The sequence below is a fragment of the Lynx rufus genome, unplaced genomic scaffold (assembly GCF_022079265.1).
Source record: "Lynx rufus isolate CCGP_SWC_20201006 ecotype Redwood Valley unplaced genomic scaffold, mLynRuf1.p SCAF_27, whole genome shotgun sequence".
Taxonomy (NCBI): domain Eukaryota; kingdom Metazoa; phylum Chordata; class Mammalia; order Carnivora; family Felidae; genus Lynx; species Lynx rufus.
The window spans coordinates 1,021,966-1,149,589 of NW_025814842.1; the positions used below are offsets into that span (position 1 = coordinate 1,021,966).

Here is a 127,624-nt window from a genome sequence, read left to right on the forward strand (position 1 = left end):
GGCCCGTCCACCATCACTCAGCAGCCCATCGGGACCCCCGTCCCCACCAGCGGCCGCCCGGCTTTAATCACCAGCATCCCAGATACTTCACCGTAATTAAAGTGGAGGGTCTTTACGGGGACAGTGGCCGCAGAGGCATCGCTTCCAAGTTACACGGCCCAGGGCAAGGAAGGTGACTGGGTGACAGGGGACTGGACCCTGCTAACCACCTGTGCTCCTTCGGCCCCTCCCCACCCCCCACCGTGCAGGTGGCAGCAAAGGCCAGGGGTGGGGAGGAGGGAGCAGGGGTCCTCAGAGGGTGGGTCCCCTTCTGTGTCCTGGCCCGGCCCATCAGAGAGCCCACGTCGTGGACCCCGAGGCCCCCATTCCTGGCCTTGAGCGTGTCCCTGGCCTGTGAGGCTTACACATGGCCTCCCTGAGGAGCCTCGCCCCCGGCCTCCAGCCCCATGTGGGCCGGCCTGGCTCCCATTCCCCCCCAGCCTCGGGCTCCTGGTTCAGCGCATGCTGGGAAACTCATTTTACCAGGGCCTCATTTAAGTTGGTCCAGGTGAGCAAAGGGCCGGCCAAGGTGCCTGGGGGGCGGGAGGGGGAGGGCAGGGGAGGGGCTAGGCTAGTCCACCATTTTCATGGCCCCCAGGAGCCAACGCCCAGGATGCTGGGGTGGGGATGGGGGTGGGAGCAGACCCTTCCTCAAATCCTGCCCCCCACAGAGATCCCAGAAGAGCTGCTGTCCTGAGTGTGCCGGCCACCTTCAGAAGGAGGCAGGAGAGAGATGGGGCGGGGGCCAGCCCTGTGGGGATGTCCTCAGGACCTTCACTCTCCTTGGGGCTCCCGGAACCGCCAGCTGCTTCTGCAAAGACAGGGTCCCTGGGGCCGGGCCTCCTGAGGGCGCCGAGCCCTGCGGCTGTCCTGCACACACCTGCAGCCTGGGGCTTAGACCCCAGGCTCATGCACCAAGCAGTTGGGAGCAGGTGCCCCGACGGGGGCTGTCCTGCACCTGAGCCGCTGGTCTGCGTCGGGAGGTCCGGTCTCGGGGGACAGGGAGGCACCTCCGCGTGTTGGCCAGGCGGGCGCTCAGAGAGCAGCCCTGATGTGGTCACTCGGGGATCCGGGCCTCGGCGTGGCCGGGGCGTTCGGGGGAGACCACTGGCATCCCTGGGCATCTCCGAGCCTCAGCGACCACATCCGCGAAGTGGGGATAAGACTCCTGCCCCTCTGGGAGCGTCTCCGGGAACCAGATGGAGGGGGTGGGCTGGAGCCAGACCCAACCACCCGCTGACCTGGGGCTCCTCTGAGCCCCTCGGGGTCTCCATCTGTAACAGGGGCTGACACTGCCCTCCTGCCGAGTGGGGGTGAGGGTTACACGCGATAATGGTCGTAAAAGGCTGAAAATCGGAATTACTAATGAAGCGGCCACGAGAAGGAGCCACGAGGTGGCCGTTGCTGCCGCTGGCCGCCGGCCCTGGTCCACGCTGACTTCTGGTTGAGGGAGGCTGGCGCGCTGGCAAAGCCTGAGCCTCGGGCCGGCCGCGGGAGGGGCCTTCTTCTCGCTGCCCGGTGCGGGCACTGGAGGCCCTACTGCCTTCCTACCACCGACCGCCGGAGGGAGCCCCCCGAGACCCCCCCCAGAGAAAATGGCTCCCCATGCAGGGCCCAGGTGACAATATCGTCCAACATGATCACTGGGACAGCCGGCAAAGCTGAGTGCTTCATGCTCTGGGCGTTTTTCTCACCCACTTTGCAGCCCCCAAGGAGGGAGGTGCCGCTACTACCCCAGTGGACAGGCAGGGGGACCGAGGCCCAGCGGGTTAGGGGCCTACCCGGGCCAGAGGCCCCAGGAAGCTTCCAGGAAGGAGCCTGCGGCCTGCTGGGAGGGCTGGGCCGACAGCGGAGGACAGGGCCCCCTCCCACCCACCTCCCACCCTGCTTCCGGGAGGGCAGGGGCAGCGGGAGCCCACAGCAGGCCCTGTTGAAAGAAACATCCCTTTTAGAACTCATCTTACGTATTTGATTTAATCGTGGAGCGCTGATTTTTGCGAAGCAGGTCATGACCCTGGCCATTTTGTGAAAATGAATTGCCTGGGGAAATGGAAATTGTCACTTTATTACAGGATTAAAAAATTCAATCCATTTGAAAAATAATGGGAAATAAGGCGAACCCGTGTTCTTCCTTCTCTTACTAATGAATTAGGGTCCCGGAGAGAAGCAGGTGGGCCCATGGGCCCTGTTGGATTTGATCCCCCTCCAGGGTCTTCTCGCGGAGTGGGTGTTTCCAGAGAGAGGGCAGGACTCCTCCGCCCCCTGTCCGGCCTTCCCCTCCTGGGGGCTCTGCAGGGTCCCCTCCCCACACTGACGCCTGCCTCCCGGCCCCCCAAGCCCTCCGGCGGGGCGTCTCCTGCCTGAGCATGTGGTCGGACCCGAGGGTACTGGGACACACACCAGCACCAGCACCGCTCCACGGGCCCCACAGGCACGTGCTCGAGAGACACCTACCGATACGTGTCCCAAACAATGAGAAGGGGCCACGATATCCGTGTGAACGTATGTGCGTGCACGTGTTGTACTGCGGTGAAAACCCACGACCTACAATTTACCATCTTCTCCGTTTCTAAGCGCACAGATCAGGGGCACCGAGCACATGGACGCTGTGATGGGACCGTCCCACCGACCATGTCCGGAAACCTTCATCCTGCAACATTGAAGTTCTGTGCCCATGAAACGACAGCCCTCCAGTGCCCCTGCCCTGTGTGATACCTTCTCTGTACGATGTGCGGGCGCGTCTGTACTGTTTATCATACATCATGTGCTCTGTCCCGTGATGCAGTGGGACAAGGTCCCGGGCCTGGAGTCCTGAGGAATCACCAGGCGGGGAGGGGTCCCAAGACCCCAACCTGCGCAAGCCTCTGAGAAAAGCAGGGGACCGTCAGCACCCAGGACCCAGACCCTGAGGGTGCAGGACAGGAGACCCCCGTGGGTACCCCGAGGTCCCGGAGAGGAAGCACAGGTGCCCGCCAGGAGTCAGGGATGGGACAGAGTGGGTGTGCGGTTCGCCAGAGCTGAGTCTGCACCTAATACTCCCCACCAAGAAGCATGCGATCTGGACCACAGGCCACCCCCGGGGCTGGACGCCCAGTGGGGGGGGGGGCTGCACTCATGCCAAGCACACTGTGGTGTGAACCTCGAAGGAGGCAGCCACGGAGGATGGGGGAGAGCCTGGTGGTGGGGACAGAGACATGAGGCTGGTCTGGGCTCTGTCCCCTGGCGGTGGAAGGTCGCAGGTGGCGAGGTTGTCCGGAAAGGACGGTGAGAGGCTTGGAGGTGACCTCGTGTGGCCCCGGTGAACTCCTTTCCTTCCCTTGGAGGGTCAGGCACGCTGGGGGGCGGCGGGGGGAGGGCTCACGGGCGTGTCCCCAGGAAGAGAGAAAGGCCACAGAGCTCTTGGGCCCTGGGTTGAGCTCCACGGTTCATACTGGACCCCAGCCACCCCCTGGTGGGAGTGACTCAGGGGGCCTCAGTTTCTGCACCTGTAAGGTGGTCCCCCGGGGATGTGGCCCGTCCCACCAGCTCCGCTGTGCCGGCCGCGGGGTCTCTGTGGCGGGGACACGGTTCTCACACTTATTGCCTTGCTGGACCGGCCGTCCGCAGGGGCCTGGGCAGCGCATACCAATGAGGGTGGCTGCGGGCAGGCGGGAGGCGGCGGCCTCCACGAGAACAAAATAATTAAAAGAGGATTCGGGGGATCAGGCTTGCTTACCGCCGGGGACAGTCCAGCACTTAACTCTTCCCAGGCCGGCCTGCTCGGGGCAAGCCTGTGGCCAGGCTGGGGTCAGGAGGACAGAGCCGGTGGCAAGGCCCAGGACCCCCAGGACGAGAAGCCTCGGAGGCCCAGCTGGTCCCCCAGGGAGGACCCACAGCTCCCCCCGGGGCACCCCCGCTCCTGACTGTGTCCTGCTGGGCCTTGCGCTTGGTCCCGTCCTCGTGTCTCCCCGGGGAGCCCCGCCGACCACGCTGCCCGCGGCCCCTCCGGCCCGGGGCCCGAGAAAGCCCACCACGGCCTCTGATCAGCCCCGCAGGACGCCCAGGCTCCCGGCCCTTCCCCACAGCTCCTTGTCCCCAAGGGGGCCGGGGCCGGGCCCTTTCCCACCCCGGCCACCGGCCACTGGCCTTCCCATCTTGAGCCAAGAGCAGGGCAACGGAGACGGCCCGGCCTCGTTCCGGAGCGCAAGCCTCTGCCAGGCCCCGGCGGCCGGCCTCGGACTACGCGCTCCCGCTGCCCGTGCCACAGTCTGCAGCCCGACATCCGCCCCTGAACCCCCCGCCCCGCCTCACGTCCGCCCCCGAACCCCCACCCCGCCTCATACCCTCTCAGAAATTACTTGTGTCTCTGATGAGCCAGAACCGGCCTTTGTGGTGACCGACCGACTCACGTACATCCTGCAGCTGGGCCACGGGCTACACTCATGTCAAAAGAACGTATGGAGCACCCACTGTATACCAGCACAGAGTATGTGCTGGGGAGACAGTGGAGCACGAGGCTGACAGGCCTTGTCCCCAGAGCGAGTGCTCTCCTGGGCAGATGGACAGGACACGCCAGCCATAAAGAATAAGAGGTCGTTTTTAAGGTTTTTAAGCAGAAATGAGGGAACGGAGTTTGGCAGGGGATGCGTCCGCTTATGCGGCCGCGAATCAAGCCGCCCCGAACCCAAAGCAACAACCATTTAGTTGTGCTCAGGAGCTCTGCGGGTCGGGGGCCTTTGGACAGAGTCCAGGCCTGGTTGGGCAGAGGTGAGGGGCCCCCAAGGCCCCCCGTGAGACTTGGTTTCCCCAGGTCGAGCCTCTCTGGCCCTGGCTGTAAGGACAAGACGCCTGACTCCTATAGGGCCTCACGACACAGGGGTGTGGCCCTACTCGCTGCAAGGGGATGAGCTTGACCAAGCCCCACTGCCCCGTGTCACACACACAGACACTGAGGCACAGCTAGGGGCAGTGAGGGTCCTGCTCAGAGTGGAGTTTGAGCTGTGCCCATTCCGTGTGGGGGAGGGACATGGGGCGGAAGACCTGGGCCGGGTGCCCCCAGCCGGGGGACAAGGGGAGGTGACACTTGCCGTACCCGCCATACTCCTGCTGGCCCGGGCAGGGGCGTCCCTGATCTCAGCGCTGCCAGCAGCCAGCTTAGAGAAGGGCCTCCCCCGGGGCCACAGGCACACAAACAAGCCTGGGCGGGTCCTGTGGGAGCCGAGCCGTCCCAGGGCATCCTGCCCGCCCTCCTGGCCACGGCCCAGCCCTTACTCACTCACTCAGTGGCCCTGGATGGCACCTGGGACACAAACCCTTCAGCTCCCCTTTGCCCCTTCTGTCCCCAGGCCTGGTGCGGCCCAGGGCAGCCTGGGGCGCCGTCCCTGCCGGCCAGGACCTTGCTCCTGGAGCCCTGCACCCCAGCTCCTTCCCGCCTCTGCAGTCGGGCCATCACCCCTTTGCCGCGGATCCCACCACGTGGGCTGTGTGGCAGCAAGGCGGACACCCGGGGGGGCGGGCTCAGGACTCCAGCCACGCCAGCTGCAGATTCTGCCCCCAGCCCCTGCCAAGGCCTGTGCAGACACCCTCCCAAACACACATGGTGGGTTTTTATTAAACTTCCTTGTTAATTGCACAAGTAATGCATGAATACATCTGGAGTGAGTTTTAAAACAAATCCCAGACACCATATCATTTCACTCATAAATACTTCAGTATACAAATGGGGCTTTAAATAATTTGCTGTTGAAATGATGTTGGTTTCTCCTATGATCAACATGGCACATGCTAATAGAGCAAAGACGATGGGGAAGCGGGCCCCAGCCAGCCTCAGGGACAGCCAACAGCAGAGCCACACTTCCGGTCTCCCGCCTGGGCCTCTCCTGGCCACAGTGTGCACCTGCGGCCATCTGCGCGTGGGCTTTCCACGGAGCTGTGCCCCCTGCTCCTCTCCCTTAGTGATGCATTTGCATTTCCCCGGGGCCGTTACCCGCTCACGAAACGTCTATCCCAAAGGCCTCCTGTTTGGTGCGATTCTTTGCGGTTATAAACACTGCGCTGAACATCTTTGTGCTGGAAACGATGTATGGTTTTTGGATCATTCTCCAAGGAGAGGTTCCCAGACGCCGGATTCCACCATCAAAGCTCCCGTCCCCAAATTGCTTTCCAAGAAGACACAAACACTGTTGAAACCCTCATAAATCATGGCGGGGACGGGGGCACCCTGGTGCAGCTAGGTCACTCGAGCAGCAGGGCCCTCCTGGCCCCTCAGTTGTGTGGGAAGGTGGCCTGGAGGGCCGGGGCCTGGTCCTCAGCTGCCCACCGCCTTGCCCATGGTGGCAGCTGGGCATGCCTTTCTGGGCACACTGAGCCCAGGCTCGCAGGAGGCCTTGTCTGGTCCTTGCACTGCCCTCCCGGCCTCATGGACACCGAGTCCAGCTCCCAGAGGGACAGAGGACCCTGTCCCTTTTCACGGCTGCACCCACTCTGCAGGAATTCAGGAGGGGGAAGAGGCTGGGGAGGGAGAATCCACCTCTGGGTGTGGATTCAAGAGTGTTTGTTTTCATTCCCGCCTCTCCCCTGGGCCTCAGTCTTGCCCCCAGGGAAGGAAGGCAGCTTTTCGAGCCCAAGCAGGAGTGCTGGGGCCCCCAGACTCGTCTCTCTCCACCTGCTCCATCCCGGGGCCCAGAGAGGGTCTGCGACTTGCTCAGAACCACCCCCCTCCCCCTAGACCCCTGCTCTGACCCAGTGGCCAGAGGCCCAGCGAGGAGAACACAACAGCAGCCCCATTTCTGGGCGGGAGGGCGGCCCCCAGGTGCGAGGACCTGGCCAAGCCAGTACCCGCGTGTGAGCCTCCCCGAGGCAGGTAGCACCCCTGTTTCACCGACGAGGGAACTGAGGCCAAGCTTGGCAAGGCTCCAGCAAAGCACCCGGCCTGGGAGGGAAGGGGGGGACTGCGTCCACCGCTACCCCCCTCCCCCCCCCCTCCCGCACACTCCTCCAACCCTTTCTGTGCCCGCTCCCCTGCCCTGGTTTGAGCAGGGATGCCTGCCCCGTGGGTTCCACAGGGGAGCTCCAGAAGGAATAAAATCAAGCTAGGTGAGACATCCAGGCAGAGGGGAATTGGGAGTGGGGTCACAGATGGAAGTGTACCCCTCCCGGGGCACCCAGGAGAGAGGAGGCCAGGTGGGCTGGGGGGAGGCCAGCCCAGGGCGCACCCCACCCACCCTCTGTCCCTGGGGCAAATCTCCCCAGCGCTCCCGGGCCAGGAAACCCCCAAGCCCCCTGCTCCCCGCCCGAAGCACCTCCCACCCCCACCGGTGCCCGCAGCTCCCCTGCCCCACACAGGCCTTCCAGGCCCTCCTCCCCCAGCCCCTCGGATCCCCTCCCGCGGACTCCCCGCGGGCCCCGCCCCCTCAGGTTCCCCCCCCCCCGCCGCCCCCCCACCTCCAGCGCAGCCCCAGCCCCAGGTGCTCGGCGGCCCGGCCGGAGGGGCGGCTCCAGCTGTCAGCCGGCGGCGCATCACACGCTGTAAGAAGGTGTTGACAGGAGCAGCTGGACGCGGGCGGGTGATGAAAAGAAGCAAATTCTCTGCGATTCCGCGCGCGGCCTCCTGGCGGCGGGGGGCGCCCCCTGCCGGCGGCGCGCGCCACGGCCCCCCGCGCCCACTGTGCGCGCGGCCCCATTGCACAGGCCGGACACTGAGGCCGCTAGGGGCGCGCCGCCAGGTGCACGGCTCGGCCAGAGGTGCCACAGGACAGTGGGGGCCGAGCCCTCGCAGGCTTCCCGTCTCCGAGCTAAGGTCAGCTCACTCGTCCACCAGCAGGGCTGGTGCAGGGGTCACCCCAGGAGCAGGGTGGAGGGGACAGTGAGGAGAGCTGAAACGTGCGCGCAGCTGGAGCAGTGGGGAGGTGGAGGCGGATGGAGACCCCAAAGGGGCCTCATGAGCCCTCAGGTCAGGTGCCGACACTGCCTGACTCCCTGGACCCGCCGTGTTGCCCCTGCACCCCGATGGAGGAAGAGGGCTCCTGGGGGGGCTCTGGACCACCCTCCTGGCCACAGCCCTGCCCACACAGACACCGATCGGGAGATGGAAGGTAGCGGACACCCTGGCTGTTAGCTCACTGCCCCCACATGCCCTTCTCTGCCCCTCCTCCCGGGAACAGAGACAGAGGGAGAGGTAAGAGACCCCGCAGGCAGGGTCTGGGAGACAGACCCAGAGACACGGGGACAGATGGGGTGGATGGACCAGGGAGGGGAGGAATCAGCAGACACAGGGTTTCCAGTCTCCCCTGAGGAATTGGCACAAAGGATTTCCACAGTCTTTGTGTGAAGCCACCCGGGGCTCTGCCCACGGCAGCCACCGGTGACCCCATGTGACCCAGGGGGGTCCCAGGCCCAGACTTGCCTCTCAGCTCGATATGGATGTGGGAGCACAGGTACGGATATTTCTGTCCTATGGGGGCTCACTCGGCTCCAGCCCAGTCTTGGGGGTCCAGCCAGCTACACCTGAGCCCACCCCGCACAGCTGTGGAGATGTAGAGAGGACCCTAGAGGGGAGATAGCCTCTGCTTGAATGCTCCCGCTGATGAGGAGCTCACTACCCCCTAGAAGCAGCCACTTTGTCTCTGGGCCTCTCAAAGAGTTAGAAAATTCATATTCTGAGTGGGTCTTTTCTCCCGATGCCCCCGCCCCACAGTCTGTAGGGCCAACCTCTGGAAGCCCACGCACCACAGACATTGACCCGACAAACGTGTCCCGAGTACCTTCCACGTGTTGGGGCCTGCTGTTGGTGCTGGAGCCATTCTTTAGGACCTAGGAGGCACTGAGGGAGAGAAAGTGCACCCCAGGCCTGTGCCAGCCCCACAAGGCCAAGGTCGGGAACAAGCTGCGATTCAGCACCTCCTGTGTACCAGACCTCAGGCAGCCCCGTTTCACAGATAAGGAAACTGAGGTTCAGAGGAAGATGAGGGCCCTGTGCTGGGCACCAGGCAGGTTGGGATGGGCCAGACTCTGCCTTGCCCCCTTAGGATGGCTCTAGGGTTGGGGTGACCCGATTCTGGCCTGGAGCCATGGCAACCATCTTGCCATCAAGGGAGGCTGAGATAGACACCAACACAGAAAACGTCAGAACTGAGGGATGGGCAGAGACTGGGTCTTAATGTCAGCATGTGAACTTCTGGATCGAGCTGTGCCTGAAGCTCGCGAGCCCCTTGAATTTTCACTTAAGTGAAATAACAGATGCCTTCGTTTGCTTAAGCCAGTTCGAATTGAATTTCCTGTCACCAGCAAAATAAAGAACCCTAAGTTCAGAGCATTTGTTGCCCTTAAGAAGCAATTCTAGGCTCGGATGTGTGAGTGTCGGGGGGCTGGGGACAGAAGGGAAGGGCCACACACCGTTAAAACAACAGCTGACATTTATCCGGTGCTAAGACGGTCCTGAGTGAAGGGCTGTTGATGGATCCACTCACTGAATCTTTGCAGCGATCCCGCAAACTAGATTTTGCCACTACCTTGTATGTTTCTTAGGCTGAATGACCCTCGCTGCCGTGACAGATAAGCCCCCGCTAAATGTCAGCGACTGGAAGTCAGAGTTTAGGACTTGCTCATGTACAGTCCCGGTGTTTTGTAGTCAGTCCGCATGCAGTGTGACCCAGGGACCTGGGCCCCTTCTCTTTTGGGGCCCTGCCATCCCCCAAGGCCTTGAGATCCCCTGGATCTGCCCGGCTGGCCAATGAGGACTGAGGCCGAGGAGGATGCAGGGAAATGGGACCCCCTGCTCACCGCTGGTAGCACTGCGACCTATGCCACCGCTGTGGAAGGCAGCCCGGCAGCTCCCCCAAATCAAACGAAGATGGCCGTGGTCCCACAGTTCCACTCTTGAAAACAGATCTAAAAGAACTGAAAACAGGTCTTGAAGAGATGTTCGTACACCCGTGTTCGCAGCAGCACTGTTCACAAGAGACAAAATGTGGACGCATCCAAGTGCCCGTACGTGGACAAATAGTGAAGCAAACTGTGGCCCATCCACACGGTGGAATGTTGTTCCACCTTAGAAAGGAGAGAATGACACCTGCTACCACGTGATGAATGCGGAGAAGGTGATGCTGAGGGACACGAGCCAGACACGGGAGGACGCGCACTGGGACCCACTCCCACGAGGCCCCGGGGTCGTCAGACTCACGGACACGGGAGGACGCGCACCGGGACCCACTCCCACGAGGCCCCGGGGTCGTCAGACTCACGGACACGGGAGGACGCGCACCGGGACCCACTCCCACGAGGCCCCGGGGTCGTCAGACTCACGGACACGGGAGGACGCGCACCGGGACCCACTCCCACGAGGCCCCGGGGTCGTCAGACTCACGGACACGGGAGGACACGCACTGGGACCCACTCCCACGAGGCCCCGGGGTCGTCAGACTCACGGACACGGGAGGACGCGCACCGGAACCCACTCCCACGAGGCCCCGGGGTCGTCAGACTCACAGACACGGAGTAGACGGTGGGGCCGGGGCTGGGGGAGCAGGTGGGGGTCGGTGTGTAATGAATGGGGACAGAGTCTCGGTGTGGGGAGATGGAACGTTCTGGAGAAGGACAGTGGGGACGGCTGCACAGCAGCGTGAATGTGCTCGGTGCCCCTGAAGTACATAGCCTGACGTTGGTGAACATGGTAACTTTTATGTGTATTTTACCCCAAGAAAAAAAATTGGGGGTGAGGGAAACGTGCTCTTGCATAGCCTGCCTCCCCGTCCTTGGGGTCTCCTGGCTGGACCCTCTTTGGGGAGGGGGCCGGCTGGGGGAGGCTGACGTGTGGGTCAGGAACAGCCGGACTTCTCCATCCCTGGGTGTGGGCCGTCACCGACCCTCTCTGGCCCACCTGGGGCTGGCTGTCTCCAGGCGACTTCGGGGACCAGCAGTTTAGGGTTTCCACTTGGGGCAGCGGTGCGGGCTTTCAGAGGTGTGATGAGGAGCTGGGATGTTGCCTCCTCTCTGGGACAAACCCTTCCGGCGGGAGCAGGGGGCTGAGCTCCCCGCTCGCTCTCCTGCTCCCAGACCCGAGCTGCTCACTGGGGGTCGTGGCCTGTCTGCTTGGCGCTCGTCGGCCCCGACCGGACTGTGGGCTCCGTGAGCGGCACGGGCCTGGCGCGCAGCGGGAACGCAGGAAACTGTTAGGAAACGGACGAATGTCACACGTTAGAGAAGAAGGGCCCTGGACTCGCGGACGCTGTGTGCAGAGGCGCCCCCTGTTCAGGCGTCACAGCGCTCGGCCCGCTCGGGCCGCCCGTCAGGGGCTGCGGGGTCTCCAGGAGACGCCTGCCCGGAGGGGCGGTGAGGCTGGTGTCTCCGAGCTGCTGTGCCAGGGACACAGGGGCTCTGAGCCCCGCTGCTGCTCCCCACCCCCGTGCCCCTGCCCCCCTCGGCCCGAGGTCGTCCAGGACATCTCCTGGGGCCTGTCTTTCCAGTTTTCCTGCGCCCCTGCCTCGTCACTCCTGTGCCCCGTCTCCTTACGCCTGCGCGCCCCCCACTCCTGCGCCCCCCTCCTCACGCCTGCGCCCCGCCTCCTCGCTCCTGCGTCCCCGCCTCCTGACTCTTCAGGGCCCTGATTTTGGAGTAAGAAACGTGCTCGGAAGCAGCAATCACACGCCAGTGTCGCCTGTCCATTTGGCAATGTTCTAAGACGACAGATTGCATGTCGGGGAGACGGCCACGCTCGCCGTTCGCGTGGCTGATGGGATGCCTACGGGCACAGCCTTCCTGGAGGGCAGGCGTTTGGTAGATGTTCACTGCAGGTTTAGGAATGTCCAGGCCTTGGGGCCCTAAGACAGTGGTCATGGGAGGCCTGGGGACGGGGGTTAGTGTCTGATGGGGACAGAGTCTCAGTGCGGGCACATGGAAAGTTGCGGAGATAGATGGTGGTGATGGCTGCACAGCTGGGTGAGCACGCGTAGTGCCCCTGTTCACCTAAAAACGTACCTCTGAACGGGTGATTGCAGTGGGAGAACTGGCACCCTTCCCTCCCGTGGCCGTGGCAGAAATTGCTCCCTAGCAGGGCTCGTGTGGCAGTCCCCCCTGCTGCTGTAACCAGTTACCCCAAACTTGGTTAACTCAGCACAACTGTTTCCACACAGTTCTGGGGGTCAGAAGTCAAAAGTGAGTCGGCAGGGCCCAGTTCCTTCTGGAGGCCTCCCTGGCCTCTTCCTGGCCGCTGCTGGCCGCCTGTGCTCCTCGGCTTCAGGGCCCTCCCTCCATCTCCAGGGCCGCCCCTGACCGCCTGTCTCCTCTTATAAGGACCCTTGTGATGCATCAGGCCCACCTGATGCCCCAACAGCCCTGACTCACAGCTGCGAAGTCCCCTTTGCCATGTAAGGAGCCCTATTCACGGGTTCCAGGGGTTACAACGTGGACGCCTTTGGGGCCATTATTGAGCCGCCACGGCTGGGCCTCAGGGTCCTTCCTCCCTCGGTGGTCCGGAAAGCCGCAGGCGACCAGAGCCGGCCCTGTGCTGAGACCACATTGCTGCACACATCCATGATGTCTGGCCAGAGGTCACCAGGAGCTGTCCTTGGGACACGGGGCTGCAGGTGAAACTATATTTTCTCCTGCGTACTTTGGGATTTTCTCATTGCTGCAATGAGCGCGTACTACGCATACGATGAGCAAGGTGGAGGATAGACAACACGATGGGTCAGGTGACAGATGACAGACTGAACGACAAACAGCGGGAGATAGGCCGCAGGCGGGTTTCCTCCCGGCTGTGCTGACGCATCGGCCGTGGCACCAGGTCTTTGGGGTCTGGTGCCTGGAGCCAAGGGCAGAGCCGGGATAGTGAGCGTGGACTTAGCACTTCCTCCCCCGCAGGTTCCAGGGCAGCAGCGGAGAGAAGGGTGAGGTCCGTGTCTGAAAGCCCAGAGCCCAAGGAAGGACAGAGCCGGGCCAAGGCAGGGTCTGAGCGGGGCGCGGGCTCCGTCGTCCTGCCACCTGCTCTCCTAACTCCCGCAGCACCTGCGGGCGTCCTTCCCGAGAGGCCCAGAGCAGGGCCGAGGCTTGCTCAGGCCCACACAGTCCGAAGGGGGCCCAGCGGCCCCTGGGGGACAGGTCACTCCCAAGAGGTGGCCCGGGGTGGAGGCAGACACCTTTCAAACAGGGCCAGAGGTCCATTCGGGGCAGCGGTGGGGTGAGCTTCCCCCCCCTGCGGGGGGCTCGGGGGTCCAGGACCAGCCCCAGAATCCCAGAATGCCCCCAGCCAGCGGCCGCAGGGTTCTCCATCTGTCAGGAATTCAATTAGGTGGGAGAGTCCTTATTAATTTTATAGGCTTTGCTGGTCCGGGAGGCTGTGCCAGGGGCGAAATCCGGGGGCCGCCTCTCCTGTCGGAGCCCGGGGTCAGCCCGCAGAGGCAGCGCGAAGGCACTGGTTGAGGCATTAATGAGATGCCTCTAGGTGCGAATAATAGTTTAATAGGTGTGACTTAACGGGGGGCGCCCTCCCCGTGCTGCCACGCACCTCCCGCACACCCAGACAGCCCGCCGCGCTGGCCTCCCCGCCTTGTTAGAATAAGTAATTAGAGTGTACGAACACTCACTTTGACACTTTAATAAAGTGTCAGCCATCACCAATTTGGTATTTAATAAAATAAAATTAAATATTTATTACGTTTTTGTACGCATTGTATTTAAAACACATCCGACCCCCACTCACCACCCCTTCCCGGCCCCCCAAGGGTTTCATCCCAAGGACGCCCCCTTCCCACCTCTCGGGAGCCACCGCGTGGCGGGACTCACGAGGCTGGTAATCCGAAGGGTGAGGTTGGGAGGGGGGGCGCCTGGGGAGGGCGCGGAGGGAAGAGAGGAGCCCCCACAGGAGAGCGAAGCCAACGGGCGACCTCAGACACGCCTCGGGAGGTTTGAAGACCTCCGTGTTTCCCGCTCCGCCGACGCTCGGGGCCAGGACCTGTTCCAAAGCGCGTCTCGCCTGCCTCGCCTCCCTTCCAGTCTGCAGATAGAGGCTCCTCCCCTACTGTCCCCTACTGGCCAGTGGTGCCCGTGCCCCAGCCAGGGCCGCGGACGGGGCAGGGGGGGGCGGCACAGACTCCAGGCTCCGAGCATCCCGGAGACCCCCTCCCCCACCCAGCTACCGCCCCCCACAGGGAGCCCCTCCTGAGGGTGCGGCAGGAGGCCTCGGGGTCCCAGTGCGTGTGGTGGCAAGGCCACCGCTCCCTCCTGAGCGGAAGGCCGCTTTCCCCTCCTCCCGCCCCTGCGCCCCCACCCCCACAGCCCCTGTAGAAGCAGCCTCTCTCATAAAGTAGTAACAGGTGGAAATGAGGCGGAGGGAGCGGAGACAGGTGGGAGCCGCGTCAGGAAAGCCTCCGTGGCGACTTTCCCGGCAGACAAGACGGAATCCAAAGCCGCAAGAGTTCAACGGGGGCAGAGGCCGCGTGAGAACCGGACTAGCCTCCTGGCCCCCCCCGGCCCCCCCCACCGGGACCCGCTGCGGGGAGTCTGCGGTCCGGGCAGCAGCCGAGAAGCCGCAGACCACGGGGCCCCGCGCCCGACGGGACAACCACCGTTCTGGGAGTGCGCCTGAGACACGGCCAGGGGTGTGCCCGGCCCCACACCCACGGTGGCCAGAAACTGGAAAGGACCCGATGTCGGGCACTGCGAGTGGAGTACAGGACAGCAAGGGAGCAGCCCCACCCCCACCCCACGGAGTGTGGAGAGAACGTAGGACCCCCCCTCGCAAGGCTCCTAGGTCAGGCCAGCGCCGCCCTGGGAAGGCAGGTGTGAGTCCTTCCGGGCCCTTCCCATGAGCTGACGGTAAAGGCTTGGCTTGAAGTCCCTCCTCACAGAGGCACCTCGGAGGCGTCCCCTGCAGGGTTGGCCTGGAGGGCAAGGGGCCCTGCCTCGGGACGCCCCTGCAGAGAAGGGTCCTTAGCTCTGTTCATGGCCCCACGCCTGCCCCACCCCCACCCCGAGCAGGACACTGTCCGGTCAGCCGCCCGCCCCGAGGGCCGCCTCGCCGTCCCCTTCCCCGCTGGCTCGAGCCTGCCGCTGACCCGGTGCCCCTCGGGACCTCTGCCGCGCCCCCACCCGCTGAGCTGCGGGCCCCTTGGTGCCTCCGGGGCCAGAGGCCGACCCAGCGCCCGCCGGCCTCACTACAGCCTGTGGCCCAGGGCGAAATCGGAACACGCCCCCTGCCGTATGTAGCCTCTTGTACGTCGGTCATCCTGGACTTGGTGCGTTAACCTGGGGTATTGAATACCGGGCCGAGCTCGCTGCGGGTGCGCGTCCCGACCGCCTCGCGGCTGTCCTGGCGCAGCTAACCCAGCGGCTTCCACGCCTGCCGGAACCCCCGAGCGCCGTGCTGCGGATGGTGTCCGGGCCTGGCGAGGCCGGGCGTGTCAGGGCTGGTCGTGTGACAGACGCGGGGTTCCAAGGGACAGCTGAGCAGAGACAACGGGCACCCGGCGCCCAGCGGGACAGCAGGAAACCGCCGCTCCTTCTCCGGCTCTCTGTTTCTCCTCCCCACCTGGGCTGGTAGCTGAGTGCCTGTGGGTTAAATGCCCAGAAGATGGGACGCCGCTGGGTTCGCGGACTCGCCCTACCGCGTCCAAAACCAGCACCCCCACCGCTCCCTTCTCTTCTGCCGGAGGCTCGGCCCCCTTTGCACGCAGGGAAACTGAGGCCCCCCAGGATACTCCAGGTGCCGGCTCACCCAGGGACAGGTGACAGGCAGGTGACTCCCGCCCAGACCCACCTGTGGGGCCGCAGTACCCCTGGTCTTGCTGCCCCCGCCCCGTGCGATCGCCCGTGGACCTTGCTAACGGGAGGTCAAGATGGGGGTGGCTTGGGTGCAGCGAGGTCACGCCCAGGCAGGCGAGGCCACGGAGCCAGGGCGCGGACAGGACGCTGAGGGTGAGCGAGGGCGCACTGCAGCCCTGTTTCCACGGCCACAGGGCGCACCCCCCACAGACAGGACAGCCCCGGGGGCCAGGCGATCCCAGCTGTCCCTCTGCCCACGCCCTGGGAGCCAGGCCGGGCCAGGGGGCTCCCTCCTGTCCCTCAGCCCCCAGACCCTGCGGGTGCACTGCCGGACTGAGCCGCGTGGTTGGTGTTCGAGGGTCCTCACCTCACAGACTCGTGGCAAACGTTTCCTTGACATGGAGCCCTGCGGCCTTGGCAGGCGTGTGTGGGCTCTTCCCCGGCCTGACGTGGCACCTGGAGGGTACAGCACCAGGGCCCGCACGGACCCGTCCTCACAGGGGATGAGAACCCAGGTGCAGACTCCCCCCAAGGCCCCGTAGGCCCAGGCACCGGCCGGTCACCGCGCATTCCAGGATCTGCCCACCACACCCCTCCTCCTGTCCCCGCTGTGCGGCCGAGACAGGGGTGAGGGTGCGACACCACCAAAGCTGTGGGACCCCCGTGACTCCCCACGCCCGGGAGGGACTGCCCGGGGGTCCAGCCCACGCCCGTCGCCTTGCCTTAATGACCCGGAAACCCCAGAATTCTATTTTCCACCTCCGGCCTCCTGCTCGAGACCCCGTCCCTGCAGCCTGTGCTCTGACCCTCTCTCAGGAGCCCCTCTCGCACCAGCTCCCTGGACACAGGGCGGGGGACACAGTGACGGCCCCCTCCAGGTGGACAGTGCCGTGCTGGTCGGCAGCTGGGAGGCCTGGGGGGCCGGTGGCGGCACCAGGCACAGCCCCACTCTTTTGCCCTGCGGAACCTCCCCTCAGCCTCCAACGTGTCCGCGGATAGTGCTTTGGTACCGGGGGAGCCGGTCCCTCGAGCAGCCCTCTCGCCGCAGGCATGTCCCTGGGCCCCGTTGCTTGGCAACTGCCCGGCACAACCCTGGCAACCGCCGCCCGGTCTCCGCAAAGGCCTGCGTTTCCACTGCGTCAGCCCCTCGGCCCCGGGAGCCGGGACGGAGCGCCCCGGGGCAGTGCCAGCCTCCAGCCTCGCCACCCGCTCCCCTCAGGCCGCCACTCGCATGTCCGGCCCCAGAGCACATGGGACCCCCGGCCAGAAGGCCCTCCCGTTGGCCCTGCCAGCCGAGGGCAAGAGGGGAGACCACCCGGGTGCTCGCGCCTCGGTGCTCCTGCCCGGCTCTGCCACCGTTGCTTTGGGCAGCGTGATGGGAGTTTGCAAACTGTAAAGTGCCCGTGTCCCTGTCCCCTTCCTGGCCACCGTGGAAGCCAGCGGTAAATCCCAATCTGCAGAACTGGACGAACAGCCGCAGCTGCATTCGCATCAAAATTGGATGCAGACAGCAATTAGCACTTCATTAATAATCAATGAGGTGCCAACTTACACATCGTCCAAGAACAAATTGCAGATTCCGCTTGGCCTGTGACAGGGAGGGCTGTGGTGCCAGCCCTGCCAGAGAGTTCCAGAAGTGACAGAGAGGGGCAGCTGGGGCCCTTTGCCTCTCGCCTCCCCCCCCCCCGACAGAGGCGGGAGGGGAACGGATGAACGAGCTCCCACCTGAGCAGGTGCCCACAGCCGGCGGTGGGTGGGGGAGGGGGAGGGGGCAACGTGGCTGCCGGTGGCCACCGCCCCAGTGACTCGCTCCTTCCAAGAGTTTCTGGAGGGTCTGTTCCACGTGGGCAGGTGGAGAAATGAGACCCGCTCTTTGTCCCGTGGCTCTCGTGGGGAAAGCGGGACCTTTACCGAGTATTTGCCGTATACGTGCCGTGCGTCACATTTCAGTCCATTTTGTAGGCGAGGAAGCCAGACAGACAAACAGAGGGCAGCGAGCCTGAGCTTGGCCCCCTGGCTCCACACACAGAGACCCAGAGATCCCGCGTGCACCACGACGGCCCTCACTTTTTGTCCCCGTTACCCTGTGAGCATCTCTGTTTAAAAAACCCCTTTCCCATGGTCTCCGTCAGTCAAGGAGGGCTCCCTGGAGGAAGAGGAGACCAATTCAAAGCACTGCTTTTACCTTTTTCCTCCCTCCAGACCAGGCCTTTGGCACTGCTGTCCCCTACTAGCCAGAGGCACCCCCAGCCCACCACCCCTTCACCCATTGTCATTTGTCTGGGGCACAGAGTGCTCGCTCTGGTTGGCTGGAGGGCACCCCGGGGGCAGCCTCAGAACTGGCATGCAGCAGGTGCTCGGGAAGTGGGGAAAGACACTAGGTGGAGGACGGAGGCCAAGAACAGACCCGCAGGGGAATATCGGCAGAGGGAAGAGGCCGTGCAAAGGCCCTGAGGTGGGACTGGAGGGGACACAAGGGCACTTTGGCTCGGGGATCAAAGTGGAGGGTTCCTTGTGGAGAGGGAAGGTGGAGACGGATGTCTGGACTTTACTCTGGGACAGAGGATGTGGCCCGGCATCCGCTGGCCGCCGTGTGGTTGCTTGGGAGGGGACGTGGGCAGTGGCCGTGGAGTGAGTCTGAGGGCCACAGGGGGTGGGGCTGAGGGCAGCTCCAGTGAAGGTAGGGCCAAGGGGGAGTGGCTGTGCCTGTCGCCGGACAGCATAAGGAGACTCCCAGCGGGGGCCACGCAGAGCTTCTCTGATTCCACCCAGGGCCGGCCTCCTTGCCCGCCTCCCGCCTGCACCCGCCACCCTCACCATGAGATTGAATTTACAACGGACTCCAACACATTTAAATCCATTTATTGCAAAATTACTTTTCAATAATTACATCACCGTGCCGACTGTGTTGCATAATGAAATTAGCATGAGGGATATTAGAGAGAATATAAAATTATAAGAAATATTGAAATACCTCTTCCCCGTCTGTCTTCATGAGGCCCCATAGCTTAACTGGGGAGCGGGCGTGCCTCATGGATGGGATTGGGATGCACAGAGTGTAATTTTATAATGTCTTTTGTATAAATTAATTATAATAGTTATTGCAGGTTTTATTATTGGATTGAAATTTCCCTCGACTGAAGGCTGTCAGGGGAGAATGGGACCCCGGCTAGTGCCTCTGAGTCCCCTGGGGCCACAGAATGGGGGGGGGGGTGGGCAAAGGGCAGGCCCAGGGGTTAGGGTCACGCAGAAAAGAGTTCAAATTTGGCCGTGCTGTGTGTCTTCAGTCAAGCAAGCTAGCTTCTCTGGGCCTAGGCTTCCCTCAGCCATCAAGGAAAACCCTGCCGTGAACGCAGGTGCATTGCTGGAGGCCGGAGTGAGCACGTGCCGACTGCTGGGTGCATGTTGGTGTGGCAGGTATCTGTCACCGCACGGCAGACAGATCCCAAACGTGGTGGCTTAACACAGCCGTAATGTCGCTTGTCACTGGCAATGTCTGGGGTAAGGAACTTGGGGGAGGCTTGGTTAGAGGTGCCGGCTCAGGGCCTCGCAGGAGAGTCGTCTGAAGGCTCGACTGGGGTGGGAGACACCCCCCGCCCCCCCGCCCCTGCCTGACGGTGGCCCGCAGGTCAGTCCTCACCGGCCAGCCCTAATCCATCCTGGGAGGGGCTTCACCAAGGTATAAAGACGCGGAGGCCGGGGTCACTGGAGCCGCCTTCTCCCCCCCTGGGATTTCGTGGGGCGGGTGCCACACAGGCCAGGGTGTGTGACCCCAAGGAGACCTGCGTTCTTGTCCCGCCAGCCAGGACCTGGGGTCAGGCAGCTGGGCTGGCTGAGGCCTGGGCCCCAGAGGAAGCCACCCGGGGAGCCATGTGCCCACCGGCCGCTCCCGAACAGGTGTGGGTGCCCAGCGGGCCCAGGGTCCTCTCTGGGGGCCTCTGTGACTTCCCAAGATCACGAGGAGTCGAGGGGACACAGGGAATCGTGAAAGGAACTTGGGGACCACGCGTGCCCAGCGCCCCTCCTGAGTCTCGGTCAGCTGGACTTACGATGTTCTTGCTGACGGAGGCACGTGAGCAAGACAGTCTGGGGCGAGGCGGGTGTGCCCTGTGCCCGGGGCAGGTGCAAGTGGCTTGCTTCCAGACCGCCGGGGTGCCTGGGGCTCCGTGGTTGAGCGTGGGCCCAGCTGTGCTTGCAGCCACGTGAACGCCCCCAGCCATCCTTTCCAACCTGCAGATGCCACATTTCCCCAGGGCACACGTGCACCTGTGCCGTGGAGGAGAACTCGGCCATTTCCACAGGACTCGGTCGCGTGAAGGAAAGCGAGGGGGCCTGGCGGTGAGGAAGGAGACGACCCCCGTCCCGTGGCATCAAAGCCAACTTCTCTGAGCTTTAGGCGCTGCCGGACCAGGACGGGGCAGGGGAGGAAACTGGTCACCCTCTCACGGGCCCTGAATTCAGCGTAGGGGTCCAGTGTGACCATCGTGGGGGGAGGGTCCCTGCAGCATGGTGGCAGCAGAGGGGCCGAGGAGAAGCTGTCCGAGGTGGGCAGGGGAGGGGCTGGCCCTGCCGCGTGTGGGAACAGACCCCTGGAGCCCAGAGCGGGCTCTCAACGTGACGACGGTTCCCTCCTGGCCTCCTGTGCCGAGCACCCCAGCCGGGCCGGGGTTTGGGGTCTTCCAGGAGGGGCCGGCCTCCATCTGGGCAAAGGGTTCTGGTGGGGCCCGCGTCAGGGGAGGGCAGAGGGGAGGGAGGAGCGGACCAGGAGCCCCCCAGCACCGGAGGGGGCAGAGGCAGCAGGCAACTGGACTGCAGCCACCTCAACCTTCCCCATGGCTCGAAGGGGAAGGGGGGAGGTGGGCAGGCTGCGGGCAGGGCCTGCAGGGAGCCCCAAGCTGGCCCCACACCGCTCTCCCCACTGCCGGCCTGCCAGCCCGGAGCCAACCTCCCTCCCTGCCAGCCTCCCAACTTCCGTTCCCCAAACCCACTGTGTGCCAAGTGCTGGTGTCCAGGCCTGGCCCTGCCCTCACGGAGCCCCGGCTGTCCCTAAGGCAGGGGCAACACGGGAAGACTTCCTGTAGGAGGTGACGTTCCAGCTGGCCCTGGGGAGAGCCGACCAATAACAGGTGCAGGCGTTGCCCCTTCCAGCATTTTCCAGAGAAACCAGGGATGGGCGCTCCTTCTGCCTCTGCACAGCGTGTGACCTGAGAGACTCAACAGACACCCACGTGTGATCTCAGGTCCCCGTGGGCCAGGGGCGGGCACGGCTCACCTGGGTGCTGCTCGGGGTCACGGAGGCCCCACCGCCGTGGACTGTTTCTGGCCCACTCGGGTTGTGGGCCGCACGTATCGTGTCACAGGTGCGGGGCTGAGGGCCCCGCGGCTTTACTGAGGCTGCGCTCAGGTCCGGGGGTGGGGGGGAGACGACGCCCACGGTTCCCTGCCCCGTGGCCTCCTCGTAGCACGGCAGTTTCTTCACAGCCAGCAGGACAAGCAGTCGTGCAGCCACACAAGACAGGACCTAACCTGGGGGTGGTACCCTCACCCTGGCCATTTAGGATCAAGTCACAGCCCCACCCACACTCAGCAGGGGAGATGGGGGCCTGGCCCAGGTCACAGGGCGAGGGAGGGGTGGAGCCCTCCCGTTGCCTCTCCGGGTGGGAGTAGGGCAGGCGCGAGAACAGGGGTGCTCAAAGGGTAGAAACCGCGTGAAGGGAGAGGCCGGGCAGGGGCTGACCACAGTCCAGAGGAACGGGGGTGGCCGGGCCCTCAGGGGCTCCCCGGCCCAGGGACAGACACAGAGCGGGAGGGATCACGACACCAGCCCCCGCGTCCGGCAGGGACGGGTCCGCCTCGGCGCCGTGGTTCTTCGCGCGCCCTCGCGAGAGCCGCTCTGAGCGCGGCCCAATTTATTAATGAGGACGGGATGGCGGCTCGTGGCAGCCAGCGCCGGCCGGTCCCGATCGATGGGGGCTCCGGTAACCGGGTGGTCAGCCTTGCTGTGTCTGGAGCCTGATCGCAGGACGCGCACTTGCGAGGGGCCCTCGCTCCCAAGTGCACCCCGGGAGCCAGGGTTAATTGATGCAGCTGTTTGCTCCCCGCCCACGCGGCTTCTGGGAGTCCCCTGAGGTTGTTACTCAGGTAAAGTGTTTAATGAAGTGCTAAGGAGACCCTTCGCCAAGATTGCTCCCCGAATCCCACGAATGCAACAGACGATTCCTCTCCAAGCCGCGGGGACCGCCCCCCACGCCCCGGGAGGACGGTGGAGGAGCCCGGAGCTCGGCCTGTCACCCCTGCCCACCGGCACCTGCCTGCGGGCCTGCCCGGCCTCCCCTCCCCAGGTCCAGGCCCCAGACGTGGTTCTGCGCGTGGGCGCCGAGGACCCTGCCCTGGGTGGGTGCGGGCAATCGCGCTTCTGCGCTTGGCCGCTTCTGGCCCCCGTCCGCAGCTGCCCTCCCCGGGCGGGCCTCCAGCGCTGGCTTCCCGGACTGATCGCATAGAAGCCCACTGCAGGGTCCACCCCCAGACCCGGCGGTCTGAGCCTGCAGGCCCAGGGGCCCGGCCCTCCGCGCTCCCCTTTCTCTGCTGATCTGTCTGTTGCGTGGCTGACGCGTTCACGAAGCTTACGACTTTTAGAGCAGAGAAGGGTCTGCGTCTCACTTATGAGTCCATCCAGAAGACGCAAATGGCTTTTTATAAGGTTTTCGCCGTGACCAGGAGCTGGAAACCACCAAGCGTCCACCACAGAATGGATAAGTACACTGAGGTGCATTCACACAGTGGAATACTACACGGCAATGAAAAGGAGCTGGGACAGCGGACGGGCTGCTGAGTCACGGGGAGAGAGCACGGCGTGTGGTCCTGTGCCGGAAGTCATCGTAGCCCCACAGCGGAACCTGCAGCCACGCGAGCCCGGCCGGCCCAGGGCCCCCGCCCCGCAGCCCTGCTGCCTGTCCCAAGATGGCCAGACCCCAGCGTGTGCAAGGATGAGCCCATGACATGTGCTCACTCGCAGCTCTCACACAAGAGGGAGCCAGATGGTAAACTGAGTCAAGGAACAAAGGCACAAAGATTTATAAGTGAGGCAGGACCAAAGGGAGGAAATCCTACAGGCCGTCTGGGAACAGTACGTTTCCCACTGTCCAGCAGCAGGAGGCTCACGGGAGGTCGGTCGCGGCCGGCCAGCGAAAACTCATTTCGCATCACTCATGGGTTTTCCAGAAAACCTTGAAAGTTCCACTGCGGATCATACACAGCCGACATCTCCAGCCACGACTGCCAGCATCCAGTCCTGGCCGCGAGACCTGCGAGGCCCAGAGCAAAATGAAAACGCAGGACCCTTGGTCACAAGGCAGTAGAAGCTGCCGTTGGAGGCCCTGATACAGACTCTGCACCCTTTCCACGGCCTCTCTGTCCCCTGGCCGGAGACCCTCGCCACAGCAACACATGATTTTAAATACATTTTTATTGTGGAAAAATATACGTAACACACAAGTTATCGTTTTGACCATTTCTGAGTGAGCAGCTCAGGGGCACCGAGCACATTCACGCTGCTGTGCGGCCGCCCCACCGTCTGGCTCCAGAACGTCCCATCTCCCCACACTGAGACTCTGTCCTCATTACACACAGACCCCTACCTGCTCCGCCAGCCCCGGCCCCACCGTCTCCTCCGTGTCCCTGAGTCTGACGACCCGGGGCCTCGTGGGAGTGGGTCCCGGTGCGTGTCCTCCCGTGTCCGCGAGTCTGACGACCCCGGGACCTCGTGGGAGTGGGTCCCAGTGCGTGTCCTCCCGTATCCGTGAGTCTGACGACCCCGGGACCTCGTGGGAGTGGGTCCCAGTGCGTGTCCTCCCGTGTCCCTGAGTCTGACGACCCCGGGGCCTCGTGGGAGTGGGTCCCGGTGCGTGTCCTCCCGTGTCCGTGAGTCTGACGACCCGAGACCTCGAGTGAGTGGGTCCCAGTGCGTGTCCTTCTGTGTCCCTGAGTCTGACGACCCGGGGCCTCGTGGGAGTGGGTCCCGGTGCACATCCTCCCGTGTCCGCAAGTCTGACGACCCGAGACCTCGAGTGAGTGGGTCCCAGTGCGTGTCCTCCCGTGTCCCTGAGTCTGATGACCCGGGGCCTCGTGGGAGTGGGTCCCGGTGCGCATCCTCCCGTGTCCGCAAGTCTGACGACCCGAGACCTCGAGTGAGTGGGTCCCAGTGCGTGTCCTTCTGTGTCCGTGAGTCTGACGACCCCCGGGACCTCGTGGGAGTGGGTCCCAGTGCGCGTCCTCCCGTGTCCGTGAGTCTGACGACCCCGGGACCGCGTGGGAGTGGGTCCCAGTGCGCGTCCTCCCGTGTCCGTGAGTCTGACGACCCCGGGACCGCGTGGGAGTGGGTCCCAGTGCACGTCCTCCCGTGTCCGTGAGTCTGACGACCCCGGGGACCGCGTGGGAGTGGGTCCCAGTGCACGTCCTCCCGTGTCCGTGAGTCTGACGACCCCGGGACCGCGTGGGAGTGGGTCCCAGTGCACGTCCTCCCGTGTCCGTGAGTCTGACGACCCCGGGACCGCGTGGGAGTGGGTCCCAGTGCACATCCCCCCGTGTCCGCAAGTCTGATAACCCGAGACCTCGAGTGAGTGGGTCCCAGTGCGTGTCTTCCCGTGTCCGTGAGTCTGATGACCCGGGACCTCATAGGAGTGGGTCCCAGTGCGCGTCCTCCCGTGTCCGTGAGTCTGACGACCCCGGGACCTCGAGTGAGTGGGTCCCAGAGCACGTCCTCCCGTGTCCGTGAGTCTGACGACCCCGGGGCCTCGTGGGAGTGGGTCCCAGTGCGCGTCCTCCCGTGTCCGTGAGTCTGACGACCCGGGGGCCTCGTGGGAGTGGGTCCCAGTGCGCGTCCTCCCGTGTCCGTGAGTCTGACGACCCCGGGGCCTCGTGGGAGCGGGTCCCAGTGCGTGTCCTCCCGTGTCCGTGAGTCTGGCGACCCCGGGACCTCGTGGGAGTGGGTCCTCCCGTGTCCGTGAGTCTGACGACCCCGGGGCCTCGTGGGAGTGGGTCCCAGTGCGCATCCTCCCGTGTCCGCAAGTCTGACGACCCCGGGACCTCGAGTGAGTGGGTCCCAGCGCACGTCCTCCCGTGTCCGTGAGTCTGACGACCCCGGGGCCTCGTGGGAGTGGGTCCCAGTGCGCATCCTCCCGTGTCCGCAAGTCTGACGACCCCGGGACCTCGAGGGAGTGGGTCCCAGCGCACGTCCTCCCGTGTCCGCGAGTCTGGCGACCCCGGGGCCTCTTGGGAGTGGGATCCTACAGTGTCCGTCCTTCCGTGTGTGGTTTGTGTCACTCAGCCTCCCGCCCTCCGCGTTCATGCAGGTGGCGGCCGGTGCCAGGATTTCCTTGCTTGTTAAGGCTGAGTGATAGACCGTCGTGTGGCCGGACCACACTGTGGTCGTCTGTCGGTGGACGCGTGGGTCGCTTCCACCTCTCGGCCGCCGGGAATCCTGCCGCCGCGAACGTGGGCGAGCGGGTGCCTCTTCGGGTCCTGCTTCCGGTTCTTCTGGGGAGAGACCGGAAGCGGGATCGCCGGTCACGTGTGCTTCTACGCTTCGCTTTCTGAGGACCGACCGTGCTGCTTTCCAGAGTGTCTGCACCAGCTGGCATTTTCACGGGTTGCTCCACGTCCTTGCCGACACTTGTTTTGTTGGGTTTTGCTACGAGAACCATCCTGACGGGGTGAGGCGGCAGGAACCCCGCGTGGCAGTGACCCGCGTTTCCCAAAGAATCAGTGATGTGGAGCGTCTTCCCGTGCTCGCTGGACCTTCGGTTTCCCCCCTCGAGAAACGTCTGGTCGAGTCCTCGCTCAGCTTTGAACTGGGCTGGTGTCTGTTGGTGAGTTGCAGGCCCTGATGTGTCCTGGACGTTAGCTTCTCCTCAGATGTCCCTCCCGCCCGCCCCCCACCCCGGGCTGCTGTTCCACTCTGCTGATCGTGTCCTTTGTGCACAGGAGTTTTTCATTTTCTTCAAGTGCAATTTATCTCCTTTGCTCCTTCGTTGACCGTGTTGGCGTCGCGGCCAAAAAATCGTCACCAAATCCAACGTCACGAGTTTTGCCTGTGTTTTTCTCTAAGGGTTTTATAGTTTCACTCTTCTGTGTACGTCTGTGATCCATTTTGAGTTAGTTTTCGTATACGGTGTGAGGTGTGGACGTCCAGGGGTCCCAGCATCACTGTTGGAAAGGCTGTCCTTTCCCTGGGGAATGGTCTTGGCACCACAAGGCTCTTTGTTTGCTATTTAGGATCATTCTCAGTAGAAAAGACTTTTAAGTTCAAATTATCGGCACGAATTTTACCGTTCACCGTCATATCGTGCAAAGTCAGCAAACGCCCGCGTAGGGGCGCTTGGCTCACCCCCAGAACCACCAAACTACAGACACAATTCATATTTCCTTGCTCGCACATCACGTGTGTTTCCTCCCAGTGGACTGCATTTCACAGGGACGGTTGCCATCCCGCATGATCTTCCGGAACCTTCCTCGTCAAGGAGTAGTTTCCGTGTCCCCTCCCCTTGAACCTGGGCAGACTTCAGTGACGCCCTTGACTGGTGGCAGAGACAGCTTCCAAGGGTAGGTGATAAAAACGCCAGACACGGGGCACCTGGGTGGCTCTGTCGGTTGAGCATCCGACTCTTGATCTCGGCTTAGGTCATGATCCTGAGGTCACGGGCTCGAGCCCCACGTCGGGAGCTAATGCTCCCCCAGCCCTCCCCTACACAGACACATTCCATTGCGCCCCTGTCTTAAACTCCTCACGTCAAGATTAGCCCAAAGTATGTTCAAGAGTCCCAGAAGCCCAGGAGCCCACGGTCCAACTGGACTTCCAGCCACAGCCATGAGGATAAGCTGACCTGAAAGTGGGCGGTCCTACAGAGCTCCGCCCACATTGCACATTCAAGGGCAGAATAAGTATCAGTTACTGTCAGAAGCCAGTATTTGGAGGGGGGGGTGGTTGTTACACAGCAGTTGATAACTGATACACCGAAGCCTGGACGCTGGTACGCTCTAGCCCTACAGCCATAGCTGTGGCCGCTGTCCACACACAGACGGTGGGGCCAGGGACTGGTGGGCAGACTTGGGACTTAGGGCACCCTTAGCGGTGGGGTTTCCAGAATGCGTGGGATTGGACACGAGGAGGTCTTCTGTGGTGGGGACGGCGGGGCTGTTGGCTGGGCTGTGGCACGCCGGGAGAGGACCAGGCCAGGTCGGGGACGTCTGGGATTCACTTTGGGACACCCCAGGGAGCAACAGGTTGGGGTCTGGTTTGTGGTCAGGACATAAAGGCACAAGTAGGGAAACCAGCCCACGTGTGTGGACAAGACCCTTCCCTCCCAGGCCCTTGCAGGCTGAACTGTGTCCCCCTGCGTTGAAGTCCTGACCCAGAGCCCCAGCACCTGGCCCCAGCCTCATCGCAGTTGTAAGTAGCGACGACAGGGGTGGACTCCCAATGCAATGTGACCTGATAAAAAGGGGACATTTGGACACAGACACACAGGGGGACGCCACGGGAGGATGATGGCAGAGGTTGGGGGACGCGTCTACCTGCCGAGGAACGCCAGAGGCGGCCAGCAAACCACCTGCAGCTGGGCCCTCCCCCGAGTCTCGGGGCGGGGGCACGGGAACCAGCCCCGCCACACCTCGATCTTGGAGCTCAGCCTCCAGAGAGGGGCGACAGTGAACTTCAGGTGTGGAAGCCGCCCGGTCTGTGGCTCTTGTTGAGGAGCCCCTGGAAAGTAACACAGGCCTGCATCTGCCAGTTGGGGGCAGGGAGGCGAAGCTGCCGGCCGAGTTCTGCCCCCAGGGGAGGCAGGTGCGTGGGGAGGCCTGCCTCCATGCTGTGTGCCAGAGCAGGGTCCTCACCCCCCACCCAGTGGGTGGCAGGTCGGCCAGCATACGAGTCTGCGCTGCTGAGGGCCAACAGTTTCCAGGGGCGGGCAAACGTCGATTGAGCGCCGGCTGTGTGCTTCACACACGGTTCAAACATGACAACAGACACACTCCTATCTGTCCTTCAAAACCCAGCTCAGGGGTCACCTCCTCCTTGAAGGCTTCCCTTTAGTAACTTCCGAAGAGAAAGGGAACAGCCACAGTCTGTGCAACCTGGGTCCCTTAGCGTCCCCTTATTTGCCACCGCGGACCCCTAAACAAAAGGCACGGAGCCGTGAGCACCCGCCAATCTTGTTCATCCCTGTGCCCTAGCGCTCAACACAAGGCCTAGTGAGCAGTAGCCTCTAAGCAATGCTTGTGAAGTAAGTCAACAGCCAAATGTTTGGTCTGGTGGACTTGGTCCAGTGGAACTGAGCTGAGTCCCTGGGTTTGCTCTTAAGGAGACCAGCAAGGCCTCTCGTTGCTAACTACAAGGAGAACGTGGCCTGTTGGTGCCCTGCCGTGGACACCTGTTGCACACCAGAATCTAAGGGGAAATCCAGGAGGTCTTCATGGAGGAGGAGACATCTGAGAATACTTTTTTTTTTTTTTAATGTTTATTTTTGAGAGACAGAGTGCAGGCAGGGGAGGGGCAGAGAGAGAGGGAGACAGAGAATCCGAAGTAGGCTCCAGGCTCTGAGCTGTCAGCCCAGAGCCCAACGCAGGGCTCGAACCCACAGACCGTGAGATCACGACCTGAGCCGAAGTCGGACGCTCAACCGACTGAGCCCCCCAGGCGCCCCTGAGAATACTCTTTGAAGCACAAGCAGGTTCACCCTGGCAACGAGGGAAGGGAGGACCTTCTGGAAGCGAGTGAGGCAGTGGGGTACAAGACCGGAAGGGAGAAGAGAGGGGCTGCCCGGGGCCCCCAGGACGCTCCACCCCAGCAGATGTCAAGCTCAGAACCCACTCGCGGCCCCCCACATTGCACCCCCATCCCGGCTGCCTTGGAAGGTTAACGGGCCACTGCTCTCGTGTGCACCTAGTGCGGGGGCCTCTGGGAAACAGAAGGGGTGAGTGTGGGCGGTGGGGACCCTGTAGGCCACCCGCCAGTCACCCTGGATGTGGCTGCTCCCCAGCACGCACCTGGGCTCTCCCCGTTGTCAACTGGACGTCCCCAAACTCCTCCGTGACCTTGGGCGACCCTGCACCTTGCCCCGGGCCTCAGCTCCCCATGTGTCCAATAAGGGGTCACTCCTGTGCCCTCAGCTCCCCTCCAGTTCGAGGTCTGCCCTTCACTGGGCTCCCCGCCCCTCAGTCGAGCTGACTGGCACTGGCCTGGCCAGCGCCGTCCGGGGTGCGCGTCCGGGCGCCCGGGAAGGGAGGCAGCAAAACTCCTCAGTGCGCATTCCTGCTCCGTGGTGAGTTGTTTGTTTTCATAACCAATTCAGTATTTAAGACGCGGCCAGCCGCCGCGGAGCTCTCGGGCTCCCCCTTCCTTTGTCTCCACCGCTCCCCTCCGCCCGCCCCTCGCACCTCCTCCGACAAACCCTGCGATTCTGATGGAAAATTCATTAGTCTCTCCCTCCCCTGCCCGCGTTCCCAGGCAGCTCCTCGCCTGATGTGTCCTCTCCATCCTGATTATCTGGAGACGCCAATTTCAAAGAGACATCTTAATAGTGATGTCAACGAATTAATTAGATGTGTTAATGAGCTAAAAGCAACCCAAATTAAATTAATGCGGCAATAAGCACAGACAGCAAAATTAGCTCCAATTTCTCTGAATGACTCTGAACTGTACACAACACCTCATCTCGCAAGAACACCACCATCCCCCAAAGCTAATCAAGAACCCGGCGCAATTAACTGCTTAATTACAAACAGGCACACGCGCACACGCGTGCACACACGCAAACACGCCTGCAAGAAATTCAGCAGGCAGGGAGGGGCCGGCCCGGGCTGGCCTGGGGGGTGGGAAGCACGAATCCCCCCGAAAGAGCCCCCACCGCCGTCATACGGCCACCCCTCAGTGATCTGACCCCGGCACAGGGGCTTGGCACCGAGGCGCGGGCATTCCAGTGCCTAGTCTGTGTTCTGCGGTCAATGTCAGGTGGCTGGACCCCGCCAGGGGGAGAAGGGCGGCTGGGGTGCTCCTGCGGGGCCCCTGGGCCCCTACCTGGGGGCGTGGGGTGGCTGGGGAGGGGCGCAGGATGAGGGAGAAGGGAGGAAGAGGGGCGGGAGGGAGGGAGCCCAGCTCTGAGTTGTTTACTGCTTGCATCAGAATCTGAGTTGCAACTAAAAAGCTAATTGTCCAGCCGGCTGATTTCCCACCGGGCAGGGAGAGCTGCTAATAGCTTCGCAAGCGGCTCAGGTATCTGATTAGCTGTGATTGCAGCTAGAGACAGGAGAGGGGTGAGGGCAGAAGTGGGGAGGAAGGAGGGCGTGGCGAGGAAGGGGGAGGTGGGCCAGATGGATGGCGGGCCCAAGGCTCGGAGGGCGCTGGGCAGGTGCAGGGGAGGAGGTGACGGAGGAAACAGAGGTGATCTGGGAGGGGCTGGCCCCCCCATGTGTGGAGCTGGGATCCGGGATCCAGGATCCCCACCGGTGGCTCTGCTGCCCAGGCCATGCCGTCTCCAGGGAGGCCTGTGCCCCTGCAGGCCCATCTAGAACACGGGGTACTAGCTGGGCCTGGCCTGACGGCAGGACGCGTGACCCAGAGCCCAGGAGCAAGGGGCAGGCCCAGAGTGTCCCCAGTTGGTGCCAACAGTCAGGGGCTGGAGTAGCTGCCCCTGTGGGCACGCACGGGGCCAGCAGGCAGTGAGGCCCGGACCCCCGGCTGTCTCCCACCCTCCCACCTTTGAGGTCAATGAGTTTAGTCTCCTAAGTCAAGGATGCTTTTTGTTCATTTCAGACGCGGGTGATTGATTCGGGGAGAGAAGGAAGGAGCTGGTCGATTTGGCCCCTCCAGGCCAGCCTCCCGGGGCGCCCAGGCTCCATAGAGAATGGCTCTCCCCAGAGCAGGGCAGGGGGTGGGGGTCCCTGGGAGGACCACGGATGGGGGCTGGGGGCGGGCGGCACAGGCCTCGTCTCCCTCTGCGTCCTTCCCTCTTCACTGGTCCACTTGTCTGGTTTTCAGCCTATTGATTCATTTTAAATATATCCGTTTCCATCCTGCTGCACGCTGGAAGCTGGACAATACGGCCTCATGAACCGTGGCCATAGGCTGCACCCCTTGTGGTGAGCACCCAGCCCCCAGGACGGGCATCCCTGTGCGCTGGGCACTAATGGTGTGAGCACAGGGCTCCGGGGCCCCGAGCACCCCACAGGGGCACCGAGAGTCCCAGGGAGGCGGTGGCCTGTTGATCGGACCTCCAGCCTGGGGTCACGGAGAACCCGCCCCCAAGGCCACCCCCGAATGGGCCTCCGACTTCAAACCCCAGAATGGGGAATCCCAAGCACGAGTTTAAGGGAGGAAGAGGCTCGGCGTCTTCAAGGCCCACGGATGTGGCATCCTGAGGCTGTCGGGACAGGCCCGGATTCCCAGGCTGGATCCTTGCTTCCTTTTATAGCTGGGGAGACTGAGGCTGAGGGTCTGGGGGACGGGGTCGGGGGGGGTTGCTCAGGTCACACAGGCCCTCTGCTTGCTCTGCTCTGATGCTGGGCCGTCACCTCGGAGGCTGTTACAGGGCTTTATCTCCCAGCAGGAAAAAAGGATTGTTTTGCTCAGGAAAGCGTTCCAAAGAGGTTTCCAGTCCCCAGGCAGGGGCGAGTCCCCAGGGCCTTTGGGGGCGGGGACAGCAGGGTGGGAGGGGCGTCCCCGACCGGCTCTCCCTTAGGTGGCCACCCCTCGGTCTCCGCCCTGTCCTCTGACTCGGGGAGGGCCCGGGGCACACACACAGGTGCGCGCACGGCTCGGGGAAGCAGGCTGGTGCTGTGTCAGGCACACACCTGGAGGCCGCCCAGGCCCCGCAGCCCACACCAATTAGGAACTCACTTTACATTATTTTAATTTGTCTCTGGGGCCCTGGAAGCAAAGTCATGCGATTATTATTATTATTTTTTTGGCTGGAAACTCCAGCAGCCATTGTATAAATTACGTATAATTGAATCCATCAGACGTCATTTCTCTTAAACAATCATGTTTTCCTTTTCCCAGCAACTGGGCCACCCGCTCCGAACTCGCTCCCGTGCCCCTGGGAAGAGGGGGGAGGCTCTGAGCCACCCAGGCCACCTCACCTGTAGGGCACAGGGGCTCTACTCCGTCCCTCATGGGCTCCACCTGCCACCGCACCACTGGCTGCTGTGTGGCCTGAGCGAGTGGTGTCACCTCTCTGAACTCCCGTCTTCCCCCTGTCAAAGGGCTGGTGTGAGGGTCAGAGACAGACAATGCCCGGAGGATTCTCGGCGTGCTGCCCACATGGAGCGTCCCACTCAGAGAGCTCGGTGTGCAGCCACACCAGAGCATCCTCTCCCCGCAAAGCATGGGCCCCTGGTACGCAGGGGTTTGGCTTTAATCAGCATGGACAGGGAAACAAGTGTCATGAAGGAAGAGTCTGTGTCACTCGCACAATCCCCTGGAAACACGCAGGGCCTCACGGGAAGCACCAGGTAGGGCAGGAGGCGGGGGTGCGAAACTCCGGGCAGGGCGGGCAGGCCTAGGACTGGCCACTGTGGATGGCCTCAGCGGGTCCTGGGGCGCAGGGGCCGTCCCTGGGGCCTGGGGTGATTGGGGCAGGAGGACAGGGCCTGGGGTATGAGGGCTCCACAGGGGAGGGCTGGGGCGGGGGCTCTGTGTTGGCTGGGCTGCGTTTGGAGTGTGCTCTCGTCTCCGGGGCCTGCAGGTTGTCAGAGCTTCAAACACGCAGGCAATGGGAAAACACAGTTAATACGGAGGGATCAAACAGACGTCAGCAGCGCATGGGAGGCCGTGTCCCGTCTGATGGTGCTCAGCCCTCTCGGCCGGCTTTGTGGACCCCACAGTCGGAGCCGGGATGGGAGTGCTGACCCCGGCCTAGAGCTGAGGACACTGAGGCCCAGCGAGGGAAGCCGCTTGCTTGAGGTCACCCGGGGAATTGGGCCGGGCCAGGGAATTGTGACCTCAGCCTCCTCGGGGCCGGCAGAGAGAGGAAGGAGCTTCCCTGTGGCCCGGCGTGGGGGGTGGACGCCAGGCTCCTGGGCTGTGTCGGGGTCCAGCGAGGCCCTGTCTGTGAGGCATCGGCGCCTAGGGGGTGCCCGATAAGCACTCACTCTCTGGGCGAGTGTGGACAAGACTGTGCCCCGCCCCAGGCCTCAGTTTCCCTATCTGTACCTCGAGGGATGCGGTGGCCAGGCCAGGGGCTCGGGCTGCAAGACGGCCCGCACCGTTCCCCCTGGCACCCTCGCTCCGGGAACCTACCCCGTCCACACTCTCCTGCAAGAGAGCTGGGCGGCCCAGGCTGCTCCCCGAGGCAGACACCCGGCAAGGGCGGCCGATGACTCCGTGGTCACACCCTGCGCCGGTACAGCCGGCGGCCGGCCGAAGGGCCGAAGGGACGGTGCAGCTCCACACGGAAGCGGGCGAGGCGGCTCAGGCCGGAAAGACGCAGGACGCCGCGTGCCACGCTGTCGCCGTGGGGAAGGCAGGAGGCTTCGTGGGGCGCTTCTGGATCCTCTCGGGACACTGTGAACAGCAGAGCAGGAAGCCCGGGTCTGCGGTGGAGGGGAAGCATCGTCACCTCTTCCCCTTTGCGCCTGTTACCTTGTCTTTAAAGAAGTTCTAAGTGCTTTTAGGTATAAACACCACAAACGTACATCCACGCCAAAACGCGTACCTAAATGTTCGTGGCGGCGTCGCTCGCGACGGCCGAGAGGTGGAAACCACCCAGGCGTCCGTCATCTGATGGGTGGATGGATCCACACGGTGGGGTGCGTGCAAACGACTGAGGTTACTCGGCCACGGAAGGATTCCACGTGGATGAAGCTTGAAGACGTCCGCTCGGAGAAAGAGGCCACTCACAGAGAACACGCCGGAGACGTACAGAGCGGGCACAGCTGTGGGGACAGGGCAGTGGTTTGGGAGCAAATGGGGACTGGCTGCTAATTCGTGGGGTCGGGGTTTTTTTGGGGTGACGACAGCGTTCTCAAATGAGACACTGGGGTGCTTGCACAGCTCTGCAAACGCGCGAAAGACACACGAGTGTTAGGAAGGAGAAGCGGACAGGGTGCTGAGGGTCCTCGGCTGTGGGGACACAGCACACCAACTCGGGGATCTGAAACCACAGAAAGCCCTGGGCCCCAAGTCCAAGATCAAGGTGGCCCAGGGTGAGCTCCCTCCAAACGCCGTAGGGGAGGAGCCCTCCAGATGCTCTGCGGGATGCGGGGCGGTCCTGTGGCTGCACCCCCCCCCCCGCCTCCGCCTGTCAGTCCGCGGCCCTCTCTGCTTCTTAGGGGACCAGACACCCTGGATTTAGGGCCCATCCCAGCGACCTCATCTTCACGTGGTGACCTCTGTGCAGACCCTATTTCCAAATAAGGCCACGTTCACAGCTGCCAGAGGCTAGGGTTTCCGCACCTCTTTCTGGAGACACAGTTCAACCCAGTTCATGTGACTTTTATCTCGATAAAGACGGTGTTTTTCTCAAAAGTTTTAAGCTGTGAAATACAAAGAGAAAGGGGCGGCTCAGTCGGTTAAGCATCCGGGTAAGCGTCTGACTCTTGATCTCAGCTCAGGTCTCGATCTCAGGGTCATGAGTTCAATGCCCGCATCCGGCTTCACGCCCCGCGTGGAGCCTCCTTTAAAAAAAAATTACGAAGAGAGAGAGAAGGAACACAGCCATCGTCCCGAGCAAGAGCCTGATGCACTCTGGGGGGACTCACGAGCTGGGAGCAGCAGTAGTCGTAGTAAAAATGTCCCTGGCTGGGAACCTGGCCGGTTCTGCCCGGAAGGCCCGCCCCTGGCCTGGCCCCTGCCCTACTCTCCCCTCGGTCCTCACCCCTGCAGGCCTGTCACGTGCCCACATCCCACCTTCTGAGGTAACAACCTGCCACACGCACAACCTCTTTGCACCCAAAACGTTCTCTGATCTGTGTAAGCTACAATTGAGTCTGCGCCGCTTGATATTAATATCTTTTGTTTGTGTGTCAGGGTTCTGCGGAATCTAATTAAGGCGTGTTCTCGGTGTATCCGGGGTGTTCAAACAACTCCGCGGAGCAGACAATGCAAGCTGTTGACCTGCACAGATAAACTGCTTACGGAGGACTGGGGGGCGGCGGGCGCGGGGGGGGGGGGGGGGTGCACGGCTGTTCTTTTCTGCCAGGGTGCCGGCAGCTCACCACCCTTGTGCGCGGGCGGCCCCAGCGTCCTTGGAGGGGCGTGCCGACCCCAGCGGCAGTTTTTGTATGCCCTTCTGTGTGTGCGGACACGTGCACAAATGTGCACCACACCCAGGCTAGGCCTCCCTGGACAAGCAGCCAGCGGTGTCGTGTCTCCCCCGTCATCGCCCCATGCACAGATGGGGACGCTGAGGCCCTGGTGCGCCTCATGCGCGCGGAGGTTAAGGTGGACCGCAGGGCTGCCTTCAAGTAGCCGACAGGTAGCGGCGAAACCCACATCGGGGAGGGCTGGCCCCGGGGTAACACTCGGGCCTGCAGTGCAGACTCCAGGGCAGGCCCAGGTAAAAACTGTCATCCCCCCCGCAGAGAGGTCTGGCCTGGACCCACACAGTGGGCTGCTGGCAGTGCTGGACCTTCCTGACCCTGGAGGCCACGGCGGGGCTCCCTTTTAAGGAATTCGCGCGCCCGCGAAGTACCTGCCCCGCGCAGCTTAGCAGACGCCGCAGCGCCACCTGCCGACCGCGCTCGGGGCTGCAGGGAGGGCGTGAGGCTGGATTGGAGGCCCCGCCCCTCCGCCAGGCCCGCCCATCTGCCCCAGGCCCTCCCGCCACCCGGCCTACCCGTTTGCCCCATTCCCCGCCCACTCTGGACCCCGAGCCCCGCTCGGGGCCCCGCCCCACCTGCCCGGTTCGGCTCCAGGCCCCGCCCACTGCCCCGAGGCCCCGCCCCGCCCTCCACCAGGCCCGCCCACCTGCCCCAAGCCCCGCCTCTCCGCCAGGCCCGCCCATCTGCCCGGGGTCTCGCCCCGTCCCCTCCGGGAAGCCTCGCGAAAGCCGGGCTCAGGGAACCCGGACCCTATAGTTCCCCGGAGAGGTGGGCAGCTTGGTCACGGCTTTCGGGTCCAGCTTGAAGCGGGCGCAAACGCCTGCCAGGAGTACAGGAGGCGCGTTCACTGTGTCATGATCCTGCCATTATGTGGGCCCATCTTTCAGGTGAGGAAACCGAGTGGAGAGAAGTTGTCACCCGCCTGGGTCCCACGAGGAGGAGTGACCCAGTGGGCTGTGAGCCCCGCAGCCGCTGCAGAGCGGGCACTGACGACGACCAGTAAACCAAAGTGTATCTGTTACCTGTTAATTGAGTCGTTCACACTGCAAACCGGTGTGACCCTCTCGCCACTGTGCGGTAGGGGTGCTGACACCGTTTCACAGGTGAGGCACACAGAGGCGCCTGCATCGGGAAGTGTCGGGGCAGGCCACACCCCCCCCTTCTGTGCTGGCGCCAGGACCCGACGTGAGCAGGAATCTGGGGCAGAGGCGAGGACCCTCAGGAGTGGGCTGGGCTGAAGGTCACGTCCTGGGCAGGACTGGGAGGCGGGGCCCCTCCCGGAGTGGCCTCAGTCTCTGCATCCAGACGGCGTGTGGCGGGGGAGCTGGAGCGAATCGCTCGGGTTCTGCCCCTGCCCTCCAAACGCGGCGAGTCCGGGATCCACCAAGGACTGTACTGGCACAGGGACCCGGGCTTCACCTGCTCTCGCACCGGGCCGGCCCCCCACAGGGCCCCTCCCGGCGCCTGTGGCTTCACCACCGGGAATTTGAGCGCCTCTGGCCACCACACGCCCCCCACCCCGGGAGGAGGCGTCTGTGGGGATTAGGGGCTGCCAGGGGCAGAAGGAGCCCCTGGGGCTGGGGGACCCTGAGAAGCATGACCTTACCCAAGTCCCACCGCCCGGCCTCCTCCCGCAGCCCCCAGACCCCGCTGTCCCACCTGTCCCATCCACCGGCTACCACGCCATCGGGGGCCCAGTCGCACACAGCTACGTGCACGCCCCAGCTGTACCGCTGCCAAGCTGTGTGGCCTTGAGCGAGTCGCTTCACTTCTCTGAGCCTTCGTATCCTCATCGGGAAAGTGGGCTGACATCCTGGGCTGGTTCTGGCCCAGGTGTGGGCCTACCAGAGCCCGGAGCAGAAGAGGGCAGGTCTGCGGCCCCCGCCGGACCACAGGTCTCGGGAGGCCCTACTGTGTGCTGGTGCAGCATCACACTCGATGTCGCTGCTGTCCCTGGCATCCCACCACCAGCCTGAGAGCCAGGCCAGAGTGCCTTCCTCAGCCCCGTTTTACAGGGGGGAACACGGAGGCTCAGAGAGGCAGTGTGATTTGCCCAAGAAGTGAGGAGAACAGGTTTCCAGCCCACGACTCGGCTGCAAGCAGAGCGAACCGTGGGCCAGGGGTCCCTAACCTCAGGCCCAGGGGTCCCCCGGGCTCCAGCTGGCCTGGCGCAGGTTGGGCTCCGGGACCCTTGGAGGAAGGACGCACAGCTACTTTATAAAGGCTGGGAATTGGCTCCTTCTCCCAGAGAGGGGCACAGCCGGGCCCTTCAGCATCTGTTGTGCGGACAGGCAGCCTGGGGCTGGGGCGGAGCCCCGGGGAGCCAAAGTGCGTGTGTCTCAAAGCCCGGCCGCGGGCCACACCGGGGGCGAGAATGGCCCCTTGGGGCGGCCCCACGCCCGCACTGATGCACATGCGCACCCCTTTGCGGTCCCAGGTAATAGCAACAGCGGGGCTCAGGGACCGGTTTCCTCTAGCCCCGGGTAGGGAGGAGTGTCAGAGCCCCCACCGGTTAGTCCCCCGGCCTCTCGGGGCAAGAGGCCTGAGACCAAGGCTTCAGAACTGACCGTGACGTCCCTCCAGGCTGTAAGCGCGTGCCGGTTCCTTCCCGCCCCACGCGCACGCACACAGGTGCGTGCCGGGCAGCCGGCACAACCCTGCACATGCCCCCTGCGGCCGCTGGATGGGTGGAGGGACGGTCGGAGCGGGGGGGCGGAGGGTGTCCACAGCGCTCTCGGCAAAGCGCAGGACCCGTCCTCACAGAGACACCTGCCTGGTGCGGGAGGCACAGACCTCGCGGGCCCTCACAGACCCCCAGATGGGCACCCGCCCCTCCACCTCCTGCCGTTGTCCAGGGGCATCCGCCTCCTCCCCTGGGCCTGCGTGGGGACCCCCTGCTCCACCGGCTCTCCAGAGACCCCTCGCAACCAGGGCTGGACACGAGGCACTCGGAAGCGGGGCGTGGAGGGATGGGCCCAGGAAGTCCCCCCTCCCGTGGCAATTCAAGTGCATTGTTGCACACGAGTTTGGCATTAAACACCGGAGCGCCTTCGGACTTCCCAGCACGGTGCCCGATGAGTTAACTACCAGAACACCAGACCCCTGTGTCTGTGTCCTCGCTCCTGAGTGCGGAGTGGTGGCCTTGAGCCTTCGTGTCGGGGAGATGTTGGGGGCCGGGGTGTGACCCCAGCAGACCAGCTCTCACCCTGCGGCCCTCTGCAGGGCCCCCTCCAGCTCTGTCGGCAGGCCTCCACCCTCCTGAGCACGCGGAACAGAAAGGGGGGTCCTCCTGGCCCACTCCTCCCCACCCCCACCTCCCCAGCTGCTTCAGACCCACCTCCGTGAGCTCCGGACGTGAACCCCCACCTGGCCTCTACTCATTGTCCTCTCGCACCCCAACCCCTCTGCCCCCGGGGCCTGCCCATCCCACCCTAAAGTGCCCAGATGCGGCCACGTGGGTCTCCTGCTGCACCCTCCCTGTCCCCCGCTCCCCTGAAGCCAGACTCCTGGTCTCAGGACCCAGATCTGTTGGTGGGAATCTTGTTCCCCAAACCCAGGACCACGAGACAAACCCCAGGCAAACCCAAACCGAGGGGCGTTCTGCAAAACCCCTGACTAGTACTCCTCAAAACTGCCAAGGTCATCAAAGCAAGGGAGGTCACGAAATAGAGGAACCCAGGGAGCCAAGACGCAATGTCACATGGGTCCCGCGTGGGGCTCTTGAACAGGAACAGGGGCGAGGGAAACAGGAAATCTAACGCGTGCGCTCCTAGGAGCGCACCTGCCTTGGTGTCGCGGCTGTGACCCACGTCCCCGAGGGAGGTGGGATGCTGACGGCCGGGGACGGTGTGCAGGGATGCACGGGAACCCTGTTCCGTAAACCTACACTTTCCGAAAATAAAAGGTGTGTTTTAAACAGAGAGAGCACACACAGGAGATCTGCCTGGATGCGGAGAAACTCACATCTGTTTCATCTTGGTGGTGGGTTCGTGGGTGTCTGTGACGTTGTTCTCTGCACTCCTCTGTGCTCGGAAACGTCTCATAATTAAACACATAAGAGAAAGACCCAGATCTGACGCGCCGCCCTGGCCCGATGCCCGCCAGAGTCTCCTAGAGCCCTTAGCATCAGGTCCTCAGGTCTTAAGCCGGCCCACAAGATGGACGGGGACCCCCCGCCCGCCCGCACGCACTCCTGACGCCACACGGGGACCGGCCTCTGCCTGTTGCCTTCCTGTCGCCCGCTCTGGCCCCTGGACCGGTTCCCAGTCTGCAGCTCTCGCGCTGGGAGGGAGGGTCCCAGGTCCCAGCCCCCGTGGGGTCACCTCAACGGGCATCGCTGTTTGTGGTCCACAAAGCCCGCCCCCACCCCCGGGCCAGGGTCCGGGACCCCTGTGAGGCAGGTGTCATGCACCCACTTTCCAGACGGGAAGACAAGGCTACCCAGGAGCTGCAGGGGTGTGGCCTGGAGACCAGCGTTCTCTACCACACGCACCCCCAGCCTGGCGTCCCACCTGGAAAGTACTGCGGGGACCAAGAATCCAGCCTCCGGGCCCGGACCGCGTGGAATGAACGTCAGACCCTTGTGTTCTGGGCCCTGTGACTCTGCACCCTGTCTCCGTCCAGCAACGCTGGCGCCTCCCCGTGTCTCTGCCACGCTGACCTGCCCCAGGGCCTTAGTACCTGCTGGCCCTGCCCAACACGCTCCACCCTGGAGAGGCATTCCCCGGCCAGGGCACGATGCTGCGCCGCCGTCCCCGCCCGGCTGTCAGGGCTCCCTCCCACCCAAGCAGGGAAACCGAGGCCCAGAGGATGGAAGGAGCCTCTCACAGGGAGTCAGGGACAACTCACTGTTGTCTTCCCTCAGCTCATCTCGTGAAACTCACATATGCACATGTGTTCACATTCACAAAAACACCCACACGTGTGAACACACATGTGTGCGTGCACACAGCAGGGCTGGGGGTCTGTGCTGGGCGGCCGGCCAGGTCTGCAGTTCTTACGATGTGCACATGACGTGGCTGGCGTATGACGTGTCCCGTGGGTGTCCTGTGCCAGGAGCACACGTATGTGACACACTCCCTGCCGTGCGGCACGCGGATGAGCGGAGCGTTTTATCCCCGTGTGCGTGCACATGCGTGTGCAAAGGCGGGCTGGCTGCAGTGGGCGTGTCGCAGTGGGTGTGGCGGGTGTGGCCAGAATCGGTGACAGCACGTGGGCTGTGGGTGTGACGGCCGGCCACGTACCAGGCTCTCTCTGTGTCTAAATGCCTCTGATGGGATCATACGTAACGTCAAGGACACCATTTCAATCAGTCGGTCGATGGGTCAGTCGGTTGATTAATTCAGCAAAGCCGTGTCAAAGACCCCTACGTGCCAGGCCCCGGGGATTCAGCAGCGAACAGATCCCGTCCCTGCCGTCACGAGACCTTCACTCCGGGGGTGCAGAGCTGTCCATGAACAAGTAGACATATGATGCCCTGACGGGAGCTGGTCAGTGTGAGTAGGCGTGCAGGAGGGAGAGGGATGGCAAGTCATGTGGGGAAGTCTGGGAGGCCCCCTGAAAACCCAAGACCTCAAGTAGATGAGGGCGCCAGGCAACTACGCCAGGAGGGAAACGTTCCGGGCAAGGGATAGCAAGTGCAAAGGCCCTGAGGCAGGGGCACGTCTGCATCGTTTGAAAACAGCAGAGAGGCTGGCGTTGCTGGAGCAGAGCGAGGGGGCGTCAGGCCAGCTGCATCAGGCTGTCCACCATCTTCAGAGACTGTTTTGGTGACCTTCTTCCCCTTCCCTGTCACCAGGGGACCGGCAGGGAAATGGGCAGGCAATAGTCTCAACTCCCATTGTGCCAAAGGGAAACTGAGGCCCAGAGAGCGCAAGGACCCTCCAGACCCTCCAGAACCTCGGGATGAGCTGTTGGGATAACCTTAGGCCCCTGCCTCCCTGACCACGTGCGTACAGGTAGAGTAGGTGGGCGTGGGGACCACCTGGCGGGCAGGTGTCCCAGGGCACAGCAGTGAATTTCCGTGGGAAAACTTGGCATCAGGCTGGGCTTCCAGAAGGGGAAACTGGGGCCCCGAGAGGGCCTGCCCCCCTCCCTTAAGAAACTGTAGCGCACCTGGGCCGGACTGGGTCCCCACCTCTTCCCGTCCTGTCCCCCCAGTCCCGTGACAAATAGAAACCTGGGCCGGGGACCGTATCCCACCCTGGACTCCCCCTGCCCCAGCCCCCGAGGAACAATTTACCTTTCAGAGCCGGTCCAAGATATTAATTAAGATAAATCTACCTCAATTTTGAGATTCTCTTATCATGTAATTTATCAAAATTATGTTAATTATTTCTGTAGGGCAGCAAAATTATTACCTCTTTTGTGTCTGATTTGTATTAATATTCATAATTTAATAATTCAGCATCCTGGCCATCTGGTCCGGGATCAGGTTCCCTTCCCTCCTTCGGTCCCAGCCAAAGCGTCCCCACCACCCTGCCGGGTGTCCCCAGGGCCCGGCCCACCCTGTCCCCACGCCTTCCCCGCCGTCCACCCGGGCGGACTCCGCTGCTGCCCCGGGCCTGCCCGCCCCGGTGGCCCCACGCCGCCCGCGGCGCCCGAAGGCCCGAGCGCAGGTAGGCGCACCGTCGCCACCCTCGCTTGGCAGGTGAGCCAAGCTGAATTGACATTTTCCACACTTTGTGAGTTTTACACTGTAATTTGACATAATTAATGCCTACATTACTGCTGATAATTTAGCTAGTTAATTAAACTCGGAGGAGATAATTAAGGAAAGGCTACTGCTTGGATTGCTAATTGTTTTTGTCATTATTTCAGGGGGCCGACAGCTGCCGGCTGAGTCATCCTGTTTTGTCAGCTGACGGGTCATGTGACACGGGGGTCCCTTGGGGTCCCCCACTTCCAGGGAGGGAGGCGTGCAGCCGGCTACCTGGCTGCTGCCTGGAACCCCGCCAAGAGCAGGGCGCTACTGGCTGGCCCAGCCCCTCCTCCCCCTCCTCCTCCTCCCCCTCCTCCCCCTCCCCCTCCTCCCCCTCCTTCCCCTCTTCCTCCTCCCCCTCCTCTCCCTCCTCCCTCCTCCTCCTTTCTCCACCCCTTCCTCCCCCACATCCTCCTTGTCCTCTCTCCCCCTCCTCCCCTCCTCCCCCCCTCTCCTCCCCTCCTCCCCCCCTTCCTCCTGCTTCTCCTTTCTCCTCCCCATCCCCCTTCCTCCCCCTCCTCCCTCCCCCTCCTCCCCTTCCTTCATCCCCTCCTCCTGAGAGCTCTGGCCTGGGTCACACAAAGGTCAGCCTAAGCAAACGGAAGGAGGAGAGAGCCCTCCCAGCCCCACATCTGACCAGGGGGTGAGGTGACCCTGGCCACACCCCAGCCTCCCACAGTGGTCGGGTGGGCGGTAGGACTTCCCGGGCCGCCAGGTTATCCCTCATCACCGAGAAGGCCAGGGAGGTCGGGGAGAAGGCGGGGTGGGGCAGGGACCGTGCTCCTCCAGACCTCGGATGCCGCCTGGTGGTGGGCAGACCTGAACAGGCGGATGGGGAGCTGCCGAGCCCCCCACGCCTGCCGAGGGGCCGCCGACCCCGGCACCAGCCATCAGCTGCCACCAGCAGCACCCCGCACCCGCAAAGCCAGCCCCGCAGGCCGCACGGTATGGGGGTGTGCCGTTATCATCGTGTCCTCACTTTCGCTGGCGAGAACACCACGAGACAGAGCCGATGCAGGCCCCGTGGGGGGCGGGGGAGCATCAGGACGGTGGCCGAGCCCAGGGGCCACGCTGTCCTGACAGGCCGGGAAGTGGGTCGGGGGCAGCCCCTTGCCTCCAAGGAGCTCCAGGTCCCACGCGGGACTCGGGACTCACGGTGCCACAGCAGCCAGCTTGGGGCCATGAGGGGAGATGAAGCCACCGTGCAGACAGTGGCGGGGCAGATGCAGGGAAGGGGCCCGGGACTTTGCTGATGTCCTGTTGGGGTCAGTGAGCGCTGAATTAGCCAGTCTAGATCCTTCCTTCACGTAGAAAGACCCTTCTTCCATGTTCTGGCGGCTGACGAACCAGAATTGTTTGGGTTTCCCTGACCTGAATGTTCTGAAAGCCCAGCCGAGCCCCCTCCTGGATGCCCATCCCGCAGTGCCCCCGGCAGAGACGGGGTGGGCGTCTTTCAGGAATCGTATCATTGTCTCATGGTAGGCTCACGGGGGGGCCTGGAAACCCGCTTTCTCCTGCTGAGCCTGTCCCTCTTCTCACCCCTGCCAAGAGCTGCCGCTTCCCCGGGAGGGCTGGCCTTCCTCCCGCGGCGGGCTCCAGCCCGTGGGACGCTCGATCGGCTTAGGTTTATGGCCTCGGACGGAAGCGCCCGCTTCGCAGATCCCGGAGCTCCTTCCCGCAGCCACCTTCCACCAGACCTTCGTCTCTTGCACGACACCGAGAGCCACAAAGAGCAGTCCACGCTTCCTGATACTCTGTTTTCCTGCCGCATTCCCAGCCCTGATGAAGTCTGGTCTGGGACCCAGGTCCCGCGGGGTCGACTGGGTGTCATTTGCTGTGGGTGCCTCCCAATGACTGACTTCCCAGCCCGGAGGGCTGGTTCCCACTGCGGACCCGGCCGCAGTTCCCTGACCTATAACGCCGCCAGTCCTGGCACGAAATTCCACATCAGCTGGGACGCTTTCGTCCACAAACACCAGAAAGCCTGAGAAAAAGTTTACGCACAGAGGGGACTGTTACCCCAGAGGTAGAGCCCCCCGAAAGTTCGCGTCCATCCAGAACCTCAGAGGGCACAGACCACAGGGTCTTTGCAGACGATCACGGTGAGACGAGGTCATTAAGGTGGGTCCTGACCCGGTGTCCCTGGTGTCCTTATAAAATGGGGTCATTTAGACACAGACATGCACGCGGAGGAGAGGCCACATGCCCATGGAGGCAGGGGCAGGAGTGACACGGCCACCAGAAGCCGGGAGTGAGGCCTGACACACTCACCCCCACAGCCTCAGAAGCAAACAGCCTTGCTGACACCTTGATTTCAGATTTCTAGCCTCTGGAACTGGGGGGGAAATAAATTGCTGTTGTGTTAAGACACCACCAAGTTTGTGACACTTTGTTATGACAGCCCTAGGGGCACATATATCTTAAGAAATCCAGAGGATAAAGAGGTTTTGGGACTGAATAATCCAGTGGGTCACTCACTGATGTCATCAAAGACCCATGTGTCTTCATCGGTTCCGCTCTGCAATCTTCGGTACGTCAGCCGTATTCCCTCTCGTGGTCACAAAGTGGCTGCTGTAGCACCATGCATCCCAAGTAGGTATGATGTCCCACAGAGAAGAAGGTATACCTTCCTGGTGCCTCCAATGTCAGGGATCTGCGTGGATGGCCCTGATGGGCTTGCAGTAAGGACGGTTCATTTCCTAGGCTTGGGAGGCGGACACGTCTGAACAAAACGGGGAAAAGCAGCAGCGTCTGCCTGGATGCACATCCGGGCCCCTAGGAGAGAGCGGCAGACGGGATTGCATCGAAAGCAAGTGGCAAGGAATGTTGCGGGGGCTGGGAGTGGAGCACGCAGACGGCCAGGTTGTGTGGGGTAGCCGAGCCACTGACCCTCGGCTCTGCGTGCGGCTGTCCCCACCCCTGGACAGCCGGCCGCCGGGCTCCCAGCACCGCCAACAGCTTCCCCGAGGGAATTACCTACCCACTCACACTTGTGTGTCTTTGACTCCCCCTTTAGGACCCGCAGTCCAGGTGGGGACACCCCTGACAGAGGGGTGTTTGGCCTCAGGGAGCCTGCTGACTATGCTGTGCATTGTGGGGTGACCCTGGGACCCGCGAACCTCCCGCGTCCTGGCCCTGGGACCCGCGAACCTCCCGCGTCCTGGCCCTGGGACCCGCGAACCTCCCGCGTCCTGGCCCTGGGACCCGCGAACCTCCCGCGTCCTGGCCCTGGGACCCGCGAACCTCCCGCGTCCTGGCCCTGGGACCCGCGAACCTCCCGCGTCCTGGCCCTGGGACCCGCGAACCTCCCGCGTCCTGACCCTGGGACCCGGGAACCTCCCACATCCTGGCCCTGGGACCCACGAACATTCTGAGTCCTGACCCTGGGACCCGCAAAACTCTTGCATCCTGGCCCTGGGACCCGCAAACTTCCCGCGTATTGACCTTGGGACCCGTGAACATACTAGTCCTGACCCTGGGACCCGGGAACCTCCTGCATCCTGACCCTGGGACCTGCGAACATACTAGCCCTGACCCTGGGACCCGCGAACATACTAGTCCTGACCCTGGGACCCGCGAACCTCCCTCATCCTGACCCTGGGACCGGCAACCATACTAGTCCTGGCCCTGGGACCCGGGAACCTCCTGCATCCTGGCCCTGGGACCCGCAAACTTCCCGCGTATTGACCTTGGGACCCACGAACATACTAGTCCTGACTCTGGGACCCGCGAACCTCCTGCGTCCTGGCCCTGTGACCGCAAACGTTCTGAGTCCTGAGTGTAGGACCTATAAACGTACTAGTCCTGGCCCTGGGACCCTCGAACCTCCCACGTCCTGACCCTGGGACCCATGAACCTCCTGCATCCTGGCCTTGGGACCCGCGAACATTCTGAATCCTGACCTTGGGATCCAGGAACATACTAGTCCTGGCCCTGGGACCTGCGAGCCTCATCCTCCTGGCCCTGGGACCTGAGAACGTTTGAGTCCTGACCTTGGGACTCGTCAACATACTAGCCCTGACCCTGGGACCTGCGAACCTCCCGCATACTGGCCCTGGGACCCGTGAACGTTCTGAGTCCTGCCCTCGGGACCCTCAAACATACTAGTCCTGGCCCTGGGACCCGCGAACCTCCCACGTTCTGGCCCTGGGACCCGCGAACGTTCTGAGTCCTGACCTTGGGACCTGCCAACATACTAGTCCTGACCCTGGGACCCACGAACCTCCCTCATCCTGACCCTGGGACCTGTGAACGTTCTGAGTCCTGACCTCGGGACCCTCGAACATACTAGTCCTGACCCTGGGACCCGCGAACCTCCCTCACCCTGACCCTGCGACCCACGAACATACTAGTCCTGGCCCTGGGACCTGCAAACCTCCCACGTCCTGGCCCTGGGACCCATGAACCTCCCTTGTCCTGGCCCTGGGACCCAAGAACCTCTTACATCCTGACCTTGGGACCCACGAAGGTAATAGTCTTGGCCCTGGGATCTGCAAACCTTCTGTGTCCTGACCCTGGGACCCATAAATGTTCTGAGTCCTGACACTGGGACCTGCGAACCTCCCGTGTCCTGACCCTGGGACCCACAAACGTTCTGAGTCCTGACCCCAAAACCCACAAGCCTCCTGCGTCCTGACCCTGGAGCCCACGACCGTTCTGAGTCCTGACCCTGGGACCCATGAACCTGACCTTACTTGGAAGGAGGGACTCTGCAGACATGACGGTTAAGTTGAGGTCACGCTGGGGCAGGGAGGGCCGCAGTCCAGGGACTAGTGTCCTCACAGAAGAGGGAACACGGACACACACGCAGGGAGGAGGCCACGTGGCCACGGAGGCAGAGGTTGGGGTGACGCGGCCACCGGCCCAGGATCGCCCAGGATTGCCGGCGGCCACCAGGAGCCGGACGAGGCGGGAAGGACCCTCCCCTGGAGCCCTGGGAGGGAGCGCGGCCCTGACACCTTGAGTTCGGACCTCTGGCCTTGGAACTGGCAGAGGGTCAGCCTCGCGTGTCTGAAGCACCCAAGCTGGCGCTCTGTTCCACAGCCCCAGGACACTCGGAACCCCAAACCCATCGTCCCTGTCTCCTGTGACACAAACGCAAAGGCCGGCCCTGTCCCTCCGGAGCCTCACCCCTGACCCCAGCCACCACGCCAGGCACCAGCCCCCACCCACTGATGCAATCACCCCTTTCTAGAAAGTTCTCCCTCATAAAGAAACGAGAATAGAAATGGCCCATATGGAAATATAATGTTGTTAAAACCACTGATTAAGTTTTACACAACCGTGTGAGAACAAACGGAAAGGTTTTAGCTTTTTAATTTAAGGAAAGAGGAATATGATATAATTTCAATTTGTGATAAGATAAGATGTTCTCGATATTGCGGCTTCAATTGGATTACATCCTAATGTACTTTGTAAAGTGTCAGGCTGGCTGCAGATTAAGGTGTGTGTGTGATATTCTTTATTAACAACGTAATGGGCCACATTCGCGCCATCCGTCTTCATCAGCGTTTCCGGCCCACCTGGGAGACCTCGTGAGTGCAGACTCTGAAACCCCGGCCTTGGGGTGGGAGGGCTAGGAGGAGACCCCCAGGTGGACCGGCACAATGGCAGGGCCCCAGGGGGGGCAGGGGAGGGGGGCCCGGGGCAGGAGGGCCCCAACAGCCGAAGCTCTAGAGGCTTGGGGGGCGAATGGGAGCCAAAGCAGCCTCAGAGGGAGGGAGGTCCCAGCCTGCACGAGGCAGGGTGCGAGGTCTGTGGCACGGTGGGTGGGAGGAGGGGCTGAGACCCCAGTCCTCCCGCCGCAGCCCTGCCCGTGGGTTACGAGCTGCTGGGCCCTGGGGACATGACCCAAGTTCACAAGTATGGCCCACAAGGTGTTCTGGGCACCCCGGGCTCCAGGATGCCCTGAAACCCGTTTTGGGGGCTTGATGAGCCCCCCACCCCGACCGGCAGTACACACAGTCCCGGGCAGGAAGCGAGGCACATGCGGGAGGCCCTCCCAGGGCAGGACCGAGGCGCAGGGGGAGGGAGGGAGCCATGGGCTCTGTTCTTGCCTCTGGGCCCAGAGGCTCCAGCGAGGCCGGCTGCTGGGTCAGCAGGACCTTCTCTGCGGACACACGGAGGGGCAGATGGCCCTGGGGTTGGGGGGCCAGGAGGGATGTGAGTGGGTGGGGAGGACCCGGCTCAGACCCAGGAGGCAGCACATGGGCTGCCCTTTCTTCCCGGGACCCCAGAGACACGGGGTGGACGTGAAGTCCACACAGAGATGTCATTTGTGGGGTGACAGTGGCTCCCGCCCAGGCCCCGCCGGATGGGGTCGCTGCACCTGCATCCTCCCAGATCAAGGCCAAGGGCACCAAACTCCAGGGCCCGCCACGCCTGACACGTGACCCCGGGCACTCCTCCGTGACTCGGTTTCCCCTCTTGTCAAAGTGACGGAGTGCCGCCTAACGCTCCCCCATTTCTGTGGGGGTCTGCTCCCCAGGTGGCCCCAATGACCCCACCCCGCTAGCCCTGCCCCCCCAAGGACAGCCCTGCTGCCCCGTCTCCCTCCAGCCTCTGTCCCTGCCGTGTGACCTGAGAAGGCCCTTCCCCTCTCTGGGCCTTGATCCCCTTCTCCAGAATGGGAGGGGGTCACAGGGGCTGAGATACCGTCCACGGGAAGGCCCAAGGCAGCCTCACCCATCACAGACGGAGACCCCCATCCAGGGGGGCCACCCAGGGCAGGGGCTGGGGGAGGAGGGTTGGGTCTAGTCAGTGGAGATTACAGGGGTGAGGCGTGGCCTCCGCCGTTATTTAGAGGTGTATATGAAGACTCCACTCCTGCAGGGGGCTGTGTGGGACGGGGTCGCCGCAGTGAGCCCCTCTCTGGCATCCCTGGGCCTCCGGTCCCCTGAGCGCTGTGCAGACCCCTACGTGGGGAGGGGGCAGAGGCCGGGGGGTGGGTCCGGGCTCCCTCTCTGGGTCTGGGAGACTAGGCCTTCAGCTCTGCGACGCCCCAGAAAATCCCCCCAGAGACCTTGCACCCCCAGATTCCTGCACCCCTCCATTTCCCTGGGGACCCCTGGTGGGCACTCTGCCCCAGGGAAGCACAGGTTCCCCCAGGCCCGGGTGGGGCGTCTGTGACCGCGCCCCGGGCTCAGGCAGGGCCTCCCTCCTGGGCCGGTACCATTGCTACCCATGTGCGCAGGAGAGAAAACCGAGGCCTGGAAAGGCTCCTGGCTGGCCCAATGTCCCCGCTTGGGACACGGGTTTCACTCAACAAACATTTGCTGCACTCCTACCATGTTCTGGGTGCTGGGGACACAGCAGTGCCAGGGACAGACGAGCTCCCTGACTCGGGGAATGTCCGTCTTAGAGAACACAAAACCAATACCTAAGTCCAGAAGGTGACCTCCAAGTGAGAAAACCTGCTGGGGTGGCCGGCAGAGAGCCAGGGGGCTCGGGAGACCTCTCTGAGGAGGGCACGGCTAAGCAGACACCTGAAAAATGAGGAGCCAGCCTTGTGGGGGATGGGGTTCCAGACAGAGGCACCAGCCAGTGCAAAGGCCCTGTGCTGTGTCTGCTTGGAGCCCTGTGAACGGAGCGAGCAGGGGAGGGGAAGTGGGAGGCCAGCCCAAGCCCCGCCTTCCCGGGCGGGCGGGGCATGCAGGAGCCCCGCCCCACACCCCACACCGGCCCACTCCCCTCCCTGAGATGCCCCAGATTTGTACTCTGCCAGCCCTCATTCCATGGGTTTCTGCCCTGAACGTCCTTCAGTTGGGGCCACGAGTCTTAGACCCACGAGGCCTCAGAGGCTTTGACGATGTGTGTGCGCTGTCAGGAGCCCAGGAACGGCCCACCCTTAAGAGCCCCCCCACGAAGACATCCCCCTCCCCAGGTCTACTGACGGGAACACTGGTCTTTCTGGGTCCCATGTGGGGAGAGAAAGGCCCAGACACGTATTGAGCGCCTCCTGTATGCAGACAGCGCAGCCTTGGGAACCACACAGCAGACGTGGGCTTGCGTCTGGCTCATTAGCTGTGCCTTCCGGAAACTTCTAGGCAGGGGGTCCCTGGGGGTGGGGTCTGGGCGGGTCCCCCAAGTTGGGGCATGGCCTGGTGAAGCCAGGCCCCACCTCCACCCAGGGGTGGCCGTCCCAGGGGCTCCCCTCCTGCTCTGCCCGCTGGCCGAATGGACACTGCAGGACCTGGTAGCCCTGTGTCCCCAAGGTCACGTGCACGCGTGTCCTGCCATCACAGTGTCCACGGGGTCTGCAGGCACCGGCCCCCCGGCAGGGAGCACGAGGCCCCACCACCAGCAGGGCTCTGTGTGCCCAGCCAGCACCCCAGGGAGCAGCCGTGGGGAGGGGCACACCCTCACCCTGCGGGGACGCCTGAGGCGCGTGTCCCCAGCTGTCCCCCCCGCCCCCCCCCCCGGGCTGTCCTGGGTGGGACCGCATGCCGTCCTTGGAATCCTTGCCCACCCCCGTCTCAAAGACTCCACACGCACCCCAGCCCGCCAGGGGCTCCCTGAGCCTCGGGGGAGGGTCCCAGGCTCCAGGCCCAGGCCCCACCTAACGCTGTGTAGCTTCAGGGGGGTCGCACGGCCTCTCTGAGCCTGTTTCCTTGTCTGTAAAACACAGCTTCCCCGCGTCTCCGCTGCCCCGTCCCCGCTGGCTGGCCCTCTGCCTCCCCCTGGTGGTGAAGAGGCCACACTGCCGCCGGCCCCGGTGTCCAGAAGCACCCCCACGGCCCTGTCGGTCCTCACAGCCCGCGTGCAGCCCAGCTGTAGGTCGTCAGAGGCTCAGAGGGGGCGGGGCTCTGGTCCACGGCCACAGAGCTGAGCGTCTCTGCATCGTGTCTGTACCAGGCAGCCACCCTCCCTGTCCCATGTCACAGCCTGACCTCAGGTCCCAAGAGTCCCCGGCTGAGACCCTCTAGCACCCCCCCCCCCGTCAAGGCAACAGAATGCAGTGGGAGCCCCGTGGGGCCCCGGCCTACTCAGCAGGGTCTCCCCGCTCTGTCCTGCCTGGGACGCATGGGGTCTCGACCCCATCTGCCACCAGGCTGCGGAGTGTTGGTGCTGTGGCACTGCTGAGGGTCCACGAGGACCACCGCAGCGGGCTCCCACCGTGGCTGGGGACAGCACAGACACACGCCAGCTCCCCACACAAAAGGGGACACTGAGGCCTGGGTCCCCCGAGTGCGGGCAGTACTGGGCAGGGGCTCTGGGTGAGCTGCCGGGAACCCGCGCCCCTTCGGCCTTCTCTGCCTTGACCGCGCCCTCTCTCCGCCAGAGGTCGGCAAAGGCGGTGAGCCCCACTCCCTGCTGGACACCAGGGCCTGGGGCAATGATGCTTCCAGCCCAGGGCATAGCTCGCCTCCACCCTAAAGGCCAAGGTCACAGATCTCGAGCTTTGGAGATCGTGCGTGGGGCCCGCACCTGAGTGAAACTGGCACAGACCCGCTCTGTGCCCGGCTCCTGTCCCTGGAGCCGGGCCAGGAAGCAGCTTAAACGCCCATCTCTGAGGGTCCAGGCCAGCCCAGGGAGGGTCAGCGCCTGCTCAAGGCCACAGACACGTCCACGCTGGCGCAGAACTGGATGCCGGCCACGACCTCCAGGCCGCCCGGGAGCCCGTGGCGCACAGGAGAGGGAGCCAGGCCACGTGGTCAGTTTCTTTATTGAGACGGCTCAGACCCCACAGACAGGGTGGTCCAGGTCCCCACCCCCCGGTGCCGGCCCTGTCCGGGTCAAGGGCGAGGGTCCTGCGTCCCCGCCAGGCAGCTCACTCAGGGGTTTTGCTTCTGCCCTTCAGGGACCAGATCCTGGACAAGCGGAACTTGGGGTTCTTCCTCTGGTCCCCGCTGCTCCTGTGGAGGTCTGGGGGGGGGGACGGACACTGAGGACACTGCCCCTGCCGAGAACGCCCTTCCCTCCCACCCACCAGGGCCCTCCCTGGGCCCCCGGAGCCTGTAGGAAGCCAGGCCCTCCGCCCTCCCTCGTGGGAACCACCTACGCCGGCCTTTAGAGCCCCCGCTGGCACCGGCCACGCCCCTCGCCCCCGACCACAGGATCAGGAGCTGCCGGTTGGGGCTCCTCCGAGCGATGGGAAGCTTGCTCCCTTGGGGTGAGCCTTTCTGTCCTCAGGCCGCATCTGCCAGATGGGGCCTGGCACCCACCCCACGGGAGGCCCGGCCCCGACCGCTCCCACAGTTACCCAGATTCTGGATCATGTTCTGAAGCACCTCGTCCTCCTCTCGCTCTCTGAAACGGGGGCGGTGTGGCAGTGAGGGCGGCGGGCCTCTGTCGGACTCACGCCCGAGCCTTGAGCCCACCTGACACCTGCATCAGCTGCTCTCCCCGCCCCCTCGGCCGACCCTCTCTGGGTCCAGACCCTCGTCCGTGCCGTGGGGACAGAAGGGCCCTAGGAGGACCTGGGGGCAAGCTCACAGAGGGACGCGTCTAAGAACCTCGGCCACTGACTCTGCGTGGCCTCGGCAGGCCCCTCATTTACACATGGGGACAGAAACGCCCCGTCGGGGTGGTCACGAAGCTGGCGGCCCAGTGCAGCACCAGGAGATACAGGTGGCTGTGTGTATTTAGTAAAAAAAAAAAAGTGTAAATTTCTCTCCTCTGTTGCACGGGTCACACTGCAAGTGCCCAGTAGCCACCTGTGGCTGCCACGGTGAGCCAGTCGCGGTATAGAATGTTTCCGTCCTTGCGCAACTCCGTGAGCAGGCGCTGACCCCCGAGGGTCAGGGAACACGGGGCTCGAGGGGCTTTGTCGGGGAGAACCTCTGAGTCAGGCTGCCTTGGCTGGGTCTGCCTTTGGGCGCAGTGCCCCCCCCCCCGCAGGACGCACACGGCGGGGGTCTTGTACCTCCCCGCCGACGGGGCGGGGGAGAGGTTCTGAGCATGAGGTGGCCAGTCCAGACCTGGCACGGAGGAGCCAGGGTTCTAGCGCCGCATCACCTGGGCCCCAAGACCCCGCCCTCACCTGAGCCGGTCCTCCTCCAGGACGTCCACAATGCTGCTGCGGTCATCCACCGTGTTCACGTACTGGTTTAGCAGATCCCGCTCCCGCTGCCGGTCCTGGGATGACTTCAGACTCTCTGCAGGGACAGCCTGCCTTCAGCGGCAGCCCTGCTGTCCCAACCTGCTCAGGGACACACTGTCCCCGCTCCTCAGGGTCAGGCTCCTCCACTGGAGGTGGGGGGAGGGTCTTGGGAGCAACTGGACAGAGCCTGCCCTTCTGCAGTGAACTCCTGGCAATGCTGGCTGGACGGGCGGACGAGTGGAGGGATGAGTGGAAGAACGGCCGGATCAGAGACCTGGCGCTGCTTGCCCCATCCCACGGCAAGGAAAGGCAGAGTCGGGACCGCCAGGACCCGAGCCCCTGCCCCAGGCCCTCAGCCACGCCGTCCACAAAACCGACAGGCCACGCTAGTCTGGGCTGTGTGCGCCTACATATTAGCTCACTCGGTCGCTGCGGCTGAGGGAGGTGGAGGCTGGCGTCCCCACTTTGCAAGCACAGAGGGGTCGAGTGCCCCGGCCAAGGACACACAGCCAGGCGTGGGGGAGCACAGACTCGACCCTGGGCTCCGGAATGGGTGCCGCAACCACAACCCCGTGAGCCTCCCCAAGGGGTGGCCACCCAGGCGGCCCCGCTGGAGGGGCCTGGGAATGCCACATCCGGGCCCGCGGCCAGGACTGAGCGCCACCCCTGGCGGGCCGGGCTCCCGGTGGTGGGCGGGACGCACCGGGCTTGGCCATCAGCCGACGGAGCTCCCCCTCCAGGTCCAGCTGCTGCTCTGCCAGGCGCTGGTCCTTGGCCCTGCCGAGGGGACACAGGCGTGAGGCCCGCCCCGCCTGGCCGGCCGCCCCCTGGCCTGAGCCCGGCCTGCACCCAGAGGCGGCGGGCAAAGACCGCTCACTTGTACATCAGCTCCGACTCCTGCCTCAGCAGCAGCTGCTTCTCGTGAATGAGCTGGAACCAGTCGACCATGAGCGCGTCCTCCGAGGCATCTGGGGAGCGGGAGCGGGGCCGGGGCGGGTCAGGCCGGGCACGCGGGAGGGGGCCGGCCCGGCCCGGGGCGGCGTGCCCGTGGCTCACCCCCCTCGGCCGCGCGCAGGCGCTTCTCCAGCTCCACGCCCCTGAGCTCCAGGGCGTCCAGCTGCCTGGCGATGTTCTGCATCTGTCTCTGGATTTCCTCGGGCACGTAGTCAGGGTGCAGCTGGGGACGGAGGGGTGCTGAGGGGCGCTCGGGGAGGCCGGGCCGTGCACCTTGCCCACCTGCAGCCCGGCCCACTCACCTTGCTGGCGCTGGTCACGGCCTTGCCACGTAGGGTGGGGGCGCCGGCCGAGCTCACGGGCCTCCCTGGAGAGGGCAAGACAAGTCTCCTTCCTGGACCTGGGGCGCCAGGCCCAACGCGACCCGGATCCCGCCTGCCCGGGATGCCCCCGCCCCACCCAGCAGGCCGTGAGAAGTGCACCGCGCCCGACCCCGGCCCCCACCCGCCCCGGGTCAGCAGCCGGACACCCCATCCGGCGAGCTGCCGAGAGCGAACGCCCCATCACCGCCAGGCCAGTCGGGTGCCGGGAGGAGCCGGGGCCTCTGTCCGGTGGGCGCTGGCAGGGAAGCGCCGGGGGCTGGGTCCCGGGTCCCCTAGGCTCCCGGCCGCCCCTCCCGCCCGCATTGCTCAGAGCTGCAGGCGTGCCCCAGGCTGCTGCCTTCCCTCCGTCCCGGGCCCCGTGGGCTCGTCACCCTGCAAACCCCACCAGACGCTCCCTCCTCAGATGAGCCCCTTCCTCTGCATCCCAGACAGCATGGCGGCCGGTGTCTCGGGGCTGACCTGGTGCGTCCTGAGCAGGGGGCTTCTCTTTGTCCTTCTTCCAGCTCCCGGCTGCGGCTTCCTGCTCCCGGGGCTCAGGACAAAGCCAGTCTCCAGAAACGTCCAGACTGGCAGGGACAGCCAGCTTCCTGCGGTGGGTCGGGGTCGGGGCCGGGGCCGGGGCCGGGGAGGGGGATGCGGCTGCCCGAGGGCAGGGGACAGGGTCACTTGTCGAGCCAGCACGTTCGTCGCCCTGCCCCCTAGCGCTTCCCCAACCCGGGGCCCCATAGGCCAACATGGGGTCAGTCCTCACAGCCCCGTGCCCACGTCCACACAGGGAGGGAGGTCTGTGCCCTCGACAGCACAGGGGCGGATGAGCCCAGGGGGCTGGAGACCCGCTCGAGGTCACGCAGGAAGGGGTGTGGGGGCTGGACGTGGATCCAGGGGCAGCTGAGCGTGCGGGAACAGCCACGCTTACACGCGTGCAAGCGTAAAGGCACGCGTAGGTCGCCACCCCCCACACCGGCTCCTCGGGCACCCCGGGGCCGGGTTCCCGCCCAGTATTACCTGAGAGGCCGGGCCCAGGGCTCACTGTGCCCCGTGTCCTCTCAGGCCCGAGAGGGGCCGGGGGGGCGTGGACGCGCCCCGCAGGGCTCCCAGGGACCTTCCCGGGTGCCTCGCCCGCCCTAGGCTCTCCCAGGATCCGTGGCTCCTTCGACTCCGGACCCCTAGACAGAGGGCAGGGGGTCAGCCAAGGGGGGCACGGGCCGTCCCCCAAACCCCCACGCCGGAGGCCAGGATGGAGCCCACGGCGCAGCTCCGGGCACACGCACCCGACCGGCTGGGAACCCCCAGAACACAGGTGCGTGTTCACACACGCACCAGCTCTGTGGGTGGGAGCACGTGCTCAGCTGACGCGCCCCGGGACCCAGACACCCTCCCTGGGGCAGGTCCCCAAGGGTGCTGCCTGCCCTCGGGCATCGTACTACGCGGGGGCGACCACCCTGCACGGTGACCCTGGACCGGCGCGTCCGGCCCCCCGGGGTGGGCGCGTGTGACGGTCTGGCCAGGGTACCTGCGGCCTCACTCAAGGAAGGCTGCCGCAGCCTCTCCCTTCCCCGTCCTTACCGAGCCCCTTCCCCGCTCCGGGCTCAGGCCTGGTGGGCACCCACCAGCCCATGGCTGTCATCCCCCTGCCCACCCTCCCAACCTTCCAGCTACATGAAGGGAATGCAGGCCGGTGTGACGGCCCCCTCCTCGCTCGGGCTGCTGTGAACTGGCTCCTGCTACGGGGGAGAGGTCCGGGCGGCTGTGCGCGGACCCCTCCCACGGGTGCCTCAGTCGGTCCACGTGCCGCCATTTACCTGCCGGCGTCTGCTGACGTGTGCCAGGCCCGGTGCTAGCCCCGGGCCACAGGCCGCCGCTCAGGCCCCACCCACCCCTCACCTCTCAGCAGGGTTTTTCTTCTCCACAGGCTTCAGGCGGGCCCTCCATCCTGCCGGCCCGTCCTCCTGGCCTTTCTGGGGGCTGGCACTGGGGCCTAGGTGAGGGCAGGGACACAGGTCATGGGCGGGGGGGGAGGGGTGTTCCGGGCAAGGGGGCTCTGCTGGGAAAGGCTGGATCTCCCCGCCTCCACCTGCCTGCAGCCGTCCCCTCTCAGGTGGACACGGAGCAGCCCGGCCCACGGGAAGGAGTCCGGCTGGGAATCGGGCTCAGGACTTCAAGCCTGACCACCTGTGCTGTGTGTGCTCAGGGGAATCGCTCCCCTCTCTGAGCCTCAACTTCCCCTGCTTCCAAACGGGTGAGGGTGTGGCCAGGTGAGGCCCGCGGATGCCGAGTGAGCCGCGCGTCTGCGGGACGTGTGGCTAAGCCGTGATAGCCCGTCGGCAGGCCCCCTTGGCTCAGAACGGAGTGGCTTTCGTGACGGGGGCTCAGCCAAAGGAGCGAGCTCGGCAAAACCCTCTGCACGGGGTGCTCTCTGAGCCCGGCTCGCTGCTCAGCGCTAAGAGACGTCCAGGCGCCCGGAAGAGAGCCAGCTCCGTAGTTCCGCAGAAAAGCGTGAGGAGCAGCCCAGGAAAGTGAGGCCGTGAAACGAGATGCGGTCCGAGGGGGCTCCGGGCTCCAGGCGGGGCCCCGTGTCCAGGGGGCTTTGGGACCCTCAGAGCACAGGGCACCACCATCAGAACAGTGCAGGGAGGACAGACATGCGCGGGAACCGTGGATGTAGAGCCTCGTGGGAGGCGGTGACCCCGTGGCCGGGGCAGAGCAGGAGCACGGTAGCTGCCTGCCCGCCTACACCGTCACTGGGGACACGGCGCTGACGGGCTGGGACGGCGGGGCGGGTGAGCGGTGGCCGTCTGGCCGCGCCACGCCGAGGGGCGTCTGCCGCCGCTAGCTTGGAGCGAGGCGGACCCGGGAGAGGGCGAGGGCCGGCGGGTGCCGTGGAGCAGCGCGAGTGACGGGGACGCGGAGCGGGGGCCTGGGAGCCAGGCCGGAAGCCGGCAGATCTCCGGGGAGCGCGGCGGCAGACCCGGGCTCCCCCACCCCACCCCGCATCGGGGGAGCTCTTACCCTTTGCCAGTGGGACCTCCGGCTTCAGCCTGGAGCCAGCACCCGCCTTGCCAGCCCCCGAGGATACGGGCGAGCTCTGGGGTGGCGGGGAAGCCTGCCAGGTGGTGCCTCTGCTTAGGGGGGCTGGTGGCTCAGTCCTCGCAGGGGGATTAAGGGCTTGGGGAGATGCCAGCGGTGACAGCTTGGCCGCTGGACCTGCTCGTGGCCCCTCCGTTCTGGTGTAGGGTTTCAGAGCAGGGGGGGTGACTGGGGAGGGCCTACAGGTGAGAGAGGAGGCATCAGGCACAGGTGGATCCGGGAGCCCTTCCAACCATGCCCCCCGGGCAGAAGCCCCTCAGCCTCCCCTGGCAGCTGGTTCCTAATGCCCACCCTCCTGAGGGAGACAGGCCCTCCGAGGGACAGGCCGAGGGCACCCACTTCTGACACAGCTGTATAGCGGCACCTGATTCTACCTTCCTGCTTAATTTCGGCATCAGCTGAGATTAAAATGCCCCAAAACACACCCCTCGTGGGGCGTGGGATAGCCCCCCCAGCCCCCCCCCCTTCCATCTACCTGCCTAGAGGCACCTGGGACTCACTGTGGGCGCCCTGCCCAGAGCCGTGGACCAGCCGGGCCTGCCTAGCCCCACCCTCAGCAACACGCTCGAGGCCTCCGGGGGGCTGCCTGTCACTGGGCCACCCTGCGTCCCCTGGGGCACACCTGCGTGCAGGGCGGCAAGCTGGGCGCCCCCTCCAGCCGGGGCAGCTGCTCTGTGCCCTGTTCTCCCTCTGAAGCCACTTTCTCTCCCCCCTGCTCTCTGGGCCCAGGGCAGCCAGGAGGAGCAGACACCCAGCCAGGGGTCCCCCGCGCAGAGCCCTCACACGGCCGAGCAGCCTTGGCCCCCAGGTGCCCGGACATCCCCCGGCCTGCAGCAGGGGGGCAGGCTCACCCTCCCCGGGCACCCCCAGCTGATCCAGAGGGGCCAGAACGCTCCCCCCAAAACAAGGGGCGGCACAAGGCGGCGGGCACAGCGGCGGCGGCCAGCCTGGCACGCGATCCCCTCACTCACTAGGCCACTGTCGTGTGGTGAGTGGCGTCCCCCCCAAATTCAGGTCTACTCGGAAGGCCAGAGCGTGGCCTCATTTGGAAATAGAACCTTTGCAGATGGAATCAAGTTTAGATGAGGTCATCCTGGGTTAGAGTGGGGGTGTCCTCATAAGAGACAGAGAAGTAGAAGACGGACACAGAGGGAAGAAGGCCAGGTGACCCTGGAGGCCAGGAGGGAGCGTGTGGCCACAGGCCGGGAACTGGGGCCACCGGGGGCTGGAAGAGGCGGCAGGACCCCCCACCCCCGCCGGCCCTCGCGGGGAACGCCCACCTGGAGTTCAGCCTTCGGGCCTCAGGAACTGGGAGAGAACGGTTTTGTGTTGCTTTAGCCCCCAGCGTGTGGTGTGTGTCCCAGCAGCCTCGGGAAACTACCGCAGGGACCGTCTGACCCGTCAGAGCCTGCTGTGTCCGGTGTGCGACACGGGCGGGGGGGGGCTGAGCTCCGCCAAGGCCAGACTCGACACCGGGACCACTCACGACCTCTGGCTCCCCATCGGGGGTCCTCAGGTGGGGCTCAGGATGTGCCAGGGGGCGGCCCCCAAGAGTGCGTCTGGCACGCCCCCCTCCTGCCGACCACCGGGCACTTTAGCCCCATCTCATTTTCCCCCTTTCCCAGCTGAGGAAACTGAGGCTGGGGAACACAGCCCCACAGTCAGTCCTACGGCCAGGCCAGGCCTGGAACCCTCCTTGGCTGCCCCCGCCCCTGCCCCCACCCACCTGCCAGGCTCCTGAGCGCCGGTGTCCCTGAGCCCCGGCAGGGTCTTCTGCAGGAGGCTCAGTGCCTGTTCCCTGCTGCCGTCCCCAGAAGGCACATCCGCGGGAGCTGGGGCCCTGCCAGCTGGGCTGGGGGCAGCTGCGGGCGTCTGGAAGAAACTCTCCCGGGCCTGCTGTGTCCTGGAGGCCGACGGGGTCCAGTCTGGGGTGTCTGCCGGGACCGGAGACACTGGGCCCAACCTGAGCTTGGTCTGGGGGGCTGCCCCCTGGGGGGTCACCCGGCCTTGCGGCGTGGCTGGGCGAGAGTCTGGGGCACTTGGGGTCGCGGCAGGGTGGGGGCCGACCGCTGCCCTGTCCTGTCCCAGCGACGACCACCCTCTCGGGGAACTGTTGGCCACGGGCACGTTGGCTTTGCCACCCGGCGGGCCCGCCGAGGACCCGGCTGGGCTCCCCGCGTGGACGTGGGAGGAGGCGGTGGCCCGAGGCTCAGTCGTAGTGGGGGCGACACCTTTGGGAGGTGAGTCGCCCACCACAGGCTCCCAGGCCGCTGGCCTGGCCTTCGTCCCCGTGTCTCTGTGCCCATTTGCTTCCTGGGCCTTCCATGGGGCTCCGGGCGGCTTGGAGTCCGAGGGGACCGCCCTGGGCTGTCGGGGGGCCGAGCGCGGCAACGTGGGGCTTGCAGAGGTGGCTTCGGGGTGGTGGCTGGAACACACGAAGACGCCGGGCTCGGCGGTGGCCCTGTAGGCCCCCGAGCGCAGCGTGTTGGAGCACTGCTTACACCTGGTGCAGGGCAGAGGAGGACCCGTGAGCGGGCTCCGGGCCGGCGTGCACTTCTCCGTCACACGCTCTGCCGGGAGCGCACGCTCGTGGAGCCCGGCGTCTGCTCATCCAGCAGACAGCCCTCCTCACGCACGGTGGCCATCCTGAGTCACAGGCCCCGCGAGGATCCTGCTGGGGGCTCAGATACCCAGGAAGCATCTGTGCCTGTCCGCACACACGCACACTGCACCTCTGTACGTTCACGCACAGGCGCGGTCGCACACACGCGTGCAAACGCGCACATATGTACACGCGCACACGCGGGCCGGCGCGCATGCGTGCTCACGAGGGTGCGCGTGTACGCACGTGCGCGTGCACGTGCACAGGCCCTACCTGAAGCAGTTCCGGTGGTAGAGCCTCCCGTCAGCCAGGTGTCGTTGCACGAGGTGCACGTGTTTGCCACAGACCCCACAGGTGCTGCTGATGGAACTGCCCGCCGAGGCCGGGCCCTTGGGGGGGGGGGGGTTGGGGGGGGCAGCTGACACGTCTGAGCCCCCAGCCCAGGCCAGCGTAGGTCGCGTGCCCCGGCCCTCCCTCCCGACGGCTGCCTCATCCGCGGCAAGAAGATCCCGCTGCTTGGACCAGAGGGCCGAGGCCCCGAGGATAGCTGCCTGCCAGGCGCAGCCCGGATGGCCCGTGCCCAGGCCGGCTGGACTCCCAAGTGCAGGGTCTGCAGCCCGGCCCAAGGAGAGGGGCTACAGGGACCTGACCTCGAGGGTCTGGGGGAACAGGAGACAGATTCGGGCCCTCCCCCCCCCAGCAATCTTAAGGCTGGGGCCGCCGGCTGCTCCGGTCCCTGGGACAGCAGGGGGCGCCCAACCACAGCATGTCACTCGTCCTCTGTCCCCACCTCTGAAAGTGGGGGCACCCTAAAGCGCTGGACAGGCAGGAAGGACACACCCAGGGCTCTTTCCTGACCCACCCGGGAGGCCAGAAACGGCTTAGGAACCAGAAAGTTCTGGGTTCAAGGTTCTAGCCCTGCTCAGAGCAGACCTCGACCTTCCTGGGCCTCAGTTTACCTATCTGTACAACGGGGATCATATCCCGACCACACAGGGTTGAAGGAGCTCGTGGAGTCACTCCCGGTGGGTTCCTGATAAACAGCAGCTAAGGCCGTGCCAGGGACCCAAGGGTCCCCCGTCCCAGGTGCCCAGGGTGTAGAGGCCACACTCAGTCCCAAGAGCCAGAAGGAAGGCAGGGCCGGGGTGCTTACAGTCTTCCGCAGGGGGCCCTCTGAGCTCCCATCCTTCCACTGGGCGGCGGGCTTTGTGCCGGCTGGAGACAGTGGCCGGCCCTGGGCTGGGGTGGGTGAGGGTCTGGCCAGCTGGGGCAGGGCCTTCTTCCCAGACGGTTCCTCCTCGGAGTCCGACGGGGGCCGCTTGATACCGGCCATGCCCCCAACTGGCACCAGACACAGAGGGTCAGGCTCTGAAGTCATCTGGGCCCACCCCTGCTCTGGGTGCCCTGCAGATGCCAGCGCCCAACACGGGGCCCGGAGCCGGGGGTGTCGGGAGGGGCAGCTCCTGCTGTTCTGGGGGCCTGGGAGGGGCGGCCCCAGCAACCCCAAGTGCACATTCCCAGCAGGGGCCTGGCCTCACCCGTGCCCCTCCCTCTGGCTCTGAGAGCCCTGATCTGGGTCGGGAGAAATGGGACTTTTCTGTTTCTCCACAAAGTGGAAATATCAAGGCGGGGCTGGTCCTGTGCCCAGAGTTGTTCCGGGGATTTCTAAGGCTGGATGAGGAATGTGGGGGGAGGGGAGTGGCTGAGCTTCAGGGTGCGTAAAGCAGCCGGAATCAAGTCCCTTGGGCCCGGCCCCGACCCTGCCCGGAGGACCCACCCGGCCAGGGTTAGCTTGGTGTCTGTAAAGGCCAAATGTGGGGGGTTGGGGGGGGGGCGGTGAGGGCCTCTGGAGCCAGGCCCGGGAGCCCACCCTGGGGTCCGCCAAGCCGCCCGAGGCAAGATTTGTGGGCATAGGCTCCAGGGGTGCAGATGGGCAAACCGAGCCCCAGAGGGGACGGACAGGCGGGATGTGGGTTCATGCGTTCAGCGGGCAAGTGGGTGTGGGGCCGGGGACACCCGGACCCTTGCTCAACCCTTGCAGCAGCACGGTGGGGGGCCGTGCTCCCCTGAGGGGAAGCATGGGGATCATGGGGGGCCCCACATGTGCGGCACCAGAGGGGCGCCAGCACAGAGTGGCTTCCCGCTTCCCGCCCCTGCCGGGCAAGGCTGGGGGCCGGTGCTGAGCTGGCAGAGCAGGCCTCCAGCCCCGACTCACTAGGGGAGCGTCCGTGGAAGTAGTTGTAGTACTGTGACACGTAGGTCAGGATGCTCAGCCGGTCGGGCACCTTCAGGGCCACCATGTCCTCAGCGTCCAGCAGGGCCGGGATGCCCAACTGCTCCTCGGCCACACGGAAGGCCTTGGGTGGGAGTGGGAGTAGTCAGCACGGGTGGGCTGGGAGACATTCCCCCCTCCCTCTCAGCCAGGCCACCAAGCTCCTCCCGGAAGGAGACCAGAAACCCCGTCGGGCCCAGAAAGCTCTGGGTTCAAAGTTCAAGGTCTGCTCAGACATGACCTCCCTGAGCCTCAGTTTACCGGTCTGTACAATGGGGATCACAGTGCGACCACACAGGACCGAAGTTGCTGGGGAGGGGGTCTCAGCCTTGGCCAGCCTGGCATCTCCTGCCTGTAGACGCCCATCCCTCACCTGACAACCCTCAAGTCCCCATCTGGACCCTTCCCCTAAACTGCTGTGATGCCCTTGCAAAGTCTGAGGGTGACACCCGGGTCTTTAGGTGTCCGAAACGGGGCTCCTGAGCCCTCCCAGACCTAAGCCCGCCCAGCGGTGATGTCCCTCCACACTCAGGTCAAGGACCTCCAATCTCCTTGGACTCCCCTTCAAAATACACCCCAAATCTGACTCCTCCTGCTGCCACTATAGTCTTCTCACCACCCACCCCACTGTCAACATAGACCCTGCAGACCCCGAGCGCAGCCAGCACAGCAGCCCCCAGGGAGGAAGCCAAGTGCTTCCCTTGCCCTGCTCCGGCCACACCCCCACTCTGTTCGGGCCACACCCCCGCTCGGTTCGGGCCACGCCCTCAGTCTTCCAGCCACACCCCCACTCTTCCCACCACACCCCCCCCCCCCTGCTCCGGCCCCACCCCCTCCTCCCGCTCCGGTTACGCCCTCACTCCATTCCAGCCACACACCCCACTATGTTCCGGTCACGCCCCTACTCCGTTCTGGCCACACCCCTCTGCTCTGGCCACGCCCCACACTGTTCTGGTCACGCCCCCTCCGTTCCAGCCACACCCCCATCTGTTCCGGTCACGCCCCCATTCTGGCCGCGCCCCCAGGCCCCCCTCCTTACTCCTCCTAGCCAGGTGCCCTCCTGCCTAGCGCCCTGGCCCCTGGCAGTACCCCCACCAGGCCGCCCCTCCTCCAAGAGTCCACAGGGCCCCACTGTCACTGCAGAGGCCTGCCCTGCCCCGCTCATGAAGACCACCGCGGCATACACCTCCACTCCGTTGTCCCCACGTGTTCACTCCCCCACACGCGCGCTAGTGCCCCAGCACAACTTTCTGTGAGGATGGACCAGCTCTATTTCAAGCTGTCCAATGGGAGGGAATGTTTGAAGTGTGGGCAGTGCTGCCGAGAAAGTAAAGTTGTCATCTTATTTCTTCTTAATTAAGTGACACTTAAATTGAAATCGTCCACCAGCGAGCAGGGACCTCATGGGACACGCAGCTTTGACCTGCAGAGCTCCGTCCGTCCGTCACCCCCGTCACCCCCGCTGGAAAGCCAGCTCTGGACCCGCGGCCGCAGGGCGTGCGTCTGCCTGCCCCTCTGGGCGTCAGCCCATCGAGATAATGGGGCTAATTCCGCAGCAAAGAAACTGAGGCGAGGACAGGGCAGGGCCTGGCCAGCCAGCAGAGAGCGGCCACAGGCAGTGTGCTCGAGACCCTGGCGGCCAGTCTGACAGTCCAGCTCAGGGCGGTTGGTCCCCAAAGGGTGGGGAAGGGCCAAGCCAAGGGCCCCATCCTCCCAGAGCCACATCTGGACCCCGCTCAGCTACTCGCAACCCCTTCCTTCCCCGGCAGGAAAAAGGGGGCCGGGAGGGCCTGGGCATCAGACTGGAGGCTATTTCTGAGGTTGGGGTCACCCGGCTCAGGACCGGCTGCGGAACTCGGCAGCACGCCTCCGGTCTCCATGTGCTCATCTGCCCTGGCAGCAACTACCACAGCTGCTCCCGGAGGTGCCCGAGGGTGGTCCACGGGACCTGGGTGCCGGCACAGGGCAGGCCCACCAAGCCAGCTTTGAGTCAGGAACAGGGGGCACTCACCAGTTTGTTGTTCTCATAAATGTTTTCCTTCCTGAGAGCATCAAAGTTTCTGGAAGACAAAAATAAAGGTGTCCAAAGCAGCTCAGAGGTGATCCTGCTGAAATAGGGAAACCGAGGCCAGGAGCGGCGGCTGGCAAGGAGTGAGGTCACACGGCAGCCACGAATGGGCTCGCTGGCCCAGCCTGGATAGTGGGCCTTCCTGGAGAGGCCAAGAGCAAAGGCAACATTCAGACACTCAGGCAAGCCCTGCACCAGGGCCAGGCTGGCCCGGGACTCGGTGCCCACACCCACACGGGCACATCTCAGCCCACTGCACCCCTGCAGGGTCGCTCAGAGCAGAAAACACAGCCAGGCCCAGCAGGGGCTCAGCTGGATGCAGTCTGACGTTTCCGGGAGGGCCGTTCAAATACCCATCTGTCTGTCCTCTCTGCCGTCTGTGGGGTCCTCAATGGCACTTCTGCCCCTTCAGTGTGCACTGGATTGTTCGGGAAGCCCTGTGGTGTGGGGAAGGGCTGGGGCTGAAATCTGCGTCCCAACTCAGCCAGGCTGCACCGTCGGACCCTGGGGGAGCCCTCTCCTCTCTGGGGCCACGGTGCCCATCTGGGAGGGGGACAGCAGTTTCTGACCGCAGGCTGGGGGGGCCCGGCTGCAGCGGGTCCCAACAGAGCAGGGCCAGGGCCCCGGGCCACGGGGCAGGGATGGGGCGGGGCTGCTGTTGGCCCACCTCCCTCCTAGGAGGACCCCCCCCCCGCCGGCCTCCAGCCCCACGTCCATCACCCTGGCTGGCTTTGGGGAAACCTCACTGTTTCCGCTTGGACCACCTCCCAGGTAACGTGTTCCAGATGCTAAGACCACCCCGTGAGCACAGAGGGTGCTTTTGTGCAAGGACAAGATGGCGGGCATCTCTATCTCCAGATAGACGTGGCCAGAGGGGGCGGGCATGGCAGCCTCCTGCTTCCTCATCGAGGCCACGCGAGCGCTTCACCCTGGGTCTGTCCCACCAGTGTCCATGGCGCGTGGAGTGGCCCGTCTCCATGCATCGCCCCAAGGGGTTCTTGGCAGGCCCCGGCCTCCAATCGCAGTGGCTTCCCTCCCTCCCCCACCCCATCCCTTTGAAAGCTCAATCTCTTTTCCAGACCTGCCCCGGGTCACTGACCCAAAAGGCCGTGTCTCAGCAAGATGCCCCTGTGGCAGGAGGGCAGGGTCACAAGCTCTGTTTTGTCTCCAAACATGCAGGAGAAGGAGGTCCCCTGCCCCCTGCATCTGCCTTGGGGAGGGGGCTGCAGTGGCTGCATCCGGCAGATGTCGTGGGGGCCCTCCGTTCCCCCGGACCCTGAGTGAGCATCTCAGCGCTCCAGGCAGGTCCCGGTGCCCACAATAGTGGTGCCAGCCCCCGCTGAGCAAGTCAAGGGGGTGCGGGTCTGAAGCTGCAGAAAGAATTGCCTTCCCACTCAAGTTCAAGGGCCACCACCCTCAGGACCCTGTCCCAGCCGCTTCCCTGGGCCCTCAAGGCCTCCACAGTGGGGCTGGACCACCCTGGCCAGTCTCATGGCTTTCACACCCCTCCTGAACCAAGCTCTCTACGGAGGGTCCTGCCCTCCCAGCCTCCCAAGCTTGGCTCACACTGTTCCGGGCGACTGGAACACAGTTTCCCTGCCTGACACGCCCCACCAGGGTCCCTCCCTGCAGGCACCCTGCAGGTCCCTGAGCGGACACTTCTCTGCCTCTGGCTGGCGGCCCCGTGAGCTCACGTCCCCCGCAGCATGGGGTTCAGCCGGCATCGCCTTTGTCCCTGAGGCTGCCTGGCCTGGAGCTCTGGGGCCGGCGCGCTGGCAGAAATCTCTGGACTGAGCTGCCTTGCAAACCCCTTCAGAGAGAGCCAAGTAGAGACCACGCCCATCCCTCTCAGGAAGCCCGGTGTGACCAGCTTTCCGCCATGGGGGGTGGGGGGGAGGACTCTTGTTGAGAAGGGCTGAACCGTGCCCCCCACCCAAAACGATCTGTTGGAGTCTTAATCCCCAGAACCTCAAAAGGTGACCTTCTTTGGAAGCAGGGTCTTCTTAATAGACAGACTCCAGTTAAAATGAGGTCAGGAGGGTGGGCCTATCCAAAATGGCTGGCGTCCTTATAAAAAGGGAAATCAGGACACAGACACGCACAAAGGGGAGACAACGGCCGTCCACAGCCAAGGGGGAGAGGCCTAGAGCCTCAGGAGGAGGCTGCCCTCGGGCACCTGACTCAGCCTCCTAGGGCAGGCCTGACAGACGGACAGCCCAGCTTTGGCCAACCCTCCGGAAGGCGGCCAATCTGTGTGCAAGGCCTTGTTGGACCAGCATGCACGAGCTTCGCCCTCGCTGGCCCTCGGCGAGGCGGCTGCGGCCCAGGGCACTCCCCAAGTTAGATCATGTTTTAGTCAAACTCCTGTAGTTTGAATTCAGGTTCTTTCTGGTAAAACTCCAAGGTACCTGCATACAGCTGGTGCACTATAAATGCTCTCTGATGAATGAGTTCTTCCAATGCTTGCCAAGCGAGGGGACTTTTGAGGCGTCTATTCTTTCAACGTGAGCCAGTGAACGCACCCATTGGGTCTATGTGGGCGTCGTGTAAACGCCGACCTGTCGGCCGTGTGCCAGGTGCCAGCATGCGTCCAGCCCTGGCCTGGCCTGGTGTGGCCCAGAGAGCCTGAGGCACGGGCCCTCCCCTGGCCACGGCTGACCAACACTGTTGGCCTCCCACTGCTGAGACAGCCAGCCTCCTGCCTCCGGGCTTTTGGGGCTCTTGGGAATGTGTACCCCCTTCCAAATTCCTGGAGAGCTGACCTCACGCTGTTTATTTCCTGGAACAAAACGCAATCACGTGGGGGGTGGGCGCTGGGCTGGGAAGGTGCCTTTTCCAGGCACCCTCAGCACATCTGGAATTAATCCCAGTGGGAAGGGGAGCGGACAGGAAGGGGGGAGACACATCTCAGAGATGTGTCTGTCTCCACAGAGATGGAGAGGGACAGAGACAAGACAGAAGCCACACGGCAGTGGGGAGGGAGAGGCCGGGCAGATGCTAGCACAGACCTGGCGATAGAGTGCACGGCCCGGGGAGACATGGGACATGACGAGGTACCAAGGCCCCAGGGAGAAGGTCTGGGGTGGGTGCAGGGCCCAGGCCCCACCCTCCTTGCACCTAGTGCGCAAGTCAGACACCTCAGCCTCGCTGCCAGGCCGGAGCAAACCCTGACCCCCAACCTTGGCCCAGGGCAGGGCCCATCCGAGAGAGTCAGCCCTGGGGCTTCTGCGGTGGCCTGAGTGGGGCGTCACAGGGTGCCCGCAGCCCCTGCTGTGTCCATTCTGGAGAGTCTGGCCGGAAGGCGGTGGCGGGGGCCCGGGAAGCGGGCCCTCAGGCTGGGGAACAGAAGGCCTCTGTCCCCAGGAGGCTTCCTGCTGGCCAAGAGGCCGGCGTGGGAGGAGAGGCCAGCTCGGCCGCCTGGGCCCAGCCCACCCTCCGCTCCGGGCCAGGAAGAGAAACAGTGGTGTCTCCGAGCGTCTGCGTGGGGGGCCTCTCCTGACTCCGGGCTGCATGTGGTTCTCAGGGAGCCCTGCCATGGCCAAGGGGGGAGCCCCCAGCCCCTGCTGTGCCCCAGCCCTGACACCTGACATCGGCCTCCCAGGCTGGAGGGACCTGGAGAAAGACCAGGTGCCCCTCCCCATGGGCCTGAGGGTCTGGGAGGCCCAGCGAGTGTGCAGCAGGAACCCCTCCCCGCCCCCACCGCCCCCACCGGCCTTGTTGACACACCGGCCTGGTCTGTCCGCTCCCCCTACAGACGGCCCAGGAGGAGGAGCCCACGGAAGCCCTGTGCCTGCTGCCCGGAAGGGCTCCTGCCCCTCCTCCCTGGCGGGAGCTGCCACCCCTGCCTCCTGCCTGTCCCCTGAAGCCCTCAGCCCCCTCTGGTCAGCCCAGAAGGGGCAGGAGCCCAGCCCTTACAGGCTTTCTGCCCCGAGGTGGGAAGGGGGCTGTTTGTCCTGGGCAGCTCCTGCGCTCACCTGCCTGCTGGGCAGAGGTCGGCATAGCCAGGGAAACAGACCCGAGGGCAGAGCAGCGGGCTCCCTTGAGGCCGATATGGGAGACCCCAGGGGCCCGGGCTGGTGCTGCCCGGCTAACTCCCAGTGGGGCCTCGCTGGGTGGGCCCGCCCACCCCCCAACCCATGCTCGCCTCCTGGTGTCCCCGCGGGGCCACCACAGGTCACACGTGCCTCCCGGAGCAGGGCCGCACGATCTCATGGGCGGAGGCAGAAGCAGGAGCGCACTTAGCGTCAGGGCAGCACAATCGCCACCTGTCTGGCTGGGCGCCCGGCTCCTTCACAGCTGCTCCCGAGGAGGCCGCAGGGAGGAAGCAGCTTCTGTGCAGCAGGAAGGCTGGACGTGAGGCGCAGGGAAGGACTTCCTGGTGGCAAAGTCAGCTGCCGCCAGAGGGTCTCCGAAGGATGGGGAGCATGGGGGTCGGGGGGGTCGCCCTCAGTCCGGCCCTAGGAGGGCGGCACCCGGCACCTCTTCTTTACGGCTACCCCCCTGCCTGCACCCCCGGCCTCCTCCCCTCCCTCCTGCACACAGGGACCTGCAGGTCCCCCACCTTGCCAGGACACCAGCCAAACTCTTACTGTATCTACAGAGTCCCAAGTGCAAGCCCTCAACCGTAATGGCTCGGTCTGTACCAACTATGTGCTCATACCCACCACACACCTGTCGTGCCAGGTGCAGTTCCAGGCACTGAGGATAAGCAGTGAACAAAAAAGACATCCCACCCTTCTGGAACTAAAAGCCCGGTGGGGACAGATGGACATTAACCAAGGCAGCAGTAACTGAGATTACCCGACGCCCTCAATGCCACTCCCTGAGGCAGGGGCCAAGTCCACCCACTGTATTCAGTATGCAGTGCAGAGTACAGAGCAGAAACTCATTAACAGTTAAATGAACAGTTATATGACGCCTGCCCGTGCCAGCGTGGTACACACCCACGTGCACGAGCCTGTGCTCATGCTCAGGCAGTGCATGCTGGGACAGGCTCAAGTGCCCCGCGCGCACGCACACACACACACACACACACACACACACACACACACACACACGGGCGTCCGAACCAGCACTGCTAGAAGCAGACAGAAGCTCCGGGGGCTCCGAAGAGCCCCAACTCTCCAGCTATACCTGTGATGTGGTCCCAAGGCTCCCGGCCAGCAGGCAGCCATACCTTACTTCCCTACAATTGGAGACTTGTGCGGACCTCCAGGCTGCCTGGGCTCAGTCCCCAGCCAGCCTCACCAGGGACCTGCCCGCACCCAGGTGGGGGGGCTCGGCCTGTCCACCTCCTCTCCTGGTCCCATCCCCAGCCCACCTCCCCATCAAAGCTCAGCTTAGGGTGTTCACTGCGCAACGTCTTCTGCCTCCAGGCACATCCCTGGGCAGGGGGCACACACTGCTGCCCAAGTACCACATGGGGCGACTCCCCATGAAGCTCCACAAATGTCTTTCACAACCTTGGGCAGGAGGAGGAAATACGTGCAGGCCTCTTTCTCAAGACTAGCTTCCCGGTAGAGTGCCTGGGACTACAGGTTACAGCTGGGTGAGGGGGAGGAGCCCCAAGTGCCAGCCTTGGCTCTGCAGATGTGCTCTGAGACCTGAACACGGGTGCCTCGTCTCTGGGCCTCAGTTTCCCTATCTGTACAGAGAGAGGCCTCACTGAGGAGCTGCCTCTGGCCCCTCGCAACCCTGAGACCTCCCTGGCAAACGCGCACCCCAAGCCACCCCTGGAACGAGCCACGACTTCTCAGAATGCTTTTAAACATTTGTTTCCAGGAGGCAGGTGGCTTTCTGAGGACAGCTCTGTCCCAGCAGGCCAGGTCCCAGCCGCCCAGCCGGAGGGTTTGCTGAGTGAATAACTGGTGGAGTGGGTCCCAGGTGGGGACAAGGTCCAGCAACAAGTGCCAGCCACCACTCCAAGACCCTCCCTGGGGAGTCGCCCTAGTCCTCTCCCCTGCCCACGTGCCTTGGTTCCGGGGGATGGGAGCTCAGCCCCCATCTCATACCCTGTCACCCTGGGGTGCCCCGGCAGGCCTGCCGCAAGACCCGGGGAAGCCTGGGGCTTCCAGCTCTGCGTCGGCCCCTCCCCCACGGCGCCCCTGGGCTGCATTCCCAAAGGTGCCTGGACCTGCTGGGGCAGGGTCAAGGGCATAGCGCCCTTGAAGCTCCGAGTAACCCACCCCCTGTTGTGGTGAGTGGTCCCTGGGGCGGCGGGGCTCTCAGGCGGCGCAGAAGGGTAGCCCCGCCGGCCCTTTCCCAGGGAGACGCGCGGGGAGGAGTGGCTGTGGCCGGAGCCCGGACGCCGGCCTGACTCACGGACTGACTAAGTCAGCGGGGGCGGCCGGCAGGGCTGGCTCCGGCCCAGCTCCGCTTGGTGGACGGGCGAACTGAGGCCACCGGGCGGGTCATGCCCGCAGGACCCCGCTCCGCGCGCCCTCCCCCACCCGCGCTCCCCGGCGCCAGCAGCCTGGGGCTCAGCTTCCCCGCCCGAGGTGCACTCACAGGAGGTCGGGCCGGTGGCGGTGCAGGATGGCGCAGAAGGCCAGGCCGTCGCGGAACGACGTGGTCATGTTGGTGATGCTCACGTCGCGGTAGCCCTCGCACTGCTGCCGGCACCACTGCTGCAGCGCCTTGATGGCGGCCATGCGGGCAGCGCGCGCGCCCCGGCGGCCGCGGGGCTCCAACCGCGCCTCCCGGAGCCGCGGACCGACGCCCGCGCCGACCGGCCGGACCGCCGACCTCGCCGCCGACCCCCGGCTCCGACCCGCCGCCCAAGCCCGGCCCCGGCCCCGAGCCTGGAGACGAAGAGGAGCCGCGGCCGCGCGGCCGGCGGGAGTGCAGCCCGAGCCGGCCCCCGGCAGGCCCCGCCCCCCACCGGCCCCGCCCCCAGCCCCCTGCCCCGGCGAGACCCCGCCCCCGGGGCCCGCCTCCAAGGGCCACGGCCCCGCCCCCTTCAGGCCGCGCCCCACCCAGTCCCGAGCGCAGACAACGGCCTCGAGCCGGCCACGCCCCCTCCAGGGCCCGCCCCGCGAGGTCCCGCCCCCGCCCGGAGCCACGCCCACCCGCCTTCCCGCTCCTGTCCCCGGGTCCTGGCCTCCAGGGCTCCCGGGCGGCGTCGGACTTTCTTTTCAACCCCACACACCCCCACCCCCCGCCCCCTGCTGCCCTCGTGGAGAAGTGCAGGACAAAGCCCCTCTACAGACGGGGAAACTGAGGCTAATAAACGGTGGGGCGGTCGGGCCGGTCTTCGGCCCCGGGCACCCCCGGCCTCCCGGGAGGGCGCCCCCACCCCAGCGCGGGAGCTCCCCTCGCGCTTCTGGGCTTTCAGAAGACTTTTCCTCCTGGGTGCCCCTGCCGGCTGGGGTCCAGGCGACGCCCGGCCTCTCGGTTTCCAGAGCGCAGCTGAGGCTGAGAAAGGGGCGCGTGCCCGCGAGGCCAGCTGGCGGGGGCGGGGCGGGGCGGGGCGGTCCGTCCCCAAGTCTGCCCCCTCGGGCCTGTCCACCGGGCTGTTCCGGGGCTCCACGCCCCTCGGGGGTCATGCTGGCCTGATGTTTCTGACTTTCCACTGGGTACCTCCTGTGGGGGGCCCAGTCACCTGGGCGCATTCCCTGTGGAGCCCTGGCTGTGGCCTCGCGGATGGACAGCCGGAAACAGTGGGCCGCAGAAATGTGAGATGACCTCAGCCACCCAGCCACCAGGCCCCAAGGCTTGTCCAGACAAGGCCTGCGGGAAGGAAGGTGTTTCCTCATGATTGGCCCCTGGCGGGGCTGCAGGGAGGCCGCTCTGTGCCCACTGGAAGGAGCAGAAACGGCTTCGGGGCCCGAGCCAGCACGGGGCGTTCCAGCTCTTTCCTGTGGCCCAGCCCGGAGGGGTGGACACCCAGCTGCCTAACGTGTGAGTGAGACCTGTGGGGAGGGGGTGTGCAAGCAGGTGCTAGACAGGGAGCTCCCGGCCCTGGGCTCAAGGCGGACAGCACCCTGCCCTGCCCTGCCCCCCTGGGGCTTTCCCAGCAGGAGGACAAAGGACGATGTCCTGCTGGTTCAGCCAGGCGGGTGGCTGGTCCTGGAACCTAGAACGAACAGGGTTTTCCTGAGTCCGAGGGCAGCAGTTGGGAGAACTGGAAAAACCAGTGAGGAAGGGAAGGGCCGGTGGGGGCGGCAGGGGTCCGCGGGTGCAGGAGGGGCAGACAGGCCTGAGGCCCACCTCTCTCAGAAGGAAGTGGGGGGGGGGGCGGGCAGAGGTCTGGTCTTCGGGAGTTTAAGCTGCACTCTTGCCAGTCACCACGCAGCCTCCTTTGGGGACAGTGACTTGGGGAGCAGCACTTGTAGTGTCCCCATGAGCACATCATGTCTTTCCATTAGCCCTGCTCCCCTCCGGGACCCCCAAACCAGCACACCCCTTAGCCCACCCATTTCCTGCTGCCCCCCTCTGGCCACCATAGGCCACCCTTCCCCAGCAGCTGAGGGATCTTTCTAGAGAGCCAATTGGCCAGGCGCTTTCCTGCTTGACCTGTGCAGCACTTGGAATAAAGTCCAGGCCCCTTGTCACGCCTCCTGGCCCTTATCACCCCTGCCACTCCCTGACCTCACCCTCCCCACGCACCCCCCCTTCCCCTTCTGGCCTCAGAGCCTCTGACCTACTGGTCCCCTGAACTCAGCCACTCCTCCAGGACCCCAGACAGGCCCCACCCATGGCCAGCCACGCAGTCGTTGATGGCTCCTTCCTGCCGGTTGCTCAGGCCACAAGCCCGGGGTGCCCCTGTCATCCTGTCCTCTCGATGCCCACACGCAGTCCAGCAGAAAACCGGCCAGAGCCACCACCTGGTATGAGCCGGGATTTCTACAGAAACCCTCTAACAGCGCCTCCGCGGCCGCTTTGCCACCTACAATCCATTCTCAACACAAAATCTGTAACAGCGGGGGTGAGGGTGTGCCACACCTGCCCAAAGCCCTCCTCTGCACCCCCACCTGACGCATGAGGAAAGCACGGTCCTTATGACGGGCCATCCACCCCTCCCTCCAGTCGGCGTCTTTCCTACCTGTCCTCCTCCTACAACCACCCCTCAGACAGGCTCATGTTCCTGCCTCAGGACCTTTGCATTCACTCTTTTCTCTGCCTGGGCCGATTTTCTAGCCTCCCTTGCAGGTGCGGAGGGAGGGGGGCGTGTGACTGAGTTCTGGCTGATGGAGGTGGTATGTATACCTCCAGACTAACCATCTTCCCTGCCTGCTGGCCGCACGCACGGGACACTGCAGGGCTAGGCTGACCAGGAACGGCTGTGTTGGTCTCTGGACGAGGGGGAGGTTAACGTGCACTGGGCTCAGTTGCTGGGACTTGGGGATGTTTGTCACAGCAGCTAGCTGGCGTTCCTCTTCCGTTGCATGTAGGCAAGCAGAGGCAAAATTGCACCTGTGACGGCAGTCCAAGGGGACACGCAGTGCCACTCATTCGGTGGTAAAAGAAGGGCCCTGTCTTGGTTCAGAAGGCAGGAGGGGCCGTCCCTGAGGAGGGAGCGTGACAGCTGAGACCTGAAGGATAAGCACAGCTGATGTGGTCGGAGGGCAGGAAAGAATTTCCCAGGCACAGGGAATGGTGCGTGCAAAGGCCCTGAGGCGGGAATGAAGGTCTAAGGACGACAGAAAGGTGAGTGTAACTCCCACAGAGGAACTGGGGAGGGAGCAGGGCCGGCCAGGCTCCCTCCTCCAGCCCATCAATTTTCACAACCACTTTACCTTTGAATAGAACCACTCTTTATTTTTTATTTAAAAGAACTTTTTTGAGTTTATTTATTTTGAGAGAGCAGGGGAGGGGCAGAGGGCGAGAGGGAGAGAATCCCAAGCAGGCTCCACGATGTCAGCACAGAGCCCACTTTGGATCCTCTGTTCCCCTCTCTCTGCCCCTCCCCAGCGTGTGCTGTCTCTCTCTCTCTCTCTCAAAAATAAAGATTAAAAAAAAAAATAGGTAAAGTAGGCTGAGCATACCTATCCTGCAGCCCAAGAAACTGAGGTTCCACAAGAGAAGGAACCCCCTGTTCAGCCGGGAAGACCAGGCCCCGACATGGGGTGAGGACCCGAGGAGTCTGGGTCAGCACAGGCCAGCGTCCCGCCCGAGTGGCCGCCCTGGTCGGGGGCAGGACTTCCGGGCCAGTCGGTCTTGACTCCCCCACCTCCTGCTTCCAGCACATTCTGCATCTCTCAGTGATGGTGGGGGACCCACCCTGAGAGGACGAGGAGGGACAGGGCCAGAGGCATCACTAATCTCAATCCAGAAGCCAACTCTAGCTTGTGTGTCCACTTAGCTTCTGGAGGACGTGTGGGCCACAGGGCCCTGGGGAGGGTCGCAGCAGCGGGGCGCTCTAGACCCGTCACCTGGATTCAGCCCCCAAGAAACCGATTTGACCAGGACTGATGGGCCAAGCCGGAACAGAGTCGGGATCACTCGCCCAAACACAGCAGGCCTGAGCCTCTGAGGCAGAGGGGGAGAAGCCGGGCAAGAGGGAATGGGGGTGGGAGGCAAGAGAACAAAGGGAGGCCCTGGCCCTGCAGCTTTCCCTGCAGGACTTCTCAGAGCCTTTATGTCCTGCAGTACCCCAGGACTCCCAAGGGAGCGGCCACGCTGCACAGGGGTTCCCAAGCCGACCTGCCCACAGAACCCCTGCTGCAGGAACGTCTCACAGAAGCGGGCGCCCCGACTTCCTCAGGAAACACGGAGTGAGACGGGTGGGCCAAAGCCGGGCTGGAGTTCTCACTCAGACACTGGTTTGCCCTGGGACCCTATGGAGTCTCTTCAGGGTCACACAGGGCCTCTCATCCCTGGGTGTTTAGGGAGGAAGGGGCCAGGGGTGCCCCGTGGAAATAGGGCTCCCTGCCCGGGGCCACGCAATCATGGCAGTAGGAGACGCACCCTCGCGGGGGAGAGGTGGCCAGAGCGCCCCCCCCCCCCGGAGTGGACGGAAGCCCCCTCACGTACGACCTGCACAGAGAGGACAGCTGGGGGGTCATACTGGCTTCGCAGAACAGCCGAGGTTTGTCCCTCCCCCCACTTCCCAAGGCCACGGTCAGGTCGGCCAGGGGCTCGCTCAGGCGCTGTGGAGGGCAGCGCCGTGCCGTGGCTCCAGGCGGGAGAGGGGCTAGAAGCTGTGACACCTCATTTTAAGGGGCCACCCATTAATTAATTAGGCCCAATGAATAATTCATGCTGCCTTGGGTATATTAATAGCATATTTATATGGCGTGCTATGGATAGTATACATTCTCGTCTGAACACTTCACAAATAATTCATGACCCCGCTCCTTTCCTGGGCTCCGGGAGAACCTGGCCAGTGCTGAGGCTAGGGCTCGTGGGTTGCTTCCAACAGCCAAATTTTACATTTCATTATAAATGGCTTTGCTGGGCATGTCGGTAACTTTTACATTTCCATCCACTTTATTATTAATGGCTTTCCTGAACTGTAGCAGCCAGGCGTCGCGCACAATGCGTTATAAATATTTGATCCAGCATCTATAGTCCGCCATTTATCATTTATAACGGGTTACAAAAACATTATAAAACATTTACCGCACATTTATAGATCATTTTCGGCTACCACGATGATGTGTTATAAATACATTATTAATCCTCCTCACGCCATTTATAGGAGCCTCTTGTAATGAGGCCCGGCCCGCCCGGCCCCTGGTAAACAGAGCACACGCTGGGGCCGGTGGGGGCGGCCAGGAAGCCCGGCCCCGCCTCTGATGGCTGTGCGTCCTTGGCCGGATCACGGCACGTCTCTGTTCACGGAACAGGTCACTTATTGAGCACTTTCCGGGTAGGACGCTGCTCGAGGGCCACCCTGAGCCCTGGGCGTTACCGGCAGGCCCATTTCAGAGATGTGGAGCCGGGTGGGGGTGGGGGGATTTGCCCAAGGCCACAGCCCAAGGGCTGAGCTGGCGTCCGACCCCGGACGCTCTGTGCCACAGGTGTTGCCCATCCCCGGGCTGGGGCCTCCAGGGAGCAGGATTGGCGAGCTCCAGGCGGGGGAACTCAGATCCGGGGTGAGGAGCTCCTGGGGCCGGGGGTCCCCCGGGGCTGGCCTCTGACCTGGCAGCCCCTCGGCTCCCGCGGCCACACGCTTTGCCATCGCAAAGGCCCTCGGGGCTGCGATCCGACTGTCACGCTGCCCGGGGAGCAGAGGGTCTCGGACCCAGCGGCCCCTCCACAGAACCCCAGCTCCAGCTCCGAATCCTCGGGAGGCCAGCGGGAGGCTGAGGACAGTGGCAGCGGCCCAGGTGTGCAGAGCAGGTGGCCGTCGGCCATCAGACGGTCAGAGGGACCCTGGGCCCTGCAGCGGGAAGTCCTGCGCCAACCCAGGTCCCCTCTCTGCGTGTGGCCCTGTGACCTTGGGGTGTGCGGCTCTCCCTGACTGCTCCTCCTAGGGCCTGAGCTCCGTCTGGAAGAGTTGGGGCCAGGCCACTTCCTGCACAAATGTCCCCCCAGCCCCACCATGTGCAGGCCCCGCCCTTGTTCCACACCAAGAAGCCCCACAGTCCCCTCCAGGCCAGGAGGGCACCGGCAGAAAACCAGGGCTGTGGGCTCATCACTCACACTTGAAAAAGGAGGAGAACCCTGTGGCCCCAACTGCAGGATGGTAAGTTGAGTCCTCACCTCAAAAACTCCTATTCATCCTTCAAGACCCACGTGACATTCTACCTTCTCCGAGGAACCCTTCCAGACTCCCCCTGGCATAGGCCTTGTGGGATCCAACCTCTGGTCTCTGGGGGCCCGGCCTGGGCCGGGCACGGGACGGGGGTCTGGTTGGTGAGGGAACTGGACAGGCCTCCCCCAGAGTGTTCCCAGCAGGTCCCAGCGAGGGAGCAGGTCCCCCCTCCGACACCTGAAATAACCCTCCCTCTGCCCGGCTGGACCTATCCGGGTCAGTTCTGGGGTGCCCTGAGGAAGGAAATAGGAGGGATGATTCTGACCCTCGACAGGAGCGGATCTGCCCTGCGTGGGCCTCATGGCCCTCGTCTGCGAAATGGGGGCATAAGCCAGCCCTCCCCGGGGAAACACAGGGGCACGGGCCCGGGGAGCCTCGTGGGGAGAGATCTGGGCTGCCCCGCCTCTCTGCCCCTGGCCTGCAGGACGAGGGCGTGTTTGTGGGTCAGGGCCCGCCCCTTCCCGGGACTGAAAATGAAACCAGGTGTTTTGTTTGGAAGCTGTTGGGGAAGCACCTGAAACCATCACCATGGCAACGCCTCACCCGGCCCCACCCCTTCCCACCTGCCTTAGGAAGCCCAGTGACCAGCAGCCCTTGCAGCCAGCCCGGCCTTTGCACAGCATCCTCGGTCCTAGACTGAAGGGGGCCGAGAGTCTGGGGCTGGACTCCTGTGGAGTCCCAGAGCTGTCCGGGCCACACTGGCCCCCGCCACGGGGAGCTCACTACCGGGCTCAGCGCTGGCCCTCACTGATCCCAGAACAGACGGGCAGGGACCACAGGCCCCGCCCCCACTTCCCGCCCCCCTGCGCGGATTCCACACCTGCACCTGCCGGACCTCGGCTCGGGTGTCCCAAGTCTGCAGTGCGGCCACTGGAGACAGTGCCGTGAACACAGGCTCAGGCCCACGCAGTGGACGCCAGGCCCCCACGCCGCCTCTGTGGCTGGCACCGTCCCCAGGGGACGTGGAAAAGCCTGGCGTGTGCAAGGGCCGGGACCGTCCGCCCCACGGGCGCCCCCACTGGAGTCACCCAGTCACGGTGCCTGGTACCAGCCCCCTGGACGCTGGCCAGCAGTCACAGGGACGCCGGGAGGATCCCCTCATCGGGGAGCAGATGCCCTGTCGCCTGTGCCCGCCACCACGTGTTTCACGTGGGACACCTCCGCTCGGGTAGCCTCCATTTTCTTGCTGGGTTTCTGCAGCCCGTCAGCTAGAGACAAACTGAGGCCCAGAGAGGCCCAGGACTGTCCCCCCCGCCACCTCCCTGACACCCAAGGATCCCCTTCCCCAAACCCGGTCCAGCCTTCGGCGGGCCTCTGGCTACTGAGCATGCGCGAGGGGACCCCCGCGGGGAGCCCGGGTTTGCGGGCTGGGGAGGAACACACAGGCGGCCTGTGGGGCTTTGCCACAGCCCTGCCACCGTGGAGGGACAGGCGGCAAGCAGGCCCGAGCCCAGCGGTGCTGACCAGGGGGAGAGGGCGCAAGGACCCGGAGGTCCTACCCGGGCTGGGCTCAGGGGTCTCACTAAGCCTGTGCTGACAAAGCCCCGCCCACTCGGGCCCGGAGCTTGGGGGTGGGGCCCAGCAGGCAGGTGACCCGGCCCTCACACCTCCACTCCCTCGAGCACTTGCCCCGCACGGCCGTGGGCTGGGGGACACCCCAACCCCCGCACCGGGGTGCAGGCCTGGCCTCCATCCGCCTCCACACTCCAGGGGCTCCACGGGCGGTGTGGCCAGGGTCAGGGGCACCGACTCCGCCCTTTCGCCCCCAGCACTCCCTCAGCCCAGCCGGGGCCCCACCAGAGACCTGGCCCGTCACCCACCCCAGTGCCTCAGTTTCCTGGCGGGTGAGGGGAGACCGGTGCCGAAGGTAACAGCCAGCATCTCAGCAGCACCTTCCATGTGATGGCGGAAACCGCACACCTGATTCGAAGCCCGCTGTCCCCTACGGGCCCCGCACGCGTGCCCAGGCCCCCTGCAGCCCCACCTCCGCGGCCACTGCGCACGCCCGGCCTGCCCGCCCGCTCCCTCGCGGGGACCCTTGGTCTTTGCCACTCTGGGGGACAAGGGCGGGATCTCGCGGCTGCTGGAGCCCCTGCCTCCCGCGCTTCTCCACCGGGAGGTTTCAGAACCCGCCGACGCTGCTGTTCCGTTGAGAGAACCAGGAGGGGAGGCAGCCCAGGCCGACAGGGGCCCAGGCTGCGCCCGGACCTGATCTCCCTCGGGGGCCTTGACCTTAGGCCCTGAGGTTGGTGAGACTGGGCAGGGAGGGGGCCCAGAGACTGCCCCCGAGAGCCTCCTCCGCCTCCTGGGATCCCCCACACACCCTGGTGCTGCGGTTCTGACGGGGGAGAGTCCCACCCTCCTGCGGGGGCTCCGGGTCACATGCTGTTGACGGGGCTTTCTGGCCATGAGGGGTCGAGGCCAGGCCGGGGCACGGGGGCTTCCGGGGCAAGGAGGCGACTCTCACACTCCCCAGGGCTAGTCTCCCTCCGGGGCGGAGGTTCGGCCTGGACGTCTGCCTCCTGCCTCCTTGACCCCAGCCCAGCACCTTTGGGGTCAGTTTGTTAGCCACGGCGCCCCCTGGTGGCCCCAGTGGAGCACAAGCGGGCAGGGGAGCCTGCTAGGGGGTGAGGGGTGGGGAGCCCGAGCGGGTAGGGGTAAGGCGGGGCGGTATCTGTGCTGCTGAGAAGCATGAAGGGGGTGGGGCCAGCTTTATGGGGCGCTGCCCCTGCCCCTCAGCGCCCCTGGGGCCACGTTCTCGGGCAGGGCGCCCAGCCTAGCACCCGCAGCTCCCGGGGGGGGGGGGGGGGGGGGGACACTCGCGGGTGGGGACGCTCTAGGCGGCTCGGCCAGCACCGGCTTCCAGCACGGGTGCCCTCAGCCAAGGGTCCTGGGCCCGTGGCCCCTCTGGGGAGCGAGGGGACCAGCCTCGGCCCAGGGGCTCCTACCCGACAGAAGTGCTCAGGGCCGGACAGGTGGAGCGGGGACAGCAGGGAGCAGGGGCTGTGGCAGGTGGGCCAGGGGGCGGGCGGGCTCCCCCTCCCCGCCCCGCTCAACCCGCAGGCGTCCCCAGGGAAGCGAGCACCGGGCAGCCGACACTCAGGTGATTCACAACGTTTTATTTAAATGCAGCCCCTCTCCGAGGCTCGCCGGGGCAGCGGCATCCTCCTGCGCGGGGCCGCGGGCCCTGGACGCTGCCCCTGCCGGGCCCGGCGCTGGCTCGGCGCCCTGCCTGACCCGGAACCACCGGGCGGCCGGCAGACGGGCCCCCGCGCGGGCTCACATCACCGCCTCCATGTGCAGGATCCTCAGGGCCTCGGAGATCTGGACGCTGGTGTCCGTCTGACCGTACATGCCCACCAGGAAGGCCCGGTGCAGCAACACGGCCGCGTGCTCTGTGGGCGACACGGGACGGACGTCAGGGTCCCGACGGGCAGCGGGCTGTGGGAAGCAGAGCGCCCGCTTCCCCGTGGGCCGGGTCGGGACTCACCCTGGCAGAGGAGGGTGTATTCTGGCAGGTTCCTGAGGGCCGTCTGCACCACCTCAAAGTCCCGGCTGCCCAGGCAGTACATGAACGTGGGCAAGAAGTCCGCCGCGATGCTGCAAAGACAGGCGCTCAGACAGACGCCTCCCCCCTGCGCCCAAGACCACCCTGGAGCCCGCGGCCAGGCCCCGGAGGGGTTAACTGACCCCCGAGGGTCTGGTCCGGGACTCCCTCGGCCAGCAGGGTCAGGGCAGGCCCGGGGCTCACCTGGGGTTGTTCTGGATGGAGCGCAGGGCCAGGCCGAAGGCCAGGTGGCGACACGGTTCCTCGGCAGAGCTCATCAGCCGCTGTAGACTGGTCTGCAGGGGTGGGGGCGTGACGGGAGCTCAGACCACCAGTCCCCAGGCTCTCGGCCATCGGCCTCAGGACAGCGACAGCAGCGAGGGTCGGCAGGGGACCCTGCTCCCCAAGCCCCCACCCCCACGGCCTCGTAACGCGAGGTGGGAGGCGTCGGCCGGCCGACCATAGGTTCCCAGAGCGAGGCTGGGCTCCCCGCTCCCTGGGAGCACCTGGGGCAGGGCCAGGCTCGCACCTGGGCTGCCCCCGTCCCCGCGGTGACCCGCTTCTGACAGAAGGCTGACCGGGCCCTCAGCTCCCTCACCGAGAAAAAGCCCAGAATCTCCGGTCTCCGCCGAGACATCTCATCTATGTCGCTCAGAACTTCCAACAGATCTAAGGTGGGCAGAGGGAGCACGTGAGGGCCAGGCCTCGGCTGCTGGACCCGGGCCGGGACCTCTGTGTGCCCACGCAGCCCAGAGGCAGGAGCCCCAGCCCGCACCGTCCCCCATCCCGCCTGCCGGGCAGGGGCCGAGCAAGGACACCACCAGGACCCTGGCCGGTCCCCGGTCTGGTCTCTGCACAGGTTCCGACAGAGAGAGCTGTGGTGTTCCAGACGCGGTGCAGCCTATCAGAACGCTAGCACCAGTGCCCTCTGGAACCTTCCACACCACCCTTGGTGCCTGGTGAGCTTGGGAGGCCCCGAGCGCCTCGGGGTGAAGAGCACCCGGCGCCCAGTTCCATCAGGCCAACGACCCCACGCGGTAGGCACCGTTGACAAGGAAGCATCCAGAAGTACCGCGACCCCGCCACCCCCGACCCTCGTCCGGCAGAGGGAGGAGGCCAGGGATCTGCACCGGGACCGCCGTCCCCACTGCCCGTCGCCGGCCGTCCCGAGACACTCCTGCTGCCAGGTGGCGGCCAGCCCCGCACACCCCACTCTGCTCTGGTCGGCCGATGCCCAGACACGCACCCGCCCCACAGCGTGCCCGGGAGCCCGAGCCGCTGCGGCCACCCAGCCCCTCCGCTCCCCGCCGGCCCGTCAGGCCTGCCCTCCACGGGTGCCGCTCGGCTCCGGGGTCCCCGCTCTCCACCGCATCCGCAGTCCGTGAGGCCGCCGGCAGGGCGGCCCGTCCCCACCTCAAGCCCCTGAGGAAAGAGGCCGGCTCCCCCCTCGGCAAGGACCCCGCGCCTCTGGAGGGCCGGGTGTCCCGTCAGACCCGGGGCACCACGGGGCCACGACGGGTGCCCCCGCCCGCCACAGGGCCGCCCCGGTCTGCACGAGCCAGGCTCCCAAACTCACCCTCCACGGCCTGGCCCCGGGAGAGCCTCTTCATGTAGGGGGCCATCTCCGCTGCGGTCAGAGGGGTGGAGAGTGACACGCTGACCAGGGGCAGGGAGCCGGCCGAGCTCTCATCTGGAAGCCGGGAAGTCGGTGCCTTCAGGCCGGAAACAGAGCCACCCGGGCCGGGAGCACCCACCCGCCCGGAGGCGAGGCCTGCCGGCGCTCATCGCCACGGCTCCGGACCCTGCGCGTAAGCGGGGGCCGTCCCTGCCAAGCACCCGCGGAATCCCACGGGAGGGTGGAGGCTGCAGCCGCTGCCCCGGGGTGAGCACGCTGCCTGGGACACAGCGGGCACCCACTCAACGGGGGGCGGCGAGCCCGCAGGGAGCTGCCCGGGAGGTGGCACTTTCCGGCCCGAACCCGCCACCTGCCACACCCAGTGCGGGTTTTCTCTGCACCTGCCTGAGCGTGACCTCGAGGCTGGAGTGGCGACCCGCCCTGCCGCAGCCCTGGCGCCGACCGGGCGCCCAATAAAGGTACGCGCGGGCCCCACGGCAGAGGTTTCTACAAACTCCACCAAATGATTCACCGAAACTGGGGGCAGCACGAGCGCTCAGAGCCCAGCGACGGACTCCACCCGGGGCACGGGGCCTGCCCGCTCCCTCACAGCTGCCCCTGTACGCCCCGCAGCCCCAGCCCCTTCCCAGCAGCGTCCCTGCAGGGCCCACTCACCCTCGCCCTCCTCGTCCAGGCCCCGGTCGGCTCTGCCGTCCCTACTGGGCAGGCTCAGCCCTGCGAGGAGGGACTTGAGAGTCACCAGATCGCTGCTGTCGAAGGACAGGTCGCTGGGGAGAACACAGGTTCTCCGTGAGGAAGACGCCACAGAGGCGGGATGGGCGGGTGTGGGAGGAGGCAAGGAGCTTCCGGGAGCGGGTTCAGAACAGAAGTGGGACTCGGCCGGAGCCCTCACCCCCCACCCCCCACCCCCTACCCCCTCCCCACACCGGGCTCCAACCCTCAGGCAGCGTCCGTTCCCGGCCACCACCCTGCCTCGGGGACCCGCCCCCCCCCCCCCCAAGCACTGACTGCCCTCCCACAGCCTTCCCTCCGGCTGGGCTGGACCCTCGCCTGCCGGAGCCTGTGCAGGCCGGACACACACACACACACACACACACTCACTGCAGCGCGTCCGCGTGTTTCTGCAGGAAGGACACGGCCGCCGGGGCGTTGCAGGTCACGTACTTGTGGGTGAAGTGCACGAACTTGTGGATGAAGGGCGCCAGGTGGCGGGACGACTTTCTGTAGCTCTGCAAAGCGGAAGCCGGGTGCTCACAGCTGCGGCGCCCCCACCCTGCCCGCCACACCTGCCCTGGAGGCCTCAGGACGGACCCCCAGACGCCAGCGACGCCACCGCCTGCCGGCCACCACGCTACAGTCTCCGAAACGGCCTTGCCGTTCGTGAACTGCCAGCGTGGACAGGCAGACGTCTAGCTGGAGCGTGAAAGCAGATGGACGACAGACCCCAGGAAGGCAGGAAGGCCGCAGAGAGGGCTGTGCTGAGCCCCGGCTGCAGAACACGAGCTGTGTCCCCAGGCGCACGAGAAGCAGGGAGCTGGTGCCCAGGGTGGGGGGCAGAAGCCACCGGGTAGGGGGCCTGGCCCTGCCCTTGCTGCGGTGACGCGGGCCAGCCCTGCCCTCCCACAGGCCCCAGGAGCCCTCACCCGACAGCCTCAGGCGGAAGGGGACGGAGGCACGTCAGGCCTGGCCAGGCTGTGAGGGCAGAAGCGGGCGGAGGGTGGTGGGAGCCGTGGGGGGTGCCAGTGGGCAGAGGAGGAACAAGGGCACACGGGCCTGGGCCGGGGGCGCCCCCCCCCCCCGGGGGGGAGCCCCACCGCCCTGCGGTGAAAGGCAGGCGGCCCAAGCTGGCGGCAGACCCACCAGAAGCAGGCGGACGAAGGAGCGCAGACAGTCCCACAGCGCCCCCTGGTGCTCGCTCTGGAACACCTGCGGCTGCAGCAGCTCCAGGACCCCCAGCACGTGCAGGAAGAAGGTCAGGTGGTTCTGCTGCCGGAACTCCTGGAAGTTGAGGTGGGTGCGGCCGTGCAGGAGCGCGGCGATCATGGGCAGGTGCCTGGGGGCGACGAAGGGTGCTCGTGGGTGGTGGGTGGCCGAAACCCGCCCGTCCCCCCATCCGTTGGTGACCTGGGCCACACCCGGGCCCACCCCTAACAAGCTCCGGGGCACGCCCTGAGGGGTCGAACTGGCCACCCTGACCGTCCCACCGGGTTCCAGGTCTACGAGGTGCCGTGTGTCCTGACCCGGCCTCCGGGGCTGTGCCCGGGCCCTCCCAGCTCAGACTCGGCTCAGCCAGGAAGAAGCCAACGGCCACCACTGGGCCACGAGGGCCGGCAGCTTCCAGATGCAGAGCCCGCTCTTAAACCACCCGAGCGCAGGCAGGACACAAGGAGCCACCAGACGCCCTGCCGGGGCCCCCAGAGCGCAGCCGGGCGCCCGCACCTGAGCAGCAGGATGGGGTGGGCCACGGCCAGCTTCCGGCAGGCCATGTTAGCGTCGGCCACCCTGTTCTCTGACGACCTTGAGTCGCTGGTGTCTGCCAGGAGGGTGATGACGCGGTGGATGAGGCCGTCCAGCTGAGGAGATGGCGGGGTGAGGGTCAGGGGCCACCCGCAGAAGGCCCACACCCGGCCCCGGCCACGCAGGGGACCCGGGAAAGCTGTCCCCCTGTGCTTTCTGGGGCCACGTCGAACAGGCCGGAGCCAAAGCTTCCAGACAGCCTCGCACACGGAATTCAGTCACCCTCCACGTACAACAGACACCCCCGGCTAAACGCCAAAGTGGCACGTTGAGATAAAAAAGCAACACGGTGCGTAAAACACGATCTCAACTCGGCAAAGTGACACAGACGAAAAAGCGAACGAAACGGGGTTAGAAAGAACCAATTTCCCTACGTCGTGCTGAAAACACGGAAGGTGACAGATCCCGCCACGGAGGCAGGGGCAGGAGGCCTCCCGGATGCCTGGGCCCCCGCCGCGTATCTGCCCAAGGCAGCGGAGGCAAGCACCGCACACGGGCCGTGCAGCGTGACGGTCCCGGGGCCCACGGTGGGCGGGGGGCATGAGCGGGCGGGTCCGGCCACGCGGCGGACGACCCCACGGCCCAGGAAGGAGCGAGCCATCCGCGCACGCCAAGCACACCCGCTTCTCGGGACCACGCGGAGTGCAAGGTGGCCCACGAGCAGCGTGCGAGCAGCGTGCGTCGCCGCTCCATGGACAGAGGCTCCGGGGAGCGCACGGGCCCGGGCGCTCACCGGGGAGGGTCTCGGGGGCCCGAAGGAGCGTCCCGCTCGCTCGAGGCAGGGTTTCAGCACTCACCGCTGCCGGGGCTCGCCCCCGCCCCCCGCCCCCGCCCCGCTCACCTTGCAGGTGCTGCTGCCCGTGGCGCCTCCGCTGTGCAGCAGGGCCTCCGGCACGGGCGCCCGCAGCTCCGGCCACTGCAGGTACAGCTGCACCAGCAGGTCCCGGCAGCGCCTGCCCGGCACGCTGTAAGAGACCGAGGCGCGGCCGCTGGGCGCACGGGGCTCCGCGGGCGGCAGCCTCGGGGCCCGCGGCCGGGGAGGGGGGCCCGCTCACCTGTCGCCCCACTGCTGGACGCAGCCCGTCAGGTGCGCCGTCACCGTCCTGATGCTCGCGTCGTCCCCGCGACAGCAGCGGAGCAACAGGGGCAGCCGGGCCTGGAGCAGACTGCAGGCGGCGGCGTCCCCGTCCTGGCTTCTGGCCTCCGCCTCCGCCAGGATCAGCTCCGCCAGGCCGACGAGTTCCGGCGCCCGGACCCGCAGCGCCAGCTCCTCCCGCCGCTTCTGCAACCGGCGACCGCCCGTCAGCGCCAGGCCGGAGCGGAGGCGCTGGCGCGGGCCTCGCCCCACCCAACACCTGCCTGAGGGGTGCGCTGGTCCCTTCCCTGCCAGATCCGCGGCACGTGGATGCAGGCCCACAGGAAGTCCAGCGACGCCGAAGGGTCGAACCTGCAAGGGCGCGGCAGCTCTGGCTCGGTTTCCAGGCGCAGAATGCAAACCTCCGTCGCGACGAGAGAACGAAGGGCAGGACGTGACCGGCGGTGGAAGGCGTGCACCACGGACATCTTTCCCGATGAGCTCTCTAGGTAAGGGCCACCCCGCCTCACCTGACCTCCCCGCATCTCACCCCAGCGAAACAAACGGCCCTGCCCACCCCCGGCACCTGGAACCCCTGCACGTGGCGTGGACGGCAGCCAGGGACACCCTCCGAGGAGAGGACGTTCTGTCTGTTGACCGTCTGCCCCGGTGGACGCCCGGGGCGGGGAAACTTGGACGGCGGGGGGAGGGTGTCTGTATCCCCAGGGTGGCGAGACCCACCGCAGGGCTCCCTTCCGGGTAAGAGCCCCAGGCACCCAAAGAAGCCAGGCGTGGTGGGGAGCACGGGATCAGATGTCCAGAGGCCCCTCAATGCCACCCCCACGCTGCCAGGCCCTCAGGGGAGGGCGGGGAGGGGGGGGGCACGCAGACCTCTGCTCCCGGTTCTTGCCCAGCAGGATACGGATACACTGGTGCAACGTGGACCAGCTGGACTGGTGAGTGAGGAGGGCGAGCAGGTAGGGTCGGAAAGATGGCACCTGGGGGCCCGGATGACCTTTGCCCTGCGGAGGAAGGACACCTGGGCTGACCGGCCAGCCGTCCTCTGCCGAGTAGGGTCAGCAGACGACGCCCCACTCGAGCCAGCGGGAAGCAGAGGGAGGAGGCCGTTCCCAGCGAGACCCGGAGCCCCCGCCTGGGAGGCAGTCCCGGCCACGTGGGGTCCAGCCGGAGTCGCCACAGCCAGAACACGTGCCGGCCCGGACCAGCTTCTTGGGGACGGTGAGCGCGAACGGGAACGACAAAGCCCAAATCCCCATCTCCTGCTCCAGAACCTCAGAAGCTGGCCCAAAGACCGCCACGGGCCGCAGGAGCACCTCGGGAGGCTCGGGGACGGACGAGGGTGATCGCCGCTGAGACTCCCCGCCCCCCCTCGCAAGGAGCCACAGCCTCCTTGGGGACCCATCCCGGGCGGGGGGGCCGGGCTCCGCTCTCCATGAGGCTCGCCAGCGGTGCCTCCCGTCCCTGCACGAGGCCCTGGGCCACGCACTGCCGGTCCCACTCTGGCCCGCCCGCCCCAGGAACCGGACCTGACCGTTGTAGTCACTGCTCACAGGGGACGGGCAACCCCCCCCCCCCCCGCCCCCGGGCCGATGAGGGTCAGGCCTGGGCTTCCGCTGGGACCGAGGGAAAGCCGGGTCCGTGCGCAGCCCACCTTGCTCCGGGAGAAGAGCAGCCTCTGCTGTAGGTCGGGACAACTGCCGATCACCTCAGGGTCCAGCAGCTCCAGCCAGTCGACCAGGAGCCCGGAGCAGGGTCCCAGCTGCACGGTCTCCGGGCTGAAGGCAATGCAGGGCCGGGTCGGAAACGGCTGGCCTGGGGCGGGGGTGGGGGGAGGTGGGGAGAGGTGGGGGGTGGCGCGGGCAGGCCCCAGCAGCCCCCCAGCCCCGCGAGCCCACCTGCAGCTGCCGGCCTCGGGCTCCCCCGGGGCCGGGGGCTCCTTCTCCTGCAGCAGCAGGGAGCTCAGCACGGCCACGGGCCTCCAGGTCGGGGACGCGGTGGCAAAGAGAGCCGCCAGCAGCTCCTCCAGGTGGGGCGACCCCGCCTCAATCAGGCCCCGGAGGACTGCGGGGAAAGAGAGCGTGTTCCGCGTCACTCCGGGGACGGGCACGGGCGGGCACGGGCGGGCCCCGGGCCACCTGACTCTGGGACAGACAGGCACGGCTCTTCGGCCAGGGGAGGAGCCTTCCGGCGGACCGCCGTTCCCGGCCACGGGCCCCATTTTGGGGGCACCCAGGAGAGGGACCTCTGGGCTCGGCAGCCGGGCCGGGTTCTCACGGTGCCCGGCCCCGAGTTACCTTTGCCGACGAGCTCGGGCTCCACGCCACACTTCTCCCCTGACCTGAGGGTGGCGACCACGGCCCGGACGGTAGAGTTGACCACCTCCGAGTCCCCGCGGAACGCCAAGGCCTCGGCGAGGCGCAGGAGCCCACTCCGTGCTGCGGGGAGGCGTGCGTGTGACCCGGGGTCTGGCGCAGGCCCCCGTCCCCGCTCCCCAGCCTGCCCGCCTCCCCGCCCCCCCCCACTTCCCACTAAGGCTCCCGCTTTGTTCCCCACAGCCCCAGTTTTCCAATCCCTGGGCCACGTCCATGCTGACGCCCACGCAGGGCCCACACAGCCCAACAGCTGACACCCCCAAACGGACTGGGCCCTCCCCACTGCCCCCGGGGGAGGGGCAGCAAGCCCGAGGCCCTCACCATCGCTGATCCTGCGGCGTGCCGAGTACTGGGCGGCGAACAGCTTGAGCTGGGCCTGCAGGGGTCCGCCCTCCCCGGCGGGGCCGTCCAGCCACTGCAGCATCTGCACGAGCACTTTGAGGAAGAGCGACGAGAAGCCGGTGTCCTGCGGCACACAGCGCTGTGGGGGGGACCCGCAGCTCAGAGCCGGGACCTCCGACCCTTCCAAGCCGCACAGCCGGCGAGCCATTCTCCCGTCTGCAACCGGCCCGGCTGCGGCTCGGGGAGGAAGAGGAAACGCCCCCCGGGCGCACACACGAGTGACAGCACGCGTGCACGCGGGCAGATGAGCAAGTTCGGCAGGGTCACCGAGTCGGGGTGACAGACGCGGACCGGGAACCCCCGCCCCCGGTTTACTGGGGCGCCTCCCCGAACAGAGATGGGGCTCTACGCCCGGCTCTGCAGCCGCCAGCTCCCTCCCTGCCCTGCGAAGCCGAGGACGAAGGCCCGCACAGGGACAGCGTGAGGGCAGCCGGTGGGCAGGGCAGGGCCGGGGCCAGCTCTGCGGAAGGCCCGGGACTCAGGGTGGACTCAAGGCCGAGGCCCCGGGCCCCGGAACGCGCGCAGCAACCCTCGCGCGTGACTCCCCGCGGGCCAGGCCTCTGCCGCACACGCGCCCACCTGGTACTGGGAGATCTGGCGCAGCAGAGGGCAGGCGAGGAAGTGGTTCCGGTGCATGGACATCACCAGGGCCCCGCCGTGCGGGGAGCCGAGCAGGGTGGCGACGGCCTGCAGGAGGCGCACCGTGACGCCGGACAGCTCGGGGCTCCCCTGGCGGAGTTGCGCCAGCTCCTGGCCCAGGGCCTGCTGCAGCGCGAGGGCGACGGGGCGGGCGCTGGAGCTCTGCCACCGCGGGCCCGGGGCTCAGCGGGAAGATCTGGAGAGAAGGGGGGGGGGGCATCAGGGCAGGCCGGTGGGGGAGAGCGAAAGCAGCCGGCGAGAGAGAGAGAGAGAGAGAGAGAGAGAGAGAGCGCGTGTGTCTGCGCGTGCAGGAAGACGCGAGCCTTCCACAGGAACGTCGCCATTCGGGGAGGCGAGAACACGGCACGGAGGCCCCGGGCTTGCGGGGCTCGCCATGCACACACGTGTCCGCAACGGGGAAAGCCCTGGGGGCAGGAAGCACGGCGGCGGCGGCGGCCAGGGAGCGAGCGCTCCCAGGACCGTTCCGAGCGCGGACGACGGTGCACAGCCCCGGACAGGCGTCCGCTCCGGCGGGCGAAATCGCACAGCACGAGCGATGCCCACGCGCAGCACGGCAAGGCGGCCCTCAGCGCTCGGGCCCCCGGAGCCAGTCTCAAGTGAAACACGCCGGACAACCCGCCTGAGGTGGGTTTTCCAGCTCCGTTCCAGCCGGGAAGCCAAGCGGCCGGGCCAGGGTCGTCTAGCGCCGGGGAGGGAGGCGCGGTTCTGACCCGGGCGGCTGGCTCCGGGGAGCCCTCCCCATCCGGATGTGGGCTCTGGGGTGGCGGCCCTCTCTCCGGGCGGGAGGAAGGACCGGGCAGCCCGGGGCGCCCCGCTTCTGGAGAGACCGTCCCAGGCGGTGGTGGTACCTGCAGGACTGTGCTGGCCAAGTCGTCCTCGGGGCCGAGCACCCGCACCTGGGTCACAGCCCGGGTCCGCCCCTGGCCCGAAGGCTGCTCCGGGCTGCTTTTGGGTTTCGGCGCCTCGGCGCTGTCTGCGCGGAAAGGGGAACGGGCTTCAGCGGATGGCTCTCCCCAGCTGGCGTCCAGCGCGGGCCCGGCGCCCGAGAGCAGGCCCCGCAGAGGGGCCCTCGCCCCCCACGCCGCCCGCCGCACTCAGGCCTGCGGAGGCCCGGGAGGAGCAGGGCCTTCAGGTGGGATGTCGGATACCCGCCCGGGACGAGCGTGCCCCGGGCCCGCGTGCTGAGGTGTGGGTCGGGGTCGGGCAGTACCTCGTCGGGGAGGCAGGGAGGCCGTGAGCAGGGAATGGAAGGTCTGGCCTCCGGACGCTCCTCTCTCGTGCTGAACCTCCACCAGGTGAGCCATGTAATCTGGGAGCCGGCAGCCAGGTTACGTCCCTGCGCCCGCGGGAGCAAGCGCCTCCCCCCGCCCAACGCCGCGGCTTCCCGAGGCCCGAGCTTCCCGGAGGTTTCCGGAGCTGAGCCGCGGGACGTTTCACGAAGGGCCTGCCGGGGCCGAGTGCACGCCGCAGCATCTCTCGCCGCCTGCAACCCCAGCAGGCCGGACCTCCTGCCGGGAGTGCCGCCCCGCCCCGGAGCCGCCCCCCTGACGCTCGGCCGGGGTGTGTCGCACACGGTGGGGGGGGGGGGGGGTCCCTGGCTCTCACTCTTGTCCATGATGTTCTGCTCCAGCGTCTGGGGGTCGTGGGCCACCGCCTGGTCCAGGAACTGGAGCAGCTTGCTCATGCTGGACACGGGGATGCCGAAGGACTGCACGAACAGCAGCAGCTGCTGGGGCTCCAGGTCCTGCAAGGCTGAGAGGGACGCCCGCTCGGTGCCCCTCCTGCTCGGCACCCCGGCCCGCGGGGTCTCTCCTGAGGCCCCAGCCTCTCCCCGCGAGGCTCACCACCGGCTTCGCAGCTCGCCCCCCGGGGCACTGTGCTGCCCTTCGCCCCCTCCCCCCACCCGAGCCCTCTAGAACCATCCCTGGCTCCCCGCGGCTCCTTACAGCGTGTCCTTCCCTGCGCGTCACAGACTCGCCCCGCCACGCACCGAACCGCCTCCCGGGCTGCCCTCCACCTGCCCGGCGCTCCCCGCCAGACGCCGCGCTGGCCTCGTCTGTGGCCTCGTCTGGGAACAGCCTCCGCAGGCCGCCCAGCCCCCACCGCATCCTTCCAGAGCCAGCGCAGAGGACCCAGCCCTTCCCGCTCCCCTCGAAACCCCCGGGCCGCCTTCCCTCTGTCCTCTGGCACCGCCTGCTTCCGGAGAGGCCCTTGGCCTCCCCGCCCGGCTGTGAGGGGCTGGCGGCCAGGGGCAGCGTGGCGCCCGCCCCAAAGCCCAGCACAGCTCCAGGCACACCGGGAGCCCCGTGGGCACCTGCTGAGTGACGAACGCCCTGAGCCTCGGAGGCCAAGTCCCTCTCCCTGGTGTGCCACAGCGGGGGGCCGGGCTCACCGAGGCGGCAGGTGGCCGGGCCACCCCGGCGACAGACCCCGGGCCCGGCCGGCCCGCCCGTACCCGCGTCCACCAGGCGAGGAACCTCGGAGCGGATCATGCGCAGCTTGAGCCAGTCGGGCAGCAGCAGCGCCTCCTCCGACGTGTCCACCAGGAAGGCCGTGGGCAGAGGCTGCTTCTCCGGGAACCAGATGTCCAGCAGCGCCTGGAACTCGCCGTCCCCGGCTTCGGGAGAGACGACGTGATGAGCGGCGTGACGGCTGGGCAGGGCCACCCCGAGCTCCGCGGGTGAGACCCCTCCCCCCCCTCCCCCCCCAGGGCAGGCCAGGGCCGGAAGAGCCCAAGTGGGAACGGAGGCTGCGGAGGGACGGGAGGGGCGGCCTGCGCGCCGTGCCCGCCCCTCCCCTTGGTCTGACCCCACGATCTCCGCGACCCCGTCCCAGCTGAGGGCGCGGACTGTACCACGAGGCCGGGCGGTCTGCCGCAGGGGCCTGTGTGAGACTCGCCCGGCGCTGTCCCTGGGCTCCCCCCTTCCCGCGCCCAGGCCCCGCAGACGCCCCTGGGCTAGACACAGAGCCAGCCTCCCTTCCCTGCCCAAGGCTCACACACTCCTGCCCTCCTGACAGGGGCCGCCTTCCCAGCAGAGCCCACACGGCACTGGCCCCAGCAAGGGGCCCCGTCCCTGCCCTCCACGCCCACACGCGATGACGCGGGCAGAACAGTCCGCGGCAGTTGGCCGGAAAGGCGCGAAGAGAAGGTCCCCGGGCCCTGGACACAGCACGCGGCCAGCACGGTGAGCGTCTGCTCAACAGCAGCCCGGGTTTACGCTCCCCGTTCCAGGAACCGCGGGCTTCCCTGGCTGGGCCGCGAAGGCCTGGACACACAGACGGGCATCACGTCCTGACGACGCGAGCCACGGGCCGGGGTGGCGAGGACGCGCCAGGGATCCGGGCTTCTTAATCCGAGGCGCTCGACGCTCAGGAGACCTCCCGCCACGCGGGGGCTCCGGAGCGCTCTCCCCGAAACTCTGGGTCAGCGAGACGGTCCCGTCTTCACCTGCGGGGACCCCTGCCCAGAGCCCCCGGCTGGGGCCGCGGTGTTTCCCCCCACCTCTGCGCGACCCTGCCCGGCGGGGCTGGGGCTCAGGGCACGAGGAAGAAGGCAGGGAGGCGGGAGCCGCCCCCCGCCCCCCGGCCCCCCCCCCCCGCAGGCCACTCACCGCGGGGCGGCCCCAGTGTCAGGAGTATGACCATGGCGTGGACCACCAGGATGTGCATCGTGGCCGTCTCCCCGCCGGTCCAGCGCAGGAAGACCTGGTCCTGTGACTCCGACTGCAGGAGAGGAGGCGGCTGGCTGGGCGGTGGGGGGCCGCGGGGGGGGGGGGGGGGCCGGGCCCGGGGAGGGGGCCGCCAGCCTTACCCAGCTGTACACCTCCTCCCCCTCCTTGCTTTTGCGCATCGCGCCGCACGTAGCGGGAGAAGATGGAGAGCAGGGCCACCAGCACGGCGTCCGACTCGGCGCTGCAGGAGCGCTTGGAGAACAGGTGGGACATGATGGTGGAGCGTTCCACGACCAGCCGCGCCACATCCTGGGGGCGGGGAGCACGGCCGTCAGAGGGCCTCCCCGGCCGGCCCCGCCGTCTCTCGTCGCCGCCACGCCAGTCCACCGCGAGGCCGCCCGCCGGGGCCGCACCACGTGAGCCCATGCAGCCACGTGCCGGCGGGGGTCGCCGGGACCAGCAGAGGGAGGGGCCCGCGTGCACACACAGGGACGAAACCACCAGGCAGGGCCGGAACGGCAGGGCGGGACAGAAGAGAGGCAGACGCCCACCGGCCCGGACAGCAGACAGCGACCCAGATGTCACGGACGTCACCACCCGCCCTGCTCCTGCTCCGAGCGGGGGTGGGGGGGAGGGAAAGAGGGGGAAACGCTGACACCAGCCCTGGGCGGGAGCGTGACTTCCTGCAGCACACAGGCCACGAGCGGTCCCCAGGCTGGCCCTCGACGACGAACCCACACGTGGGAGAACCCCACCTCCAGGGACCCCTAGCTGCCCGCCCGTGCCCTTGCTCCCTGCACCCATTCATCCCACAGAGCCCCGGGCCCACGGGAGCCGCCTGAGGTCGGAGCCAGAGTGGGCGGACAGGACAGAAAGGTCAGGAGAAGGCCCGCCAGAAAGGGCAGGGGAGGAGGAAACGCCCGTGCCCTGGGCCACCACCCTCCCCTGCAGGGAATAAGAACACAGAACACAGGCGGGCTGGCCCGGCACCCCGTCCTCCCTCCCTGAGCAAGTGCTCCCTGGGGGGTGGTTGGGGGGGGTGGGCAGGCAAACCCCACCTGCACGGCCCGGGCATCATCGGCCTGGGGACAAAGGGACACGGCCAGGCCTCGATCAGCACCACGGCCGCTCTGGCCGCAAACACACCTGAACCCTCACACCCTTGACACCTGCTCTGGGCCGAAGAGCCCTGGGAAGCAGGCTGGGCTCCTGCAGCGCCCCCACCCCCCACCCCGGCCCAGGTGGCTGTGCCCGCCCCCACCCCCGCGACCTCCAGGTGCCGGGCCCCGCCCCACCCCCTCACCAGGGCCAGGTCGCTGTGCTGGCCCTGCTCCTCCACGGGCGTGTGTTGGGACAGGTAGACCAGGTAAGCGCTGATGGTCTGCGGGTCGGTCTCCATGTGGATGGCCTGGGGGAGGGGTGGTCGCGTGAGCCCGTTCGCGGGGCAGCCCCCCGCTCCCGCTCGTGCCACTGCCGCCCCTCAGCCGCCCGGCAGCGTCCCGGCACCCGTACCTGCTGAAGCGCCAGGGCGGTGGAGGTCCGGACGCTGTCGAACAGGGGCAGCCTGGGCAGGTCCCGGAGCAGCCACTGGTAGCCCTGCAGCGTCTCCGTGTCCCCCGAGTCCTCCTCCATCGGGGGCTCCTTCTCCTCCCCGTCCCGCAGACTGCCCTCCGACAGCACCAGGGACAAGCCCTGCGAACAGACGCGTGCGTGGGCCGGACACGCTCCCTCAAAGCCCCCGGGGGCGGGACCGGCCTGGCTGGCAAAGACGCCGCGTCCCCTCAGAGACGCCTGAACCGACGAGAAGGCCGCAGCTGGAGCCGCGTCTCCGGAAAGTCGTGCGACACCTCGAAAGAGGCGGCGAGACCGCTACTCCGTCACTAAGTCTCTCCCGGGAGCTCACGTCGGCGCCCGGGGAGGGATCACGGGCCAGCGGGACACAGGGTCTGCCTCTCCCGACCTCGCCACCGCCACCCTTTCGACGCGAAACCGGCTAAGCAGCAGCCTAGGTGAGTGAGACGCCGGCCGGCCGGGGGCGCCAGGGAGCGGGGGCGGAGCAGAGCGGCCCCTCCCCGTGCCGCACCTTCATGGCCAGCACCCTGGAGGCCACCTGGGGAGAGCCGAGGCGCCGCAGGAAGTAGTCCAGCACCTCGCACGTGGTCTGCTCGTCGGCCTTGGGGCCCAGGAGTAGGTCCTGCAGGCGGCCCAGCAGCTGCCGCTGCTTCTGCTGCCTCTGCGGGGGGCGAGGGGGGCCGCTCAGGGGTCCGCGCGGCCGGGCGCGGGGCCGCGGTGGGCCTGGGGGCGCTCGGGGGCACCGACCTGACGCTTCCTGGCCTTCTGCTCCTTGCTCTCGCCCTCCTCCTCCTCCTCCCCCCCGGACGTGGCGTCGTCGGCAGCGTCGTGCAGCAGGAACTCACACAGGCACTGCACCGGCAGCACGTCCAGGGAGCCCTCGCTCGACTGCACCAGGTCGGCCAGCCAGGGCATGGACTGCGACGAGGCCTGGCCGGGGCCGCGGACACACTCAGCGGCGCCCCCGCGGCCCGTCCGCCGGCCCCCGCCCTCCCGAGGCCGTGGTTTCCCCGCGGGCGTGCGGGCAGCCGCCTCACGCGGAGGGCACCCGTCCCCGGGCGGCCCCCGTGTCCCGGGGCGCTCCCTCCCGGCTCTGGCCTCGCTTAGCCCGGAGCCGCGGTCCCGGCCCCCTCCCCCTCCCCCCACCCCTGACCCCACCCCTGACCCCAGGGCCGCGGGGAACTCGCCTGCCTCTGGATAATGTTGAGAAGAAAGTCCGGGCTTCGGCTCCGACACAGCAGGTGCCCGAGGCGCAGGGACTGGTTGAGGCCTTTCACTTGATCCAGGATGTGGGGGGGAGGCCTCCGAGGGGGTCCCCTGAAGGTCCCTGAGGACGCGAGCGTGTCAGGGAGCCACTGGTGCGGCACCCGGGAGCAGCCCTCCCCCCCCCCCACCCCCCCCCCCCCCCCGCGAGGGCCAGACAGCTCCTCCGCCCCGCCCCCAGCCGCTGAGCGCGTTCAGCGTGTTCGGCGTTTCCAGGGCGTTTCCAGGGTCCGGCGCCGCGCAGAGGCCCAGGAGCTGCTCCACCGGCCTCGCCCCCACCCCGGGGACCCGGGCGGCGACCTACTGAGGGTCCAGGCTGGTGAGCTGAGACAGGAGAAGGCTGCTGTTCTCGGTGATGGTCTGCTTGGTGGACGCGGCTGCCAGATGGCCCTCGAACGCCAGGATCTCCTGCTTCTCCCGCTGGGAGGTCTGCAGCTCCCGATTGATCATCTCCGTCCGCGTCTCCTCGTCCGTCAGCGTGCACGGCGGGTAGGAGTAGTTACTGGGGACCAGACAGGAAGAACCCGGAGCCCTGCCCATCTGAGGCTCGCGGCCACCAGTCAGCGCACAGAGAAGGTCACGGGGGCTCACGAGGCCCCCGCCCTGTGCACGACCTCGGCCACCAAGCGCGTCAGAGAGCCTGGCCGGGCCATCGGCAACGCCGCCAGGTCTGGCCTCTGGGAGGGAGCCCCCACGCCGGCCACCCGCTCTCCTTCCACGGGACAGCACACCGGCCACCTCCAGAATCAGGCCCGACGGGTGTCAGAATCCTGGACACCCGCTCACCCCGCGCCAGATCCCCTCCCCACGGGCAGGCGTCTCCAGCCCACGGGCGTCGCAGGTGGACCGGCTGCTCCCACAGGCACCCGCGGCTTTTCTGAGATACACGAGCTGCCTGCTGTCACACGTGCCGAGCTCAGACCCACCACCCGTGATGGCCGTTCACGGCAGATCTGTCCCTGGGGCCCCCGCACCGGCCACAGGACAACCCCTCAGAATGGGCCACACACACCTGGTCCCCGCGTACCACGGTGCGTACGCGGTGGTCACCCAAGCTGACCCTAGGCCGTGTTCACGTCTGCAACCGTTAAACCACCTGGCCCACCGCGTCCCTGGTCTCCACGCACCCCCACCGGCTCCTGGAGTGCCACCGGCCGTCAGCTGGCCTGCCCCCGCTGCCGTCACCGGAGAACCTCGGCCGCCAAGGCCCCGCGTCAATCCTACTCCCTCCTCAGCCCACGGCAGGGAGGGGACGCTGACGCTTGCGGGCCCAGACTCGGAAACTCAAGCCCGCAAGAAAAGGAGACCCGAGTGGCCGCGCAACGGAGGACGTGCTTCGGAGCGAGTCGGGGTTCCGGGATCGGCTCCGCTTCCCAGCGTCCCGCAGACGGGGCCCTGGCCCCAGCGGTGCGCGAGCCCACTTACTTGGTCATCACCATTTCCATGAGCATCTTCAGCGTGGGGTACTCCTCCCAGGCGGCCAGGCCTAGGGAGCAAGAGGAGAGCAGGTGGCGGCCAGCCCACAGCCCCGCTGCCCCGCCTGGGTCCCGGCCTGGCTCTGCTGCAGGTCCCCAGCACGACGCCCCGACAGGAACAAAGAGCAACGGCCAGCTGGGACGACCGCGAGCCCGCCAGGGAGGGGAGGCTCACCGATGTTCTCTGGGTTGAAGGCCGCGACAACCAGCAGGAGGGGCCACGCCTTCCAGTAGAGGGTCGAGATGGCCAGGTTCGGAGGCTGGTACCTGAAACGCAAGGACACCCACGGCTCGCTCTCGGCCGTGCAAGGCGGTGACGGGAATGGGTCCTGCCCAGGGTGGAACGGCCCGGAGATGACCTCCTGACCGACCAGCGAGGAAACGAAAGATCGCAAACCCCCGGGTCTGGTCCTCCCGCCACACCGGCATCCCCGGGAAGGGCACTGTGGTGACCACCACCACGCTGCCCGGAGCCCCGCGCCGGGGCCGAGCCCCGGGACAGGTCCCGCGCGTCGCCGAGTCCCGGCGTCCCGTCTACAACGTGGGGACGAGGGCAGTCGCGACGGCAAAGCTCAGTGTTAGTTAGCATTCGTCTTGTGTCCACCAGAGGGCCGGAAACAACCCTGGTCTCCAACTGTACAGACCGTGAAGTCGTCGTTGTGACTGAAATGTCATGCTGACGACACGCTTACGACTAAACTATGGTTCTTTCAGGTAGCAGGACAGAACGTTCCAGGTGACGCAACGGCACAATCGTCGTTAAGAAAGTAGCAGATCCGAGAAGCCGACTCGGGGAGATGGACAGCGATCAGGTCGGGAAGCAGGGCGCACCAGCACCCCAAGACACAAAGAAGTGAATCCCACGTGAGACCGATAACATCGGCAACAGAAAGATACGAAAGACGTCCCACGTCTGTGGACCAGACGCTGTCAGCGTGGCCATGCTCCCCGACGTCATCTACCTGTTCAAAGCAACACCCACCAAAATCCCGGATGGCTCTTCTCTGACAACGGACAAGCTGACCTGGAAATTCACACGGAAACACGAGGGCCCAGAACAGCCACGAGTCTTGAGGAAGAGCAGCGAGAAGAGTCCTACTTCCCAATGTCAAGCCTCAGCACGACCCACGGGAACGATGACAGGGTGTTACTGACACGGGCAGACACACAGACCGCCTGAACGCGTGGGAGAGCCCACACATCTGTGGTCACCCGATCGCCGACAAGGGCGACCAAACCTTCAATGGGAGAACGGACAGTCTTTTCGAGAAACGGCGCCGGGACCGCTGGCCGTCCTCGAGAAAGAGCGGGGAGTCGGACCCGTCCCTGACACCACACTGCCATCAGCTCAGGACGGTCGCAGACCCGAGCGTTACGAGCTAAAACCTGGAAGTTCTTAGGAGAACACACAGGAAAGGCCTGTGACCCCGGGTGGGGCAACGGTTTCCTGGGAAAGGCTCCAAGCCCACGCGGCAGCAGAGAGACACGCGGGGCCACGTCATCGGGCATCCCTGTGCGGGACAGAGCTGAGGCCCCAGGCCCACCACGCGTGCACATCCACCCACGGCGGAACGGAGTTCGACCCTGCCTCCCTCCACGCACAAAACCAACTCGGAGGATCCAAGGCCTACATTCGAGACCTGAAACCGGAAAACAGAGCAAATCTTCCCGATCCTGGATGAGAAATGACACGTAAGGGGCGCCTGGGTGGCTCAGTCGGTTAAGCCTCCGGCTCCTGTATTAGGCTCAGGTCACGATCTCACGGTTCGTGAGTTCGAGCCCCGCTCCGGGCTCTGTGCTGACCGTGTGGAGCCTACTCGGGGTTCTCGGTCTTCTCCCTTTCTGCTCCTCCTCCCCACCCCCCACATTCTCTTACTTTCTGTCTCAAAATAAACTTACCAACGAAAAGAAATGACACAAGAGTACAAAAAAACCGAACAAGAACAGACGAGCTAGACCTTCCCCGAATTAAAAGCCACCGTCTCCTCGTGTCTCCAAGGACACTGCTGACGGCGTGAACAGGAAAAACCACCTGCAGGTCACCTGTTCGGGGCCTAGGTCCACGATATATAAAGAACTCCCAAAACCCAACAACATAAATTCAAACACCCAATAACGGACAAAGAACCCGAGTAACCCCTCTCCGGAGAAGACGTGCAAACGGCCAACGAGCGCACGAAGACCCTCGGCGCCCCGGGTGGTCGGGGAAGCGCGGATCTACACCACCTCCCGGTGCCACCGTGCGCCAGCTGACAGCTCGGCGAGGACACGGCGGGACCACAGCCCGCGGGCACGGCTGCTGGCAACGGAGATCCGCGAGGCCTGGCAGCTCCCCGGAAAGGTAAGCCAGCCCCCACGAAGAGAACCGGAAACACGCATGTGCACAAACACTCGGGTAGGAACGTGGCTGGCGCGTTCGCGGCGGTCAGGGAGCAGCCGCAAGCCCACCGCCCGACGGCGGTGAACACCACGCGGCGTCCACCCGAAGCAGCGCCTCCCAGGTTAAGCGTCACGACGCGGGTGAACCTCGAAAACGGGCTGCCCGGTAACAGAGGCGGGACGCACGAGGTCACGACGTGTGCGTCTGTTTACGTGATGTGTCCCCAGAGTCACAGCCACGGGGACAGAGGGCAGATCAGCGGCTGCCTAAGGCAGCGTGGGGGTGGGGCAGGGACGGCTCCCGGGTACGGGCTTTTAGGGGCAAAGCTGTCCTTCGCCCGGCCTGCGGCGATGGCGGCCCATCCGGGAATTTACTAAAACCAACGCGTCAGCAACACGAAGCGGGTGAAGCACACGCGGACGATCCCTCGAGAAGACGCGTGAGAAAACGCGGAAGAGCAGGCGCGTCAGCCAACAGGGCGGGAGCGTCCGCGCCGAGCACAGAGCAACACGACAGAGCAGGGGAGCGCGTCCCCGGGGCGCAGGCGTGGGCAGGGAGGCAGGGGCCGCCAGGGGCAGTGCAGCCCCACGGGCGTCCGCAGGCCGGACGGGCCGGTGCGGGGGGGCGGCGGACGGGAGCCCGGCCGGGGGGAGGCGCCGTACCCAGGGGGCAGCTGAATGTTCTCGGGGTGGTGGTACGTGCACAGGTTCAGGACCGCGTCGATCAGCTGGACCCTCTCCACCTTCAGCACCTCCACATCTGGAACGCGAGAGCCACGCGCAGGTTCAGGAGCCCGTCCGCGTGCCGGGGGCGGTGGGGGGGATGTGGCGGTGCGCCACCGAGGCACGGGGTTTGGGCCACGGACAGACAGCCCGCAGACGGGGGCTAGCTCTCCAGAAGCCGAGGGCGGGCGGGGGCTGACGCGGGCGCCCTGGGCACCGTGGGCCTGCCCGCCACACCGAGGGTCAGACGCCGGCCCGGCGGCAGTGAGGGGCACCCGCCTCGCGAGCGGGGTTCGTGGGACCACGGTGGCGGCCCGCACGGGGCCTCGGTTCATCACACGCACGGACAACGTGCGCAGGTCCCAGGGCAGCTCCAGAAGCGGCGGGCGGTACGTCGCCACGGAAGGCGCGAACCTTCTGCCCGATCCCCGACTCCGGAGACCGGTGGGGCCCGGCGAGCCCGGGGCCACGGGGAGGAGCGGACGCCCGGCTGCAACCGTGGAGGCAGGCCCGCCCGAGCGGGGCGGTGGAGGCCGCCACCGAGGGGGGGGCCCGGACAGAGTTTGCGGGGACCCTCACCGTCGGCCTGCACGGCTGCGGCCCGCCTCACCAGGTGGTCGGCAAGCTCCATGGCGTCCGCGGGCCCGAGCGGGAGGTCCCGGGACAGCCCGATGACCAGGATCCGCATCAGTGTGTCCTCCAAGATGGGCACCTCCGAGCAGAGGCGGAGGAAAAAGCTGCGGGCAGAGCAGGCAGGGGTGGGCTCGGCGGGGGCTGCACGTGCCCACGGGAAGGAAGAGCCCCGGCTCCGAGGCCCGGCTGGACGGGGAAGAGGGCAGCCCCCCCCTCCCCCCTCCCCTCTCCCCTCGCTCCGGAGGCCCCTGTGGGCGAGGCCCGGCCGCGCCAGGGAAGAATGGGAGGAGGCGCCTCGCCCCCAGTGGCACAAACACACAGGGCACCGCCCACCACCCGCTGAAGTGCGGCCCGAGGAGAGCACAGGGCACAGGAGGCAGGGGACGAGCGAGCCGACGGGGCAGCGGGGGCCCGGTGGTGAAGAGACAGCTGGGGCACGGGGGACACGCAGGGCAGGGTGGCCCTGGACCCGGGGAGACGGGGCCGTGACACTGACCCGGGGAGCGTGGCCGGCTGACCCCCTGGGAGCGGACAGCACGCCGGGGCTGGGATCCGCAAGGAGACGAGGCACGGGGTGTGCTCGAGGGGGGCCGACCGCCCCGCCCCCAGCCCCCCCTGCACACACAGCGCGTATGCTCACTTGCGGTCGCTCTCGGGTGGCCAGTTGTCCCACTTGTAGTAGGTCTCTGGCTGCTCCGTGAAGAGCACCTTGTGCAGGCTGCGGGGGACAGACGAGCTGTCGGGCCGCGGGGACCCGGCGAGCTCCCCCCACCCCGCCAGGCCCCAGAAAGACGCGTCCCCCGCGGGTGCGGAAGCTGCCCACTCGAGGCGGATGCTCCCGTGGCGTCTTCCAGAGCCTCCCGCAGCCCCCCCCCCCCCCAGCCCCCAGCGAGGCTGGCCAGACAGGACCCCGCCTCCGCCCTCACGGCGGCAGGCTCCGCCTGAGCCCCGACACCGCCAGGCGAGCCCGTGTCCCCCGCTCAAGGGACAGCTGCCTCCTGTTGGCCGAGCCCAGGGAAGGGGCTGCGGGGCCTTCCGGAGCGTCGTCCAAGCGGCGCGAGCCGGGCCCGTACCAGTGCACGTAGTCCTTGGGGGCGAGCTTGCTGATGGACGGGACGACGGTGTGCAGCCACCACACGGCGTCCCGCTGGATCGCGGCGATCTGGTTCTGGAAGGAGCGCAGCACCTCGAGGTCTGAAAAGGACACGCGGGATCACGGCCCGCCTGCACGGCGGCCGGAGGGGCCGGGTTCAAGGCGGGCCTGGCGGACACTCGGAGCATCCCAGCCGCACCCACCCAAGGATTACGGAGAGGGACACAGAGGTGGACGGGGCACCCCGATGCGGCTGGAAGAACCCACAGGGAGCGCCGCACAAGCCTCCAGCGCGTGGAGGAAAACTCCAACGAGGTCTCAAATTCCAAATGATTTCACCCCTCGAATTCTTCACAACCTCGCTAAGGTAATCACCGGAAAGGTGTCCGCACCAGGCTTCCAGCAGGGTTCGTGACGAACCAAACCAGGCCGAGTTCACCAGCACCGCCCCGCTCCCCTCCCGTCCTTGGCCGCAGGGCACGCTTGAAGTGAGGGAGACCGCAATTCGAGCGAGCAGGCGACCCAGCCAGAGACCAGGCGGGCGCAGCTTCCGGGAGCCGCCCCCAGGAAGCCCCCGGGTCCCCAGGGTTCCTGGGGCAGGTCTGCTGGGCCTCGGGGGACGGCCTGCAGCCCCAGAAGCGGCCGCTGCCACCCTGCTGTCCCCACCCGTGACCCGAGCGGAGTCGGGCCTGTTTCGGGTCCTTACTCTTCTTCTCCCCTTTGTCCCAGGCGACACCAGCCTCCTTCACCTGGGCCGTGATGCCCAGCATCATGGACACCGCCAGCACGTCTGTGATGTGCACCACAAAGCGCTCCTGCAGGCACAGGGCAAGGTCTGTGCTCTGGAAGGGCCTGTGCCCGGGGGGCCTCGCTCAAGCCCCCGTACACAGGCGGCAGGACAGGAGGACGCCCCGGGACCCTGTGCCCTGCGAGGGCCAGCGGGAGGAGGTCTGGGGACCAGGGCCTGGTCACACGCGGGAAGAAGGTTCAGCCAACAAAGCTGCCAACTTGCCACGTGGCCCTCGAGGCCCTCCGCCACCTGCCCCCATCCCCCTCTTCCCCATCATCTCCCTCCACCCCCCAAAGTCTAAAATCTCCCTGGAGCAGACCACGCGCCCCCTCACAAACACGTCACCGCGGCCCCGGCTTCCTGGGCACACTGCCCCTCGGCTCCCCCCCACCCGCCCGCACGCCGAGCCGGGAGGTCGCCCACATGCGGCCAGGCACAGAACGTGACCCGTGCTGCCCTCTGGGGCCGGCCGCCGGGCACACGGGGCGCCAACCACAGACGGCCCGAGAGGTGGCCGCGCGCGGCAGCCGAGGGGACAGCGGCGGCACCTTGAACTCCATTTCCAGGTACGGGGCCTCCTTGCGCTCCTGCATGAGCCCCAGGCAGAAGGCCTGGAAGTTGACCTCGTGCTTGGTCTGTTTGACGATCTCGCGGAGCAGGGCCCGCGAGGCCCGCAGGTAGTCGTCCTTGTTGGTCAGCAGGTCCTGGAACACCATGGCCAGGAACTGCACAGAGAGAGGGGCACGTGGGGTCACTCCCCACCGCCATCAGTTTCCTTCCGCCCCAGGCCTGCTCTCAGGGCTCCCTCCGTCCTGCGGGAAGCTTCCCAGAACCCTTCCGGGAAAACGTCCCGCCCGATTCCCTGGAGCGCACGGAGGGGGGGATGGACCAAGACGCGGTCCCCACCGCGGCAGCCGAGCTTCAGGGATGAACGCGCTGGCTCAGCCGGCCCAGCCCCCCTCATGCCGCACCGCAGGCCACGAGGACGAAGGAGCGGTCGTGACAACAGGGGCCTCGCCTACCGGCCACCCTGCACACAGCTGTTTCCAAGCCTAGCCCATTCCCTTAACAACAGCAACTGCTCTCGCTCTCCCAAAGCACCCTGGGATCCCAGGGGCTCGCAGAGCTGCGCAGCGCCACAGACGCCTGCCCCACTGGGAGAGACCACCCCTCGGGCGGCCGGACGGGCCTTCGCTTGCAAACGGCGGTGTCTGTTAGGCCTCGGTGCCGCCCCCTCCGGAACGAATCCGGTTTTAGCTTCTAAGGAAGAGTCCCGTGACACGGCCGCACCTGCTCCGGAACTGACCCGAGATCGGGAGCGACCGTGGCTCACTGGGCCCTCTGTCCCCTTCCAGGGCTTTCTCCCCCGCGGCTCTGCACCACACCGCCGGCTCCGCCCAGATGCCCGGTCGTGCAGCCCGGAGCCCCCAAGTCCGGCGTGGGGCTCCCGGGCCGAGGCAGCCCCCACGCCAGGGGCCGCTCTCCTGCCCGCGAGCGCCAGGCCGCCCCGCGCACAGCGCCCTACCTTCGGCGCCAGCTCCGAGCTGTGCTGCAGCACCGTGTACAAGATCTGCATGTTGTTGGGGTTCCGCGCGTTGGAGAGCTCGTTGAAGACCACGAACTTGATGGTGGTGCCCAAGTTGTCCTTGTGCGCGCTCAGCAGCTCCCTGGACACGAGCCGAGCCAAGGGGCCCTGATGCGGACTGCGGCCGCCCCCCCGCCACCCTGCCCTCCCGCCGCCCTCCTCGCTCCCACTAGGGCCGCACCTGATGCACAGCATGTAGTGGTTGAGGAGAACCTTGGGCTTGAGACGGATCTTGATCAGGTGGGAGATGACGTCCATGTCCTCGACGCCATGCGTGTTGCAGTTCATGCACACGGACATCAGCAGGTCCTGGGCTGGCCTGGTCAGCTGCGGGGACGTGGGGGGGGTCCCCGTCAGCCTCGCACACAGCTCGGCACCCACAGGACCCAGGAGGGGGGCTCCCCGCCCTCACCTTGGGGTTCTGGAGCCACATCTCCAGCCTCTGCACGGCCATCAGCCGCACCTCCTTGTACCCGCAGGTGGAGGTGAGCAGCCGCAGGAGGTTCCGCGAGACGTTGTCGATGGGCTGGCGCCGGTTGAGCTGGTCGCGGAGCATGTCGAGGACGTACTCCTCCACGCTCTCTGTGAGGTCGTCGTACCTAGGCCAGAGCGGGGAGGAAGGAAGGAGGGCCGGCTCTCCTCACGGGCCCACCCCGTCTGCCTCCCGGCCGCCCGCGGGCCCTGCCGCCGGGGGCCGCACGGGGCGCCTACCTGGGCATGAGCTGGCCCTCCTGCTCGGGGCTGAGCTTCTCCTCGGCGATCAGGAGCTCCGTCTGGCTGTCCTCCTCCTCCGTGAGCGAGGGGTGAGGGCTGCCGCCTGCGCACAGAGCCACCCGTGGACACCCCCCTCCCCCCAGCCGTCCCACGAGCACCCACCCCTGCCCACACCGGGTTCTGCGGAGGGAGGCGACCCCAGCCCTTCCCTCACGGGAACTCCGTCCTCTCCCCGGCCCGGCCACCGGTGTCTCTCACCAGCACTGAGATCCCCGCCGCTGCGCCCCACCTCCCCCTGCAAAAGCATGCTCTTGGGGGGCATCTTGGTGTTAAACGCCGTCTGGACGTTGTCCACGAATGTCTTGCAGTGCGGGCTGTCCACCCAGATCCGCTCCCCCAGGGAATCCTCGATGTACACCTGCACGCGACACACGTCCACGTTCCGTGCCCCAGCGGGCAGCTCGCTTCTGCCTGCCCTCCACCGCTCCCCCGATGTCCCAGCTCCCTGGGCAGGGCGGGGGGGGGGGGGGGGGGGCTCCCAGGGCGAACCCCCACCCCCACCCCGCGGCGGCCCGCACAGGGGAGACGCCCCAGGCCGTTAGATATCCAGCCTCCGGCAAGCGCGCACTCAGTGTTGCCCCTTCCTGCTCCCGGAGCCGCGCTGAGCTCCCAGAAGAGGCGGCCTCACCTTAACAAAGATCTCAGGCCAGTTCTCGTCCTCCTCGTACGCAGCCATGAGCAGGCTGCAGGCCAGCACGGACACCAGGCTGTTCCCCTTGGCCTTGAAGTTGATGGAGGCGTCGCGCCGCAGAAGGCTGCACAGAGCCTGCGGGAGGCGGTGCGCCGTCAGGGGAGGGGGGCAGGGGGGCAGGAGGGCGCCGGGGCCCGTCCCCTCCCTCCCACAGCCCTCACCTCGATGACACCCTCTGTGGCAAAGATGTTGGGCTTGATCTTGGCCAGGTACATGAGGCTCAGGTACAGCGCGCCGTCTGGCTTGGCCCGGGTGGCCTTGAGCTGCTTGACGGCCCCACACAGCACCCCCTCGATGCGGCCATCGTTGCCCTCCAGCTCAGCGGCCTCGATCTCGTCCAGCAGCACCGAGGGCGGGACTGGCAGGCACAGGAAGGGCCCTGTCAGGGCGGTCGGCCACAAGCGGAACCCACCTTTGGGGTCCCCACCCCAAGACACGGGACGACAGGGCTGAAACCCAGCAAGCGGGGTCTCGGGGCTGTGTTGTGGCTGCCCCTTCTCCAAGAAGGACAACAGTAACCGCCAGGACGGGAGCAGGGCAGGAGCCGCTGGGCTCACGGGGCCGACCCAGCCAGCGACGGCCCGCAGCAGGGGCAGTGCCCCACAGCCTCAGAGCGCCGGCCCCGTCACCTCCAGGTGACTGGCTACCACGTCCCGCACGGCTACCCTGGAATTACCCGCTCCCAGAATACGTTTTTCTAGAAACGAGCCAACTTTTTCTAAGTCTTCCAATCGACTGACCCAACGCGGTTCGCACTGTCGACTTTCCTAACTGCGGCTGCTTCTCTGGGGGTCTCCTCCCACCGCCGCTGACCACGCCCCTGCCCTCTCCCCAGACCTGGCCTGCCGGGGGGGGGGGGGGGGGTTCTGCCTTAACAGTCTCCGCAAAGCACCCTTTTTGGGTTTTGACCTTGTCCCCCGTGTTCACGTCCGCCATGTCTTCAGTCCTTCCCTCTTTCCGAACGCCAACCTCCCCGCACAGTCAGCGGCGGCCTCGCTAAGCGTGCCTCCCGAAAGCATGTTGGGGCCACCACGCCTTCTCCTGGCGCCACCCGCTATCGCTCGGGTCCAGGTGTCCCCCACTCCCCCTTGCCGTCTGCTTTGACCAGAGAGATCCTTCCGGTTGTCTTTAAATACGCAAGCACACAGAGGGAGGCGCTGCTGTCGACTGCTGAGTTCACCGAACGAGGACAGAGTCAGTGATATTCACTGAAGGCTTTCCGCGGGCCAAGGACAGCGGACGAGCGGGCAGGGCAGGTGGGCCAGACTCGCCGAAGACCTTGACGTCCCCCACGCCCGGGGCTACGCACAGCTACGTGCGGCCTCCTGTTTGCAAAGTGCCTCATCGCTCAGGATATGCTTTCCACACCGCATTCCACCTGCTCTCCAGAACCACCGTTTACGGGAGACGCGCGGCTACTAACTGGGAGAGCCGTGGCCCGGGCAGGAGCCTCAGCCCTGTGTGCGCTTTTGGTGTCCGCCTGCCCTCGCTGCCAGGGGAGGGCGTCTCGGGGCGGGGGGCTGCCGCCCCGCGAGGCTCGGGCCTGGACTGGAGGCCTGACTCGTCTCCCAGAGCGCAGCTGGCCCCAGCTGTGCCTTCTGCTCCCCATGCCCCAGGGCTCCCTACCGCCAACCGAATCAGGCACAAGCATCTCTCCGGCGGCCAGCCTCGATTCTCGCCCCGTGCGCTGCCGGGACCTAGCCCGTTCCCGGCACGCTTTCCTCTCCGGAATGCAGGCCTCTGCCTGGCGGTTTACTCCCCAACATCCTCGAGCACCTGTCGAGATCCTAGCCAGCCTTTAAGGCTCACCTGCACCTTACAGTTCCCTCGTGAGGCTTCTCTCTGCCAACACTGTCACGTGAGTACCTGTGTGTTCCAAACCTGGGGCTGGCTGGCTATTTGACGGATCTGATCTACGTGGCCTCGTGGAGCAGCTAAAGTTAATCGCTGGGAATGTGGCCCAGAAAAGCAGGAGCGATCTCGGATGCGCGCAGCTCAAAGCCTTTCTGTAAATAACAGAACTAACGAACTTTCTCTTGACGTTCCCGTCGTAGCGTTTCCTGCCCCGTTGGCGAGGATCACTGAAGCGCGGGCAGAGGGGGACTCCCCAGAACACAGGGCCCCCTCTGGTCTGCCTCGGTGACCGCTGACCCCCAGTGCCCAGAGCGGAGGCGAGCCAAGGGCAGAAGCTGCTCACGGGGCATAGTGGCTGGCAGTGCGGCCGGTCGTACTCCAAGCCAGCCCCCGCAGAGGGGCTCAAGAGCAGAGAGAGCGAAGCCCATCCGCTTCCCAGCAGACGGCGCACGGGCACAAGCTGGGCGCGCTTCACGGGTAAGGATCCCGAACCGTGGGTCACCCTAACCTCAGGGAAGGCCGCTGAGGCTCACTGCAGCGACACGCCCGCTGTGGACACCTGCTCCTGCAGCACGCCGGGGCCCGAGACCCCCCTGTGCCAAGCCCTAGCCCGCATTAACACTTCCCGGTCTCCGTCCCCGTCACGAGCTGGCCGGCTCGAGGCGGGTGGAGGCGCCTGCGTGAGAAGCGCTTTGGGGAACAAACTCGCAGAGACTCCTCTCCACCCTTCCGCCTGTGCCGCACCCACGCTAAGCCTGGAAGTGGCCTCTCCTGAGCCCCCGGCAGACGAGCTGTGGGGCCTGCTCTCCGCCAAGTCCGGACACCGGCTTTACCTTCGATCGGGACCACAGACGGTTCTTTAATCGATGGAGAGATAGCGCGTTTTTCCGCGACTGCAGCCTCAGCCAGGCGCCCCAGGGCACTCAGAGGGGGTGTGGAGGAGAGTTTGGGGCGTTTGGTGAGGCCGGTCAGCGCTGAGGCACCGGCCAAAGCGGCTGCGGCGTCCCGCTTGCGCTCCGAAGGCAGGCCGGAAGGGGCAGGCTTCAGCAGGGTGGACGCCGTTTTCGATTCATTGGCCTGACCCTTTGAGCCCAGAGCAATGAAGTCTCCCGGCGGAGGGTGCCCTGCAGAGAGGGGAGATGGGGACACGTGCACCTTTACACAGGGGGGGGGGGGGGGGGCGGGGAGAGGATGCTGCACAGGGACTCCAACCTCCCGCTTTCTCAGAGGGGCTCAGACGAGCGGCAGGGCAGGCAAGAAACCAGTTGCCAGCAAGCCCAGGGCAGAGCAGGGTCTGGTGCGGTCAGTCACGCGGTGCTGACTACAGACCAGACCAGACCCCTGCTTTGGGAGCGTCGGCTCACTTGGTCCCAACAAGATTCTGACACAGGCGCCCGTCCTCTCGCTTTGCAGAGGAGGAAAACGAGGCACCGAGACGTGCAGTCACATGCGCCCGGCCACAGCGCTAGGCAGCCCGGCTCCGGCCTGTGCTGCCGCCCGCCCCCGGCCAGCGAGATCCTCAGCTGCTTCTCTGCAGCCTCGGGTGTGCCCCGAGAGGGAGTCCGCCTCCCGGAGGCGGTGGCAGCCGGCCCATCCGCCCAGGGACACCGTTCCAGACCCGACGCCCGGGAACCCGGGCCGCAGGCAGAAGCCCACACCTGAGGGCTTGGCCGCCGCGCTGGGCCTGCGGACCGTCGCGGGCTTGGCCCGGTTCATTCTGTCCCCCTCCCCGCGCTGCTCCTCGCCGCCGCGGTGTCACCCGAGGAGAAGGCCGGCGCCGATCCGCCGTCCCCTCGCTCGCTCATTCATTCATTCGCGCCCGGGCCGTCCGGGGCTGGGGCCTGCGGGCGAAGGGGCCGCGGCCCCGCAGGACGGAGCGACTCGGGGGCCGCGCGGGCCCCGCCTCGGATCCGCCGGGGAGGGATCGGTACCGCCGGCAGCCGCGGCCCGGCCCACACAGCACCCGCCCAGCGAACCGCCTCGGCGCCGCAGCCACGGCCGTCCCGGAACCGGAAGCCACCCTTGCCACCCTCGGCACCACGACTTCCAGAACAACCGGAAGCAAAACAGCACGGGTTGGGCGGGAGGCGCCTGCGCGGTGCTTGCAGCGCCCTCTGGCGGCGGGAGGCCGGCCGAACCTCGCCGCCGCCGACCTGAGTGGCACGTGCCCTCTGCAGGTGAGGGTGACGCGGTTCAGGGAGGGGGTCGCGGGGACTCGGAACCGGAGGTGCTGCACCTTCAGGGTCCTGCCCTCCCGTTTGGCTGTCAGAGGCCAGGTTTCTGGGATGCCCGCGTTGGGTCGAAGAGGGAGCCCAGGGCTGCGAATGGGCAGGCACGTCTGCAGCGGGGATCCCAGCCTCAGTTTCCCCGCCCGCACAGTGGGGCTCTGCTGCCTCTCCCAGGCCTTTTGATGGCAGAGGACGTGTCCACCCTCCCGGGGTGAGGCTCCATGGCGACGAAACCCCACGGCCCCCCTCCTATCAGGGGTCACCGTACAGTCCTCGGGTCTCCGGTCGCAGTCCCACCCTGCACCACGCACGAACGAGGCCGGAGCGACCGCCCGGCCCGCAGTCTCACTGGCCAGCCAGGTGCCTTCCTCTGTAGAGTGGGCGGCCTGGCGTGAAGGGACAGGCCGTGGGAACCCCGAGCGAGGCGCTCCTACCGGGCCTGAGCTTTGGCAAAGCAGCGGTCTGCGGTTAAGGGACCTTCCTCAGTGGCGGCCGCAGGTAGGGAAGGGCCGAGCCTCAGGGGAGGAGGAGGCAGTGCGGCCCAGGTGAAGACCTGCAAAGGGCGGTCAGTCAGTGTGGACGCGTAGCCAGCTGTGTCCGCAGGCGGGCAGTGACCGGACGGGGGAGACGGGCCCACCCTCGTGACGGTCACGTTCACAGGAATGGCTGTGGGTCCCCACGTGTGTCTCAGAGGGACACAGGAGGGCTCACCACTGCAAGCCGTTTAGCGAACGCTCTAAAGCAGGGGGCAGGGGCCTTGCTGGCCCCACCGGGGGTCCCTCTGTCAGCGGTGGCTGGTAGAACCAGCGGGCACAGCAGGCACGAGCAAGGATCCTTTGTCATGGGGAGGGGCCCTACTGGGAGCCCAGAGCCGTGCCCCCTGGCGTGGCCAGTGGGGGCCCTTCTGCCAGGGGAGGGAGGCAGCAGTGGGGTCACCTTGCCAAGGGCAGTGGAGGGTGTAACTCAGAAAGCCCACGGGAGGTGCCCGGTGCCCCGTAGCGCCCCCCCCCCCCCAAAGAGGTGCCACGCTCCCTGCCGTGGTCGTTGTCCTTACTCAGAACCACGGGCCCCAGGAAGCGGCCGGCAGGTCCCGGGAGCTTGGCAGCCCGGGCCCTGCCCTCAGCAGGGGAAGGCTCTAAGGGCCAGGGCTGGAGCGTGGAGCCCTGGTCCTGGGATTGGTGCCGTTATAAGAAGCGCCCGGAGCTGGGAGACTTTTCCCCCACTCCTTCCCCAGCCCCCCAAGATGAGGACCCGACAAGGCGCCGTCTGCAAGCCGGGAGGCGGGCTCCCACCAGACACCAGGGCTGCGGCACCCGGATCTTGGACTCCCGGCCTCCAGGACCACGATGAGGAAATGTTTGCTCTTTGGCCCCCACCTGGTACCACGCCGTAGCCACCGCAGCCGAGACCCCGTCCGAAGCCCTCCTTCTGCCCACAGCAGGAGCGCACCTGCTTTTCTGGGGTGGGAGAGGGACGTGGGCCCTCATTCCAGCAGGTGGCCGTGACTCACAGTGCAGAGGCCGCCGGAGGCCTGGCAGCCCGCAGCCCCCCCCACGTTCAGTCCCTGCCCTGCGGGAACACCAGGACCCCGGGCCGGCGCCCTGTGCGTGGGCTGGGAGGACAGGGTCACCGCCTGGTCCTCGGTCCTCAGCGTGGGCACGGAGTAGGGCTCAGAGCGGAAGGGCGGCCGCTGCACCCGGCGAGGACAGACACCAACAAGTGCTGGCCAAGATGTGGCCCGGCGGCGGGAAGGGACCGGGCTGCCACGGGGCCCTGCCAGAGTGCTCCCGAGCGTGCACCCCAGAGGACTGGAAATGCTCAGATAAACGCCTCGCACACCCGTGTTCCCGGCGACACTGTTCACAGCAGGCAGAAGGTAGAAACAAACGTCCAGCAACAGATGAGCGGATGAGCAGAGAGTGGTCTGTCCCCATGGTGGAATACTCTTCAGCCATAAAAAGGAAGGAAGCACGATCCACGGCACGAAGAAGCTCGAAAACATGCCACGCACAAAAGACCACACATTGTCTGGTTCCATTGATACGAAAAACCCAGGACGGGCAAATCCCCAGAGACGGAAGGCAGATTAGCGGGCGCTGGGGGTGGGGAGGGCAGTGGGGGGGGGGTGCTGCTGAGCGGGCACAGGGTTTCTCTCCAGGTGATAGAAACGCCTGGAATTTGAGGGTGGCTCTGGATGTACAACGCGTGAAAACACCAGAAGCCTCCAAATCATACACCTCAAAATGGTAAATGTTACGGTTTGTAGCCCAATACAGTTATCGAGAAAAGAGCCAGGAAAAACTTATTTTTCTCCAACCTCACTGATGTATCATTGGCAAAACTTGTGGGTATTTAAGGTGCGACGTGCGACGTTTGATGTATGTACGCTTTGCGAAGCAATTATTACAATCCTGCTGATTAGCGTTCCCTTGTTCTCACACAGTTACGTGGTTTTGGAGGGCAGTGAGGTTTTGAAACAAAGCTGTCTGAGACGCCAGCCTCTGTGCCCGCCTTGGAGCCTGCCGTGCCCGCTTCCCTCCCCGTTGCTGGGATGGCGGCTCCTGGAACCCGCCCGCCGCTCCTGCTGAGCTCCAAGCTGTGACTCAGCCACTGTGCCACCTGACCGGGGTGGGGGGGGGGGTGCAGAGACAGACCACCGCTGCTGCCCTGCCCAGAGTGCAGACCCTCGAGCAAGGTGGTGACCGTTGTTCTTTTAAGCCCCTGAAGCCTAAATAAAATTTGAGGGCCGCCCGGGTGGCTCATTCAGTAAGTGTCCAACTTGGGGTTCAGCACACATGATGATCTCCCGATTCGTGGGTTCAAGCCCCACATCGGGCTCTGCACTGATGGCACAGAGCCTGCCTGGGATTCTCTGTCTCCCTCTGCCCCGCCTTCACTTGCATGCTCTGTCTCTCTCTCTCTCTCTCTCTCTCTCTCCCAAAATAAATAAACAACAAAAAAGGAATCCTTTAAAACAAGTCGGGGGACGTGTCGTCAGAATTTGCAAGAATAGTACCGAGTACTAGACAGCCTTCATCCTGAATCCCTGAACATTGTCTCTGCTCTATTCCTTTCTCTCCATCCATTCGTAATTTTTCCCTGAACCATTTAAGAACGAGTAGCAGAAGATTCCTCTTCACCCGGAAACGCTTGAGTGTGTATTTCCTGAAAACAAGGAATTGTCTTATGCAATAACACGCTATTGTCAACATCAAGACGTTAACATCGAAGCAATGCTTTTCGTTAATCTGTGGCTTTACCAAGCCCCCATCCACTGTTCCAGCAATATCTTTAGGGCAGAGACAATCCAAGATTCTGCATTGCGTTCCATGGCCCTATCCCCCCACCCCCACCCCCACCCTTGTAGCCTTTCTTCTGGAATAGTCCCTGAGCCCTCCTGGGTAATTCACGACATTGGCTTTTTTCTTTCTCTCTTTCTTTCTTTCTCTCTTTCTTTCTTTTAATTTTAGAGCGAGAGAGAGAGCAAGCTGGGAAGGAAGGCAGAGAGAGAGAGAGAAAATGCCAATCAGGCTCAATGCTCAGTGCAGAGCCCAACATAGGACTCGATCCCACCACCCTGGGATCGTGACCTAAGCAGAAATCGAGAGTCAGACACTCAACTGACCGAACCACCCAGGTGCCCCGACATTGACATTTTGGAAGGGTCCAGGCCCGTTACTGTGTAGAATTCCCCCCAGTTCGGGCTTGTCTGCTGGTTCACAATTAGGCTCAGGTTACACATTTCTGGCAGGGATAGTGCCGAGACGCGAACTTCTTCCCCATCGGTAGTCACGTGACCTTAAGCGTAACTTATCTCGCTCCTGGCAATAACTTGATTACTTGGTTCGAGGGGTGTCTGCTGGATTTCTCCCGTCTTTCACCCTCCAGACGTTCAGCCACTCCGTTTCAGCTTCCCTGCTGACCTGTGCCCGACGCCGTCACGATGACCACAGTTGGCGGGAGGCGCTTTTGTGCTTGTCTCGTCCTCCCGCGTCCTGGTCCTATGTCGGGGAGAGCTGCCCTCCCCTCCCCTCCCCCCCCACCCCCGCCCCCGGCGCTGGCCCATGACCTTCCCCTGAGGACGGACTGTGGATCCCTCATCCAGCAAATTCGATCCTTCGCTATCATTATTTATCGCAGGCACGACACACTCCAGATCTGGACAGTGGGGTCCCGCGAGGCTGGCCTGTCGTCTTCTGACGGGACTCCATCGTGAGCGAAGCTTGTCCTTACTTTTCGAAGCCACCGAGTGTGGAGGTTGTTTGGTGCAGACGGCTGGGCTGGGCGGGTGGGAGGAGAGACGGAGGGGAGGCAGGTCACGGGAGAGGGGCAGGTGCCGGGCGAGCCCCGGGCAGGGGGCTGGGGCTGAGCGTCTGCTCCCACCGCTGACGGCTGCCAGCTTCCCCCCCCCCCTCCAGGCTGCCCCGGGGAGCGCAGGGGAAGAGCCTCCTCCAAGCTTCCCCGGGCGGGCGGAGCTGGGCCGTTGCGGGCGGCAGGGGCCGGGAGGAGGGCAAGAAGGGCCAAAGCAGAGCCAGACTCCCGAGTCTGCCGAGGTTCTGCCCAGTGCCGACCGCGTGCGGGGGGAGATGGGAGAAACTGGGCTGTGCCCGACCTCTGACCTCTGACCCAGGATTGGAGACGCAGGCTCTGGCTTGACCACCCTGGAGGCGGTTTTCTTTGACGAAGAAGCTCGCCCGTGGGGGGTCCCAGGGTCCGGGCGCAGGGGGACCGCCTCTGCCCAGGTCCTGCAGACCTCCCCGCCCAGGACACCGCGTGCTGCCTGCAGGACCCCCGGAAACACGCCCCTCTTCTGCCTCAAAACCTCCCAGCCCCACCCCTTCCTCCGAGAAGCCCTCCGGGTTCCCTCCCCCGGCAGGCCGTGCTGCTCTTCTGCTACTGCGTCCGCCACAGAAGCTGCACCCCGGACTCCGCCGCGGTTCGTGGGGGGGGGGGGTGGGGAGGGCTCGCGGGGGACTCTGAGGCGGCCCCGTCCCAGAACCGAGTGCAGGGGCCTGGGCCGGGCCCAGGGGTCTGCCTTCCACGGCCTCCCGTGGGTGCCAACACAGGTGCCTCCCTGAGACGCACTGTGTCGCGTCCCGGGGCTGCCGTGGCAAACGCCGCAGACCGAGGCCCAAACCTTGGGGGATTATTCTCTGTAGGTGCGGGGGGCCCCGAGTCGGAGGTCAAGGTGTCAGGGCCGCGCTCCCCCTCCGGCTCCGGGGGAGGGTCCTTCCGCGTCCCTCCGGCCCCCGGCGGCAGCTGGCGCTCGTCGCTCGCTCAGGGAGGAGCTGGCATCCCCAGCCCTTGCCGCCTCTTTCCGTGGCCTCTGCGTCCGTGTCTCCCCTGTCCTGTCAGTGGCTGAGGGCCGCCCTGATCCAGGGTGATCTCAGACCCTCACCTGACTCAGACCGTCAAAGACCACTTCCAAATGTGGCCCGACAGTGTTGGGCCACCGACCGGGGAGCGTGGGCGTGTGTCCCTGGCTGCCACCTGCCGGCGCCTCGTGGGGCTCTGCTCTCTGGACTCTGCTCTTGCTGTTTCCCACGTCAGGAGCCCCCCACTCCCACGTCAGGAGCCCCCCCACTCCCACGTCAGGAGCCCCCCACGTCAGGAGCCCCCCCACTCCCACATCAGGAGCCCCCCCCCACATCAGAGCCCCCCCCGCAGTCCCACGTCAGGAGCCCCCCACTCCCACATCAGGAGCCCCCCCATGTCAGGAGCCCCCCACTCCCACATCAGGAGCCCCCCCACATCAGAGCCCCCCCCGCAGTCCCACATCAGGAGGCCCCCACTCCCACATCAGAGCACCCCCACTCCCACATCAGGAGCCCCCCCATGTCAGGAGCCCCCCCACTCCCACATCAGGAGCCCCCCCACATCAGAGCCCCCCCCCGCAGTCCCACATCAGGAGCCCCCCACTCCCACATCAGAGCACCCCCACTCCCACATCAGGAGCCCCCCCATGTCAGGAGCCCCCCACTCCCACATCAGGAGCCCCCCCATGTCAGGAGCCCCCCACTCCCATATCAGGAGCCCCCCCACATCAGAGCCCCACCACTCCCACATCAGGAGCCCCCCCACGTCAGGAGCCCCCCCACTCCCATGTCAGGAGACCCCACTCCCACGTCGGGAGCCCCCCTCCACTCCCACATCAGGAGCTGCCCCCCCTACATCAGGAGCCCCCCTGCACTCCCACGACAGAAGCCCCACCCCTGCACTCCCACGTCAGGAGCCCCCCCATGTCAGGAGCCCCCCCCGCAGTCCCACATCAGGAGCCCCCCACTCCCACGTCAGGAGCCCCCCCACGTCAGGAGCCCCACTCCCACTCCTACATCAGAGCCCCCCCACTCCCACGTCAGGAGCCCCCCCACATCAGGAGCCCCCCCACTCCCACGTCAGGAGCTGCCCCCCCCACGTCAGGAGCCCCCCCCCCGCACTCCCACGACAGAAGCCCCACCCCTGCACTCCCACATCAGAGCCCCCCCTCCCATAGCCGCCCTTATCCATCACCGGTCTTTGCTCGTGTGGCCTTCTTCCTTCGCCCCCACACCCACGGCCCCAACGCCCCTGGACCTAGCTGGCACCTGACAACCTCCTGTCACTGCTGAACCGCTGTTCGTCCCCCAGTGGGCGGCCTGCACCACTGTCCTTGCGGCCTCCTGCTGCATCCAAGGGCCACCCGCCAGGACCAAATAACAGCACCCACAGGGCGAGGTCCCGGTCAGGGAAGCCAGGAGCGTCAGGAGCTGGCACAGGCCTGAGGGGCGCGTCAGGGGGGCAGACGCGTCCATCTTTACCGCGTCCCAGGGTCATGGCGAGAACCGTACCCGCACCTGGCCCTGACCTGGCGACTGGTGGTACGGGTGACACCAAGGCCGGGGGGTGGGGGGCATTCCCTGCAGCAGGGACCAGACGGGCAGCTCCTCCCAGAAGCTGAAATGCCAGGCTGGGTGGCCGCAGGGTGAGGGAGGGACGGAGGTAAACAGGGACCTGCCAGTCCCCCAGGGGAGACGGTGAGAGTGGCGGGCCCGCAGCTGCCTGTGGCCTAACTGCCTCCGGGCCAGGAAGCAGCTGGGGCCCCGGGCAGGGGCCCGGGCCGGTCAGCGTCCCCAGCCCCAGCCCAGGCCTGGCCCTTCCCGGCACTCTGGGTGGGGGGACGGGGAGAGGAGACCCAGGGATCCCCGGGGCGCTGGTCGGTTCCCAACTACCTCGCCCACTAAATTTAGAAACTGCTTCACCCCTGCCGGAAGCCCCACCAGTCTGGTGCCTGAGTCTCAAAGCCATGAGTCAGCGGTTATCAGGACCTAGATGCCCGTGTGCTGGGGGGGAGGGGGCGCTGGGGCAAGTTCGGAGACCCGTCTACGCTCAGGCGGAGGTTTCTGGAATTTCCTCTGCTAGCGAACAGTCCGTTGCAGAGCACGGGACGCCGGAATCCGCCCGCGAGACGCCCCCGCGGTGAGGCTGGACGGCTGCGTGCGAGGGGGCCGTAGGGACCCCGCTCTGCCAGTGCCCAGGAAGGCCGGGGCCCTGGCAGCCGGGCCGAGCGGTGTGATATCTGAGACTCGGCCGGGCAGCGAGCGGAAGCTCCGGGGAGGCAGCCTCTGGCTGGAGGCGGGAAGTACTTTCCAACAATTGTCTGAAAATAGAACGGGCTGGCTCACGAGGAAATGAGTCCCCCGTCACGGGAAGGGAGCAAGCAGCCGCAGGAACAGGCACGGGAATGCGAGCTCTCTGACCCCGGGAGGCCCCGAGTGCTGGGTTTCTCACCTGCGGGCACCCCCAAGTGTTCGGGGGGGTAGAGGTAGAGGAAGCAGGACCGGGGTCCAGGCACCTAGCACCCAAACGTGCTGCCGGGACGAAACACCGGTGGTGGCAGAGAGCAGTTTCTCCGGGACCCCGGGTGCGCAGAGCAAAGAGTCGCTGCGGGGAACGCGCCTGGTCCCATGGCAACTGTGCCCCTCTGGCCGGGCCTCAGTTTCCCTTTGCCCTCAATTAGGGTCAGGGCAGAGGCCCTCGACGTCACACGCTGATGTCCCAGGGCTCAGGAGCTCGTGCTCTGGAGACCCCACCCCGCGTAACCCCCACTCCCGGGACCCAGGCTGAGGCTGAGTTCGGGGCCGCCCAGCTCTGGGCTCCGGAGTGAAAAACGCAGGGGAGCCGGCTGTGGTCTCCCCACCCCTGCAAGCCTTTGAGGGGGCACACTCGTGTCAGCCACAAAGGGCAGGGCAGATAAAAGCTGGGCGCCCCCCGGGGCCCCTCTGCATGGCTTGTCTCTGTGGGACCCGGGGCTTCTGGGGGACACAGCTTAGGAACCAGTGCAAGCAGGGCCGTGGACTAAGGAGTAGGGAATCCCTCAGCCCAGCGACACACTCCCAGCTAGCACCTCACCCACATTCCAAAGTTTCCCCTGGAAAGGCTGAAGCTGCAGAGGGGACGTAGGGTTTCTTTGTTTCTTTTTTTTTAATTAAAAAAATATATTTATTTATCTGAGAGAGAGAGAGGCAGAGAGAATGTGAGACACAGAATCGGAAGCAGCTCCAGGCTCTGAGCCGTCAGCACAGAGCCCGACGCAGGGCTGGAACTCACGAACAGTGAGATCATGACCTGAGCCGAAGTCAAGAGTTGGACGTTTAACCAGCTGAGCCCCCCAGGCACCCCTAGGCTTTCTTTGGTGGGAGCTCTTGGGGACACCCTGTGACCCGTCAGCAGTGGGGGGGAGGGGGGGGCAGAGGCCAAGGGCACGGGGCTGGGTAGAGAGCCCAGCCCACGTCAGGCAGGACCGGAAGGTGGCACGGATGGGGAAAGTCTCGTCCCCCAGATGCGGCATCTCCTCAGGGGATGACAGTCCCTCGGCCTGTGCCCCCTCCTTCTCTCTTGGTCCGGGGGCTGAGTGGGAGTGGGGTGGGAGTGGGAGGGGTGGGAGGGACCCAGAGCAGTGACTGAAGCCCTCCTGCCCTGCACAGCACAGACCTGACTTCACACTTTGTCTCGCTGCCCCTATGAGCCCTCCAAGTGTCCCCAACGCTGTCCTATTGGGGGCAGGGGGGGGGGCTACAAGTGGTTTTCTTTCCTTGTTTGGGGTTCAAGTTTTCTGCAAAGAGCATATTAGTAGGTTTGAAACGAGAAAAGGACCCTCATTCGCTTTTCTTAAAAGTAAATAAATACGTAAAATAAACGTCCGAGGAATTCCACGCGGTGTCCTGAAGGCAGCCGCAGGGTGTGTTTCCTTCGCAGAAAAGTGCCACCACACACTCGTCCTGCGCCCTGCGCCCTGCGCCCTGACTTTCGGTGCAGACATTCTGGTCAGGGACAAGGTGTCCCAGGTTGGGGCGGGTCCAAAGTGACCTCGGGCTCAGTGGAGGCACAGAGAGGAGTGTCCAGATCTTGGCATCTTGACGTCAGGTGCAAATTGGCGTTTCTCGTGGTATCGATCGTTTACAACCGACGGTTCCACCGGATCCTCTGCTGTCATGTGTTACGGCCGGGTCGACGGGGCTCGGTTGGGTGCTTCTCGTCCTCGCGCGTCCCTGCTCACCGGCTCGTGGTTCTGGGTTCCCAGAGCTGCTTTGCGCTGTGATGCATTAAAATAAGAAAGGTACGTCCGTCTCCCCCCCCCCCCCCCCCCCCCGGGTTCCTAAAAGCCTTGGTGTTTCCTGAATGGCGGAACGTCTTTTGTCATCCCCGGTGAGCCCGCCCTGACCTTACCCGAGTTTGCGCTCAGGAGGTGACTACTGGTGGGGCCGTCAGCTTCGGGGGCGGGGGAAGGCCGTGACCGTGGCCGGCGTGATTAGAGGCCTGGGCCTCCAGGGAGGGGGCGGAGGCAGCCGCCCCGGGGCGATGGGCAAACCCAAGGATGTGGAGGATGTGCCGCGGGGGCGGCGGCCTGGGCAGGGCGCAAAGGCCCTCGTCCCTCTTCTCTTTTCTGGTCCGTGCGTGTCCTCCTCTGATGCGTGTCCTCCTCTGACTGTTCCTGCCCTGTTTCCTTTACGGTAACGCTGTCACCCTACGTGTGACGCTCTCACATCGTGAGCAGCACTGTGGTGGCTTCCATCGCAGAGAATTACTGACCCTGAACCTGTCGTCAGCCGGGCGGCAACGGGTGCAGCCTGGGGACCCGGGGCTTGCGCTGGCGTCCGGGGACACGGGGGCAGCTTGGGGACGGAGCCCCTCACCTGTGCTCTGTGCCGGTGCCTAGTGGAGACGCAACTGAATCGTGAGATGCCCAGCCGGGGCTGGAGAGCGGGAGAAATGATTGGCGTTTGGGAAAATGCGACGATTTGTTTTGCGACCCGGCCTTCGCGACGCCGGACGTAACGCCCGCCGTCCTCTGTCGGCCAAGGCCGTGGGGAAGGTCTGGCCAGGCTCCTGGTGGGAAGGCACCGTCCCGGCATCCCCAGAAGGTGCAGCTTGCTGTGGTCACGCAGCTTGTCTCCGTTTGGCAACACGAGAATAAATGCCTGTGCCCGGGCCTCTCGCCGGAACCAGAGTCCCCCTGCTCACAAGCGTCCAAGCCCCAGTCCTGGCTCCCTGACGCTCCGTAACGTGGAGACGGCAGAGCCCCCGTGCCCGGCTCCTCGGAAGGGTCTGATGAACCCACAGTAAGTGCCTCCCCCGGGGTGTGGGGCACGAGAGCGAGAGATTCCGCGGCTGCTCATCGACACCGCTGCGGTCGTTTGGGGGCGAGCGAAGATGGCTGTCCCGCTGTGACTTCCACGTCCCGCTAGTCACATTCGGTGCCAGACCATTCTCTGTCTGAGGGGCCTGCTGGCAGCCGACAGGCCGGAGACTCTACCAGGAGGCAGCAGGAACCTCGCCGGACTGCAGAGAGGCCGGACCTGCCGCCCGGGGCAGGTGGGAGGGGCCGGGAGAAGTTTGTTCTTCAGGAATCTTGACCCGGTTGCTCTCAGAGTGTGAATGGAAGTCAACTTCATTACTTCATCAATACCATCATCCTGGCGACGGGGGTCTTTTCGTTTGGGAGCGTTCGGCAGCTTACAAAGAGCTCGCTGCGTCTGACCTCAGGCGGTCCTCCTCCCAGTTTAGGGACGTGGAGGCAGGCTCGGAGATGGGGCGTCCGGCCCAAGGCCACACAGCCGCCCAGTGCCAGGGTGCTCCCTCCGGCCCTGCGGTGAGGGAGGGGCCCCTCTCCCCCCACGAGCGGGAGAAAGATGGTTTCCAGACTGGCCCCTCCCCAAGCCGAGCCGACCCAGGCCTCCACCCCAGAAGTGAGCCGGGGACGAGCAGACGGCGGCTCTCGGCCACCCCCAAGTCACCCGGTAGCCATCGCTGCTTCCTGGCAGAGGACCCAGGGTTGGGGGGGGGGGCTCCGCTGCAGGGAAACGGGTGGGACCCGCACGCGCTGGGGACGGGCTGAGGCCCTGGAGACTCCCCAGCGAGGCTGAGGACGGGCCCTGAGAGCAGGTGGACCCCGGCCGAGGCAGAGCTGCCGGCTCCCCGGGCGCGGGGAGGGGGGCTTCCCCTGCCAAGCTTCATCCTCCGGGGCAGTCGTGGCCGGGAGGGCCGAGGAAGGGGCGTCGCGAGCACCAGCACCGCCTGCCCTGCGCTGACGCATGACTCATCCGTTCCGGGTCGGCAAACATCCGCCTGCAAAGGCTTCCCCCTCACAGGGCGTGGGGCGCAAACACCCCGCCCCGCTGACTTCCCAGAGGGCCCGGCTCGCCCGCCCTACCTTGTCCCCCAGGCCCGGCTGTCCGAGGTCCAACCCCCACCTTTCCGGGGCCAGGGTGCCCCCTCGGGGAGGGGGGGCTGGAGTTGGCCTGGCCCCTGCCTCTCCCCTTCCCCTGGAGGAGTCAAACTGGGGGCCTCGGGGTCCCTCCCGTTCCCCGGACCTCCGCCAGGGCCACCTGAGTCCGCCGCGCGGCGCTGCCAACGTGTGATTCTCTGGAAGGAGGGCGGGGCCGCGCGCACAGCTGGTCGAGGGGCAGGTGGCGCCTCTCGCGGGGGCTCCCCGGGGGCTCCGACGGGCGCCTTATCTGGTGCGGGCAGACGCTCGTTCTGACCTTGTCCTTCCTGCGGCGTCCGCCTGGCAGGTACAGACGGACACACGGGGGTCTCCCTCCCTCCTGGCGCCGCAGGTGGCGCAGGCCACCCACTCACGCGGCGCCTACGAGACTCACGCGCCCGCGCACGTGACCTGGCGTGTGCCTCGCGTGGGGCGCCCGGGTGCCCGCGTCCCGCCGCTCACCCGGCCGATCCCTCAGCGAGGACGTGGCCGCCTCACCTTTTGCTGTCACGACCGGCGCCCCCGCGATGAGCCGCGCACGCCCCGGGTCTCACACGTGAGCAGGTGCGCCTGTGGCCGCCAGCCCTGGGAGGGGGGAGGCCGGGTCTGGGGACGGGCAGGGCCTCCGGGGAAGGAGCCCCCGGATTCCCCTCCTGCACCCCCACCGGCGGCCGCGCCCGCCTGCTCCCCACGCCTTGCCTGACGGCGACGCCTGATTCTGGATTCTGATGGATGCGAAATGGGATTTCAATACCGTGTTAACGTGCACCGCTCTGATCACACACAGCTTTCTCTGTGTTTGCCATTTTATGTTTTTTCCTGAGGGATCTGTTCATATCCTCTGCCCCTTTTTATCGCTTCCTTTTATAATCCTAGGAGCCTTTTGTAGATCAGGGAGATAGACCTTTGTGATGTGGGTTGCCAATATTTTTTCCTAGCGTATACTTTGTGTTGTGACTTCGCTTATGGTGATTTTTGCCTTAAATCTTTTTTAGTGTGTCTGGGGGTTTATTTTAGAGAGAAAGAGCAGGTGAGCAGGAGAGAGGGGCATAGAGAGAGAGAGAGAGAGAGAAAATCTTAAGCACACTCCATGCTTAGCATGGTGATGTGGGGCTTGGTCCCATGACCCTGGGATCATGACCTGAGCTGAAATCAAGAGTCGGAGGCTCAACCGACTGAGCCACTCAGGCGCTCCCGGGGCCTGGGTCTTTAACTGTGATTTAAAAACATTTTTCCTGCTCCAAAGTTTTCTAAGGAGTCATTCGTGTTTTCTGCAAATATTTTAATGTTTTTTTTAATTCATTTTTTATTGCAGGAAAATATTTATAAGGTTTACTATTTTTTTTTAAGTTTATTTACTTATTTTGAGAGAATGAGAGCAGGGAGGGGCAGAGAGAGAGAGAGAATCCCAAGCAGGTTCCGGGCTGTCCTTGCAAAGCCTGACGTGAGGCGTGAACTCACAAACTGTGAGATCATGACCCGAGCTGAAACCAAGGGTCGGACGCTTAACTGACTGGGCCACCCAGGCGCCCCAAGATTTCCATTTTCACCCCTTTTAAGCGCACAGCTGAGTGGCACCCAGTACGTTCTCGTTGTGCAAGCGTTTCCACAGCCCATTTCCAGAAGGTTTTCATCACTTAACGGCTTCTTCTTAAAAACGTCAGGTCTCTGGTCCATTGGAAATGTACAATACTGATGTGCGGTGAGGACCTCTTTTTGCAAATGGTCGTCACGCTGTTTCTACATGACTCATTGAAAAACCCACCTTCCTTCTATTTTACTGAGCCCGTTTTACAGTTGGGGAAACTGAGGCCAGGACTGTGCAGCGAGGAGTGCCCGGGTCACACCTGCACCCTCCACCTCGTCCCAGCCGCCCAGGGTCCGGCTCTTCCTGCCTTCGGGGAGCTGATGTGGGAGAACCTCGGAGCTGCTCTCAGAAACCAAACGTTCTAGAAGACGCTGAGGTCCAGATAGGGGAAAGTGGACGCGAGGAACCAAATCGTTCACAACCCGAGAGGCCGGCAGCCCCAGCTTTCCTCTGAGGAGGCCCCTTGCACATCCGAGGGGACGTCGGGGCGGGGGTGGGGGATCGACCCTGGAGCAACGGGCCGGTGTTGAGGCGGTCAGCAAACACCCGTGTGCCCGGTTAGCCCCCGAGGCCCGGCACGCCCAGTGAGAACGAGGTCGCTCAGGAAGAGGCCCATTTCTCCAGGCGGCTTCCTGAATGCCAAGCCACGCTGCGGCGCTAACCGTGGACCACAGGCCCACAAACTTCCTGGCACTTTCTCCTTCCTGTTTCCTAGAATCCCCCCAACAAGGCAACTGAGGCTCTTGAATGCCCCTCAGCAGGTGCAGCCGTGCCCACGGGAGGCCTGTGGTCGCCCCCAGAGCCCTGGCGAGTTTCCTCCGCTCTTCGTCCGGAACTCAAATGTGCAGCCTCGTTGAGGCAGCTCGCTTTTTCTGCAAGACGGACCCAGGAACGGTCAAGGGGCTCGGCCTCCCATCCTAGTGCTGGGGGGGTGGGTGGCGTTGGTGGGCTGGCGGGCCACGTGACTTGGGAGGCGCCAGATATCCCTACCTAACAGAAGTAAATAAAACCAACGGATGGCCAAAGCCGTCATTATTGAGTTTGTTGTGTATACACCAAAAAGACAGTTGGCAAAGCCGGGAACACTCAAACCAAAACACAGAAGGGGGCTCGGGGGGTGTCCTTAGGGAGCGGCTTCTATGGTGAGAAAGCAGTGTTCATTCTCCACAGGGTTTGGTTTTCGTATCAGAATTTTCCTCAACGGCAGGGAATTGGTTAGCGGTCCTCTCACATCAACCTCGGGAAAGAGAGGAAGCTTTGCTCTGATTTTCAGAGGCACAATCAAGAAATGACTTGGGTCAACTTAGCCTTGCAAAATCCGCTACCTTAGCTTCGTTGGTATGACCAAACTGGTGGTGTCTGTTCAGGGGGTTTGCAAGGTGGGTCTCTGTTTGTTCTGGATTTTGACAGAGGGGTCCCCTTTCTGGTGGCTCTGTCAGTGGGGTTCCCTCACCTTCAGACTTGCTGAGTCCTCAGGCCCAAGGGCCGTGGTCGCAGTCTCCATCATTTCTGTGGTTCTTGTTGATTTCATCCAGGGGATTGGTCCTAATGGGTACCACTCGGCACACCAGGAGCTGCCTACCGCATTTCAAACCCTGGGGAGTGTACAAGGTACTGGAGAGGCCAGCATGATGACCATAAGGGCAGCAATACCCGAGGACTAAAAAGATCCCCGGAGCTGAGGTTCCCAGGAGCGAAGATGTCACAATTCAAATACATTAAATGGGTTATATTTTTTTAAAGTTATTTTTCAAAAGCATGCATAATGTCTTAACAGTCGCATCGCCCAACAGTTGCTTAGGACAGGGTGAACTTGAGGGTGTTGGCCAGTGCCTCAGTTGGGCTCCATCTAAATCAGGTCTCTATACGACACGAGCGAGCGGGTAGTTTAACGACAGAGATTTCTACGGCAACAAAAGAAAAAGGTTAATATTTCAAGCAAATTACAAATTCAGTTTCTGAGTTTGGAGAGCGGCCAGTTGAGTTTGCAGACGCCGGGGTTGGAGACTCTTCAGATGAGGCGAGAGCAAGGCAGTGGTGATCTGACCCGTTTCTCTGGCTTGCGGCATGAACGTGCCTGGGGATCTTTCCAAGCAGTCACACGGCCCCAGGCACGGGTCGCCATCCACACACAAGCCGTTGTGCTGAGCTCTCCGAAGTTGACATCGAGTTGTCCAGCGTTGGGCAAAGGATGGTTTTAGTTTCATAAAGATTCCAAGTCCAGAGAATGGGAAAATTGGAAATGTTAGTCTGGAAAATTCTAGCCAAATTTTGGAGGAAACTGGAAGAATTCAGGATGCAGTCCAGATTACAGGTAGAAAACAAAATGTCAGAGACAAGAAACAGCACTAGAATCTGATATCCACAAAGAGGTATTATCGAAGCCTATTTTTCTCTCTGTAATCATCCCCTGTCTATCAAAGATAACCACAGTAAGACTAATTTGCTTGCAAATTAAGACTGTTTCCAAATACTTGGTATGATTATTTACATAAGTACACAGGAATAGTAATTGATCACATAGGTGCTTTTCAAAAATGTTTATTTATTTGTTTTTGAGAGAGAGAGAGAGAGAGAGAGAGAACAGGGGAGGGGCAAAGAGAGACGGAGACACAGAATCCGAAGCAGGCTCCAGGCTCTGAACTGTCAAGGCAGAACCTGAAGAGGGGCTCAAACCCATGAACCATGAGATCATGACCTGAGCCGAAGTTGGATGCTTAACCAACTGAGCCACCCAGGCGCCCCCTTATAGGTGCTTTTAAATCTACTTTGCTGGAATGTTTCATAAAGGAACTCAGATTAGACTTTCAAAAGCATCTCCAGGCCAGGAAGCCAAGCCAGTTTTGTCTTGTTATAGGGAGAACAGATTATTTTTAAACTTATGCAAACACACATATTGTCATGAAAAATAAGAGTATTTAATTAAAAAATAAAACAATTTAAAAAGAGAATAGTAAGAGTTTCTAATTTCTGGAGGAATGGGGGGAGAGGAAGAAAAACGTTTCAACCTTTGTTGCAAAGATACACTTTACCAAACTGTTGTGAGTCATAGATAACTTCAGAAGAGGAGAAAAAGGATCCTTTACATCTGGAAAACAAGACATTAAAGAACCAGCAACGCTGTAAATGAAGTCGTCCAAATTACAGTCATCTCTATCAGTTTGTTCAGTGTTTTGTAATTAACAAAATTGTTTTGCTTCATCTTGAGTTAGCGGCTTTACGACTCAATCAGTTTTCCATTAAAGTTTCAGAAATCCTCACTCAGTTCAGTGCTATGGTCTTGAGGTTTTCAGAGAACCTGCATTCTGGACTGCTTGTTAGGGTTGTTCCCATGAATGTCTTTGTAAAGGAGGCATTTTTGCAGGAACGTTTTTTGTGAAAGCATCAGAATAAAACAGTAAGTGTCTGTAAATGGCAAAAGGCTTAAAAATGGCCATGGTTAAAGATGTAGTGAGAGTTCATTATAATGCCTTTGACAAGGAAATTTGGTTCTTATTTAAAAAAAATTTTATGTTCATTTTTGAGAGAGACAAAGAGAGAGAGAGAAAGAGCAAGCAGGGGAGGGGCAGAGAGAGAGGGAGACCCAGAATCTGAAGCAGGTCAGCACAGAGCCTGATGTGGGGCTCGAACTCACGAACTCTGAGATCATGACCTGAGCTGAAGTTGGATACTCAACCGACTGAGCCACCCAGAAGCCCCAGAAATTTGGTTCTTTTATGTGACATACATTTTAAAACAATAACCTGAATTATGACTGATAACATTATAGCAAGACATGTCAGACTTTAAGAATTTCATACAAATTCTGGAATGCTTATATTACTAACATATATTTGTACAGATACCAGCTAAAGACTTCATTTTTTATTTGACAATGCTTCCCATGGAATGTAACAAAACATAATTTGTTCAGCATCTCTTTTATAAGGAGAGGGAACAAATCTTTTGAGATAGTCTAGGGATCCTTTTTAAAATCCCAAAGTTAGTTTGGGGTCAAAAGGACTTCATTTAGAATTTGATATGTGAGAAATTTGTCAAAAATATCCAAAGGTTTAAAACACGTGATCAAACAGGATCAGAGTTCACTGTGAAAACAGTAAAGTACTTAGTTATTCATTCCTACCAAGTGACAATTAAAATTTCAGAGGCAGGTACAGAAAGTTACAGAGTTGCAAAAATGAAACTCAGTTCTTTTAATACAGAGGACTCAGTTATTTTCCTACCTAATCCAAGACTTGGTAAGGACAAAGCACATGAAATTATTTTCATAAAATACAGAATCTTTGCTTTGCAGGCAAAATACATTAAAAGTACAGAAACACCTTTGTTTACAATTTCTTGTTAGGGGCAGACTGATAATCTAAAAAAAATTGTTGTGATTTTAACAGCAGAAACCAAATTCTAATTTTGTACCATGTACTCTTGATATTAAAATTCTTT

At 64.9% G+C, this 127,624-nt stretch overlaps 4 protein-coding genes and 2 long non-coding RNA genes across 8 annotated transcripts; 3 read left to right on the plus strand and 3 right to left on the minus strand.

Moving 5' to 3' along the window:
- Positions 1-51,431: 51,431 nt before the first annotated feature.
- Positions 51,432-70,892, minus strand: MICALL2 (MICAL like 2). Of its 2 annotated transcripts, none has more exons than XM_047089218.1 (17): positions 70,700-70,892; positions 64,136-64,184; positions 62,068-62,209; positions 61,006-61,193; positions 60,126-60,241; positions 58,977-59,675; positions 57,173-57,429; positions 56,048-56,141; positions 55,169-55,329; positions 54,623-54,802; positions 54,083-54,147; positions 53,883-54,003; positions 53,704-53,794; positions 53,530-53,603; positions 52,767-52,881; positions 51,987-52,033; positions 51,432-51,649 (listed from the first exon to the last, which is right to left on the minus strand). In XM_047089218.1, exons 1-17 carry the CDS (start codon positions 70,840-70,842, stop codon positions 51,555-51,557), a joined length of 2,637 nt encoding a protein of 878 aa, XP_046945174.1. In that variant the 5' UTR covers positions 70,843-70,892; the 3' UTR covers positions 51,432-51,554. The 2 variants fall into 2 exon arrangements, with proteins under 2 accessions (XP_046945174.1, XP_046945173.1); XM_047089217.1 differs by having other exon boundaries at positions 58,977-59,753.
- Positions 70,893-71,791: 899 nt separating this feature from the next.
- LOC124519267 (uncharacterized) lies at positions 71,792-78,977 on the plus strand. Of its 2 annotated transcripts, XR_006964072.1 has the most exons (4): positions 71,792-72,091; positions 73,585-73,840; positions 76,673-76,823; positions 78,662-78,977. It is a non-coding gene; the product is annotated as an uncharacterized LOC124519267 (long non-coding RNA). The 2 variants fall into 2 exon arrangements; XR_006964073.1 differs by lacking the exons at positions 76,673-76,823; positions 78,662-78,977 and adding an exon at positions 74,783-75,774.
- Positions 78,978-79,996: 1,019 nt separating this feature from the next.
- INTS1 (integrator complex subunit 1) lies at positions 79,997-109,597 on the minus strand. Its single transcript, XM_047089223.1, is given in 49 exon segments — positions 79,997-80,287; positions 80,383-80,492; positions 80,644-80,735; positions 81,038-81,108; positions 82,016-82,129; positions 82,730-82,842; positions 83,177-83,304; positions 83,936-84,128; positions 84,515-84,648; positions 85,434-85,557; positions 85,648-85,874; positions 85,952-86,039; positions 86,559-86,689; positions 87,340-87,463; positions 87,584-87,749; positions 87,983-88,123; positions 88,382-88,541; positions 89,042-89,281; positions 89,283-89,297; positions 89,971-90,095; positions 90,333-90,431; positions 90,728-90,874; positions 91,578-91,739; positions 92,734-92,845; positions 92,934-92,972; positions 92,974-93,102; positions 94,097-94,201; positions 94,306-94,485; positions 94,877-95,026; positions 95,113-95,295; positions 95,553-95,682; positions 95,933-96,130; positions 97,054-97,114; positions 97,279-97,370; positions 100,146-100,242; positions 100,785-100,942; positions 101,479-101,556; positions 101,912-102,032; positions 102,638-102,746; positions 103,270-103,446; positions 104,247-104,388; positions 104,488-104,633; positions 104,719-104,905; positions 105,018-105,123; positions 105,279-105,438; positions 105,709-105,846; positions 105,933-106,129; positions 108,459-108,749; positions 109,284-109,597. Coding segments are annotated over 49 exon segments (6,564 nt in total). The 5' UTR covers positions 109,342-109,597; the 3' UTR covers positions 79,997-80,171.
- LOC124519171 (uncharacterized) lies at positions 91,679-92,509 on the plus strand. The gene is made up of 2 exons (XR_006964041.1): positions 91,679-91,802; positions 92,141-92,509. It is a non-coding gene; the product is annotated as an uncharacterized LOC124519171 (long non-coding RNA).
- Positions 109,598-113,984: 4,387 nt separating the features above from the next.
- On the minus strand, positions 113,985-117,137 carry LOC124519316 (basic proline-rich protein-like). The gene is made up of 2 exons (XM_047089478.1): positions 116,438-117,137; positions 113,985-114,133 (listed from the first exon to the last, which is right to left on the minus strand). The coding sequence occupies exons 1-2, from the start codon at positions 117,135-117,137 to the stop codon at positions 113,985-113,987; spliced, it is 849 nt and encodes a 282-aa protein (XP_046945434.1).
- On the plus strand, positions 114,021-116,444 carry LOC124519315 (proline-rich extensin-like protein EPR1). The gene is made up of 2 exons (XM_047089477.1): positions 114,021-114,110; positions 114,484-116,444. The coding sequence occupies exon 2, from the start codon at positions 115,282-115,284 to the stop codon at positions 116,344-116,346; it is 1,065 nt and encodes a 354-aa protein (XP_046945433.1). The 5' UTR covers positions 114,021-114,110; positions 114,484-115,281; the 3' UTR covers positions 116,347-116,444.
- Positions 117,138-127,624: the final 10,487 nt, after the last annotated feature.

Excerpts from the sequence above, each read along its gene's own strand:
- LOC124519315 (XM_047089477.1), top strand. The coding sequence starts at position 115,282 with ATGTGGCCCGACAGTGTTGGGCCACCGACCGGGGAGCGTGGGCGTGTG.
- MICALL2 (XM_047089217.1), bottom strand. The coding sequence starts at position 70,842 with ATGGCCGCCATCAAGGCGCTGCAGCAGTGGTGCCGGCAGCAGTGCGAG. Across the intron at positions 64,185-70,699 it reads CGCCACCGGCCCGACCTCCT|AAACTTTGATGCTCTCAGGA; the intron begins GTGAGTGCACCT and ends TTTGTCTTCCAG. Across the intron at positions 52,882-53,529 it reads TCGGCTGATGGCCAAGCCCG|AGAGTCTGAAGTCATCCCAG; the intron begins GTGCGTCCCGCC and ends CTGTCCCTGCAG.
- LOC124519316 (XM_047089478.1), bottom strand. The coding sequence starts at position 117,137 with ATGGCTTTGAGACTCAGGCACCAGACTGGTGGGGCTTCCGGCAGGGGT. Across the intron at positions 114,134-116,437 it reads CAGTGACAGGAGGTTGTCAG|CCCAGCCGTCTGCACCAAAC; the intron begins GTGCCAGCTAGG and ends CCACCCGCCCAG.